The 144,179-nt window shown below is 42.2% G+C and overlaps 4 protein-coding genes across 8 annotated transcripts in view; 3 read left to right on the top strand and 1 right to left on the bottom strand.

Moving 5' to 3' along the window:
• The first annotated feature begins 30,092 nt into the window (after positions 1-30,092).
• On the top strand, positions 30,093-89,230 carry luzp1 (leucine zipper protein 1). 2 transcript variants are annotated; one of them, XM_062522670.1, is made up of 6 exons: positions 30,093-30,293; positions 53,380-53,496; positions 67,809-68,377; positions 69,401-72,037; positions 82,043-82,275; positions 82,781-89,230. In XM_062522670.1, the coding sequence occupies exons 3-5, from the start codon at positions 68,048-68,050 to the stop codon at positions 82,229-82,231; spliced, it is 3,156 nt and encodes a 1,051-aa protein (XP_062378654.1). In that variant the 5' UTR covers positions 30,093-30,293; positions 53,380-53,496; positions 67,809-68,047; the 3' UTR covers positions 82,232-82,275; positions 82,781-89,230. The 2 variants fall into 2 exon arrangements, with proteins under 2 accessions (XP_062378654.1, XP_062378655.1); XM_062522671.1 differs by lacking the exon at positions 30,093-30,293 and adding an exon at positions 30,472-30,567.
• Positions 89,231-91,649: 2,419 nt separating this feature from the next.
• Positions 91,650-130,454, bottom strand: kdm1a (lysine (K)-specific demethylase 1a). Of its 2 annotated transcripts, XM_062522283.1 has the most exons (22): positions 130,396-130,454; positions 129,533-129,569; positions 128,628-128,912; positions 126,660-126,825; positions 117,910-118,043; positions 111,380-111,458; positions 111,171-111,263; positions 110,752-110,858; positions 110,348-110,429; positions 110,094-110,188; positions 109,551-109,568; positions 106,327-106,469; positions 104,809-104,899; positions 104,440-104,574; positions 100,794-100,867; positions 100,479-100,590; positions 100,142-100,274; positions 99,484-99,671; positions 96,711-96,825; positions 96,473-96,600; positions 93,507-93,653; positions 91,650-92,686 (listed from the first exon to the last, which is right to left on the bottom strand). In XM_062522283.1, the coding sequence occupies exons 2-22, from the start codon at positions 129,560-129,562 to the stop codon at positions 92,501-92,503; spliced, it is 2,541 nt and encodes an 846-aa protein (XP_062378267.1). In that variant the 5' UTR covers positions 129,563-129,569; positions 130,396-130,454; the 3' UTR covers positions 91,650-92,500. The 2 variants fall into 2 exon arrangements, with proteins under 2 accessions (XP_062378267.1, XP_062378268.1); XM_062522284.1 differs by lacking the exon at positions 129,533-129,569 and having other exon boundaries at positions 130,396-130,428.
• Positions 130,455-130,852: 398 nt separating this feature from the next.
• Positions 130,853-134,971, top strand: tmem30b (transmembrane protein 30B). 2 transcript variants are annotated; one of them, XM_062522285.1, is made up of 8 exons: positions 130,853-131,043; positions 131,512-131,704; positions 132,128-132,235; positions 132,315-132,422; positions 132,546-132,636; positions 132,767-132,910; positions 133,286-133,492; positions 134,207-134,971. In XM_062522285.1, the coding sequence occupies exons 2-8, from the start codon at positions 131,519-131,521 to the stop codon at positions 134,386-134,388; spliced, it is 1,026 nt and encodes a 341-aa protein (XP_062378269.1). In that variant the 5' UTR covers positions 130,853-131,043; positions 131,512-131,518; the 3' UTR covers positions 134,389-134,971. The 2 variants fall into 2 exon arrangements, with proteins under 2 accessions (XP_062378269.1, XP_062378270.1); XM_062522286.1 differs by having other exon boundaries at positions 130,870-131,043; positions 131,518-131,704.
• Positions 134,972-143,895: 8,924 nt separating this feature from the next.
• Positions 143,896-144,179, top strand: part of fsip1 (fibrous sheath interacting protein 1) — a 50,546-nt gene continuing 50,262 nt past the window's right edge. For both annotated transcript variants that reach the window (XM_062522981.1, XM_062522979.1), the window contains exon 1: positions 143,896-144,128. The gene's annotated coding sequence lies outside the window, so the exon portion shown is untranslated. The remainder of the gene's footprint in view (positions 144,129-144,179) is intronic.

Raw genomic sequence — 144,179 nt, 5'->3', positions numbered from 1 at the left:
CATGTTGGTTGCTATGGAAACGGTCATAAACACTTAATTTTAATGGTTGCTATGTTGGTTGCTAGGTACATGGAGGTTTCATGTAGTTGACTGGAGGCATAGTGGATGATAACTGACAGTTGGAATGGTTGAACAGTTCAATAGTTGAGTAGTTTCAATGGTTAAATGATTTAATAGTGTATTATTGCAGTGAGGACATTTATTTTGAAATAGTTGTGGACAGAGGAAACAGTTAACAGGATATGTAGTCTTCTGAGAGACTGTATGCTAAAGCCAGAGAAACTGACAGTTGGTGCCCAGGTGGCCGGCCACCTGGCCTAAGATTCTAATTGCTGCCGTGATGTCATAATGAGCAATGTTAAGTCTATGGGGGAAATTGTAATAGTTTTTAACTAATAGTTTAAAAAGTATAAAAGTTACAAAGTTGATATATACAAAGCCCACATCGCGTAAGTAAGATCTACGTAACACAGTTTGAATGAAGTTTCTACGTTAAACGGTTCAAGCTGAATTGCGTGCGTTAGAAGAAGAACTAGAAATGCAATTCCAAGGAATTACCAGTGCATGAAAATGCAAAAATAGATAGATAATGTAGATATGGTTACTAAGATGTAGCTAGGGTAAATATAGTGGTTGCATAGTTTACAGAGAGTTGATAGTGTGAAGGTAGACAGTTTAAAGATGAAACGTTCCAGTTCTAACTTAACTAATGATTTCTATTCATGTTAAAATGTTGATTAGCTAACTTAACCGATGATTTCTGGCAGTAATGCTAAAAATGCTAACTATGCTAACAATGCTAAATTTGCTAACAATGCTAACCAGGTTGATTAGCTAACTTAGTTGATGATTTTTTTGCAGTTATGCTAAAAATGCTAACTATGCTAACTATGCTAACCATGCTAACTAGCTAACTTGCTAGTGAGGACTTTTATTTTGAAACATTTGTTGCTTGGGTATCCATGGTGGCCACTATCAGGAAACAAGAAGTTACTGCAGTATAATCATGTTGGTTGCTATGGAAACGGTCATAAACACTTAATTTTAATGGTTGCTATGTTGGTTGCTAGGTACATGGAGGTTTCATGTAGTTGACTGGAGGCATAGTGGATGATAACTGACAGTTGGAATGGTTGAACATTTCAATAGTTGAGTAGTTTCAATGGTTAAATGATTTAATAGTGTATTATTGCAGTGAGGACCTTTATTTTGAAACAGTTGTGGACAGAGGAAGTAGTGAAACAGGATGTGTAGTCTTAATGAGATTGTATGCTTAAAGCCTGAGACAGAAGGTGCCTCTCATAGCGTTTACGCGTCCTCTCTCGCTCCTCACTGATCTACATAAAGAATGATGGAGCGGCAACAATGGGATAGTCTAGCCCTTCTTCTATCTTTCTTTATGTAGATCATTGAGGATCAAGGAGCGAGGGAGGACATATAAACGCTGCTTGAGAGGGACCCACAGTAAATACTTTAAAAGTTGTATGTAGATAGTCTAATTAATGTTGATAGATAGAATGTTTAATGGATGTTGATAGGCAGATTGTTTAATAGATATTGATTGACAGTTTAATGGGTGGATGAGTGAATGGTCTGAAGAAGATGAATGGATAGAAGGTTGGATGGAATGTGCCTTATATTCTTGTTAAGAGAGACACTGATACAGCTCTCTGAGAGTAGTTGACACAGGTGTAATCAATTTAACTGGCTAGTCTTAAGAGAGCCAGAATACTCTTAAAGCCTGAGACAGAGTAAATAATTTAAAAGTTGAATGTAGATAGTCTAATTAATGTTGATAGACAGAGAGTTTAATGGATGTTGATAGACAGATTGTTTAATAGATGTTGATAGACAGTTTAATGGGTGGATGAGTGAATGGTCTGAAGAAGATGAATGGATAGAATGTTGGATGGAATGTGCCTTATATTCTTGTAGAATGGAGAGACACAGCTCTCTACTGAGAGTAGTGGATACAGATACAGGTGTAATCAATTTAACTGGCTAGTCTTAAGAGAGCCAGCCTGAGACAGAGTAGATTGTTTAAAAGTTCAATGTAGAGCGTCTAATTGATGTTGTTGATAGGCAGACTGTTTAGAATGGGTGGATGAGTGAATGGTTTGAAGAAGATGAATGGATATAAAGTTGGATGGAATTAGGAGGACTTATTTTGATACTGTTGTGCGCAGAGGATACAGGGGAACAGAATATGTAGTCTTCAGAGAGGAGCCTGAGAGAAACTGACAGTTGGTGCCCAGGTGGCTGACCAGCTGGGGTAACATTCTAATTGCTGCCGTGATGTCATAATGAGCAATGTTAAGTCTATGGGGGAAATGGTGATAGTTTTTAACTAATAGTTTAAAAAGTATAAAAGTTACAAAGTTGAAAAATACAAAGCACATATGGCATAAGCAAGACCTACGCAACAAAGTTTGAATGAAGTTTCTACGTTAAACGGTTGAAGCTGAATTGCGAGCGTTAGAAGAAGAAGTTTAATAATAACTAGAAATGCAATTCCAAGGAATTACCAGTGCATGAAAATGCAAAAATAGCTAGATAATGTAGATATGGTTACTACGGTGTAGCTAGAGTAAACATGGTGGTTGCATAGTTTACAGAGAGTTGATAGTGTGAAGGTAGACATTTTAAAGATGAAACGTTCCAGTTCTAACTTAACTAATGATTTCTATTCATGTTAAAATGTTGATTAGCTAACTTAGCTAATGATTTCTAGCAGTTACGCTAAAAATGCTTATTATGCTAGCAATGCTAACTTTACTAACAATGCTAACCAGGCTGATTAGCTAACTTAACCGATGATTTCTAACAGTAATGCTAAAATGCTAATAATGCTAACAATGTTAAATTTGCTAACAAAGCTAACCAGGTTGATTAGCTAACTTAGTTGATGATTTTTTGCAGTTATGCTAAAAATGCTAACTATGCTAACCATGCTAACTTGCTAGTGAGGACTTTTATTTTGAAACATTTGTTGCTAGGGTATTCATGGTGGCCACTATCAGGAAACAAGAAGTTACTGCAGTATAATCATGTTGGTTGCTATGGAAACGGTTATAAACACTTAATTTTAATGGTTGCTCTGTTGGTTGCTGGGTACATGGAGGTTTCATGTAGTTGACTGGAGGCATAGTGGATGATAACTGACAGTTGGAATGGTTGAATAGTTCAATAGTTGAGTAGTTTCAATGGTTAAATGATTTAATAGTGTATTATTGCAGTGAGGACCTTTATTTTGAAACAGTTGTGGACAGAGGAAGTAGTGAAACAGGATCTGTAGTCTTAATGAGATTGTATGCTTAAAGCCTGAGACAGAAGGTGCCTCTCATATAGCGTTTACGCGTCCTCTCTCGCTCCTCACTGATCTACATAAAGAATGATGGAGCGGCAACAATGGGATAGTCTAGCCCTTCTTCTATCTTTCTTTATGTAGATCATTGAGGACCGAGGAGCGAGGGAGGACATATAAACGCTGCTTGAGAGGGACCCACAGTAAATACTTTAAAAGTTGCAGAGGTGGGACAAAGTCATTGTTTGGCAAGTCACAAGTCAGTCTCAATTCATTGCCCTCAAGTCCCGAGTCAAGTCCCGAGTCAAGACAGGCAAGTCCCGAGTCAAGTCCAAGTCAAAGGCCAACAAGTCTCAAGTCAAGTCCCAAGTCCTACGTTTTGAATTTCGAGGCCTTTCGAGTCTTTTTAAAAATTGAGTGAAACAGGTAGTGACCGTTTATTACATTACAAAAATGTAGGCAAAACCGTTACATATTTTGTTAACAATTTATAGCATTTTAGGATCTGCATAATTACTTAGCCTATAACTAAAAATATTCAGTAATTTGAATACTTCATATTGATTACACTTGTCTTTAATGATATTGCAGGGGTGGTGTGTAGGTCTAATTGAGTGCCTGTCATTCGGTTTTAGCAAAATAGTCACGCATAGTTCAAGGATATAGTTTTCATTGAATAAAATGAATGTTAAAAAAACTAACAAGGTAAAGGAAATATTTCTGGTGTCATAGAAAATATCTTGCAATGTTAACTTCTATGATTTAGGTAGGTTACCGTGGCATGGCATTGTGTTGTCCCGTTCTACCATTACATGACATGGAGTTTGATATGTATCCAATGAGTGACAACCAGTGCTCAAAACAAAACGTTAAGGTAGGCTAGGCTATTCTCCTCCTGGTAACCAGTGGAATGGATTTAATGTGATGAAGGCTCGGATGAAGCTGGGAGGAATTTAACAAGTTCTACACACCGTGATTCGTTTCTTGTTGGTCTCCACGTAATTTTTGTAGGCAGACGAAATAATCGGTATCATTTTGCTAGCGCATTCACGTTCGTTGTCTGGCCCTGGACTAATAGCTTGTTCCGCGTGGTTGGCCGCTGTCGAATCAAAACAATCTAAGTGATTTGATTGGATCTTGTGCCGAATACGGGTCTCTGCCACACACGCACAGGCGCACACACACAGAGATAGATCAGTCCGTGTTAACATACTTTTGTCTTTTTATCTTTGTTTTTTTTTATGGGAAGTAGCAAGTCTTTACAAGTCAATAGGCGCAAGTCCAAGTGAAAGTCCGAGTCATTGATGTTCAAGTCCAAGTCGAGTTGCAAGTCTTTTTATATTTTGTCAAGTCGAGTCTAAAGTCATCAAATTCATGACTCGAGTCTGACTCGAGTCCAAGTCACATGACTCGAGTCCACACCTCTGAAAAGTTGTATGTAGATAGTCTAATTAATGTTGATAGACAGAATGTTTAATGGATGTTGATAGGCAGATTGTTTAATAGATATTGATTGACAGTTTAATGGGTGGATGAGTGAATGGTCTGAAGAAGATGAATGGATAGAAGGTTGGATGGAATGTGCCTTATATTCTTGTTAAGAGAGACACTGATACAGCTCTCTGAGAGTAGTTGATACAGGTGTAATCAATTTAACTGGCTAGTCTTAAGAGAGCCAGAGTAGCCTACTCTTAAAGCCTGAGACAGAGTAAATAATTTAAAAGTTGAATGTAGATAGTCTAATTAATGTTGATAGACAGAGAGTTTAATGGATGTTGATAGACAGATTGTTTAATAGATGTTGATAGACAGTTTAATGGGTGGATGAGTGAATGGTCTGAAGAAGATGAATGGATAGAATGTTGGATGGAATGTGCCTTATATTCTTGTAGAATGGAGAGACACAGCTCTCTACTGAGAGTAGTGGATACAGATACAGGTGTAATCAATTTAACTGGCTAGTCAGCCTGAGACAGAGTAGATTGTTTAAAAGTTGAATGTAGAGCGTCTAATTGATGTTGATAGGCAGACTGTTTAGAATGGGTGGATGAGTGAATGGTTTGAAGAAGATGAATGGATATAAAGTTGAATGGAATTAGGAGGACTTATTTTGATACTGTTGTGCGCAGAGGATACAGGGGAACAGAACAGAAGTCTTCAGAGAGATTGTAAAGCCTGAGAGAAACTGACAGTTGGTGCCCAGGTGGCTGACCAGCTGGGGTAACATTCTAATTGCTGCCGTGATGTCATAATGAGCCATGTTAAGTCTATGGGGGAAATTGTAATAGTTTTTAACTAATAGTTTAAAAAGTATAAAAGTTACAAAGTTGAAAAATACAAAGCCCACATCGCGTAAGTAAGACCTACGCGTCAAAATTTGAATGGAGTTTCTACGTTAAGCGGTTGAAGCTGAATTGCGTGCGTTAGAAGAAGAATAAGAAGAAGAAGAAGAAGACCGAGGAAGAACAGTACAGTGCATTTTCATGCACTGTAATAATAAGAAGAATAGGAAGAACAGTACAGTGCATTTTCATGCACTGTAACTAGAAATGCAATTCCAAGGAATTACCAGTGCATGAAAATGAAAAAAAATATAGATAGATGATGTAGATATGGCTACTAAGGTGTAGCTAGGGTAAAAATGGTGATTGCATAGTTTAAAGAGAGTTGATGTGTGAAGGTAGACAGTTTAAAGCTTAAACATTCCAGATGTAACTTAACTAATGATTTCTAAAAGGTATGTTAAAATGTTAACTATGTTAACAATGATAACCAGGTTGATTGGTTTACTTAGCTAATGATTTCTAACAGTTATGGTAAAAATGTTAACAATGCTAACTATGTTAACAATGCTAACCAGGTTGATCAGCTAACTTAACTAATGATTTCTAACAGAAATGTTTAAAATGCTAACAACGTTAGCAATGCTAACTATGCTAACAATGCTAACCAGGTTGATTAGCTAACTTAGCTAATCCTTTTTAGCAGTTATGTTAAAAATGCTAACAATGCTAACTATGCTAACTAGCTAACTTGCTACTGAGGACTTTTATTTTGAAACATTTGTTAATAGGGTATCCATGGCTGCCACTATCAGGAAGAAAGAAGTTACTGTAGTAAAATCATGTTGGTTGCTATGGAAACGGTCATAAACGCCTAATTTTAATGGTTGCTATGTTGGTTGCTAGGTACATGGAGGTCTCGTGTAGTTGACTGGAGGCATAGTTGATGATAACTGCCAGTGGGAATGGTTGAACAGTTAAATAGATGAGTAGTTTCAATGGTTAAATGATTTAATAGTGTATTATTGCAGTGAGGACTTTTATTTTGAAACAGTTGTGGACAGAGGAAACAGTTTAACAGGTATATGTAGTCTTCACAGGGAATGTATGCTTAAAGCCTGAGAGAGAGAGAGAGCTGCTGCAGCAGGCCTGGCCACCTGGCAGAAGATTCTAATTGCCCTATTATGATGTCATAATCACAATGTTAAGTCTATGGGGACATTTTTAATAGTTTTTAATTTCTAGTTTAAAAAGTATAAAAGTTACAAAGTTGAAAAATACATAGCACGGGTGTCCTAAGCAAGACCTACGCGTCAAAGTTTGAATGAAGTTTCTACGTCAAACGGTTGGAGCTGCATTAAAAGCGTTAGAAGAAGAAGAATAAGAAGAAGAAGAAGCCTAGGAAGAACAGTACAGTGCATTTTCATGCACTGTAACTAGAAATGCAATTCCAAGGAATTACCAGTGCATGAAAATGCAAAAAAATACTGATAGATAATGGTTACTAAGGTGTAGCTAGGGTAAACATGGTGGTTGCATAGTTTAATGAAAGTTCATAGTGTGAAGGTAGATGCTTTAAAGCTTAAACATTCCAGTTCTAACTTAACTAATGATTTCTAACAAGTATGTTAAAATGTCAACTATGTTAACAATGATAACCAGGTTGATTGGTTTACTTAGCTAATGATTTCTAACAGTAATGCTAAAAATAATAACAATGCTAACAATGCTAACCAGGTTGACTAGCTAACTTAGCTATGATTTCGAACAGTAATGTTAAAAATGCTAACTATGTTAACAATGCTAACTATGCCAACCAGGTTGATTAGCTAACTTAGTTGATGATTTCTATCAGTTATGCTAACAATGCTAACTATGCTAACCATGCTAACTAGCTAACTTGCTACTGAGGACTTCTATTTTGAAACATTTGTCGATAGGGTATCCAAGGCTGCCGCTATCAGGAGTAAAGAAGTTACTGTAGTAAAATCATGTTGGTTGCTATGGAAACGGTCATAAACGCTTAATTTTAATGGTTGCTATGTTGGTTGCTAGGTACATGGAGGTCTCATGTAGTTGACTGGAGGCATAGTTGATGATAACTGACAGTTGGAATGGTTGAACAGTTAAATAGTTGAGTAGTTTCAATGGTTAAATGATTTAATAGTGTATTATTGCAGTGAGGACTTTTATTTTGAAACAGTTGTGGAAAGAGGAAACAGTTAACAGGATATGTAGTCTTCACAGAGAGATTGTATGCTTAAAGCCTGAGAGAGAGAGAGCTGCTGCAGCTGGCCTGGCCACCTGGCATAAGATTCTAATTGCCCTATTATGATGTCATAATCGCAATGTTAAGTCTATGGGGAAATTGTCATTTTAATTAATTAATAGTTCAAAAAGTATAAAAGTTACAAAGTTGAAAAATACAAAGCCCGGATGGCCTAAGTAAGACCTACGCAGCGCAGTTTGAATGAAGTTTCTACGTTAAACGGTTGAAGCTCCATTAAGTGCGTTAGAAGAAGAATAATAATAACTAGAAATGCAATTCCAAGGAATTACCAGTGCATGAAAATGCAAAAATAGATAGATAATGTGGATATGGTTACTAAGGTGTAGCTAGGGTAAACATGGTGGTTGCATAGTTTACAGAGAGTTGATAGTGTGAAGGTAGACAGTTTAAAGCTGAAACATTCCAGTTCTAACTTGACTAATGATTTCTATTCCTGTTAAAATGATAACTATGGTCACAATGATAACCAGGTTGATTGTTAACTACTGATTTCATGCAGTTATGGTAAAAACGTTAACTATGCTAACTATGCTCACAGTGCTAACCAGGTTGTTTAGCTAACTTAACTGATGATTTCTAGCAATAATGCTAAAAATGCTAACTATGCTAACAATGCTAAAATTGCTAACCATGCTAACCAGGTTGATTAGCTAACTTAGGTGATGATTTTTTGCAGTTATGCTAAAAATGCTAACTATGCTAACAATGCTAACTATGCTAAAAATGCTAACCAGGTTGATTAGCTAACTTAGCTAATCATTTCTAGCAGTTATGCTAAAAATGCTAACTATGCTAACAATGTTAACTATGCTAACCATGGTAACTAGCTAACTTGCTAGTGAGGACTTTTATTTTGAAACATTTGTTGCTAGGGTATCCATGGTGGCCACTACCAGGAAACAAAAAGTTACTGCAGTATAATCATGTAGGTTGCTATGGAAACGGTCATAAACGCTTAATTTCAATGGTTGCTATGTTGGTTGCTAGGTACATGGAGGTTTCATGTAGTTGACTGGAGGCATAGTTGATGATAACTGACAGTTGGAATGGTTGAACAGTTAAATAGTTGAGTAGTTTCAATGGTTAAATGATTTAATAGTGTATTATTGCAGTGAGGACTTTTATTTTGAAACAGTTGTGGACAGAGGAAACAGGATATGTAGTCTTCAGAGAGATTGTATGCTTAAAGCCTGAGAGAGAGAGAGCTGCTGCAGCTGGCCTGGCCACCTGGCATAAGATTCTAATTGCCCTATTATGATGTCATAATCGCAATGTTAAGTCTATGGGGAATTTTTAATAGTTTTTAATTAATAGTTCAAAAAGTATAAAAGTTACAAAGTTGAAAAATACAAAGCTCCCATGGCCTAAGTAAGACCTACGCAGCGCAGTTTGAATGAAGTTTCTACGTTAAACGGTTGAAGCTCCATTAAGAGCGTTAGAATAATAATAATAATAATAATAATAATAAGAAAAAGCCTAGGAAGAACAGTACAGTGCATTTTCATGCACTGTAATAAGAAGTTTTGGAATAACAGTACAGTGCATTTTCATGCACTGTAACTAGAAATGCAATTCCAAGGAATTACCAGTGCATGAAAATGCAAAAATAGATAGATTATGTAGATATGGTTACTAAGGTGTAGCTAGGGTAAACATGGTGGTTGCATAGTTTACAGAGTGTTGATAGTGTGAAGGTAGACAGTTTAAAGATGAAACATTCCAGTTCTAACTTAACTTACGATTTATATTCATGTTAAAATGTTGATTAGCTAACTTAGCTACTGATTTCTAGCAGTTACGTTAAAAATGCTAATTATGCTAACAATGTTACATTTGCTAACAATGCTAACCAGGTTGATTAGCTAACTTAGGTGATGATTTTTTGCAGTTATGCTAAAAAATGCTAACTATGCTAACTATGCTAAAAATGCTAACCAGGTTGATTAGCTAACTTAGCTAATCATTTCTAGCAGTTATGCTAAAAATGCTAACTATGCTAACAATGCTAACTAGCTAACTTGCTAGTGAGGACTTTTATTTTGAAACATTTGTTGCTAGGGTATCCATGGTGGCCACTATCAGGAAACAAGAAGTTACTGCAGTATAATGATGTTGGTTGCTATGGAAACGGTCATAAACGCTTAATTTTAATGGTTGCTATGTTGGTTGCTAGGTACATGGAGGTTTCATGTAGTTGACCGGAGGCATGGCTGATGATAACTGACAGTGGGAATGGTTGAACAGTTAAATAGATTAGTAGTTTCAATGGTTAAATGATTTAATAGTGTATTATTGCAGTGAGGACTTTTATTTTGAAACAGTTGTGGACAGAGGAAACAGTTTAACAGGTATATGTAGTCTTCATAGAGAATGTATGCTTAAAGCCTGAGAGAGAGAGCTGCTGCAGCTGGCCTGGCCACCTGGCAGAAGATTCTAATTGCCCTATTATGATGTCATAATCACAATGTTAAGTCTATGGGGAAATTGTCATTTTAATTAATTAATAGTTTAAAAAGTATAAAAGTTACAAAGTTGAAAAATACAAAGCCCGGATGGCCTAAGTAAGACCTACGCAGCGCAGTTTGAATGAAGTTTCTACGTTAAACGGTTGAAGCTCCATTAAGTGCGTTAGAAGAAGAATAATAATAACTAGATGCAATTCCAAGGAATTACCAGTGCATGAAAATGCAAAAATAGATAGATAATGTAGATATGGTTACTAAGGTGTAGTTAGGGTAAACATGGTGGTTGCATAGTTTACAGAGAGTTGATAGTGTGAAGGTAGACAGTTTGTTGAAACATTCCAGTTCTAACTTAACTAATGATTTCTATTCATGTTAAAATGTTAACTAAGGTAACAATGATAACCAGGTTGATTGGTTAACTTAGCTACTGATTTCTTGCAGTTATGGTAAAAATGTTAACTATACTAACTATGCTCACTGTGCTAACCAGGTTGATTAGCTAACTTGGCTAATGATTTCTAGCAGTTATGCTAAAAATGCTAACTATGCTAGCAATGCTAACTATGGATACAATGCTAACTTTACTAACAATGCTAACCAGGTTGATTAGCTAACTTAACCGATGATTTCTAGCAATACTGCTAAAAATGCAAACTATGCTAAATTTGCTAACAATGCTAACCAGGTTGGTTAGCTAACTTAGTTGATGATTTTTTGCAGTTATGTTAAAATGCTTACTATGCTAAGAATGCTAACCAGGTTGATTAGCAAACTTAGCTAATCATTTCTAGCAGTTCTGCTAAAAATACTAACAATGCTAAACATGCTAACTAGCTAACTTGCAATTGAGGACTTTTATTTTGAAACATTTGTTGCTAGGGTATCCATGGTGGCCACTATCAGGAAACAAGAAGTTACTGCAGTACAATCATGTTGGTTGCTATGGAAACGGTCATAAACGCTTCATTTTAATGGTTGCTATGTTGGTTGCTAGGTACATGGAGGTCTCATGTAGTTGACTGGAGGCATAGTTGAAGATAACTGACAGTTGGAATGGTTGAACAGTTAAATAGTTGAGTAGTTTCAATGGTTAAATGATTTAATAGTGTATTATTGCAGTGAGGACTTTTATTTTGAAACAGTTGTGGAAAGAGGAAACAGTTTAACAGGATATGCAGTCTTCACAGAGAGATTGTATGCTTAAAGCCTGAGAGAGAGAGGGCTGCTGCAGGTGGGGCTGGCCACCTGGCATAAGATTCTAATTGCTTAACGACCCGATTGTGATGTCATAGAGGCCAATGTTAAGTCTATGGGGAAATTTATAATAGTTTTTAATTTATAGTTTGAAAAGTATAAAAGTTACAAAGTTGAAAAATACAAAGCCCGGATGGCCTAAGTTAGACCTACGCAGCAAAGTTTGAATGAAGTTTCTACGTTAAACGGTTGAAGCTGCATTAACTGCGTTAGAAGAAGAAGAAGAATAAGAAGACTTGGAATAACAGTACAGTGCATTTTCATGCACTGTAACTAGAAATGCAATTCCAAGGAATTACCAGTGCATGAAAATGCAAAAATAGATAGATAATGTAGATATGGTTACTAAGGTGTAGCTAGCGTAAACATGGTGGTTGCATAGTTTACAGAGAGTTGATAGTGTGAAGGTAGACAGTTTAAACATTCCAGTTGTAACTTAACTAATGATTTCTATTCATGTTAAAATGTTGATTAGCTAACTTAGCTAATGATTTCTAGCAGTTACGCTAAAATGCTAATTATGCTAGCAATGCTACTTTAAGAACAATGCTAACCAGGTTGATTAGCTAACTTAACTGATGATTTCCAGCAGTAATGCTAGAAATGCTAACTATGCTAATATTGCTAAATTTGCTAACAACGCTAACCAGGTTGATTAGCTAACTTAGTTGATGATTTTTTGCAGTTATGCTAAAAATGCTAACTATGCTAACCATGCTAACTAGCTAACTTGCTAGTGAGGACTTTTATTTTGAAACATTTGTTGCTAGGGTATCCATGGTGGCCACTATCAGGAAACAAGAAGTTACTGCAGTATAATCATGTTGGTTGCTATGGAAACGGTCATAAACACTTAATTTTAATGGTTGCTATGTTGGTTGCTAGGTACATGGAGGTTTCATGTAGTTGACTGGAGGCATAGTGGATGATAACTGACAGTTTGAATGGTTGAACAGCTCAATAGTTGAGTAGTTTCAATGGTTAAATGATTTAATGGTGTATTATTGCACTGAGGACTTTTATTTTGAAACAGTTGTGGACAGAGGAAACAGTGAACAGGATATGTAGTCTTCTGAGAGACTGTATGCTTAAAGCCAGAGAAACTGACAGTTGGTGCCCAGGTGGCCGGCCACCTGGCGTAAGATTCTAATTGCTGCCGTGATGTCATAATGAGCAATGTTAAGTCTATGGGGGAAATTGTAATAGTTTTTAACTAATAGTTTAAAAAGTACAAAAGTTACAAAGTTGAAAAGTCATAGCACACATGTCCTAAGTAAGACCTACGTAACGCAGTTTGAATGAAGTTTCTACGTTAAACGGTTCTAGCTGATTTGCGTGCGTTAGAAGAATAACTAGAAATGCAATTCCAAGGAATTACCAGTGCATGAAAATGCAAAAATAGATAGATAATGTAGATATGGTTACTAAGGTGTAGCTAGGGTAAACATGGTGGTTGCATAGTTTACAGAGAGTTGATAGTGTGAAGGTAGACAGTTTAAAGATGAAACATTCCAGTTCTAACTTAACTAATGATTTCTATTCATGTTAAAATGTTGATTAGCTAACTTAGCTAATGATTTCTAGCAGTTACGTTAAAAATGCTAATTATGTTAGCAATGCTAACTTTACTAACAATGCTAACCAGGTTGATTAGCTAACTTAACCGATGATTTCTAGCAGTAATGCTAAAAATGCTAACTATGCTAACAATGCTAAATTTGCTAACAATGCTAACCAGGTTGATTAGCTGACTTAGTTGATGATTTTTTGCAGTTATGCTAAAAATGCTAACTATGCTAATGTTGGGGCTCCAGAAAGGAAACATTGTGTGTCTTTCTGCAGTTATGATTTTTCAATTAAAATGCTTGTATGTTTTAGTTTGACATGGTATACATTGCACACATCCAGTTTACTGTCGGGTAAAATATGTGGGACGGGGTCTCCAGGCCTGTAGATGGCACCCTGGGAGGAGGGATGGGAATGGGGGGACAGGTGCTATATAGCTGGCAGAGAAGAAGGAATGTTGAATGCCAGTGTGCAACACCTGAACCTTGCCTTGTCCGTTCTCTTTGTGTTTTAAGGTATGTTTCATTTTAATCTTACTGTTGCCATCTAAGATTGCTTGGTAGAAATTACTGGTTAATGTGTTGAATGTTGAATGTTGAATGCGTTGAGTGATTCTTATTACAATTAAATGAATGTTAATGCAAGCAAATGTTTGGTGCCACCATTAACCATGTGGCCATTGCCTTTTTAGTGAGGGTACAAAGGGATGAACTAGTTGTTGAATGTTTATTCTTAAATACATATTCTGATTAAGGATGTTAATGATGTAATGTGTGTGATGATATTTAGTGACAAATGGATGAATTGGTTGCTGGATGCTTATTCTCAATTGCATATATGTATTCTTACCAGAGATGTTAATGATTTAATGTGTATGATGCTAGTTAGTGTTTAGTGTGTCTGAACAGTGGTTGATATCCTGCAATAGTAAAAGTATTTATGCTGAACGCGTTTTTTAAACTAATAAATGGAATGCCAGTGTGCAACACCTGAACCTTGCCTTGTCCGTTCTCTTTGTGTTTTAAGGGAACGTGGTTGTGCCGTGCCCCAAGCTCCCCTAGACTTGGAGGCCGGTAATATTTGGGGGCTCGATCCGGAACAGTGCCTGTGGACTGGAACACTCTTGCCTGAGAGGGCGACCATCTTGAGAAGGTCATCCAATTCAACAGGAAGGTGTGATCTACAGAAAATGGCATCATCAGAACCACGTCAAGTGCTTCAGTGGGACATCCACAGAAAGCTCCCTCTGTTAAGTGCTTCTCAGTTGTATCACTTAGCAGAAATCTTGGAGGAAGAGGGTGATCCATCACAACTGTCTGAAATGTCTGAACCTCAGCTCTACTATTTTATCTCTGATTACCTGAAAAGTGAGAAGCTGTCGAGTCTGGAAGATGCAGGTATGTCCCACCTGCTTTCGTTCCAGGATAAAGTCAATGAACTGATTGCCAGCACAGAGCCACCTGTGCTACATGAACTCTTAGGTAGAGCTTCTGGAAAGACTTCACCAACACCAGAGATTTCAGGAAACATTACATCAGCCCAGGTGGACAATGCGGTACATGCCACTCTAACTGCACCACGTACAGACTTTGGGGTTGGTGGGGAGTTTAACAGATTAAATACCCAGTCCAATGTGCCAGATCAATGGTTGAAAGTTACTGATGTTGCAGCTTTTTTACCTCGCAGGGAATTTAAAATTCAGGGGGGGCAAATATCTGACACAGGCTCTGAAATTTCATATGTTCACATTTGTAAGCAGATTGATGAAGGTATTTGTGATGGTTTTACTGAGTCTGAGATCATGAGGGCTGTGATGAAAGTGACAAAGGGGGGGACATTTAAAGATTTACTCACCAATAAGGATGATATGACAATAACTGAGTTAAAAAGGTTCCTGAGGTCTCATATTAGGGATAAGAGTTGTTCTGAGTTGTTTCAAGAATTGAGTAATGCAAAGCAACAGGACAAAGAAACACCACAACAGTTCCTTTATCGAATAATGGCTTTAAGACAACGAGTGTTATTGGCGTCACAACAACATGATGCTGAATTTCATTACGACAGGAGGTTAGTGCAAGGGATTTTTCTTCATACACTCTACCAGGGATTAGCTGACAGATGTAGTAACATCCGGCAAGATTTAAAACTCTTTGTATCTGACCCCCAAGTAACTGATTATGTTATTTTAGAACAGTTAACCAAGTCAGCCTGTATTGAAGCAGAAAGGGCAAAACGATTCTCTGCTGTTACAAAATCCAGGCCAGTCACAGTAAATTCTACTCAACAGCCAGAAGGTGAACAGAGTAAGCTGCCAAACTCACAAGCATTAATGGACAGTGAAATACAAGCTAATCGCACAGCTATTATGCAGTTGACAGCTCAAGTATCAGCTCTAACTAAAAACATGGAGATGGTGTCTAATCCAGGAACATCAGAACCCCTATCAACAGGCACCCAATCTCAGTGGAAGTTCACAAAAGGGAAATGCAGGGAGTGTACTCGACAAAAACTGGACAAGTGCTTCCACTGTTTTCGCTGTGGTGAAGGTGGACATCGAGCAGTAGGCTGCCTAAACAGACCAAAGTCGGGAAACGGGGGGAGGTCACAGGAGCGGGACAACCAGTGACCAACAGCCTGCAGTCCCCCTTGTACATCCAATCAGCTAATACTGTAACTCCAAGTCTCACTGATGCCAAAATGAATCCACCCAATGTGAAAACAGCTCAATTGATTGGGGGCAAATGCCTTGTTTCATGTGTAGTTAATGGGGTCGAGGCCCAGATGCTATTAGACACAGGGGCACAAGTCAGTGTGATGGGGAAAGATTGGGTCAAAAGGAATCTACCTGGAGTAGATATTCAGCCGCTCCACCGTCTAGTTACTGAACCTTTGTATGTGATTGCAGCTAATGGCTCGACTGTCCCATTTGAGGGATGGATTGACGTGCATCTGGACATTTTAAGCGCGAGGCAAGGACTGATGTCCATTCAAGTTCCATTTTTAGTCTCCCAAAGTTGCTTGGACAATCCCCTGCTGGGCGTGAATGTCATCACGGAGTTGATTCGGGAAAATTGTGAAACAACTGGCAGCGTTAACCTTAGTGTTCTTCTCAGTGAGGCCTTGAACATCAACCCACATACTGCTCAAACCATCGTCTCAGCAGCCCAATGCCAGATTGGAGAAGAAGTATTCCCCAATTGTGTTGTGAAAGTGGGTAAGAAAGGCCTTGTGATCCCTGCTAGGAAAATGGTTGAGGTTAAGTGTAGGATTAGGGGGTGGCCAGAGGGGGGAGCTATGTCGTTTGAACCTGCCATAGAAAGCCATTGGCCTGACGAGTTGGAGCTTTTTCCAGCTATCATTGATGTTCCTGTCGGGCTTTCGAAACTAGTGAGAATTCCAATTCAGAATTATTCCCAGCATGATGTTTTCTTACCACCAAAGACTATTCTTGGTCAAATCGAGGTGACCGTTTCCATCTTGCCAGTGTCCTGCTTACAGCAGAATCCCCCTGTCACAGTTGAGGCCCAGTCAGCTTCAACCTATAGCAATGCACCAGCCAGAGATAAGTGGCATCCCCCTGTTGACCTATCCCATCTTCCAGAGGAGACACAAATACTAGTCAAGGAGGTCCTGTATGAAGAGTCTGATGTGTTCTCTAGAGGTGAAGGCGATATAGGTTGCATACCATCTTTGAATCTTAAAATCCACCTTAAAGATGATATCCCTGTTCAGAAATGCTATAACTCAATTCCAAAACCCCTATATAAGGAAGTCAAAGAATATGTACAGGGTCTTCTGGAACGTGGTTGGGTTAGGAAATCAACATCCCCATATTCATCCCCTGTGGTCTGTGTAAGAAAAAAAGATTCCACCTTGCGCCTCTGTGTAGATTACAGGGAGCTCAATCGTAAGACCATCCCTGATAGGCATCCATTGCCTCGTATTCAGGATCTTCTTGACAGCCTCGGGGGGCACTCGTGGTTTTCAATCTTGGACCAAGGCAGCGCATATCATCAAGGCTTTATTGATAAAGAATCTCGCCATGCTACAGCTTTCAGCACCCCCTGGGGACTATATGAGTGGATCCGTCTTCCTTTCGGGTTATCTAACGCCCCCGGCTGTTTTCAGAGGTGTATGGAAGGTGTACTGGAAGGGTTGCGTGATGAATGTTGCGCCCCCTACCTTGACGATGTTCTTTGCTATTCAAAGACATTTACAGACCACATTTCAGACTTGAGGCGAGTGCTGGCTAAGATGAGAGAGAGCGGTATAAAATTGAGACCAAACAAGTGTGAACTGTTTAAGCAACAAGTACGGTACGTAGGGCGCCTTGTCTCTAGTGAAGGAGTGAAGATGGACCCCAAGGATGTGGAGGCCGTTCTATTGCTCAAAGAGAGACGGCCAGCGAACGTTGGTGAAGTGCGGGCCCTGCTGGGTTTCCTTGGCTATTACCGCTCCTTTATTCAAGATTTTGCCAGATTAGCGAAACCCTTATTTGAACTCCTGCAAAGTCACGGCGAAGGGGTTGCGAAAACATCTGCATCTAAGAGAGTTAAGGGGAAGCCTAGTCGACAGATGTCCTCCAAAGCACCAATTGATTGGACAAAAAAGCATAGTGATACTGTTGCAAAATTGGTAGATATGTTAACTAATCCTCCTATCTTGGCTTTCCCTGACTTTACCCTGCCCTTTGTCTTGCATGTTGATGCTTCTAATTCTGGGTTGGGAGCAGTTTTGTATCAGCACCAACAGGATAAACTCCGTGTGATTGGCTATGGCTCGAGAACACTTACACCAGCAGAGAAAAACTATCATCTTCACTCGGGGAAGCTGGAATTTTTAGCTTTAAAATGGGCTGTTTGTGATAAGTTTAGGGATTACCTATATTATGCACCTTCATTTACCATCTTTACAGATAATAATCTTCTAACTTATGTTCTCAGTACAGCTAGGCTGAATGCAGCTGGGCATCGTTGGGTAGGGGAACTGGCAGATTTCAATTTTGACATTAAATATCGCCCAGGAAAGATAAATATAGACGCGGACACTTTATCTCGATTCCCTATCCCCTTTAGTGATATCACAGAATACACAGAAACCCTGCCACATGACATCATCTCAGCTGTATGGCAAGGGAACAAGGCTGCTGAGGAAGAAGAGGTGCCATGGGTAGCAGTTTTGCAACTCTCCAGTGCTACTGACAGTCCGACTCTAGATGTTCCAGTAATTCCAACTCAAGACATAAAAAGGGCACAGCAAGAGGACCCCGCAATCAAAGAGATATTGAGGTTGAAAAACAGAGTAGAGAGTCCAAGTGCGATAGACAGGAAGACCCTGTCGCGAGATGCCAGAAAACTGATGCATGAATGGAATCGCTTGTGTCTTGATGGTGGAGTGTTGTATCGACAAGCAGGGTCCCGTCGTCAGCTTGTTTTACCCAGTCAGTTTAAACCAGTTGTCCTGAAATTTCTACATGATGATCTGGGCCACGTGGGGGCCGATAAAGTGATCCAGTTAGTCAGGGAAAGGTTTTACTGGCCATACATGCAACAGGAAGTAGAGGACTATGTCATTCGAAAATGTGCATGTATTATTCAGAAACGGCCCGCTGTCCCAGATAAGGCACCCATGGGTTCCATTTCATCCGCAGCACCTTTTGAACTTGTGGCAGTAGATTATCTTCATTTAGAACCAAGTCGTGGGGGATATGAATATATCCTTGTCCTGATGGACCATTTCACTCGATTTGCTCAGGCATACCCCACCAAAGATAAGTCTGGAAAAACTGCTGCAGAGAAAATATTTAATGATTTCATTCCTCGGTTTGGATTCCCACAGAGATTGCATCATGATCAAGGCCGAGAGTTTGAGAATAAACTATTTCACAGATTACAACAACTTTCTGGTATCTCACACTCCCGAACCACCCCTTACCACCCTCAGGGGAACCCTGTAGAGAGACTAAATCGCACACTACTTCAGATGCTTCGTTCTTTGGCAGAAGAGAAAAAGGCACAATGGAAAGACCACCTCCCGCACATGATACATGCGTACAATTGCACTAAGCATGAGGGAACTGGATACTCTCCTTATTTCCTTGTCTTTGGCAGGCCACCACGGTTGCCAGTTGATTTACTTTTCAACCTCAACATCGCAAATGATGGGGAATCTAGAGATCAGTTTGTGCAGAAATGGGCCACAAGGATGCAAGAGGCATACAAGATTGCGGCAGAAAATAGTCAGAAGTCTTCTGCTAAAGGGAAACGATACTATGACCGAGGGGTGAAAGGGCCTCCACTTCAACCTGGTGATAGGGTCCTTGTAAGGAACCTGTCAGAGAGGAATGGCCCTGGTAAGCTCCGTAGCTATTGGGAAAAGAGTGTGCATCAAGTTTTGAGTAGGGTGGGAGATTTAGCCAGTCCAGTGTACAAGGTCCAAGCAGAGAACGGGGAGAAAACTATACGTACATTGCATAGGAACTTACTCTTGCCGGTGAACAGCTTGCCTCTGGAGGAAGAACTGCGTGATCAATCCGGGGGGAGAAAAAAATCTGAAAGGGGAAAATCAAAAGGTGACCTGATGGATGATGAGGTGGACGAGGCAGATTCCGAAGATTTTGATGAGGGGATTACATATAATTTGCGGTCCCGACCGGCCAGGCACGGGGATCTACCTCTAGACTTACCCCTGACGATCCAACAAAGACCTCCATCTAACTTGAGTGCTGCTGCCAGAGAGTTTAGACTTGAAGGGGAAGGACCAGAGCTGCCAGCAGAAAACATGACAGTGGATCCCGTCATTGATGAGGGCCAACTAATAGAACACCCAGATGTCCCTGAAGTGGAAGATCCAGTTGATCCTGGAGACGATCGTGGAGACGACCCTCAGGACCCTGGAGAAGTCCCATTTCAGGGAGACGATCCTGGAGATGACCCTCAAGACCCTGGAGAAGTCCCATTTCAGGGAGATGATCCTGGAGACGACCCTCCGGACCCAGGGGAAGTCCCATTACAGGAGGTAGAGGTACCTGGGGTGAGAAGATCTTCACGTATTCCAAAACCTAGAGAGATGTTGACCTATACTCATTCTGGACAGCCCACTTACCAACATCTAAGGCCTGAGGTCAATTCAATTGTTTATAACCCTAGTTACCTAATACAGAATGAGATACTGCCATACCCAGTGCTTCCTGCAGTAGTTTACTATCCAAGACCAGTACTTTGGGGTTATTAACTCCTTCCTAATAATACACTGGATGCCAGGAGGCATCTCTTAAAGTAGGGGAGAGTGTTGGGGCTCCAGAAAGGAAACATTGTGTGTCTTTCTGCAGTTATGATTTTTCAATTAAAATGCTTGTATGTTTTAGTTTGACATGGTATACATTGCACACATCCAGTTTACTGTCGGGTAAAATATGTGGGACGGGGTCTCCAGGCCTGTAGATGGCACCCTGGGAGGAGGGATGGGAATGGGGGGACAGGTGCTATATAGCTGGCAGAGAAGAAGGAATGTTGAATGCCAGTGTGCAACACCTGAACCTTGCCTTGTCCGTTCTCTTTGTGTTTTAAGGTATGTTTCATTTTAATCTTACTGTTGCCATCTAAGATTGCTTGGTAGAAATTACTGGTTAATGTGTTGAATGTTGAATGTTGAATGCGTTGAGTGATTCTTATTACAATTAAATGAATGTTAATGCAAGCAAATGTTTGGTGCCACCATTAACCATGTGGCCATTGCCTTTTTAGTGAGGGTACAAAGGGATGAACTAGTTGTTGAATGTTTATTCTTAAATACATATTCTGATTAAGGATGTTAATGATGTAATGTGTGTGATGATATTTAGTGACAAATGGATGAATTGGTTGCTGGATGCTTATTCTCAATTGCATATATGTATTCTTACCAGAGATGTTAATGATTTAATGTGTATGATGCTAGTTAGTGTTTAGTGTGTCTGAACAGTGGTTGATATCCTGCAATAGTAAAAGTATTTATGCTGAACGCGTTTTTTAAACTAATAAATGGAATGCCAGTGTGCAACACCTGAACCTTGCCTTGTCCGTTCTCTTTGTGTTTTAAGGGAACGTGGTTGTGCCGTGCCCCAAGCTCCCCTAGACTTGGAGGCCGGTAATACTAACAATGCTAACTATGCTAACCATGCTAACTAGCTAACTTGCTAGTGAGGACTTTTATTTTGAAACATTTGTTGCTAGGGTATCCATGGTGGCCACTATCAGGAAACAAGAAGTTACTGCAGTATAATCATGTTGGTTGCTATGGAAACGGTCATAAACACTTAATTTTAATGGTTGCTATGTTGGTTGCTAGGTACATGGAGGTTTCATGTAGTTGACTGGAGGCATAGTGGATGATAACTGACAGTTGGAATGGTTGAACAGTTCAATAGTTGAGTAGTTTCAATGGTTAATTAATGTTGATAGATAGAGAGTTTAATGGATGTTGATAGACAGTTTAATGGGTGGATGAGTCAATGGTCTGAAGAAGATGAATGGATAGAAAGTTGGATGGAATGTGCCTTATATTCTTGTCGAATGGAGACACAGCTCTCTACTGAGAGTAGTGGATACATATACAGGTGTAATCAATTTAACTGGCTAGTCTTAAGAGAGCCAGAGTGTAGAGATACCTGAGACAGAGGAGATTGTTTAAAAGTTGAATGTAGATCGTCTAATTGATGTTGATAGGCAGACTGTTTAGAATGGGTGGATGAGTGAATGGTTTGAAGAAGATGAATGGATAGAAAGTTGGATGGAATGTGCCTTATATTCTTGTAGAATGGAGAGACACAGCTCTCTACTGAGAGTAGTGGATACAGATACAGGTGTAATCAATTTAACTGGCTAGTCTTAAGAGAGCCAGAGTGTAGAGATACCTGAGACAGAGGAGATTGTTTAAAAGTTGAATGTAGATCGTCTAATTGATGTTGATAGGCAGACTGTTTAGAATGGGTGGATGAGTGAATGGTTTGAAGAAGATAAATGGATAGAAAGTTGGATGGAATGTGCCTTATATTCTTGTAGAATGGAGAGACACAGCTCTCTACTGAGAGTAGTGGATACAGATACAGGTGTAATCAATTTAACTGGCTAGTCTTAAGAGAGCCAGAGTGTAGAGATACCTGAGCCTGAGACAGAGGAGATTGTTTAAAAGTTGAATGTAGATCGTCTAATTGATGTTGATAGGCAGACTGTTTAGAATGGGTGGATGAGTGAATGGTTTGAAGAAGATGAATGGATAGAAAGTTGGATGGAATTAGGAAGACTTATGTTGATACAGTTGATGGACGTTTCATGTAGTTGACTGGAGGCATAGTGGATGATACTGACAGTTGGAATGGTTGAACAGTTCAATAGTTGAGTAGTTTCAATGGTTAAATGATTTAATGGTGTATTATTGCACTGAGAACTTTTATTTTGAAACAGTTGTGGACAGAGGAAACAGTGAACAGGATATGTAGTCTTCTGAGAGACTGTATGCTTTTAGCCAGAGAAACTGACAGTTGGTGCCCAGGTGGCCGGCCACCTGGCGTAAGATTCTAATTGCTGCCGTGATGTCATAATGAGCAATGTTAAGTCTATGGGGGAAATTGTAATAGTTTTTAACTAATAGTTTAAAAAGTATAAAAGTTACAAAGTTGAAAAGTCATAGCACACATTTCATAAGTAAGACCTACGTAACGCAGTTTGAATGAAGTTTCTACGTTAAACGGTTCTAGCTGATTTGCGTGCGTTAGAAGAAGAACTAGAAATGCAATTCCAAGGAATTACCAGTGCATGAAAATGCAGAAATAGATAGATGATGTAGATATGGTTACTAAGGTGTAGCTAGGGTAAACATGGTGGTTGCATAGTTTACAGAGAGTTGATAGTGTGAAGGTAGACTGTTTAAAGATGAAACATTCCAGTTCTAACTTAACGAATGATTTCTATTCATGTTAAAATGTTGATTAGCTAACTTAGCTAATGATTTCTAGCAGTTACGCTAAAAATGTTAATTATGCTAGCAATGCTAACTTTACTAACAATGCTAACCAGGTTGATTAACTAACTTAACCAATGATTTCTAGCAGCAATGCTAAAAATGCTAACTATGCTAACAATGCTAAATTTGCTAACAATGCTAACCAGGTTGATTAGCTAACTTATTTGATGATTTTTTGCAGTTATGCTAAAAATGCTAACAATGCTAACTATGCTAACCATGCTAACTAGCTAACTTGCTAGTGAGGACTTTTATTTTGAAACATTTGTTGCTAGGGTATCCATGGTGGCCACTATCAGGAAACAAGAAGTTACTGCAGTAAAATTATGTTGGTTGCTATGGAAACAGTCATAAACACTTCATTTTAATGGTTGCTATGTTGGTTGCTAGGTACATGGAGGTTTCATGTAGTTGACTGGAGGCATAGTGGATGATAACTGACAGTTGGAATGGTTGAACAGTTCAATAGTTGAGTAGTTTCAATGGTTAAATGATTTAATAGTGTATTATTGCAGTGAGGACCTTTATTTTGAAACAGTTGTGGACAGAGGAAGTAGTGAAACAGGATCTGTAGTCTTAATGAGATTGTATGCTTAAAGCCTGAGACAGAAGGTGCCTCTCATAGCGTTTACGCGTCCTCTCTCGCTCCTCACTGATCTACATAAAGAATGATGGAGCGGCAACAATGGGATAGTCTAGCCCTTCTTCTATCTTTCTTTATGTAGATCATTGAGGATCGAGGAGCGAGGGAGGACATATAAACGCTGCTTGAGAGGGACCCACAGTAAATACTTGTTGTATGTAGATAGTATGTAGATAGTCTAATTAATGTTGATAGACAGAATGTTTAATGGATGTTGATAGGCAGATTGTTTAATAGATATTGATTGACAGTTTAATGGGTGGATGAGTGAATGGTCTGAAGAAGATGAATGGATAGAAGGTTGGATGGAATGTGCCTTATATTCTTGTTAAGAGAGACACTGATACAGCTCTCTGAGAGTAGTTGACACAGGTGTAATCAATTTAACTGGCTAGTCTTAAGAGAGCCAGAGTAGGCTACTCTTAAAGCCTGAGACAGAGTAAATAATTTAAAAGTTGAATGTAGATAGTCTAATTAATGTTGATAGACAGAGAGTTTAATGGATGTTGATAGACAGATTGTTTAATAGATGTTGATAGACAGTTTAATGGGTGGATGAGTGAATGGTCTGAAGAAGATGAATGGATAGAATGTTAGATGGAATGTGCCTTATATTCTTGTAGAATGGAGAGACACAGCTCTCTACTGAGAGTAGTGGATACAGATACAGGTGTAATCAATTTAACTGGCTAGTCTTAAGAGAGCCAGCCTGAGACAGAGTAGATTGTTTAAAAGTTCAATGTAGAGCGTCTAATTGATGTTGTTGATAGGCAGACTGTTTAGAATGGGTGGATGAGTGAATGGTTTGAAGAAGATGAATGGATATAAAGTTGGATGGAATTAGGAGGACTTATTTTGATACTGTTGTGCGCAGAGGATACAGGGGAACAGAATATGTAGTCTTCAGAGAGGAGCCTGAGAGAAACTGACAGTTGGTGCCCAGGTGGCTGACCAGCTGGGGTAACATTCTAATTGCTGCCGTGATGTCATAATGAGCAATGTTAAGTCTATGGGGGAAATGGTGATAGTTTTTAACTAATAGTTTAAAAAGTATAAAAGTTACAAAGTTGAAAAATACAAAGCACACATGGCATAAGCAAGACCTACGCAACAAAGTTTGAATGAAGTTTTTACGTTAAACGGTTCAAGCTGAATTGCGTGCGTTAGAAGAAGAATAACTAGAGAATGTAATTCCAAGGAAATTACGAGTGCATGAAAATGCAAAAATGTACAGATAAATCATGTAGATATGGTTACTAAGGTGTTGCTAGGGTAGACATGGTGGTTTCATAGTTTTTGAAAGTTGATAGTGCGAAGATATACTGTTTAAAATTGAATTAGCTTACCTGATTACCAGATTAGCTAACCTGGCTAATAATTTTTAGCAGTTTATGCAAAAATGCTAACAATGCTAACCATGCTAACTATGGTTACGAGGTTGATTAGCTAATTTAGTTGATGATTTCTAGCAGTTATGCTAAAAAAGCTAACTATGCTAACTTTGCTAACAAAGCTAACCAGGTTGATTAGCTAACTTAGCTAATGCTTTCTAGCAGTTATGCTAAAAATGCTAACTATGCTAACAATGCTAACCATGCTAACTAGCTAACTTGCTAGTGAGGACTTTTATTTTGAAACATTTGTTGCTAGGGTATCCATGATGGCCACTATCAGAAATAAAGAAGTTACTGTGGTATAATCATGTTGGTTGCTATGGAAACTGTCATAAAAGCTTAATTTTAATGGTTGCTATGTTGGTTGCTAGGTACGTGGAGGTTTCATGTAGTTGACTGGAGGCATAGTTGATGATAACTGACAGTTGGAATGGTTGAACAGTTAAATAGTTGAGTATTTTCAATGGTTAAATGATTTAATAGTGTATTATTGCAGTGAGGACTTTTATTTTGAAACAGTTGTGGACAGAGGAAGTAGAAACAGGATCTGTAGTCTTAATGAGATTGTATGCTTAAAGCCTGAGAGAGAGAGAGAGAGCTGCTGCAGGTGGCCCTGGCCACCTGGCATAAGATTCTAATTGCCCTATTATGATGTCATAATGTAATGTTAAGTCTATGGGGAAATTTTAATAGTTTTTATTTAATAGTTCAAAAAGTATAAAAGTTACAAAGTTGAAAAATACATAGCTGAAGTCACCTAAGTAAGACCTACGCAGCGCAGTTTGAATGAAGTTTCTACGTTAAACGGTTGAAGCTGAATTGCACGCACAAAAAGCGTTAGAAGAATAATACCCATGATAAATAATAAGAATAATTCGGATAACAGTAGAGTGCATTTTCATGCACTCTAATAAGAAGAAGTTGCGGAAGAAGACTTGGAATAACAGTACAGTGCATTTTCATGCACTGTAATAATAAGAAGAATAGGAAGAACAGTACAGTGCATTTTCATGCACTGTAACTAGAAATGCAATTCCAAGGAATTACCAGTGCATGAAATGCAAAAATAGATAGATAATGTAGATATGGTTACTAAGGTGTAGCTAGGGTAAACATGGTGGTTGCATCATTTACAGAGAGTTGATAGTGTGAAGGTAGACAGTTTAAAGCTGAAACATTCCCAGCTCTAACTTAACTAATGATTACTATTCATGTTAAAATGTTAACTATGGTAACAATGATAACCAGGTTGATTGGTTAACTTAGCTACTGATTTCATGCAGTAATGGTAAAAATGTTAACTATGCTAACTATGCTCACAGTGCTAACCAGGTTGATTAGCTAACTTAGCTAATGATTTCTAGCAGTTATGCTAAAAATGCTAACTATGCTAGCAATGCTAACTATGGTAGCAATGCTAACTTAAACTAACAATGCTAACCAGGTTGATTAGCTAACTTAACTGATGATTTCTAGAAATAATGCTAAAAATGCTAACTATGCTAACAATGCTAAAATTGCTAACAATGCTAACCAGGTTGATTAGCTAACTTAGTTGATGTTTTTTTGCAGTTATGCTACAAATGCTAACAATGCTAACTATGCTAACCATGCTAACTAGGTAACTTGCTAGTGAGGACTTTTATTTTGAAACATTTGTTGCTAGGGTATCCATGGTGGCCACTATCAGGAAACAAGAAGTTACTGCAGTATAATCATGTTGGTTGCTATGGAAACGGTCATAAACGCTTAATTTTAATGGTTGCTATGTTGGTTGCTAGGTACATGGAGTTTTCGTGTAGTTGACTGGAAGCATAGTTGATAACTGACAGTTGGAATGGTAGAACAGTTAAATAGTTGAGTAGTTACAATGGTTAAATGATTTAATAGTGTATTATTGCAGTGAGGACCTTTATTTTGAAACAGTTGTTGACAGAGGAAGTAGTGAAACAGGATCTGTAGTCTTAATGAGATTGTATGCTTAAAGCCTGAGACAGAAGGTGCCTCTCATATAGCGTTTACGCGTCCTCTCTCGCTCCTCGATCCTCACTGATCTACATAAAGAATGATGGAGCGGCAACAATGGGATAGTCTAGCCCTTCTTCTATCTTTCTTTATGTAGATCATCGAGGAGCGAGGGAGGACATATAAACGCTGCTTGAGAGGCACCCACAGTAAATACTTTAGAAGTTGTATGTAGATAGTCTAATTAATGTTGATAGACAGAATGTTTCATGGATGTTGATAGGCAGATTGTTTAATAGATATTGATTGACAGTTTAATGGGTGGATGAGTGAATGGTCTGAAGAAGATGAATGGATAGAAGGTTGGATGGAATGTGCCTTATATTCTTGTTAAGAGAGACACTGATACAGCTCTCTGAGAGTAGTTGATACAGGTGTAATCAATTTAACTGGCTAGTCTTACGGTACGGACAGATCTTTCCGGCACTTCACTTTGTCGTGTCGCAACCCGCTATTTCCCTATGGGTGACGTCAAGCGACTTTAACGGACCCGCAAAGCATTCCGGGAAGGCAGCGCTGCATTTGAAAACCTGTCGCGCGACAGAAAAGCTGGCCGATCCCCAGCTCTATGCAAATGAGTCCGTTGAACGCGAGCCGTCTGTCCAATGAAAGCACGAGGTAGTAGGTTCGTCGTTGTAGTACAACAGTGCCTGTGAAACTTGGTTCCGTATACAAGTCAAATTCATGTTTAAACGAACTCTTCCACGACCAGCTAGTTGTCCACAAAATAAACGAAACTTGGATTTGGAGAAATACATTGACTGTTGGTGTTTCTGGTGAGGATTTGAGATTGCATTGAGTAGTTTAAATAACACAATATTTCAAAATGGCTTGCATAGTTTGTGTAGGCTATTAATATTTTCGTATGCTGTTAAATACACGCCTAAAATGGTGTATATTTGTGAGAAACACTTTAGACAAGTTAAAACGAACTGCTTATGAACTGCTAACTGACAACTCAAACGAAACGCCCACTCACGACAAACGAGGGGAAGACGTGCTACACCTTCCGACACAAATGTAGTGCAAATGTGTCCACACCGTTAAGAGAACCAGAGTGTGCTTAAAGCCTGAGACAGAGTAAATCATTTAAAAGTTGAATGTAGATAGTCTAATTAATGTTGATAGACAGAGAGTTTAATGGATGTTGATAGGCAGATTGTTTAATAGATGTTGATAGACAGTTTAATGGGTGGATGAGTGAATGGTCTGAAGAAGATGAATGGATAGAAAGTTGGATTGAATGTGCCTTATATTCTTGTAGAGTGGAGAGACACAGCTCTCTACTGAGAGTAGTGGATACAGATACAGGTGTAATCAATTTAACTGGCTAGTTTTAAGAGAGCCAGAGTGTAAGCCTGAGACAGAGTAGATTGTTTAAAAGTTGAATGTAGATCGTCTAATTGATGTTGATAGGCAGACTGTTTAGAATGGGTGGATGAGTGAATGGTTTGAAGAAGATGAATGGATAGAAAGTTGGATGGAATTAGGAAGACTTATGTTGATACAGTTGATACAGGGGAACAGAAAATGTAGTCTCAAGAGCCTGAGAGAAAGAGAGAGCTGCTGCACCTGGACTGGCCACCTGGCGTAAGATTCTAATTGCTGCCGTGATGTCATAATGAGCAATGTTAAGTCTATGGGGGAAATTGTAATAGTTTTTAACTAATAGTTTAAAAAGTATAAAAGTTACAAAGTTGAAAAATACATTGCCCACATCGCGTAAGTAAGACCTACGGGACAAAAGTTGAATGGAGTTTCTACGTTAAGCGGTTGAAGCTGAATTGCGTGCGTTAGAAGAAGAATAATAAGAAGATGAAGTTTAAGAATAGGAAGAACAGTACAGTGCATTTTCATGCACTGTAATAATAAGAAGAAGAAAAAGAAGAAGAAGCCTAGGAAGAACAGTACAGTGCATTTTCATGCACTGTAATAAGAAGTTTTGGAATAACAGTACAGTGCATTTTCATGCACTGTAAAAAACTGAATATAGATATTCAGTGTGAACCGTGTACAGTAGGCTATACAGTAGGTATGTAGATATGTGCAGTATAAGAGTATAAACAATAAGTGCATTATGAACAGTATACAGAGCAGTTGAATATGGCTTTGGATAAGTGTAATTACAGTAGGCCTATGCACATTTAATAAATATAAATAGTATGGAATAGTGCAATTGTCCAGGGGGAGGAGGCTGTTTCCTGCAGACCTTTCGCGACCTTGTTGTCCCTGTCATCATGTCAGGAGTCCAGTGCATGTTCGAAAAGGGTTTAAGTAGTTAGGCTAACTGTAGCCTACTAGACCCATTTATGTTTAGACAACGAGTGAAATGCACTAACACACATTGTACACAGAAGAAAAATCCTTTCAACCAGATCATAGGGCATTATGGTGAACACTGCATCAATAGAAGACAGACTGACAGAGCACTTAGAAAGTAGAACAGGTCTGTTACATTCGACCTTATTTTTTACAGAATAGGTCCGTAGGCATATAGGCCATTGTAAACTGTAGGAAAATATAGGCTAAATAATGTTACAATTTGTTTAAGCATATGGCCCCGTGGCCTTTAAAGAAAACTTCCTGACATCACTTTTTAAGTTTTAAGTTCTAGTGAGACTTCTGGAGTGCCCTAGCCATAGCAGAGGCCTAGCCTAGGCCTCGTTTAGGCTACTTCTCTCTTAATTCCCCCATGCACCCAGTAGCGCATTCTGCAAACGTCTTCCTTGCCGGTTCTTTGCTCGATAGGCGGGATCGCAATAGCCGGGAAGGGCGTTCTTTTTGCGGTCAGATGCAGCGTAGTCGTTAAGGGGTGGGTCCTCGGGTGCGCTGGAAAACCCACCTTTTTCATTGTTTGGAACTTCATGGAATGTGATGGTTTGATCTTACGGTGCCGGGAGGGGGAGAAAGTGAGAACCGACCGAAAGTTGTCCCAGAAAGTATTTAGAGTACTTTATCATTTAGCCTGACTAACGCGAAAAAGGACGTGCTTTCCAACTCTTCCCTGATTCTCCGCATTGGCATGAACAACGCGGGGCGAGCACTTTTGGGTGAATTGCTACTTTAAGGTAAGTCCATGTGTTTGTTAGAAGCTGGATGGAAATGTTAATGGAACACCAGAATCGGCTAACTAGAGCCTAGGTCTAATACGGCCAGGCAGTAGTGCCCGAACTGCGGCAACTTTCCTCCCTCCTCCCCCTCCCTATTTCTGCCGCAGCCGAAAGGAAGCCTCATCGAAACACCGGACTGCGGCGAATTGAAGGAGCAAGTGTTTGTGGTGCTATTTAAATAGTTATTTTCAACGTTCAAATCGCAGTAGGCGTTTGTGGATGGCATCTGAAGGTAAGCAACCAAGGGTTTTAGTCGTTCGTGATAGATTCGAGATGAGTAGCCTAGCTCAACGCGCATTCCTCGGTTAAAGCAACATTTTGAAGCTGTCCTACGTCAGCAGCAACCTCTGTCTCAGCAGCCAGTTAAACAATGGTAAAACTTTTAGACGATATGTTTAGTAGGCTAAACCTCAACCTGTTTAACTAATCACACTGCATATTCAGAACTGTAATGTAGCCTAGACCTTGTCTGCATTTTGCGTTGAACTACCGGTGAGGCAGCCCCCTCTCTTTCCTTGGGACATTCATGTTGCTTAGTGGACAGGAAAAGACGTTTTCCTGGAGAACAATGTCTGCTCCCCGCTAAGAGTTCTCTGAAGTCTTCGGCGTCATGTATAGCCTAGATGGTTTTTTTCCTTCTCTTCTCACTATCCTGGCTAGGTCCCGGACGTCGTTCGTTTTCTTCGAAAAATAGACTGCTGTAATTGCATGTTCGCTGTAGCCTACAGCTCCCCACAGGAGGCGAGTTGTTTCACCCCACCATGTAACAGTATCAACCTGGCAGACATACCGATGCGCAAAGTGCTGTGTAGTGACTGTGCAATGTTCGCATCGTGTCGTTACTTTTGTCGCGATGTTTTATCCGCAGATAAATAAATAGGCCTACATTCTTGTGGCTTGAGACTTACGTCCTCATTTTTTTCCGTTAGCCTGTACACATCAATCATAATCAGGCTTGAATACATTCTGTTATTGTTCACTTTGACCTTTCACATCAACCAAGTTCAACGTGATCATAAGGGATCATGTTGCATTATTGATACTGATGGATGGCCTGGCTGTAGGCTGTATAAAACGCAACATTTTTAACCAGCTTAGCTGGAAGATGTGGTTGAAAGTGTTGTGCAGCATAGGCTATTTTGGCAGCCTACATTTTATAGCATATTGGGAACTTCCTCATAGACTGTTGGCTGGTATGAAGTTCAGTGAGTGATTCCTCTTGTGTTATTGTGTGTGTGTCTGTGTGTGTGCGTGTTTGGGAATGGGCATGCATTTATTCATATGCCAAATGTGAATGTGTTTTGCTTTTAGTTTCTGCCTCTGTCTGTTGTGTGTGGCTATGAAAGGCTTTAAACTGAGCCGCAACTCACCCAGCTGCAGCAGTAGCCACAGCAGCAGCTCCGGAATTGTAATCTGGCAGGTGGGGCCCATAAAAGAGAGAGGGGGGGGGGGGACCTGCCTTGACCTGTTTCAGACATGAAGGCAAATTGCTGATGGCTTTCCAGTAAGTGTGCAAGCCATCTACTTTCCAGCCTGGCTGCTTGTGGGCAGAATGCACAAGCACGTACATGTTGGGCCACCAGGCGGACGCAGTGGACCCTGGCAGAGGCTGCCTGCTGGAGAGACCACAGCTATGCACGGGACTTCATGCACTTACCTCTTTGTCAGTGGTTTTATTCTCTCTCTGTCTTTTTTCTTTTTTTTGCTTGCTTGCTTTTTGCGTTACCATGACGTGAGACCTACAATTAATGCCTTGATTCGGTATGTTTCAATGTGTTTTATTCTTCTGTACTTCTTCGGAACGTGTGTAGTGAAAGAAGGTATAGGATATTAACCTTCATTGTGCACTTGGTATCCTTGGCTGTGGAAGTCAGTTGTGGTTGTTGGGTTATTAGTTTTGATGGGATCTGCTTTTTCAAATGTACGACATTGTGATTTCTCCGTATCAGCTGCCCAACCTCCCTAGTGAGCAGTCTTTTACTTTTCCTCTTCACGTCACCTGTGCACGGAGGAGGGTAAAGGTTCCCTTCAGTCTGCATTGTTGATTGTGTTGCCATTCTGTTGAACTTTGTAATGATGGGTGTGGGTGTGTGTGCATGTGTGTGTGTGTGTGTGTGTGTGTCTGAGGGACTCTGTGAGTAGTGATAATGACTGTTGCCAAGGAGTCTGTTTTGCGCAACAGCCACAGACATGTAAAGCCGTAATCTTACAACTTTTACAGTCCAGTACTCATATGATAACACCCCCCCCCCCCCCCCCACAGACCCACACACGTGACCACCAAAATCAAAACACACACATATAATCTGCTGATTTTGGTACAGACAGACACATTTGCCTAAAGGGCTGTTCACAGCATGTAATGATAATACAAAATATTGTCCTCATTAATATGAATGACAACATTCACACATAAACTCTTAACGATACCAACACGAAGAACTTGAGGATCACTTTCAGAGTGATTTTTGAGAACAATAAAAAAGCTAACAGCCCATCAGAACCCATCACATTTTAGCCATCACATTCATTAACACAAGAAGAGACTTTGGACAGTGTGGATGCTTTTTTCGTTATGGTTATAGTTCTCGTTCCTGGTGTTAACAGCCCTTTACTCACTGCCCTCCGGATTAAATTGGAAATTGCAGGCTTTTATCGGACTTGGCTTGCCACTGGGATGCACTGAAAGCCCAGAAGCATGCAGTTTGTTGTTGAGAGTCTCCACTGTTGGTATGTTTGACTATGTTGGTTCCTCATTGGGTTTTACACATTGAGGCTGTGTTTTTAGTTTTTTTGTTCTCTAATGCATGTTGCTCTTGCCGCAGATGCTTGTGCTGTGCACATCTGCACTTAGTCTGTTTTTTATTTGGTGACTACTATACCAAGCATGGTTTTGTGTATGTAAATCAGTCATTGCTGACAATGTGAGCCAAGTATGTGTATGCAAATGGGCCTGATTGGTATCACAACACATAGTTTACATAGTGAACATAGAGTGCTCTGGTTTGTGGCTTGAAAAAGATGAAGATCAGCAGCCATAATATGTCCCCTCTAATGGGCTTGCTGGATATAAGATATAAGCTGATACTGCACCACATGTGGCCGTGAGCTGTGGCCCGGCACTAGAATGGGGTCACCAGGTTCACACCCAATTTATGTCTGAATGAAAATGCCTTCTTGTCCAGGACCATTTCAGATGAGTGCTTTGCTTTAAAGATCAGTGCTACATGGTTTAACCCTCTTTATTTATGCAGGTAAAGCAATAACTAAATCAGAAAACATTGCCAAACTTAGAGGTGTGATTTCAAAACATGACTTAGGAAAACTCATTCATGCATTTATCTCCAGCAGGGTTGATTACTGCAATGGGCTTTTCACAGGCCTTGATCAAACAGCTGATGATCAAACAGCTTCAGGCGATACAAAATGCAGCAGCTAGGGTTCTCACGAATACTAAAAGAACTGACCAGATTACTCCAATACTGAAGTCCCTGCACTGGCTTCCAGTAAGTCAAATAATTGACTTTAAAGCACTACTGCTCATTTATGAATTACCAAATAAAACGGGAACCAATTACCCATCAGACATGTTTCGTCAGTACGCACCTTCCAGACCTCTCAGGTCTCAGGAGCAAAACTTGTGAGTAAAACCCCCTGTTAGAACTAAACATGGTGTGAAGCAGTTTTTAGTTACTATGCAATTCAGCTCTCGAACAGACTTTCAGATGACATCAAAAAGGCCCTAACTATAGACCGTTTTAGAATCTAGACGTAAGACCAAACTGTTTTCAGATGCCTTATGATAGCTGATCAAATGCTACCAATAACTACCTGTTATCACTGATTTACAAATTTCGAATCTGTCTTTCAATTATTCTACCATGTGTCTTATGTTTTCTTTTTAATTATTATGTACTTTGCTTTTTAAACTATTTTAACTATTGCCCTTTTATGTTTTTATTTACTATTACTCTTTGCTTTTCTTTATGCAAAGCACATCGAATGATCCCGGTGTTTGAAATGTAGTAAATGAACTTGACTTGACTTGACTTGACGGGTAAGCTTCTGATGAGCTTTTTACATCTAAACATCTGATGTGAACATGGCACCTCCCACACACACCCCTTAAAACTCACAAACTCCCATTTTGAAATTAGGTCCCATTTTTAAATGAGTGCCCATTGACCTTGTAACATCCTTTGCTTCTGAAACAGTGTAATCTGCCATGAGAGCAACAGAGGCCCTCTTCTGTACAGAATGAATTTGTCAAGGCAGACACCTCTCTAATTTCATCAGCCACTGCTCCTTTTGTGCTTGCTACAATGGGTGTTAAGGAGGTGTTTAGGCGCTATTAGAGCAGCGCCTGTCCTCACTGAGCTTGTTACTCATTCCCTGTGTGCCCCACCGTCCACAGCTGTCAGGGGTGAGAACATGAGTGGGTTGTGGCAGCAGCTGTCCACTGGTTGGGCCTCGCGTGGTGCTCTACACCTCCGGCCGAACTGCGCGAGCTTACTTGAGGTGCTGCACCAACTAGAGGAGAAGAGAGGCAGAGCTATGGTTGTGCGTATTTGAATGTTTTACAGTGAATGCAAGTCTTGGGCAAAGTGTCAGAACCCCAAACTATTACTTAAGAACTTAAGAACTATTATGAAAATTATAATCCTGTAAGTTTGCATGGTGTCATGTTCATCATATGTAATTAGAGTGTATGGGTCAGAAATTATTGTGTCTGACTCCATGTGGTGCACTATCACGAGGCCATCATCTCATATCCCAGGCAGTCTCACTCGTCTGGCGTAAGCTGACACAGGATTTCACACACACCCTTCACGGTTGTAAATTCAACCCAAGGGAGCAATCATAATGAGCACTTCATAAAACAGATGGGCACACACAACATTATTCATTATTGCTAACAGTAGTATTGGGCAAGTGTTACAGTGGCCATGCAAACATGCAGCCACTGCACTCATGCATGCTACTCCCATTTCCCATGTATTTACTGAGGGATCCTCATTCTGCTTAAGTGCCTGACAGATGTTTATAATGTGAGGTGTACACGGATCTCCACAGATCTTTATGTAAGCGTTGCAGACGTGTGTATGTGTGTGTGTAGGCACACACACACGCACCACTGACTGTCTGTCAGGCCCTCGGTGAGTGATGGATGCAGAGGAGCAGGTCCAGATGGCCCAGAGGCGGTTCTGGAAGAGCAGAGTGGATGTGTGAAGAGATGAGTGGGTGCTCGGTCTCGATGTTCTGCAGTCTATAAAATGAGTTCGGGTCTTCAAGGCAAATATCTCTCGAGGAGGATAGAAGTCCAACTTTAGCCTGTGCATATACTGCTTTCTAATTTCAGGAAGTGTGCATGTTTTGTGAGGGTTATGTGGAACAACCATACAGTTTCTTTTGAATGTTCTTTGCAGTGTTGTATGCTAGGAGAAACATCCGGAAACATCCAGCTGTGTGTGTGCATGTGTGTCATTTTTTTGTTTGTGTGTGTGTGAGGGTGGGTGGGGTGATTCACAATATCAGATACTATTGACATTGCCCATTAGAGAGAAGTTTTAAGCCCTGACTTCTACATGACGGCCTTGTTTTCCGACCCTTCCAACATATGCAAAGTAACTTGGCCTTGAAGCTGTTGAAAGGAGTAAGCCTGGCTTGCCGCACGCATAGTAAAACCGTGTGTGTGTGTGTGTGTGTGTGTGTGTGTGTGTGTGTGTGTGTGTGTGTGTGTGTGTGTGTGTGTGTGTGTGTGTGTGTGTGTGTGTGTGTGTGTGTGTGTGTGTGTGTGTGTGTGTGTGTGTGTGTGTGTGTGTGTGTGTGCGCGCGCGCGCGCGCGTGTTGGGTGTCCTGAGTGATTTCATGCCTTCTAGATTCTATCCTTCCAGAGCAGTAGTGATGTTGAAGGGAGAGAGAGAGTGGGGGTGTCTGGGCCGGTGGGTGGCTGTTTGCCTCTCTTGAATAACTCAATGGACTCCCAAAATAGCGTTGCTGAATCATGGTGGACCTGCGTATTAGCCCAGCCCACGCTAGCAGCAGTGATGTAATAATGGCCACTGTATCCGGGACGACCGGCACTCGTGCTGACATCCTGCTGGCCAGCTGGACCCAGCTGCAGCAAGTCGGCATAGAGAATGAATTTAATTCATTTGGATTTATTAGCGTGTGTAAGTGTGTGTGTGTGTGTACATGATGGATGGTGGAAGGATTTGTTTTATAGTGTCTAGCTGCGGCTTCAGTCTTTTTGTGGCCTTCATTTGTTAGCGTTTCTCTGTAATGATATTTTGCCACCCTGTGTTGTGAATGCCACCCGAGTGACTTTTGGCCAGAACCTTGTGGAAGAATCGTGGCAACAAGGCGACCATTTGGGATCAGAGGAAAGCTGACCTCGGTTTTCCCCGTGTGTTGCTGTCTGAGATCATAAATAAATGTTACTGCTACACTGTGTGTGTGTGTGTGTGTGTGCGTGTGTGTGTGTGTGTGTGTGTGCGCGCGTGTGTGCATGTGCGTGTGCGTGGTGTATGTTTCTGTCTGGGATCATAAGCAAATACACACAGATCCCGTGTGTGTGTTTCTGTCTGGGAGCAGATTCCCTGACCTGGGAATCCCCCTCTCGTTGGAGTCAGACTTCTGGCTACTGTAACCATGACATCACCCCTCAAACCTTCACCACACCAAAACCTTTTTTTTTTACGCACACACACTGACACACACAGAAACCACTACCACAATCATCACTACCATCTCTGTATTAAACTGGTTTATTACCATTACCCTGTATGTACTTGGCAAACAGACTTTGTTTTAGTTTCCGAAATCTTTTGGATGGACTCCATTGATATGGTGCTGATGATCACTATTAAGTCAAGTGTGTGTGTGCGCGTGTGCGTGCGCGTGCACGTGCGTGCATTTAATCAGACAATTGTACTGAGCCTGGCTGAGACTATATGATGACCTTGATTAAAAAAAAAGTGTTCTTGTAACTGTAAGACAAGGTGCTGATAACCCCAAAACCATTTTGCTTAACCAATATGATATTTTAGCTTTACCTGTGCTGTAAGGCACTTTGAATACAATTGTTGTCACACTGAACTAGTAAGTGTATAGAAAGTCCAGACCAGGTTAGATCCAAATCTGCTCCACATTTAGCTTTTCCTTTTGGGATGGGTGCTGTGGCTATCCACCTTGGCTGTTTGTGGTTACGGTAACCTGAGTATAATCTCCTGTAGTGCCCACAGCAGAGACTGGTGTGTTTGTGTGTGTGTACCCCCTGTCATCACCCATTGGCTGGGCTGCCCTCTGGCATGGGTGGGTGGAAATGTCTCTCTCAGCTTGTTTAATGGGAACAAGTGGGGTAACTATGTCTACAGAGTGTTGTCCTTTGCCTGTATCCTCACCCTAGCTGGCAGGGCTGTGTGTTTGGAGGGATTCTGTAAAAATGTGAAAGAGACATGAAGGGTTCAGATGCAAAAGCCTCTAAATCCGTCTGACCACTTTTCTTTTAAATGAGCATTTTGTATCAGGCTCCTATAGGGTTTCGCCTACAAATCAATATTTCAGACCAGGAAGAGAATGGTATTTAGTGAGTTTTGAAGCTTAATTATTGAATTAACTTACACTATATGTGAAGAGCATTCACTCACCATCATTATCTCATTTTTGACAAAAAGTGGATTTAGAGGCTTTTGCATCTGAACTCTTCACATATATACAGTGAGGAGAAAATGTATTTGATACCATGCTAAAGTTGCCTAAAAAGAGGAATAGAAAATCATCATTTGACAATTGATCTTAATGTCTTAATTAAAAAAAATAGTAAAAATAAAACCGCTAAGTACACCAATTTGCTTTGTGATTGAAGAATGTATTGTAAATAAATAAATGTTCTTCCTAAATGCTAGGGGGAAGGAAGTATTTGAACCCCTATGTAACCCTATGGGAATTTAACACATGGGGCAGGCAGATTTTTATTTTTTAAGGCCAGCTATTTCATGGATCCAGGATATTATGCATCCTGATAAAGTGCCCTTGGCCTTTGGAATTAAAATAGCCCCACATCATCACCTACCCTTCACCATAGTTAGAGATTGGCATGGTGCTTTTTCCAGTAGGCTCATTGAGCTCAATGCAAATCAAACAGGCTAATAGGCCTACTGGAATAAAGCATTTATTTATTCACGATGCATTCTTCAATCACAAAGAAAATCGGTGTCCTTTGCGGTTTGATTTTTACTCTTTTTTTTAAATTAAGGCATTAAGATCAATTGTCAAATGATGATTTTATATTCCTGTTTTAGCATGGTATCAAATACATTTGCTCCACACTGTATAATAGAAAGATGGAGAGCAAAAGAGAAATGTTCACGTACCGTGAGATAGCCAGAAAAGAGTGGGAGGGTGAGAGAGGTTCGTGTCAGTGTCAAAAACCAAACGGAGAGTGAGTGAGAGAATGGAAGGGGGTCATGTCAAGGAGGGAGGAAGAGTAACAGAGCGAGAGGAAGGGAGGAATGTGAGAGGTGGGATGTGTGTGGGAAGATGAGCAGTTGAGAGGAGGGGGAAAAGCTTTCCCTGTCCCTGGTGTGTGTGTGTTTTCTGTCCCTGGTGCGTGTGTGTGTTCTGTCTCTGTCCCTGGCGTGTGTTTTCTGTCCCTGGTGTGTGTGTGTTCTGTCTCTGTCCCTGGTGTGTGTGTGTGTGTGTGTGTGTGTGTTTTCTGTCCCTGGTGCATGTGTGTTTTCTGTCCCTGGTGCATGTGTGTTTTCTGTCCCTGGTGTGTGTGTGTTCTGTCCCTGTCCCTGGTGTGTGTGTTTTCTGTCCCTGTCCCTGGTGTGTGTGTTTTGTGCTGCTGGTGGTGAGTCCGCAGTGCCCACCCTGACCAAAGGCCTTGTTTGTTCCTCTGAGTGTGTGGATCACAGTGGAGTGGTTAAACTTAAGCCTAATTGGAGGGCGACTATTTGGTGCCGGGTAACCCCACAGTCAACTCGCCCATCCTCCCATGTGGGGATTGAGAGGCAGCCAAGCAGCAGGTGATTTTGTGGACGTGGGGAAAGATGGGCTTTTGTGGGCAGTGGGGAACAAACTCCTTCCTTTGTGGGGCTGCTCAGGCCAGCCTCCTACAGTGGCCCAAAAAGGGAGAGGATGACATTTCTATACTCTTTGTTTACTGTAGCAGCTTAGGGATGCCAACGGGACAATATTGTCAATCTTTATACCCCTTCGCCCATGAGACTTTGAGTGCTGTATAAGAGTGTGTGTGTGTGTGTGTATATGTGTTTAGACTAGGGTTGCAACAGTATTGCATTTCCACTGTATTGTAATTGAAAGGGTTTACAGTTTTAATATTGTATGCTGCATTTGTCAAGTGTGTATCAACCTCTGTCAGAAGCTACCAAGTTTACAACTCGGATTAAACCAGTAGCTGAGGCGTGGAAAATGAATTCGATAGTGCATTATATAATGCTTGGGGATGGTTTAGGGTGGTGTTCTCGGCCAACAGGTTGGGGATGTTTCCTCCATTGGCAGCCAATTTGCATCCATTTTGTTATTTGTGATGTGTCATATGTGATCTGTCAGGGTTTGTTGTGGTCATGTCATGTGGCATCTCACATTTAGAGTTGAGCAGCTGTGAAATCAAAATACTTTGGGACTCGACTTTTTGGATTATGTTTGAAATAACAACCCATTACTTCGCAGAATTTTCTTTTTTAGCTTTGAAATGGCCTCTATTGTTTTAGAAAAGTAAAAAAGGTTCATTTATCAGAAGATAAAGGTGTGCAATCAGTTAAAGTACACATATTCATAAATACAACTATTTTCCAGTATTTCTGCTCTCACATCCCTCCTCAGCTCACAGTACTTTTCTTACTAGTCCAGAAGCCTTGGTGTATCATTGGAATATGTTGCTGATTTTACTGATACTGCCACAGTGGTTACACTTAAGAGAGTTCTTATGGTTGGTTAAATAGAACTTTCCCAGACTTGTGATTCCTGATTGGTGAACATATGCATCTCTCTCTCTCTCTCTCTCTCTCTCTCTCTCTCTCTCTCTCTTTCTCTTTCTCTCTCTTTCTCTCTCTTTCTCTCTCTCTCTCTCTCTCAGGACATCGAGATTAAGAAATAATTGGCTGCTGACAGAGAGAATCTCATGCTTCGCTGGGGTTCAGATATGTTGTATAATTATTCAGTATTTCAAGCTGCACATAAGGAGATGCCTTGGCCCAGTCAGACGTGATGAGTTGTTTCTAAATTCGTCTCCTAAGTCTGTCCACATGGGAGCAACGAATCACTCTTGATTGGTGCATTCCAGAGCTTGAGGTGTGTTTCCTGGACTGGTTATCTCAAATGAGCCAGACACAAATAAGGAAAATAGATTTGATGTAAAAGGGGGTTCCGATTTCATCAATCTCCCTTTGGTGATAGCAAGGGGGACACACACAAATAGAGAGTTGAAAAGGAAGCCTATCTTCAGCTTGTCTGCAGGACAATGTTATCTAGTGTTGCTTTGCTCTGCTGCCATACCGGTGATCTTCATCATCAGTTCAGAAGAAAGTAAAGAATGTTTGAGGAACGCATCATCTGGTCTTCATTTAGTCCATAGAACCATCCTCTGTTTCCTTATCAGAGAGAGCGAGAGAGACACGGAGAGAGAATTTTGTAGATGCCACATGGCAATGGAGTCATCGTCCTGGTTGCTTTTTACTTGGGTGTGTGATGGCTCACTGTGGGCCGTGTCTTCCAAATCCAGTGCAGCACTGTTTCAATATGAGGCCCAGCCATGCTTCCTCTGCTTATTGATTCCATCTACTCTCCCCTCTTTTCCTTGACACTTACTACCTTCTCTCTCTTTGCCTCTCTCTCCCTCTCTTCCTCCCTCCAACAACTTCGTTTTCCTTGGTTATTGATTTCATTCCCCCCTACCCTCTCCACATTTCCTGTGTGCAGGGGCCTCTTTGTGTTCTCTCCATGAGCTAGAATGGTTATCGCTTAAACAAAAAGAGTAGAAAGAAAGAAAAGAACAGTTTACATCGTAGGGTTCAATGGAAGAAAACGAGTTTTCAACACGATGATCTGCGTCTGTCTTTTTGCCTGCTTACAGGATGTGCTCACGGTGACAAAAAAATTCTACTCCCTAAGCTCCTGTCCAGGGTCTGTGAGAATGCAAGCTTAGAAAGGCCAGGAGCCACAGAAGCATGCGGAAATATCTACTGCCATATGCAGAAATCAACACAGAGCATGATCAAGATTAAAGGAGATTATCTTTTTCTTTAACTTGCCTTAGTCCTCACACTAGGGCTGTAGCTTCTGGGCCCTGGGAAGTGCCTTGAGGCATGTTATTGGCACTATACAAATGAAATGGAATTTAATTGATCTGACATCTCTACAGAATCGTGTCCAATTCTGTGTGCAGTTGTACTGGCATAATTCTATCACAGTAACCTGTTGTGATGGAGCCAGTCAAAATGATATGCAAAAGTGCATAAACTGCAGAAACTTTTGAAAAAATTCTTCAAAACATGACCAGTTGTTCAGAAAGCGCAAGTTCAAATCCAGCCAGGGATTTAGGGCCTCAGCCGGGCAGCAGAACAAGGAGGTTGGGGGTAGTGGTGGAAGGAAGCGAGCGGTGGGCTGTGAGACAGTTCTTGTAAATTCCACTGCCACATTACCTTTGTGTGTACAGTCCTTAGCTCTGGCAGGCTGTATTTTTAGACTGGGCCGGTTCTTATCGAGACCCGTCTCCCAGAACCCTGCTGGGCTGCCCTCTCTCTGGGGGAGAGTGGTGGCGGTCCGGGCTCCGGGGGTATTTTTGGAAGTTAATGAAAAGAGAAATCTGAACCGCCTGCCCTTAAAAGGGATGTCTGGGTCAGCTGGGTGGAAACTTGTGTGTTATTAATGTCTTAAACGTTTCTCTCTCACTCACTCTCCTTCTCTCTCTCTCTCTTTTTCTCTCTTTCTTTCCCTCGCAGCATGTGTGTGAGAGGGAGGTAGGTAGAGAAAAAAAGCAGAGAGGAAGAGGAGGAGGAGGTGTGTGTGTGTGTGTTTGTGTTTGAGTGTTATGTACAGGGGCGAAGAACACAGGAATGTGGTGGGTCGGCTGGCTGGAAGGGGTGGGATCGGTCCCGGTCGGGTAGGGAAGGGGGGGGTGAGGCTTGAGAAGGGGGTTTAGGAAGACGGGAGGGAGAAAATGGAGGCATTTTTGACATTTTTCAGAAGCCATTCCAGTCTGGTAGAAGGTGCATTCTTTATGCCTGGGAAAGAGGAACATGGAGACAATGGATAAAAAGTCCCTCTGACATCTCTCTTTCTCTCCCTCCCTCTCTTTTGCTCTCTCTTATTCTCATTCTCTCTGTCTCAGCCTGTGGCTTACAACCATGTAACCCTGTTTTAAACACAGCATGACATCTAACATTAGACTTCTCTATATTAGAACTCCCTGGCTGGCCAAGTCCTGACTGTGTTTTAAAAATGAGCGCGGTCACAGAAAAGAATGTCCTTGAACAACAACAAGGAGCTTCCCATCTGCTAAATGTTTATTGGTGCTGTGGAGACTTGATGTGCCTGTTTTAAATTTGGGATGGTGAGGCCTGGGCTGTCTTAGGTAGCCCAGCTCAGAGACCATCCCTTGTGTGTCTCACGGATACAGACACTGTGTCGTTAGGACCCCCCTAAAGGTGCTATATTTAAAGTTTGGCCTATTTTAATCCATGTGCTATGTTTAAGGCTGGACCTATTTAAATACCCATGTCCATCTTTTCTGTGGCACACGCATGCATGTGTGTGTTTCTGTGTTTATGCCCGAGTGCGGAGTGCATGTGTATGTACAAACAGTTTGTTAGTTTGTATGTGTGTCTGACTGCATGTGTATATGCATATTTGCTGTGTGTGTGTGTGTGTGTGTGTGTGTGTGTGTGTGTGTGTGTGTGTGTGTGTGTGTGTGTGTGTGTGTGTGTGTGTGTGTGTGTGTGTGTGTGTGTGTGTGTGTGTGTGTGTGTGTGTGTGTGTGTGTGTGTGTGTGTTAGCTGCTGTTCTGTTTGAACTCCCTGAGTGGAGTGTGTACCATGAGGATATCCATATGTTTGGGGGTAGGGCCCAAGGTAGGGCTCTGTGATCTGCTTGGCACAGCCTGTACCCTTGTACCCTTGGCCCCCCTTGACTGCAGGGGGAGGCCCCCCCCCATAACATCCTTCACCCTGGATGTGGTCACGTTTGCTTTGCCACCTGCTCATCATGGTTAATGTGATAGACTGCAGATGGAGTGACTTTCTGCAGACTCTTATTGGTATTAATATGATGGTGTGGCATTTAGTTGTTGTTGGAACTGGTTTGAGAACTGACGAGCTGGCAGGCCTGGATATTTGTTACCCATGTCGGACAGAGGCTGTGGGCAACCAGCTTCGACCTCATCATGCCAACCAGACTCCCTTGGCAACAGTTGCCCAGAGGAGACATTCATGTATGTGATGTAGAGCCCCTCGTAGAGGATTGTATTCAGCTTGTCTCTGTCTCAGCTGTATGTGTAAAGATATATGCAGTGTGTGTGTGTGGGGGGGGAGGGGGGGGGGGGGGGAGAGCTTGCACGTGTGGTTCCTTATCACCCTGATAACAGCCAAGCATACAAATCTTGCGGTGATGTCATACTTTTGGTGATGACTGACTGAACTAGTGTAGATGTTTATGATCCAATGGTTGTCATGGCAACCTCTACTGTGTTTTGTTTTCTACCTCCAGGCTTATCTGCAGCACCTGTGGATTGGTTCTTCTTGGCCTAGCCAGATAGGCAGTGGCTGATTGGTCAATTTTGGCAAACCCAAAGTAGGTCAGTGGCCTACAGGAGAATTCAAACGTACGTCAAAGAGAATAATGAAAGGAGATCGTAAGACTGGTATGGATGGGAAAGAGGAACCAAAGGAAGGAGAGTGGAGAGGAGGGGTAGAGGAGCAGGGTAGGCCCAGGCACCTGTATCAACATCCCTGAACTGGCTTTCATAAATTCACTTCCTCACCAGGCAGCAGGCACCATACTCCTGTGTGTGTGTGTGTGTGTGTGTGTGTGTGTGTGTGTGTGTGTGTGTGTGTGTGTGTGTGTGTGTGTGTGTGTGTGTGTGTGTGTGTGTGTGTGTGTGTGTGTGTGTGTGTGTGTGTGTGTGTGTGTGTGTGTGTGTGTGTGTGTGTGTGTGTGTGTGTGTGTGTGTGTGTGTGTGTGGTGGCTGACTGGCCCTGAGGCAGATGAGGAGGAGAGCCACAAACAGGATGCAGGAACCCAGCAGCAGGCTCTCAGAGAGAAGGGGGGTGAACTTGGGAAAAGTCCCCTTTTTCTTTTCTTTTATTCTCACTGTGCACTGGCATGCTATTGTAAAGTGTTTCTTTTCAAGTTGCTATAAACATTTTCTGGCCTTTCTTGGGTAAGTGCATGGTATGAGGGATTTTATTTTAAAGTGAGGACTGGACAAGCCAGCACACTCCACTAGATATGAGAACAGCAACACACCGACACAGCAGTCTGTTCTCAGCTGATTTAATCAGCACCTCTGTGTTCTGCCTCTGAAGTTGGACTGACACATCACCACGCTCCCAGCTCCCTGTAGGACCTCATGAGAGCCTCCTCACAGAAGCTAGATACACACACTCACACACACAGATTAGTGCATAGGCTGTGTATGTATGTATGCATACGTATGGGTGTGTGTCTATCTGTGTCTGTGGCTGTGTCTGTGTCTTTGTCTGTGGCTGTTTGTCTCTGTGTGTGTATTTTGTATAAAGATCAACTCAGTGGAGCAGGTGTGTCTTGAAGAACATTGTGAAGAGATGCATTATTCTCCTGTGTGAGTGGGTGAAGAGAGCCCAGCCCCCTTTCAGCTAAACTTTGTGTGTTGTTGAGAGGCACTGGCTGGCTGCTTTCTCAGTGTGCTGTGCTGCTCTTGCTCCAAAAGTCCAGGATCTCGCAGGCGTTTCTCAAAATAAAATTCCTCTGCAGGATTATTTTTCTTGTGATCAGAAAATATACACGCGCTGAGGGTGAGGAATGCCTCAGACATGCAGAAAGAGTGGATAGTTGGCCTCTCTCACTCACTCACTCACTCACTCACTCACACACTCACACACTCACACTCACACACACACAGAAAGAGAGATCTCTCTCTAGCATCTCTACTCTCTTTCTCTATTCTCTCTGTTTTCTTAGAACCATCCATGCAGCTCTGAGCTCCTGCAGTAGGGCTAGTGTGGAGAGAGGCTCTAACGTAGAGTCCAGTGGATTCTGGAATGGGGTTGTTCTACTATTAGCTCCTTTATGGCTACTGTTACTATTGAAGTCAGAACTGAAGTCTTAGGGTTGTTTTTGAGAGGGGGGGCAATTATTACTCTTGATCAGAGAAATTGATGTTGATGTTGGCATTGCCATTGGACAGATAGAGGTGTGTTTTTGGTTCCTACTTCTTTGAGAGTAAAGTATAGTTTGAGTGGTATTCAGTAAATACTCATTCTTTTGTTTGAGAGTGAAGTATGATTTGGATGGTAGTCAGTAGAGCAAGAGTAAGGATTGGTTTGCAGATGCAGAGTGTATGGTTTGGTGTGGGATTCGTTCATTGCTCTTGGACGTCCATGTTAAGGCCTTCATGGCACATCAAGACCATAAAAGGAACAAAAACAACATAAAAATAGAAATTGTTGGTGAACCACACTTTGAGCTTAGTGCTAATGACGGTGTCCCAGATGGATGATCACTGAAAGATAGAGCTTTATTTTTTACTTGGACTTCAGTCCAAAAAGGGAATGTGTGTGCGTGTGTGGGTGGTTTGGCGTGAAATGCACTCTACTCATCAACCTTTATGCTGAGGCTGTTATGGCACATCAAGATCATAAAAGGAACAGAAACAGCATAAAAATATAGCAAGCAGCGTAGCGGCGATGGCGGGCCCAAGCCCCTGCATTGTGGACCCGTGACATTTGACGTGAATCTAACAAAGCAACATATACTTGTTGATGGGCATGTGGATGAGCAACACACATGCCCACCAAATTTGGTTAATTTTCATCAATGTATGTGTCAACCACAACAGGTAACACACTAGGAGGCGCTATAGAGTCCCTAAGCCACACCCTCGGCCAGAACTCTGTCTCCGAATAGCTATAGCAGAACATATGCCCACCAAATTTGGTTCTATTTCGGGAATGTATGTGTCAACCACAACAGACAATGCGCTAGGTGGCGCTATAGAGTCCCTAAGCCACACCCGAGGCCAGAGCTCTGTCTCTGACTAGCAATAGCAATAACACACAAGCCCACCAAATTTGGTTCATTTTTGTGAATGTATGTGTCAACCACAACAGACAATGCACTAGGCGGCCCTATAGAGTCCCAAAGCCACACCTTAGGCCAGAGCTCTGTCTCTGACTAGCAGAAGCAATTCCACATGTAGCTGCCAAATTGCATCCAATTTATATATTTTTTTCTGCCTATAACACCAACTTCCTGTTTCTTAATACGATGCCATAATCCAAACCTTCGCCATTTCAATATACTTCGAAAATTCAAAAATCTGGTTGCAACTCATCTTGAGCATCCCCTCGAGATCATTTTCGTGCTCATATGACATGATTTTGATAAACCATCTAGGAGAAGTGTTTCAAAATACGTGATGTGCAAAAATCATAATCATAATCATAACTCATTCTTCTAAAATTCACTATATAGTTTAACCCTCTAACCGCCCGGGTTTTTTTGGATTTTTGCATACAAAATTCAAAAGGCCATGGCTTGAAAGTGGTCAGAGATAAAGTCCTACTGTAAATGTGAAAATCATTGAGTATGAACTAAAGTTTATAAAGGGAGTACATTTACTCATCTCACTAATAGTAAACTATTAGTATTATCACAATCCCTATGTTACTATATAATAAAGTAGCCTGGTCAAATCAGTTCCTATCCCGGATGACTTTGTAGTTCTTCAGAGCCCTATTTTTACTAGACCTGCTGTCTGTACCATGTTAATTACAGATACTATCATCATGATTATCACTGGCACCAAGCACACCATGCTTATTTGAACCCTTTGGTCAACATTGCTGCAGGTAAACATTGATGTACACACGCAAAGACCCACCTCCATTCACAGACGCATCTTGACTGTCACTGCCAATGAACGACCGATCATAATCTCCAAAAGGCAGATATTCTCCTTCAGAATCAGAGTAGGTGAATGGCAGACCCAAGACTTCAAAACACACGACTTTGTTTTTTAACATTTGCCGTTTTTCTGCTTCAATTTGTGCATAGCGATCGCGCATTTCACTTCCGCGTTATAAACAGGAAATGCGTCTTTTTTTTTGTTTCTCGCGAGTAATACAGGCACTTCCTGAAAACTTTTTTACTCGAATTTGGGCTTGAATCGAAGCTCTGGATGTCTGCCAACTAGTGGTGGAGAGTACAAAGGCGATTTGTCACCCTACTCGGATCTACCGTCTGTTTTAATCAGTGATGTTGCTTGTCGCCGTACGGCGCCTTGGGCGGTTAGAGGGTTAAATGTAAAGTTGTTTAGATTAATAGAACACACAAGTCCACCAAATCTGGGCCATTTCCGTAAATGTATGTGTCAACCACAACTGACAACGCGTTAGGTGGCACTATAGAGTCTCTGAGCCACACCCTAGGCCAGAGCTCTGTCAATTAGTAGTGTTACCAATTCCACACATAGCTGCCAAATTTCAAGAGTTTTAGAGCATGCCAAGTTAGTGAAAAAAGGCAAAACGTGGCCCGGGGTAAGAACAAAATGACTATAATAAGAATAATCTGAGCAAAAATAATAGGGCCTTGCACCTTCGGTGCAGCCGCTGCTTCAGCGGCCGCACCTCGGTGCTCGGGCCCTAAATAGAAACACTCCGGAAACTTCACATTGAGATTATTGCTAATGACAACTCTGTGAACCACTACACTTTAAAGCAAACTTTGCCTTTTTTGATGTTTTGTTGAAGTAATATCGAAGTATTTAGTGTTATAAATAGCACTAGATCCGTGGGATGCCTTAAACCTTACTGACTGCAGAGGGGAGTTGATGTTGGCCTGTAGGCCCTGAGCTTTGGCAGTGCCATGGTAAACACATACACACATACACACACACACACACACACACACACACACACACACACACACACACACACACACACACACACACATACACACATACATACACACACACACGACTCATTCATGTTTGAATCATCTGGTGGTGCACACGACTCATTCATGTTTGAATCATCTGGTGGTGAATCATAGTCTAGCCATCTGTATGATGCCTCTTGTTCACTGCCTCTTTCCCCTGAACCTTCACTTCCTCAACGGAGTTCTCTCAGTTCCAGGAACTCTGGAACCTTCTGAACCTTCTATACGTAACTGTCCCTTCTGAACTTTCTACAGGCAATTTTTAATCTAACTCCATGAGAGGTTATCATCTGTATTTGGTAGTATTACGGTTCAATTATATAAAAAAATAAGTCAGCATCCTATTTAAAAAGTGAAAGAGTAGAATGACAGGTGAGGAATTATACAGGTGTTTGGTTTAAATATCCACTTTATCATAATGACTATAGCCATTGTGGTCATTTTGTTTTAGTAATTCATTTCAGAAATGGAATTACACCGCAACCTCATCATTATTTTCTGTAGCATTGTTGATTCATAGCAGAAAATGAGCAAGTTTATATCTACTTAATATAGGGCATATTGATTTATTGACTGAACTTGAAGACAAATACTATTGTATAACACATTCAGTCATGAATAATTTATACCATTGATGCTGAATGGCACAATCAAGTGAATGGTATTGTATGGAGGTAGAGTGCTGCAGTGTGTTATGCGGTAATGCTGTTACTGAATGAGTAATCACAGGAATATGAACCGCATATCGGTGGTAAGTCACCCATTACGTTTTAGTATGGCGGCTCCTCGCCCTGCCCCGTCCGTCAGTAAGTTAGTGCCTTTTTCGGGTGTTCTCGTTGTTATGTCAACACGATAATCTGATTGGTTCATACACACCCATAATAGGATATGTGAGGCTCTTCCTGCCCGGTTATTGGGTGTGTCTGTGTGCTGTGTGTAGGGAGTGTGCGTGGGTGCGTTTGTGAGCATGTCTGTGTGTGACGTTGTGGTGTTGGTAATGATTCAGCAACCCCTCCATATCCACAGCTTAAGGCCCCAGCAGAGCATTTTTTCCCAGGCGTGAATGCTGTGCTGTGGGGACAAACTGGTTGGTTTTCCCCTTCCCCTCATCTCTCCATTCCACTGCTGGATCTGCCAGGACCTCTCTGTTGGTGTATATATTTGGAAGCCTAGGTAATGTCCACAGACTAGTAGTCAGGGGTTTGCAGATTGCTGGTCTCTCTAAACCAAGAGCAAAGGCTCTGGCAAAATTCTGCTCAATTTCTGTGATAATTGGTAGTCGCCACATATGGAGAAGGCGCTGTTTTTTGTACCCATGAACTGAGACCAGAGGCATAGGCTACTGGGTTTGCAATGCTGGTGTCTAAAATTGTTTGTGTTCAATTAAATTTATTGTAAAATGTGAACACAAATAAAGGTGTGTGTGTGTGTGTGTGTGTGTGTGTGTGTGTGTGTGTGTGTGTGTGTGTGTGTGTGTGTGTGTGTGTGTGTGTGTGTGTGTGTGTGTGTGTGTGTGTGTGTGTGTGTGTGTGTGTGTGTGTGTGTGTGTGTGTGTGTGTGTGTGTATATGTGTGCGCTCAAGTCCTGTGTCCTGTGTTGTAATGACTGGATACCCTGTCATGATTGTGTCCTTTTTCCATTCTTCTTTCTTTGCTGGGTGGCTGAGAAGTCTCTCAGCAGGTTTGCCTCATTGTTTCAGTGAGTGTCTGAGCTTCAGGTTGTCTGGTACACATGCCTCCGTCTTTCTTGTTCAAAGTCAGGCTCTGTAAATGGTGCCAAGGGTCAAGAAAATCCTCTGCCCACCCACTTTGATTTGTCTGACTCTTTCTGTCTGTTCTCGCTCTCTCCCCCCCTCTCTCTCTCTCTCTGTTACTCTGTTTTTTCTCTCCACTCATTTCTTTTCTTTTTTTCTTCCTCTCAGTTCACTCTCTTTATCTTTCTATACTCCCTTTCTCTCCATCTCACCCTTTTGTTCTCTCTCTCTCTCTCTCTCTCTCTCTCTCCTGCCTGCCTCTTGAACATGATGCTCATGTAGAGGGTGTACACAAGCTGGGGTTGGTTCTTTGGGCTGGGGCAGAAGCTAGATCTGACTATGAGAATGCCTCAGAATGCCTTCTATTTGAAATGGTCGTTTAAGGGCAGTTTTATCTGGTCTGGCTCAGGCCAACCTTGGGGAGGTCCACTGGCACCTGCATGCTCCTCTGACATGGCAAACACATGGGGCTGGAGACTGGGCTGACCTGCTGCAGTCAGCCCTTATATGGCACTGAGGCCTCCGCTTTTTTAGGGGGAGGGGGTGTTTGCGTGCGATTGGGGTGCAGCAAACACTCCTGTAGACCTGGCAGTGTTGAGGTCAGTAGGATCACTATAGGGACTGCCCTTAAGCCAGCTGCCGTACAACTCAAAGGCTCTTCTTTGTGTTTTTGTCATTCCTGCATTTGGGAGTGTTGTGTGTGTGTGTGTGTTTGTGTGTGGCCTGTAAGCATGTGTCTATGGCCCGTGAGGGCGTGAGAGGTGAGCGATTTGCGCGTCATTTAGAGTCTTAAGTGTGCCTGTTATTGCTGGATAATACACTATAATAACACATTATAACACGTTCTTCAGGTTTTCCTCCATAATGTGGAGGAGGCTGGCCCTCTCCTGCCTGACTCTGTTCAAACACGAACGTCAGTCTCACTCTGCCTCAAACACTACAAAATATGAACCAACAAGAATTCCTCCCAGAGTATTTATTTATTTTTTATTTTTATTCCTCTCTCTGCCCAACTCAGTTTTTTGTCTCTATCCTTCTATTTTTTCGGTGCATCTCTCCTTCTCTTTCCTCCCTCTCTCTTCCTCATTTTCCCTTGTTTTATACCTCATGGGGTATCCTATTATGCGTGTTTAATTTGGGCATTCCTTCCCCTCTGACTTGCAGACAAAACAATACACACAGTCCTCTAATCACTTACAGGAAATGGTTTCCCATGCAAAACATCATGGGGGAAAAAGCAAGAGAAGTATTTTAAGGTTTCTCTGTCACTCACTTTCTCCCTCTTCTCTCAGTCAATCCATCTTCTTTTTCTCTTTCTCATGGTTATGACCCTTCTGTGTTCTTAAGTCTTCTAGGATAGGGAGGAGAATTCATTCTGGCCATGTGGGAAACCTAGATCAGTGGAAAGGATGAAAAGCATGTCTTGCAAAGTCTTACAACTACAGTAACACAAAAGAGCAGCAGCATACTGACATACTTACATCGGTACCCAACACATTCTTATTCTCGGAGGTTCAGGTCTTGGGCCAGGCAACAGTCCCAGAGACAATGTCTGTTGTTTTTTGTTTGTGCTTATGTATATGTTTTTTGTTTGTTCTATATGTATTTTATTTATTAATATTCATGGCCAATGCCGACTGGCAGTGTCTGACGCCAACGTTTAGATCTCCATTGTTTTTAACAGAGCAAAGCCCACTAGTGCCATCTGATGCGTGTCAATGCCAAAGTTTAGAAAAGTGTTCTATCTCTTGAGCGTCAAATCCATAGACGCGAATGTCACCACCAGTGGGATTTGGAGTGGGATCGGGAAATGACCTCTGGTCGGACTTGAACCTGGGTTCCTGTGGTCACTGAGCCTGCCCATTGGATAGAATAGAGCTCCTGTGGCTCTATTGGCACTCCAGTTGGCTTTCTTGTCTTTGCGTGATTCCGTCACTGGGCTGTCAGCTTAGGAGCTGTGAGAGGTGCATGGAATGTTTACATCTGACTTGATGTGTGTACGTGTGTGTGTGTTTCAAGATGGTGGATGTTATTCTTATACGTCACAGAGCAGGATGGAGGCAGAGCTGGGCTTTTACAGAGGAAGTGACTAAGTGTCCACTGTGCAACTTCCCTGTACAGCGATGGGATGCTGTGTGTGTGTTGTGTGTAGCGGTACACAAAAATCACTATTCAGTGTGTATATCGGTTTTGAAGTCACAGTTTGGTACATGTTTGGTACAGTGAGCCTGTAGGTACTGCTACTTAAGTGGTCCACCACTTAATATGTTTGTGCAGGAACTAGAATTTGAAACCACAAGCAAAAAATCGTTACCGTTGATTACTGTTAAAGACATTTGCATTTGGTACGCCTTGTTCCTAAATGGTTTGGTATGAATATGCGTACCATTACATCCCTAATATGTATGGATTAGTTCCTGTGTATGTGTATGGGGGGGGGGCGGGGTGTAACTCATCCTTTATTTGGTGGTGTGAGAGAGAGTGTTTTTTACGTTAGGGGTGGTTGTTTCATGTCAGGAAACTGAGTGTATGTGAGCATCAGAGATGACATTTTGGTGTGGGTCGCTGCATTGCTGTGGCAGTGTGTTGCTGCGACTGCAGTCATTTCCTCATATCTGCCATGATCCAACAGGGATGAGATTTTCTCTATATCCACTTTTATTCAGAAACCTACTCTCAGGACTAAAGACAGCATAGTAAAGGCCTGGGTACACCTTTGTGGATACGGCCATGCAAGTGGATGTCTCCATAGTATTCCCCTTTTGCTGTTAAGGAAGCATCAAAGTAGAGCACTACAACGGCCCCTTGTGTCAGATGAGCTGCTGTTGCCACTCCAAGAGAGGAGTTATTCTTTGGCCTCACTCCTTCTGAGTTATTAACCTTTCCTACTAAGCTCATGGCATTATATAGGTGCCTGGGAAGCAAATTCATCTGTTTTGTTTGTTGACTCTTACTCTTTCCTTAACCTCTGCTATTTTTCTTTAATCTTACATTCTGTGTGAACCTGGGTTATTTGAAGCTGCACTGCTGAACTGTAGTGTAGTGTGTCCTGGAGCAGAGAGATATTTTTGTGGAATTGTCTTTGTTCTCGTACTAATTGCAGGTTCCTGCCTATTCTGTCTGCTCTGTTGGCAGGTCTGACCTACTAGATGAAGCATCATTGAATCAGACGTGGAGAGAGAGACACACAAGCAGACACAAAGAGAGAGCTCACTCACAGTCACTGGCTGGGAAAGGATGCATCCCTGGAAAGTAAGCTTCTAAATATGTGTGTAATTCTGTGTGCAGCCGTGTGTGTGTCTGTGTGTTTGTGTGTCTGTGTCTGCCTACTGTGGTCATGTGTGCACTGAGAATCCAAACCATGATGACATGTCTTTCTTTATCTTGGGTGGGTGTGTATCTCTTCCCAATTCTGTGGTAAGCGGAAGGGGAAATGGGTTCAGATGTGTGGAAGGTTCCGGATTCCGAGGCTCTCCAAGCAACCCCTTTGTGAGCCTGTTTCCTGGGATATATAGCGTGTGTGTTTATATGCACAGCACACATGGAGACAGGGAGAAGCTTGTTTCTGTGTGTGTGTGTGTGTGTGTGTGTGTGTGTATTTGTGTGTATGTTTATAGGTGTCTAGTTGTGTGGTTTGATGTGTGTTTCAGTGTAAGTGTATGTTTATATTTCTGTGTGTGTTTTTCCTGGTGGCCCCTGGTACACTCCGGCGCCGGTCTTCCTTCCCTCTGGTCAAGAGTTTGAGGCTCTGGGGTCAGGCAGGCTGCCATCCAGGCTCCAAAGCCACACCCCCCATGTCTCATTTTGCCAATCAACTTAACTTGGTTCAGACCCGGGAATCATGGGAAATGTAGTATTTAATTTTACCCATTATCCCATGAGCCTGTTTATACTTCCTTTACCAAATCTAATTGGGGACTGTGCATGCTGTGTGCCTGCATTGCAGTGCGTGTGCAGTGGATTGTTTTTACTCTCTAAGATATTCCAATGCACATGATTGATCTTTGGTGGGGCTCTCTCCCCTGGTACCACTCAGTATAGTTTATGTGAGTTTATGCAGAGGTTATCTCTTCTGTGCTAAATTTGGGTGGTCTTGTTCTACACACATGCGCATGCACACACACACACCTCTGTTTTTAATAGACACACACACACCTACTCAGTTGCTAGTATTCATCCGTCTATCCCTTTATTTTGTCATCCCTGCCCCCCTCCTCTCCTCTCCTCTGCTGCGGGGCTCAGTGCTGCATTCTTACTGCAATGACGTGTTTGGCTAAAGACCTGCTCAGCGTTCTCTGGACCCACTTCTCCCTCCCACCCTCCTCTCCCTCTTTGCCCCCCCGCCACATCTTCTCTGTCTCTTTGTCATGTCGTCTCTCCCTTTTTCCAGATCTCCTCTTCTAGGCCTTTGTTTGTATGTATGCCTCTGTCTTCCTTGCTGTCTCTCCTTAGGTCTCCTGTTTCATGCATTAGTTCCTCTCTTTATGTAGCTATACTGTATATCTTGTGGCTTTTGTGTCTCCTGTGCCCCTCCTCTCATATTCACTCTCTCTATAGCTCTCATTCTTTGTCTATTTTCTTCTTTCATTTTCCCTGCTATTCTGTCTCCCTCTTCCTTACACACACACACCCCAAAACCCCCATTTGTTACTGATTCAAGGACACTCTCGGTGTGTGATTGTAATTCCTCCGACCATGTCCCATTGACAACTCGGTGTGTCCTTCCACTGCTAATTTGTCCTCTGTTGGAGAGGGCTTTGGGCAGACAACATGCTAAAGGGCTCATTTAGTACAGAAGGCTACAGGAGATTAGACGGGGTTCTATGTGTGTATGTGTGTGTGTGTGGGGGGGGGGGGGCATTCACTGAGTTGCTTTACTTTGTGTTTGTGTCAGAGTAGTGTTTAGGGGCAATGGGTCTAACTGCCCCATCAATCACCACTGTCCACCTGCAATATTAGCCCTCATCTCCACTGTGAGGCAGAGAGGGAGAGGAAGAGGTACACAGAGGCAAGTGGAATGGATGATGAAAGGTCTCTTGTGTGAATGATAGAGGCTGAAAACTAGAAGGGGTGAAGACCATAGTGTGTGTGTGTGTGTGTGTGTGTGTGTGTGTGTGTGTGTGTGTGTGTGTGTGTGTGTGTGTGTGTGTGTGTGTGTGTGTGTGTGTGTGTGTGTGTGTGTGTGTGTGTGTGTGTGTGTGTGTGTGTGTGTGTGTGTGTGTGTGTGTGTGAATCTAAATGTCTCTCTGTCATCCTCTCCCTCTGTGGCCCACAGAGGACATGGCTGCTAATCAGAGAGTGGGAGATGAGGGTGTTTGGAGGTTAGTGGTGTAGTGTGTGTGTGTGTTTGAATCTAAATGAGGTAGCTCATGTGTCCTTGGATGTGAGACCACTCAGGTCCTAGGGGATCAACAACATCCCCCTCCCCTTAGGTTCAAATAGCCTAAAATTCACCCCAAATCAACTCCATTATGTTTATTCAGAATACTGTTGAATACGAAAATAATTTGCTGACTGGCTTTGAAACGGTAAAAGCCAACCACAAATATTCTGTTTTGCTGTGAATGTTATCTCAAGTTATCTCTGCTTAGTAGAAGATAAGACTAGCCTAGTGGTAATTCTGTATTGTTATCTATAGAGACATTGGCAATGTATAGATTTGCGTTAATAATGGCAGTTTTAGATCATACTAGATAACAAGGTTATGTGTATTTGATGGATAGCCCTTGCATTTGATCATAAATTTGCCATGTCAGTTCTAATATGCTAAGCAAAAGTGTGTGCGTGTGTGCGTGTGTGTGTGCCTGTGTGTGTGCGTGTGTGTGCGCGTGTGTGTGCGCGTGTGTGTGCGCGTGTGTGTGCGCGTGTGTGCGCGTAAGCGTGCCTAATTGTGCCTTAATGTGCATGCACATAGACACACACCCACTCATCCTAATGCATAAGCCCTTGAGTGTGTGTTGGCACACTTTGCCATCATTTTAAGCCGTGTGTGTGGCAGTGGCAGTTAGCAGACCATAGCATGTTCTAACTGAAATGTGCTTTTTGGAGGTAAGTTCACCCAGGTAGCAGATGACTCTAGCAGTTCCAACCCTGATCTGCCGCACCTCCACCACAGACCAGGGCAGCCTCTGACCCAGATCCAGCTCATGCCACGTTTGAGCTTAAGCACTGTATCTGCTGCTGCTGTGCGGATGTATAAAGAGCCACAGAGAAAGTAGTGGGATGGGGATGGGGAGAAATGTCACTCTCCTTACATCATTTCCTCTGTAAACTGTTTGTTAGTAGCATGCCAAGGTAAACACAAGACTGTGGGTTGTATTTTTTTCTCTTTTCTCTCTCTTTCTCAATCCCTATCTCACACTCACTCACTCACTCACCCACTCACTCACTCACTCACTTTTTGTATAATTTAGTTCAAGTATTACACAGTAAAATTGATTTAAGATGGATGGCAGCAGTTTAAGTAAATAGCACTTAAAAACATTAGATCTAAGATTGAATTGAGTGGTTTGGAGACACAAACTTGCACTGTGTGTATGGCACAAATAGTTACAGTCATCAACAGCTCCCGTCTTCCTGGCAACCGGGTGCCTGCCTTAGCGACGACCATGTCCTACGCCACACACAAACACACACACACACACACACACTGAGATGGTGTGTGACGTGTGCATTCTTGGCCGTGCGGGTCATAGTCTGCCGATGGTGATTAGATCTCACCTCATCACCAATGCCACAATTAAGCCACTTCATAGCCGAGAAAGAGAGAGGACTGCTGAAATGGTTTATGGTCGATCCCTTCATGCCTCCTTTTCTCCTTTCTTAGCAACCGCAGCAGCTTGGGCTACTGCTCAGCGGTTTGGTTAGCACTGTCTGGCATTTATCCCTCTCTACAATCCAGTTAAAATGTACAGGAATTTAGCATATCAATGGGATTCAAATAAGATGTTCAATAGATTCAAGCAAAACCAAAAAGTCAGGTAGAAGTTGCCCTATTTCTCTCTCTCTGGTCTAGGCCTGTCACAAGAATATTTTTTTTGTTGGACAATATATTGTCTGAGAAATAAACAATATTATTTTCATAGGCTAATGTCTCTGTAACCACACAATAATGCTACTACAAGACTTGTCTCCACTTGCAACCACAGTTTTTTGTTCCCAGCTCATTCACTGTAATTGGGTGATCTAGATCTGCTACAGTACAGGCAGTAGGCTATACATTGGAGACACAAGTACACAGGACTGTATAACCATAAGGTGGGCCTCTAAGTTAGGTTAGTTGCTACTACAGTTGTGCTCATAAGTTTACAAACCAGTTATAAACATTGTAAATTAAAGGCCAATTATTTCATGGATCCAGGTTACTATGCATCATGATAAAGTTCCTTTGGAATTAAAATAGCCCCACATCATCACATACCCTTCACCATACCTAGAGACTTGCATCGGATACTTTCTATAACATCATCTCTCAATGCAAATCAAACCAGCTATTAGGCTAACTAATACAACTATGCCAAATCTAGGTATGGTGAAAGGTATGTGATGTTGGGCTATTTTTATTTGTATTCCTATATAGTCAACTTTAGCATGGTTTCATACATGTATGTGCACAACTGTACATTTTAGACATCACTTTAAACACAAATCTACAACAAATAATGAAGCCCAAAGACGTGAATGTAAACATAGTGGTCGGGATATATCAAGGTCTATTGTTGACATTTTCATGAATTGCTGAATAACGATAATCGATAGCATAATTATTATGACTGGCCTAGTCTGGTCTTTCTCTCCTGCAATGTATCACCAAGGCCCAGATGCATTTGCATTGCTATGTACTGCATATAGTGTTGCCAAAGCCATAACTAAATGATTATACAACTATATTGCACCATTACATTGCCAGTAATCATAACTAGACAGTCGTGAACACAGGGGGAGCTCTGTATTTCTCTCTTCCTTGTTCTCACTGCATTTCTATCTCTATATGTGTGGCTCTTATTATATGAGTCCCTCTCTGTCTCAGTCAGTTTCATGTCTGCCTTGTCTTTTTGCATCTCGGCGCAGAGAAGTATGGAGATGGGAATGCAGATTCATCTCCTGTTTAACCCTGTGAATGTATCTGTTCATTCACTGTCTTCCTTTTTATCTCTCTGCTTATTTCTGTTGATCTGTCTCTAAACCACTGATTTTCAGTAATTGTCACAGAAGCTAAGGAAAGTGTAATCTGTAGCCAGTAACTGGTAGACAGTAGGTGGGTTGTGTTGTGTGTTGGCCTACTCTGCCACTGCAGGTATGGCAAATGACTGTGGCACAGGTGGAATGTTGCTAACCATGTTAGAAAGGCATATCTATGCGGTCATTAGTGGGACAGAAGTACTTGCTGAAGAAGCGTAATTCTTGCTCACAAAGGCTGTTTTTGCTGTTTTGGTTCTTTGATTGAGCAGTCAGACTACTGGTTTTGCTTAGAGACTACTTCACCAGGGCATAAGCATGTGCATGTGCTGCTTTACCTGGGGGTCGGGGTTGCCAGATCATTTCTGGGGGGATATACAGTACAGGCCAAAAGTTTGGACACACTTTTCTCATTCAATGAGTTTCCTTTATTTTCATGACTATTGACATTGTAGACTCACACTGAAGGCATCAAACTATGAATAAACACATGTGGAAAACAAAAAAGTGTAAAACAACTGAAAATACGCCTTATATTCTAGTTTCTTCAAAGTAGCCACCTTTGCTCTGATTACTGCTTTGCACACACTCTGCATTCTCTGGATGAGCTTCAAGAGGTAGTCACCTGAAATGGTTTTCACTTCACATGTGTGCCCTGTCAGGTTTAATAAGTGTGATTTATTGTCTTATAAATGGGGTTGGGAATCAGTTGTGTTGCGCAGAAGTCAGGGGTGATACACAGCTGATAGTCCTACTGAATAGACTGTTAGAATTTGTATTATGGCAAGAAAAAAAGCAGCTAAGTAAAGAAAAACGAGTGGCCATCATTACTTTAAGAAATGAAGGCCAGTCAGTCCAAAAAATTGGGAAAACTTTGAAAGTGTCCCCAAGTGCAGTCGCAAAAACCATCAAGCGCCACAAAGAAACTGGCCTTCCCAGGAAAGGAAGACCAAGAGTCACCTCTGCTGCGGAGGATAAGTTCATCCAAGTCACCAGCCTCAGAAATTGCCCGTTAACAGCAGCTCAGATTAGAGACGTCAATGCCACACAGTTCTAGCAGCAGACACATCTCTAGAACAACTGTTAAGACGAGACTGCCTGAATCAAGCCTTCATGGTAGAATAGCTGCAAGGAAACCACTGCTAAGGACAGGCAACAAGCAGAAGAGACTTGTTTGGGCTAAAGAACGCAAGGAATGGACATTAGACCAGTGGAAATCTGTGCTTTGGTCTGATGAGTCAAAATCGGAGACCTTTGGTTCCAACCACCGTGTGGACTGCAGAGTGAAGGCAAAAGGGCCAACAAGTGCTAAGCATCTCTGGGAACTCCTTCAAGACTGTTGGAAGACCATTTCAGGTGACTCTTGAAGCTCATCAAGAGAATGCCAAGAGTGTGCGAAGCAGTATTAAAAGCAAAAGGTGGCTACTTTGAAGAACCTAAAATATAAGACATATTTTCAGTTGTTTCACACTTTTTTGTTAAGTATATAATTCCACATGTGTTAATTCATAATTCTAATGCCTTCGGTGTGAATCTACAATTTTCATAGTCATATAGTATGAAAATAAAGAAGGCGTGTCCGAATGAGAAGGTGTGTCCAAACTTTTGGCCTGTACTGTATATATATTCAACCACCACAACTTTTCATCCATTCTGTTCAATTTCCATTACTGCTACTCTCTCTCTCTCTCTCTCACTCTCAATCTCACACACACACACACACACACACACACACACACACACACGATGATGTTGTTCACACTAGGCTATACATCTATGGCAGTCTGGCCTTTGCTAAGCATCAGTAATTCTAATAATGCATCCTCTGTGGGATAATATGTGTATGTCATGATTAGATAAGTTGTTCTCCATTGACTTGTTGTTCCATTAGCTTTGCTTTGTTGCTCGTAGTCAGGAATAGCTGTTATGAAGATGATTGCCTGTCCTACATATTTGTAGCAACTGTGAAATAGTCTCATCCACCACCTACTGTATGGAGATGGCTTCTCAGAAAAACTTATGTCATTCCAACTCAAGGCTTCAATTTAAATCCAATCTAAACGTTGAGCAGTAAAGCCAAAATGAAATACAATATTCTGTCTGGGGACAGAAATGTGCAGGGAGATTACAAGTGGAGAGTGGGGTGGGGGGTTGCAAACACCAACTTGAGTATTCTAGGGGTTACAACTCAACAAAGATTGAGAGCCACTGTGTTAATATGATTATGTATTATCATATCATACAGGCAGAACAGTCTTGACAATTGGTTGGCACAGGTTCAATTCCCATTATGAAATATCTTCTAGCAGGATGTTTGAGCTTGAGTAGGCTAGACTTTTTGAAGAGTAATGAAATCCATAGACAAAGCCTGGCCCTTAATTGCTCTTTTTTTCCCTTAGATGTATATAGTTGGAGTGGTTCTTTTTTGACTAGGGCACTTTCATGATGGCGATAAAACATGCATTCTGCCCGTAAGTAGTTTTATAAACACTCTTCCCCCTTGTCTGCTGTCTCATCTACATTTGTTTGGAGTGGTGTCCATGCTTTTAATAAAGATAAACATGTTCTTGAGTGTTCAGCCTGCCTGTGTTGTAAACATTTGACCAGACCTCCAACTGGTGGCTTTCATTGTGGCCTCAGTGGACCCCATGCTCTTCTGTTTGCCTTGTTTACCCTCATGGCTGGAGGGAATTCCACATTTTGATGTTTGTGTTATTGCCCTAGAGAGGAGAAAGAGAGAGGTTGAGAGAGACAGAGAGAGGAGTGATTGAGAGAGAGATGAAGAGAGAAAGCGATGGAGTGAGTGATACAGACAGTGGGAGAGTGATTGTGAGAGAGAAAGAGCGATAGATAGAGAGAGAGAGAGAGAGAGAGGGTATGAAAAGCCCAGCTGGAGTAACATACTTACACCCTAGACATACCAGAGGCGGGTTGAAGGGGGATAAATATTTTCTCTCAGGACAGAATGTTAAGGCAGAGTTTCAGCGCCACCGCTAGACCGCTCATCGATAATTAGCCATCACTAACCAGATACCAGCCGACAGCGGGCCAAATCAGGGCCAGATTGGTATGGGATTCACTGTGGGGTTTGCCACCATGCAGGGTTCTCATTCCCCTACCTTTTTCTACTACTCAAAGTCTACTGTCTTTCTGTCACTCACCAACTCCGGTTGAGTGGTGTTTTGCGTCAAACACACAGAACACATAGGAAGTTACGTCCTGGCTCTATGTGGTCATTTTAGGGTCATGGTTAAAGGTTTCCATTGACTTTATCTGTGTCACCCCACTGTCCATACCATGCATTCACTTTATCTGTGTTGTTCTTCTCTGTCGTGAGATCCAAAGCATATTCTGTTCCAGGTCATACAGAGATATTTTTCATGCAGTCTGACAGGGGGCTCACATCATAAATGTAAGAGGACTTTCAAGCATTCCTCTATGGGGGCATATGGGTGTATGTTTTGTGTGAGTGAGAACGCTTGGTGGTGTCTATTACAGGAGTGTGTGTGTGTGTGTGTGTGAGAGAGAGAGAGAGAGAGAGAGAGATTGATAGAAGCTCAACACAGCCCTGATAGGGCCTGGAAGCCGGTCAGAGTTTGGGTCAGGCCTGGTGGCTAGGGTCGGAGGGAGTCTGCTGAATGTTTTGTACTCTAGTGGTTTTAACCATAGATGGAGTTTGGCATCTGTACTGTATGTGTGTCTTTTTTGAATAGAAGCATGTTCTGTATGCACCCCAAGTCAAACAAATAGTTTTGCCCTTCGTTTTCTTTCTCTGTTCGCATCTCTCTCTTTCTCTATTTCTCTCTGCCCTGTTTGTTTCCTTCATTCAGATCTTGTTTCACTCAAACACTTGCACGCACACACGCGTATACGCAGAAAGTTCTTTACTTGTTAGTGGGTCATCATTGAACATGCTAGATTACTCATACTAGGCATAGCTGCTTTTATCAAAGATTTTGCCCTGATTCTTCTGTACCATGCAAATATTTATATATTAAAGAGAAACTATGCAGGATTGGCGATTTCATCTCCGGTTTCAGTTTCGCTTTTCGTTTTCGCTCATTTTATGCTTGCTTATTTCTCTGCAGAGCTTCCCCTACCGCTTTAGCGTGTGTATTTATATATATATATATATATATATATATATATATATATATATATATATAGGTTATATATTTATAAATTGCAAGCGTGGTTCTTCTCGTTCCTTATGCATCTCAGACTTCCAGATGTAAACAAGGAGCGATCGCTTCCTAGACAAACTGCAAGGCTGCAATACGGGACGCTGGGGGCGGGAGGTAATATTACTGTTTTCGATAAAACTGGTCCGTCAAGCAAAACAACGATTTCTAAGCAATTTTATGACTATGAAAATGTTGCATAGGGTCTCTTTAATCTCCCTCCTCCTCCTCTCCCTCCTCGCTCTGAGCTTGAGGCCTGCATCCACCACAGTATCAATTCACAAAGTCATAAAGCCTGATTGATCTTTTAACAAAACCCAGTCTGCAAGAGTTTTAGGCCTGCAAGATCTGAAAGTATTTCTTTTTACTTGTTTTTAGTTAGGCCTATATATAAGAGAAGATGATAAGTTACTTGTGCTATTGATTTGGGACACATTTGCCAAACCTGTCACTGTCCCGCTATGAACCACTGGCCACTACAAATTCACATTTGTATACTGTATATTTTATTGACTTAAAAATTCTGGGACAAACTCCATTTCAAACAAGGCCTATAGACCTTCTACACAGAGCATTATGGATGAGCAATAGGAAGTTGAGGTTGAAGTCTGGTTTCAAGTTGTTGTTTTCCAGTGTTTATACAACTCCTTTTCATAGTGCAATGAATAGTGAAGATTAATTGCAGAGTACTTGTTGTGTACTGGCGTGTGTTTTTCTGCGATACTCAAGCAGCTTGACCCCTGGTTCCACAAGCAAACCATTGATATGTTTTTCCAAGTCAAGCTTTATCATGCTTGAAAAGATAGTGGTGGTGACATGTATTGTCAGTATTGGATTATCTCTCAAGGATGCAGGCCTTGCTTGCTCAGGACCTCTGTTCATCCAGGTATGGAAAAGCATAAATGATACGCATGCAGGTTTCACAGAAATAGAAATGCATAAGAGTATGCATTTGTCTTGCTTTCTTTGCTTGCATGTTTGCCTTTCAGCTTTGGAATTGCATCCATAGGCAACCATTTTGCTGGCACATTATCTCACTTTCAGTGCTTTTTCATTTTCCCAAAAGTGGCAAAACTATAGAGGAGTGAGGGAAAAAGACGGAGGGAGAGAGAAAGAAAAAATGACTTGACTACACAGGAAACAACAGACTGAACATTACAGGACGGTTTTCTCTTTCTTGGAAAAACGAAAAAATGCCGCACCAGCGTCAGGTTGCCACCATTTTGTGGCTTGGCACGGCGTGCCAGGATGGAGAGGATTGAGGGAGACGGGAAGAGGCCAAGCGCCTCCAACTGTGGGCCTCTCTCTCTCCCTCTCTCTCTCTGTATCTCTCTCGCTCTTGCTCGGGGTCTCTCTTTAAGGCCAAGCAATCAACGCAAATTCGAGGTTGTGCCGTTGTCATTGGCACAGCAACCAGAGTTTGAGGGTTTATTAAGTAATGTTTAAAAAGAATAAGAACTCTAGCAAGACATCCAAAGTAATGTCAAGTGCAAGGAGGAAAGGCTTTTCCCCCTCCCCTCCCTTTCCCTCTTCCATTCTCTTCCACTCTTTCTATTTTTTCCCCTCCTCTTTGACTTTCGCTGAGGGAACATAATGTTCAGGGAGCGAGAGCAAGTCAGGAAGTTCAGGGCTGCGCCTCTAATCACATGGTGCAGGATGATTGTAACCTTGGTGCGGCCCAACCGGCCTGCTCTCCTCTCCTCTCCTCTCCTGTCCTCTGCTGCCTGGGAGCATAAGGCTTCTACAAGCTTGAGGGTTGTCAGCCTCCTCCAACTCCTCCCTCCTTTTCAACCCGTTTTCTGAACTTGGTTCTCATCCTCTGTGTTTCACTTACAACTCACACTGTTAATGATCGCCAGTGATTTCAGCCACATGATGTTGAGAAGTGAACTTTCACCCTAGCCATGAGCTCACAGAGGCCTAATCACAGATGGCATCCACATCATACTGTTTCACACACTAGTTTTTTTACTGGCTATGTGACTCTCTGACCACCGTCAGCTGATTGTTATGAATTGTCTCATTGAATAAAACTTTAAAAAAAGTGATTTTAATAGAGCAGTTGGTCAGCACATTGGTAGTTAATTGCTTAGGGTAGTAGTGCATAGATCATTGTGCTTTGTGACAACATTTGATGTGGCGGGAGAGAGAAATGTCTCTGTATTAGAGATAATTTTGTTGTTGAACAGATCAACAAGCCTAGGAATGGGACTGCCTGTTCCATTTGGTTGCGGTTCAGAAATTTGGGTTGCCCCAGCCCCCACCCCCCACCCCCAACCACTCAACCCCCTGATGTACACACCTCCCCATCACACCCCTCCACCGAAACCTGTTTTTTTCCCAAGCCAATCTGCGGATGCCAAAGTGGTGATGACAGGTCCTGTGATCTCATTAGCCATTGGGCCAGAAGAGGCCGGCTCCCAGTGCATTATGGGAGTTTTGGGCTTCAGTGTAGGCGTGGTGGTCCTCATTCCTCAGGAGCAACCGTGTGTGTGTGTGTGTGTTCGTGCACCCGTGTGCCCACGGCATTGTCATCCTCTTGCACCCTTTGCTTCTCTCCCAGTGGCTGTGTGTGCCCTGGCGTACCTAATGAAAGAGCAGTTCAGATAAGAGCAGGTATGTTGATTGCCTTGGGATGGGCGCCTATGCCAGGGCTGCTTTGCATGCTCCGCTGGCTCTTTGAAGCCTTGAGGCTGGTGCGGATCGCATGCGCACAGGGCAGCGACTAGGCCCCGTTCTTGGCAGGGAGATGGGTGCAGGGTGCCAGCTCAGGAACCCAGCCCTCCAGAGAGAGAGAGAGAGAGAGAGGGGGGGGGGGGGGTTAGACGTAGAGAAAGAATTAGAGAGAAAGGGGATTGAGGGAGAGGGAAAGAGAGTGGGTGAGAGTGGGTGAGAGAATGGGACAGGACTATCCAGGCAGGGAGGGCAGCACTGGTGGGCTGACCCAGGTAGCTGGGCATGTGTCCCAGGGAGCTGATGTCATCCTCATCTAGAGTGGATGTGTATCACATCAGGACTGCGTGCATTTCTAAGTTGGCCTCCATTTACCACTTCAAGTTCAAAGCGTAACGAACCGTTTAGGTACAGGGTGTTAGGTTCAATAGTGATGTGTGCCGAATGTACAGGATTCAGTCTTCAACAGCAGGCTTTTTTGCATGCAGACCATGTTTTTAAATTCAAGTTCCCACACAAACAAGTGGAGAATCATATATCAGTTTAGTTAATTAGCTGCAAGAAACATTTGCTGCTTAGCAGACGTCAATTTGCCCAAAGCGACATGCAAACACTTTTGCCAGCAATGTTGTTAGTGAATGTCAGGCTAGCAGTTCTCACAGGCTTACTGTTCCGAAAATTAATCAAATGTTGTTTATTAGTGTGTGGATTCCATCACAAACACTGATGATTGATATGCATACAGCAATTGGCTGGACATTAAGGCCCCAGACCTGATACCCTTTTGGTGGATGTCAAGGAAACCAGTTTGTGTGTGTTTGTGGTTTTTGGAAGGTGGATCAGAGAGGAGATTATTGGACGATGCAGTGTAAGACACACACACACACACACCGAGAGAGAGAGAGGAGAGGGCGGCGGGGGATCGATAAGTGATGATGTCTGCAGATGTGAGGGGCACTAAGGTCCGATGGTGTGGGACTGGTGTGTGTGTTGTTGGGGGGGGGGGGTAGAACTAGCAAATCATGTCATCTGAGGTTGAAATACAGCTGGAGGGAACAGACACAGGCTCTGGATAGAAGGGCTCTGTTTTCATCTGCCATCCCTTCCCCTATCTGGTATTCTCTGTTAGACGCAAAACAACCCCTTCACAGGCTTTGTCATGGACTATGACTTGGCCAGATAGTTGGATATAAATGTTCCATGTTAAGAAAGCTAAACATTGCATTTTACTTCAAAAAGGCAGGGGAATGCATTTGTTTCAGTTTTGAATCTTAAAGTGAAATATTATTGAATCATGTGAAAAAGGGTGTGTGCCATTGAGTTTCTGCTGCTGTCAGCAGAAAGCAGACAGGAAGTCAATTGAGGGACATTACCTAGATGGTAGAAGGACGATAGTAGGATGTATGAGGTGCATTCAAGGGCAATAAAGAACAGCAAATCTTCCTTTGTTCTCTGGATCAGTCATGTGTCCATACATTATGGGATGTAATAACATCAGGCTCAAAGGTTGGGGTTGTTTTCCGCGCCATATGCAGTAGCTATAATCTTATGTGGCCTGATGTCCATAGTAAGTCGAAAGCTGCAGCAATCCAATGAATCTAATTGCCTTGCGTAATTGATGGTAGTTAAGTTTGCATGATGGTAGTTTGCATCATGACGATTATGTTCATGTTCACTGAAATGACTGAATCCACTATTGTACATGCTCTTTCTTTCTTTCTTTCTGTCTTTTCTTTCTTTTTTTCTGTCTCTCTCTTTCTTTCTCTCTCTCTCTCTCTCTTTCTGTTTCTCTCTCTCTCTGTCTCTCTGTCTAACAAGATGTGATTGTTTCTTTGTATAATCCTTTATGTATGCCTGGTGCAGTAATAGTATGCATGTTTTCAGCTCTGCTGTTAGTTCTCTTGTGTGGGTGGGTGTGTGTATGCATGCTCACAAATACAAATGCTTCAGATGTGTGTATGTGCCTGGTGTTTGTTTACGTGCGTAAACATGGGTGTTCTGTGTGTGTGTGTGTGTGTGTGTGTGTGTGTGTGTGTGTGTGTGTGTGTGTGTGTGTGTGTGTGTGTGTGTGTGTGTGTGTTTCCGTGCTTAATCATTCCTCTTGACCGGTCTCCCACCTCCATGGCCCCTCTGTGTGTGTATGTGTGTTTGTGTGAGAGAGAGTGTGTGTGCGTGTTGCTGACCCATTGCGCTGCCTCTCTCAGTTTGTGTTGCGCTAATCAGGCAGAACTGTGAAATCATGTGCTGAGTGTGCAGCTCCTCTGTGAAGCACCACCCATTAGGGGCCAGCAAACTCGCATCCTCTTGCCCCTCCACTGTTCCCCCTGACCTCTCTACCCCTGAGCCCCTTAGCCTGTCCCTAGATTGCAGGCAAAGGGGAAAGTCTGCAGATTTTTTCCAGTAGCCAGAGCTGACGATATATGGATTTTGTACATCTTGGTGGATACATTATATTTCATGTGAAAAGTTTGGTAGCATTGTTTGTAAATTTTTATTTGAAAGAAATGGTAATTTTCCACCTCTGTTTTGCAGATGATCATTTATCCGCATCAAACGTAGAAAAGGAGAGAAACATCAAAGAAGAGAGTCTCTAAACTCACCGGACACATTACATAATAGGAGTCTTTTAGATCCCTGCAGTTACAGAGAAGGGACTGGCCACGCAAATGCATACCTCCCAAACCTCCCTGGTCAAATAAAAATCTTCCTTGGGTATAGCACCACACATCACACACTCACATACCACACGTCACTACAGTGTCCAATCAATCATGTCCGAGTACAAAGACACCACCAATCGCCACTTGCGTCACAAGCTCCAGAGCCTGGGGCGCCGACTGGATGAGCTGGAGGAGGCCACCAGTAAGCTCCAGAAGGCTGAGGATGAGCTGCTGGACCTCCAGGATAAGATCATCCAGGCTGAGGGCAGCAACTCGTCTCTGCTGGCCGAAGTTGAGACACTGAGGAAACGAGTGCTCAAGATTGAGGGCAAGGATGAGGAGATCCGCAAGGCTGAAGACCTGTGTCGTTCAGTACGGGAGAAGCTGGAGGAGGAGGAGAAGCTGACCAGAGGACTGAGGGTGGAGATTGAACGTCTTCAGGTTGGAAGCTAGCATAGTCCTTGAACATTTACAGTGAGGAGAAAATTTATTTGATACCATGCTAAAGTTGCCTAAAAAGAGGATTATAAAATCATCATTTGACAATTGATCTTAATGCCTTAATTAAAAAAAATAGTAAAAATAAAACCGCCAAGTACACCAATTTTCTTTGTGATTGAAGAGTTAATCTTAAATAAATAAATGTCCTTCCTAAATGCTAGGGGGAAGGAAGTATTTGACCCCCTATGTAACCCTATGGGAATTTAACACATTTACTGGAAAAAGCACCATGCCAATCTCTAGCTATGGTGAAGGGTATGTGATGATGTGGGGCTATTTTAATTCCAACGGCCAAGGGAACTTTATCAGGATGCATAATATCCTGGATCCATGAAATAGCTGGCCTTTAAAAATAAAAATCTGCCTGCCCCTATGTTAACCCTACGTGTTAAATTCCCATAGGGTTGCATAGGGGGTCAAATACTTCCTTCCCTTAGCATTTAAGGAAAACATTTATTTATTTACGATACATTATTCAATCACAAAGAAAACTGGTGTCCTTGGCGGTTTTATTTTTATTAATTTTTTGAATTAAGGCATTATGATCAATTGTCAAATGATGATTTTATATTCCTGTTTTAGCATGGTATCAAATATATATGCCCCTCACTGTATGCTGTACCCTCGTCTTGTGTACCCCCTGCCATAGTTTAGTTAATCTAAGTTAATCTTTAGATTAACCTTTTTAAAGAATTTGTCAGAGTGAATTTTGATCCATACAATTCCCCCTAGTGGGCAGTTTATCTACAACTTCTTTAAACAAATACAGAACACTGGGGATTGTTGAAGTATTAGTCGACTTTTTTAGTTAACTTTACTATGGTAAAGCTCTCTGCTATGCTAGCTTTACTATGCTAAGGTTAATTGCCGTTAGCCCACAGTGATTGTTAACAGTTCTCTTCTGAGTTGAACTGGGTTGGTTAACTGAACTGAACTCCACTCTGTTCTTCCTTTTCCACACAGGCAAGAATGGCTGAGCTGGAAAAGCTTGAAGAAGCTTTTGGGAAGTGCAAGTCTGACTGCACCCAGCTGTGCCTCAGCCTTAATGAGGAGAAGAACCTCAACCGCAAGCTTTCCACCGAGCTGGAGGCCCTTAAGGCTCGCCTGAAAGAGGTAGATGCCTCGGAGGCCCGTCTGGACAAGGCCGAGCAGGCCCTCACTGCTGAGATGGAGAGGCTCAAAGGCCTCACTCAAACATTCTTGAGTGAGAGGAAGAGGCTTCTGGAGAAGCAGAAGGAGGACCGGGAGTTGATCCTCAAGCTTACAGACAAACTTGAGCAACAAAAGAACCGGATAAGCTCAGCAGACTATGGGTGCAGGGATTCTAGGGATCTGCGTATTGAGGATGAATTCTCTACAGGCCTCAGCAGCAAACTTACTAGGAAGAAGAGCCTTGACTACCTGAAGTTCACTGATGATGCCGGGTTGAGAAATAAAACAGAGAATGAGAAGAACAGTCTGGAAGGTCAAGAGGACAACAAGGTCAGGGACTTGAACCAGGAGGTGGAAAAACTGAAGAATCGCCTGAAGCAGTTGGAGCTGGTTGAGGAGGACCTGAAGAACACAGAGTCCAAAAATTCAGAGTTGCTGGAGAAGTTCCAACAGGAGAAGATCCGAAGCCAAACCCTTGCTGAGCAGGTTGAGCTGCTTAAGACGCAAGTCTATGGCAGTGGAGGTGCAGGCAATGGCACAGCTAAGGTCTTGGAGAATGGCAAAGTGGAGAATGAGGACATCAATGTCCGGGCAGGGTTCCGTCAGGAGAAGCCAAAATACAGGAGCGCTGCTGCTGAGCCTTCCAAGTACAAGAGCCGTGATGTCTCCCCACAGCAGAAGAGAGAACCTAAACTGCGGAACAAGGACCTTAGCCAATCAGCAGAAAGTTCTCCCAAGTCCACCAGGAGGGCACTGAGTCCTGCACACAAAAGTAGACGAGCTCCAAAGGTCGGTGCCACCCCTGCCTCTGACAACGGCCTTAAAGAAATGGAGAGATCCGTTCCAGGCACTCAGGCATCAAACAGCGACAGCAAGAAGGCATCTGTTCTCAGCCGTTACCCACCTGCTGCTAATGACCAGAAATCATGGAAGACACAGCAGAAAGCAAGTGATGTTGACTGTAAGAAGAGCCGGGTAGAGAAGTTCTCCAAGTTGTATGGCGGTAGTGACAGTGAGTCCAACAGTTCAGATGTTGTGCCTGTGACTTCCAGTAAGGCTGTGGTTGCGCTTTCAGCCACAAAAGACCCTGACTCTGAGCAGGGGTTTGCAAATCCTTCCCAGGATTCCTCAGCTGTTTTGAGCCTCTCCAAAGCAAATGGCTCCTACACTGCCTACCGGTCCCATGTTTCCCCAGCTGTGGCTAGTGACCATGGATCTGAGGGGCACTCTTCAGCCTCAGAGAGTGAATCCACTGGGTCAAGGCCATCAGTAGGGGACCAGGAGTCTTTATCTGCCACTGCAAGTGGCAGGTCCGCCAACCTGAAGTATCCCAGATACTCTCGGATCCACTCGGATGGGTCCTCGACTAGGAGCTCCTATGAAGAAGAGGGGCACAGGGCTCTGATGGCTGAAGGGGGCTTGCAGGAACCGTCCCACTCACTCTCAGGGATGGAGATCAAGAGGGTCTGCAGTCCTCGGGAATCACTGAGGTCCAAGGCAGTAATCAAACCAGCCATCGTCGAGATAGACCGTAAAGAGGTCATGGGCGGGTCGGGTGGCGGCATGGAATCTCTGTCGTCCAGCGGCAAGCCCAAGATCTCCACCAAACCGGTCCTGACCAGCAAGATGACGAGCAGTATCACCATCTACCCCAATGATCCGAGCTCGTCCCGGACCAGCAGCAGGAGCAGCAGTGTGTGCAGTGAGCCAATAGCAAAAGAGCGCCACACATCTACCAGCAACATCATCATTGGCCCCAGCAGCGAGAACCGTGGCAGCGTGTCCATCCCATATGAAATTTCCATTCCCAAGAGTGACATCACGCTCAGGCCATGCCAGGATGAAGCTGATGACGAAGACAACAGTGTCCCTCCCAGCGTTGTGGAGACTGCCCGTGTGGAGACGCACCTGAGTTCCCGTAACAGCTTCAGCTTGCAGTCTCCGGACTTTATCAATGATGTCGAGTCTGGCTTCGAGAGCAGCAGCAGTAGCAGCACCACGACAGTCACCAGTTGGAGGAGCCATGGTCATAACCACCACCAACACTCCCAGGATGACTGCCTGCCCGAGATGAGGAACGTCACCGTCCGTAGCACCTGGAAGAACCGTGGGGCCCAGTCTGTGGATGAGGTCAGCCGCGTCCCTCGACTGGATGGCTCGGAGGATGAGTCGGAGTCCACCTGGAGGGCGTATCGTGCCACCACGGTATTGGATGGAGAGGAAGCGGTTGCACCACCTCCTCCACATATGGAGGGGCGTGGAGGAAAGCTGAGCCCAGCTGAAGTTTACATGCAGCGGATCACCAGCAGTAGAGATGCCCAGGAGCCAGGGCATCCTCGTGTCAGGGCCACAGCATCATCACCCTCCGACAGTGGGCTGGGGAGGACTGTGCCCCACGAGCCTGTGAGTGCCAAGGAGCGCCAACTCTGGAGCCGAAAGCACTCTACAGTGAGTAGTTCTCTCTTTATACGCACACACACACACACACACACACACACACACACACACACACACACACACACACACAGATTTACCACAGAATAATGGTATTCATGAAATTGTATTGAAGGTTTGTTTAGAACTCCTAATTCATTGATTTGTTCAGTATCATTATTACTGATTATCCAAGTGCTCTTTTTACTCTCGTCTAAGCACTGTTAATCAGGGATAGTGCGGATAAAAATGTGCAGAAATGTATATGACACCGGTATGTCTGATGGATTTCCACAGATGGGAAAGTGGGGACTCTTGGCACCTCTCTGGTAATTGGGGAATATGTTTAACATTTTCATTTTCTTACCACTTGCTGATTCCTGTTGCGTTTTGGGCTGCTTGCCGGAGCCCTCGACGTGTCGCTTGTGCATATTTGACAGCACAAAGATGATTAATGTTTCCATGCCTACATTCATACAGTTTGGTTTACATTGGATGTCCAAGGCTTGTGCTGAAACATTGGATCTGGAGCATGATGGTGGATTGTGCTGAGCAGATAGCAGCCTGTGAGTTATTCCTGTGCACTAAGGGAAAAGAAAATGTGAGTTTGAGGGATGTCTTTGATCTGTTTTTGTTCTAACTGGATACCTGACATCAAGGTTTTTTGTTGTTGTTGTTGTAAAGCTCCCTGCGCATTCTTCAATCCCTCAAGAATAGGGATGAACACATACTGTTAAGTAGTGTTATAGAAGCCCATTTGTCATATAGTTTTTATAGAGGCGTTTGTTAAATGTGAGAAATATTTTTCCTTTTAAAGCCCTAAACATGCTCTTCGTTTTCATACAGCTTCCCTTCCAAGTGTATTGTGCTTAGCTTTGTTTTGCTAGTTGGCAAACAGTATGTCTAGTGTGTGTGTGCATTACTATATCTAATGTGCTGAATAGGAACAGACAGGCACAAATATCCCAGATCTTTAGGGTGGATTTTCCACAATATCAGAGTGATCAGCAATGAACAGCAGTTCTTAGGCCACTGGTGCAGAAGTAAGCACAAAGAGAGGAAAAAAATGAAAGGACGGAAAAAGTAAAGGAGAATGAAAGGAACGGAGGGGAAAGGATGCCTAAACCTTAGAGGAGAGGAGAAAACTGCTCCTTTTTCTCTGTTTTTCCAAATTGAAAAGGACTTTTATGTGGTGTGCCATTGCAGAGGTCTCTTCCCATCATAGGTGACAATAAACGTTATGGTTTATGCTGGCTTTTATGGTAGCCTTTTATTCTTAATCTCTGACCTGAGATGTACTTTGTTTTGAGGTTGTTGCCTATCTCTTTTTTATAGATATAAGAGTAAGACAGACTGCTTTTGTCTTGGGTTAGTTAACCTAGCCATTCTGAATGAAAGGAAAATAGATATAAGCTGGAAAGCCCCAACATTTTCATCTTCTGGAAAGGCTTCACATTAATCCAATATGTGATCATTACATAACTGTATTATAACCAATCACAATGCCACAAGACTACAATAGCTATTGATCATTTCACTATCACTATTATTAATGCTTAACTATATTACTATAATTATTAATAGTGTCCTTAAGGTCATGGCTGAGGCACGATATTTGGTATTTGGTCACAATAAGGGGTTATTTGGTTGAGCAGTTTATTAACTAGAAAATGTAATTCCATGGAAGGAATTACCATTGCATGTAAATGTAAAAAGGTTGCTGTGTAAAACATGATTTTAGTTAAAGGAACACTTCACCGTTCTTTCATATTAAACTACGTTATTCCCTTAACTAAGACGAGTTGATGCATACCTCTCACGTTTCAATGCGTGCACTCACTGGCTCTGGCGTGTGGCGCAACTTTGATAGCACTTAGCTAACCCAATGCATTTATTAGGATCCAAACAGAGATGAAGTTAGAAGCGACCAAACACCTCCATGTTTTCCCTATTAAAATACAGTTACACGAGTAGTCACACGACCAAGTATGGTGAGACAAAAAAAAACGTGGTGCATTTCCAAGCAGGTAAGAGGGATAACTATATTGTGTGGCGCAGTAATATCCTCACTCTTGCACGTTCAGTTTCACTTCAGGGTGAGGATATTACTGCGCAGAGTCTAAGTGCTCCCAATGTTATTCCGCCTAAACAACCAAAACAATTTTTATTGTCATAGGCTTATTATAACGGTGATTGGAATGTTTTATTAAATAGCATTTAAATAACCTCCCTGCTGAAAAAAACAGCAAGAAACCAGCTTAGGCTGGTAGCTGGTTTTAGCTGGTTTTAGCTGGTCTTTGCTGGTCTTTGCCCAAAACACAGTTATTATTGCTGGTCTTTGCTGGTGTAGCTGGTTAGGCCACCAGCTAGACATGCTGGCGTGACCATCTGAGGAAGCTGGTCGTGCTGGTGTGACCAGCCTGTCGTTTGGGATACAACTGGTTTAAGATGGTCATGCTGGTGACCAGCCTGTCAAGCTTGACAAAGATGGTCAAGCTGGTTTTCTAGAATAACCAACATAAGCTGGCGTGGCCAGTAAAAACCAGCAATGTAGACCAGCAACACCAACTAAAATGACCAGCTTAAGGTGGTACGACAATCAAAACCAGCTGAATTACCATCATAAGCTGGGTAAACCAGCTGAAGGTGTGTTTTCGCGAGAGTTTTGCTGGTGTAGCTGGTTAACCATCAAAGGGTGGTCAAATAAGCTGGTTAACAAGCTGGTCAACCAGCAAACCACCTTTAGCTGGTCAGGCTGGTTTTTTCAGCAGGGCTATTTTGGAACACCAGAGTATTATTATATCTATATAATAATATAATAAGATATATAAAAGATATATTAAAAGAGAAAATCCTTAATTTCCTTAAATGTGAAAAATACATTCATCAAATCTACGTTACAAGACCTTTGTATGAGTGTTTGAATGACGTCAAGCGGTTTAGTGGTTTTAGCGTCATTAATCGTTGATTTTGGTCGGAAGAAGAATAATTATCCCGTTAATAAAAAGAACAGGAATAACAGTACATTTGCATTTACATGCAATGTGATAAGAAGAACAGGGATAATAGTACAATGTAATAAATGACAAAGCCAGTATAAGATTTACTTGCTGATATGGTGAAATGAAATGATTCTTAAAATCCATTAGATAGCTTTTAAGGTGGTATGACAGAATAATATGTGATTATTTTTTGGATTTCTTTTGAAGTCTGACCAATCTAGATAATTAATGGCACAATGGCACCTTCTACATAAGGGTATGTTTACCCTGCATACTTCACGTGATATTCAGAGGAATTCAGCCCTTTAATCATGAAATCTCCCAGCATAGCTGACTGGCTCCCCTCGCCCTTAATTTGGACGGACTCATGTCATACCCCACAGATCTGGTGATGGGGAGACATGCACATAATGCCGGCACAAGTGTCATACCTCAGTTCACAATTGCTCACACTGGCCTCTTAATAGAGGCAGCCAGACTGCCCTGAGCAGGATTGGTTAGTACTTGGTGGCTCGGAGTTTGTCATGCCAGTCTCCAATCAAAACAAACAACCTCTCGTTCCTGCGGCAGCTCCGTCCAGCAGTGTGAATGGCTAGAAAAGCAGAACTCATCCAGTCAGCCATGTTAATTACAGCACTGGCCCCCACACTCCAGTCCTGCCTCCAGTCCTGCCTTCAACCCCCTTTATTCCCATAACCCCCCCCCCCCCCCCCCGCCCCCAGAATTCCCCCAATAATTACATTATTTAACTCTCTGCTACTCCTTATCCAGAAGCTTTGAGCCCCATGGTTCTCAAAAACACCCTTAACCCATAACCTCCTTTCCTCCCCCAGCTCACAGTTTCATGAAACAAAATTCCACTAGTGCGTTACAAATTTCCGGGATCGTTGCTTGAGTAAATTCAAGCGTAGCTCCTCCCAAAGGTTAGCACATTCATCTCTCTCAGTGCACACACACACAGGCACACACAGACACACACAGTCACACAAGTGGCAGAAAAGACTCTAAAAGCACAATAACAGCTGTGTGCTGATGAAGTGTCTTTTATGGGGGGGGGGCACAATTTGTCATTGTCCATTTGATATCCAGTCCTACTTGGCTTTCTCACTGTAGTAGCTGGTGGGGTATGACAAAAAATTCAACATTTAATCTACCTCCTGCAACATCTACTTCTGCCCAACACTCTGGAAATCTATTGATATGAACATATCCCCCCAAACACACACACACACACACACACACACACACACACACACACACACACATACACATACGCACGCAGACCCACACACTGTTTGTTTGGTGTCCATGTTGAAATTATTGTAGTTATTGTGGTCATTGCCTATGGTGTCAAGCATTCACCAGAAATAATTAGGGATGCGGAGCATAACATGAACAGATTAATTGCTCACAGTATTGACATATGGGCAGTTGTGACCAGTTACGTGGAAATGTAGTTGACAAGCCATATATCTCTTTTATTTCATAATGTTTGAATGTCCTGCCCTTGATCCCACGACTTCTGTTTCACACATACAGTTAATCTAAATGTATATCTAAAATGTTTTTCAGTCCATGATGCACCCAACTTGACAAGTCTAGACTGCAGACAGGCCATTTTAGCCCCTTCCTCTATGGATACATATTGTTCAAATATGTGCAAATTCATTTTGCCATTGTTTTCCTGATATATGCAAGGTCTTCCCTGAAAAAGGCATTGTCTGGATGGCAGAATAATGTATGTTGCTTAAGACCTGTGTGCATCATTCAGAAATAATAATTGTGACTTGCCAGATGTGCCAGATGCCTTATTGTGAGTGAAGTATATGAAGAATGAGGAAGGCAGACCTATGGGTTATGTTGGTCTAATATAATGTTTTACTGTTCTAAAGATAAAACTTTATGTCTCTCTATGCTATATTAAGCAGATGCATAATGAATTGTGCTCATGGAAGCATTCTTTGAGTCTCTGTATGTCTCCGTGTGCTAATTTAGATTCCAACATATGATGAGTGATCCATTTTGGGGTCACATTGGTATGGTTGGAGTTGAAACCGGGTCAGGTTGGAAAAGGCAACAGCAAACGAGTCCAAACGTGAGTTTTCCTTGGACTGCAAGCCTGCTCATGCTGGTTGGTGGCTGAAAAGGGAAAAGAGAGAGAAAAAGACGCAAAGTTTAGGTATGGAGGCTAGCAGGGATAATTGACTTAATGTGTTCCGTAAAAAGTGTGTTGAATCTATTAAAGTCCTGCCTTGGATAAAGTTTTCGAAAGCATAAATTAAACCCAACCAAGTTGAATTAGTACCCCTTTGAAATGCATTACCTTAGGTGTAGTGGGGACTGTCTAGCTGGAACAGAGTTCTGGCACAGCTTGCCTCTAATGGGGAATTATATTTATAGCCGCTTGAAATGCACAACCTTAGCACAAAAAAGAACAGATGCAGCGTCCGTCCTATGCTTGGAAACATGGTTACAGTTAGCAAGGAGGTGCTCATAAAAATACTATGGGATGGAGGGAGGGTGTTCATTTTGATAGCTGTTGCTAAGGTCAATGGTGCAGATAGTGTTTTAAAAGTGCAGATTAGAAGAATGTGGAGTGGTGTGAGTGGGATAGGCTTGTGGGGGACAGGTAGGGGGTGGGTTATTGATGCGGATGGTTGCGTGGTTAGCTGTATGCATTGGAAAGTGAGGTACAAGGCATAATGGCATAATGGCATAATGACACATCATGCTGGAAGCACTTGAAATGAAAGCACTTATCCTTCACAGCATCCCTTGCAAGCTTTTGTTTCATTTTGTTTCTTTTTCAGAGCAGCAGCAGCTAAAAATACCGACACTCAGCTATCTGCTTGGCGTGTTTTGCTGAATACAAATAAAGTAATGAAATGCCTTTCTTTGACTGGCACAAAAAAGTCAGAACTTGCCTAAAAATAGTGCTGCATGAAAATACTTCATCTCTATCTCTATCTATCTCTCTCTCTCTCTCTCTCTCTCTCTCTCTCTCTCTCTCTCTCTCTCTCTCTCTCTCTCTCTCTCTCTCTCTCTCTCTCTAAATAGCACCAACCGGCTCCACATGTAACAGATGGAACACAACCAGATCTGGTGTTTTCTAGATCAAGCTTCTGAGTGGTGTCATTTGGTATTGTTCTGTGATCGGGTTTTAGCCTAGATGGAGAGTCATTGGGTTTAAACATCCATATTCCCCTCAGGCTTATGAGTAAAATTCAACTTGTATGGTTACATTAGACAATGTAGAGCTGAACTATGTAATTTCTTCTCCAAGAGAGTGGGCTATTGGTTATGTGTGTGTGGGTTCTCCCCTTGGAAATGTTAAAGGAACAGGAAGTTGCCATGTTGGGGCAGGAGTGAGTCTGGTAGCCCATTTCCTGTCCGCCTACCCAACATGCCCAGGGGACCTAGCGCTTCATTATGTGTTATTAGTGTTGATCTGGCTCCGCGCTAACAGCTCTGTCAGTGTGGTGACGCATCCCTATGAGAGGACACTTAGCTGTCCTCCTCCTGTTAGGCATCTCCTCAGCGCTCTCCATTAGACTACTGGGGCAGCCGTGGTGTACTGGTTAGGGCTTCGGGCTTGTAACCGGAGGGTTGGCGGTTCGATCCCCGACCAGTCCACCACGGCCCTTGAGCAAGGTACCTAACCCCTCACTGCTCCCCGAGCGCCGCTGGTTGGGCAGGCAGCTCACTGCTCTGGGTTACTGTGCGTTCACACCGCCGGAGCTTCCAAAGATTCTGGAAGTCATTCATTTTCAATGGAAGCCGGCTTCTCTCAGCTGCCAGCAGCGACCACGTACAGTTAGTGTGTGATTCACCTCACTGTGTGTGTGCTGTGTGTGTTCACTAATTTGGTTAAAGTGGGTTAAATGCAGAGAAGCGAATTTCCCTCACGGGATCAAAAAAGTATATATGTGACCATTCAAAGCGAAATCAGTCGTTTTGCGCATAACGTTATTTTGAGAAAATCAACAATAACAAACTTCCGGGTTAAAATGTTGAATTTCACGTTTTCGCATAATTCGACTGTATACAGTCTACAGTTTCATATCGTGAACGCATTTCACGGAAAAACATACGTTTTGACTGTTAAACCCGGGGAAGATTCAACACATTTGCTGTCATTCCTGTTGTGCACGCGCCGCTGAAAAAGGTGATTTCTCCTCTTCTGGCTAGGGTTGGGTACCTATCACATTTTAACCGATATCGGTACCGGTGCCGGTGCCTGAGGTTCGGTGTCGGTATTCAACGGTAGTTTTTTCGGTACCTTACCCTTACTGAATCTGTAACACCTTGTTTGTATCAACTACAAGTTGCACAAAATCAAAGTTATACATTGAGAATGTTTTTAACACAATACAAACCCCTCTCATTTCTTAAAGGGATATTCCACCATTTTTGGAAATACGCTCATTTTCCACCTCCCCTCGAGCAAAACAATCGATATTTACCTTGTTCCCGTTCATCCAGCCATTCTGTGAGTCTGGCAATACAACTTTTAGCTTCAGCCTAGCATAGATCACTGAATCGGATTAGACCATTAGCTTCTCGCCTGCTAGCTTCATGTTTAAAAGTGACTAAGATTTCTGATAATTTTCCCATTTAAAACGTGTCTCCTCTCAAGTTAGAAAGTGCAATAAGACCAACTGAAAATGAAACCTGGCGTTTTTCTAGGCTGATTTGACATGGAACTACACTCTCATCTGGCGTAATAATCAAGGCAACTTGCAAACGTACCATAGGCGCAGTGATATCGTACGCAGCATCTGAAAATAGTCCCCATAGACATCAAGCAGTAGTAGTGCCAGTAGCTGCAAGTTGCCTTGATTATTACGCCAGATGAGAATGTAGTTCCATGTCAAATCAGCCAAGAAAAACGGCCGGGTTCATTTTCAGTTGGTCTTATTGCACTTTCTAACTTGAGAGGACACACGTTTTAAATGGGAAAATTACCAGAAATATTAGTCACTTTTAAACATGAAGCTAGCAGGCGAGAAGCTAATGGTCTAATCCGATTCAATGATCTATGCTAGGCTGAAGCTAAAAGTTGTATCGCCAGACTCACAGAATGGCTGGATGAACGGGAACAAGGTAAATATCGATTGTTTTGCTCGAGGGAAGGTGGAAAATGAGCGTATTTCCACAAATGGCGGAATATCCCTTTAAGTATGAACATGAACTATGGATGGTGAAAGTTTTTTTAAACAGACTCCATCAAACCCAAACATAATTAGTCCATTGGTTTATATGATGATTTAGCTATTTTAGGCCATGTTCATGAAAAAAGCAATCCATCTTTGTTTTGTGTAATTTAACAGTAGGCTAGCCTAGGTCAGCGGTATATACCAGGCATCATGTTTAATAAGCCGCCCCTTTTTAATGAAAACATAGCCTACTATAGAGTTTACAAATGGTTTAGAAGTTATTCATTTATACATTAATTAATTACAAAATATTTTAAAAGTTCGTTTTTTAACCTCTCCGCCAAAGCCCTCCTAGAAGCAGGTGCGTTCCACAGTTTGGGAATCCCTGGCGGATCCGGGCCAAATACATTTTGCTATAGATTATTATCCACTCCTTACCAGTTCTGTTGTTTAAATTAGGCTATTTCGTTTCAGTCAGTTTCTAACGTGAGTAGTAGGCTGGCGAGTTTGGTCGTTCGGTTATCCTTTGACTAATAAAACATTCCATGCCATCGTGATTTTGAACTTATAGCTCGTCTTGATGCAGCGCATTATTCCACCTTGAAACGCTACACATAGTCTGTCTGTCAGATTAACTGTATGTGTAGGCTAACCAGCAAACTGTTGCGTGGGCCTACAACGTGTATAATCAAATTATAGCATTGCATCGGGGGGAGTGAATCCGTTAAATATGCCGTTTTAATGAGTCATATGGCTCATTCAAAATAACAGAGCAAAGCGAGCGACAGGGAGAAAATAGAAACCTGCCAACAACAAAAGTTCTCTCAAAACATCGCGCTGCTCGCATTGCTTCCTGTCAGGACACTCCAAATGACAGCAATGAAATTAAACGAATTGTATCGTTAATGTTTGCTCGCATCGCGGTTAGGACATAGTTTCTATTTTTAAGGACCATCTCTTATCTGCTGACTGCTTGGAGCAGCGAAGCAAAAGCTAAGGCTACGGTCAATATCCTTAGAGCAACTGTTGTCACGACAAATACAGCGCGAATTTGGCAAATAGCCTAGATATTATTAACGCTGTTAAGACATCATTATCATCTAGCCATGATACATTTCAATAGCATTCAAACATTTGTCTGTGACATATGCTTTGAACTATTTAAAGTCCTGTTTCACCGTTTTGAATGGATTCAGCTCACTCGCGATTCAGAAGATGGGTGCATTTTATTGCACTCCTCAACTCTCAGTTCTATTTTAAGTTCTTACCAGGGATAGGCCTACTATTTTGATTAATTTATGCTTGCTCTTGGTGCAATACATGCAGGCTTAAATGGTGCATATTAAGTTAGCCTATTCACTTTCGTTTTTGAGACCGACATAACTACACTCAGACATGACGTCAGATGGCGCACTCCGCTCCTGATGCACATGAAAGTACCGAAATTTAGCACCATTCAATTTCACGTGAAGCAATACCCGGTAATACCGACGTGATTCGGTCGGTACCGGTAAAAGTACAGGGGTCGGTACCCAACCCTACTTCTGGCATATCGTGACAGGAGAACCATGTCAACTTTGGATGCGGTTATCTTAGCGACAGTTTGTGTAATACCCTTGATATACATATCGTTGGAAAGCTTAGTTTATGGCCGTTCACGTGAGCACAATAACTTAATTTAATAAAATTTACCGAAACGACTGGTTCCGCTTTACAGGGTCACATATTCTATTCATTCTTTCTATTCTATTCTACTGGGAGTCTCTTCACTGGGTCTGTGTGTATGGGATAAACCCTGAGATGAGCTCCTATCCTCAAACCATTTTCTGCAGTTTATTTTGTATTCTTTTTTGTCTCATCAGGCTACAGATGAGGGTGAACCACAGGCAAATCTGTGGAGAAGGCCATCGCCCTCAAGCCTTGACCCTTATGACCGGTCATCCAAGACAGACAGCGGCAGCAGCGGCAGAACTACAATGTCCAGCAGGAGTGTGGTGGGTCGTACTCCAGACCGAAGCAGGCCTTGGACCAACCGACACTTGGACAACTGACCCCACGGAGGCCGCCTCCTTCGCTCCGTCGAGGCACTCAGCCGGTAAGCCAACACCAGGGCCCGAAAAAATGGCATGCGTCAGCACACAGACGCCTCCGTTAGCAGTGCTCCTCAAGCCTGGAAGCCTGAGCTGACAGAATCATGGCTCAGCTTGCTGCAGAGTCTGGTGTGCCAGCAACCATCAAACGCAATCCTTTGGTCGTGGCTCTTTTTTTAGGTTTTAAAATAAGTGTTGTCGAGTCCCACAGGCTCCTGCCCACTATTCTGATCATAATTAAGGAAAAGTGAGTTTAATTATCCGTACAGACATCAAACCACCGCAGAGCAAGTTCCTTACTATCGTTCTCTCTCCCTCTTCCCTCCTCTCCTTCTCTCCTTCCCTCTCTTTTCTTCTTTCTCTGTCTGTATTTCTCTATATTTCGCCCTGGATCTTTCTCCCTTTGCATCTCTCTATCTTGCTTACTCTTTGTCTCACTCTGTCTCCATGTCTGGCTTTTTCTGACTATTCTACTTTTGTTTGCCTTTTTCTTTCTCTATCTCAAAACAGGCCCTTATATGCTGGGAGTGAACCTCAAATGCACCATTTGGAAAACATCAATGGCTCTCTTCAACAACAACAACAACAACAACAACAAAAACACTTACACACTTCCCTCGGCTTTATTTTCAGAGGCAAAAGCTCTTGCTTTAAGTGTCTTGTGAGTGTTTGATCGGCTTCAGTACCCCCTCCACACACGCGCCTATATAACAGCCTCTGAGTGCAACCACCTAAAAATGGACATCAGCCAACTATACAGCTCCCCGAAGAGGATGGATATATGTAACTCCTCACATCTGACATGGGAGGGAAGGTGTGTGTGTGTGTGTGTGTGTGTGTGTGTGTGTGTGTGTGTGTGTGTGTGTGTGTGTGTGTGTGTGTGTGTGTGTGTGTGTGTGTGTGTGTGTGTGTGTGTCTGTGCATCTGTGTGTGAGAGAGAGTGAGTGTATATGAACCAGGCAGAAGTGACAACTGAGAGAGTTTAGGATTCTGGGATTGGCCCCCGCCTGAGGGATGATGAACATTGCTGACCTCACACTAGACTTGAGGTGAGAGCTGATTGACAGTGATGGACTCTTGACAACAATGCTGTGGATGATCCTACCAGGCCATCAAATGGATTGTGCTCATTAAGGGGACACTCAAGTCTTTTTTCTATGTTTTTTTAATCATGCCTCACAGCCCACATTAATCCACATCCATTGTCAGTTTTGTTTATTTTGTTTAGCTGTATATCCTCAGTTGGGTGGAATGGGCACCTCTGGGTAGTTTCTTTTTTTTTTGTTCGGCCCTAAAATGTCACTTAGCCCCAGCACGCATCCAAATGCACAGAGGATTTGTTAATCTCCGTCTGGGGGCTAACTCTACATCCGTGGCCAATGCAAGCAGCACATCTGCCTGGGTTTTCCTGCTCTTAATTACTATGATGACACATAAAACCATAAACCCCAACGCATCTCAGTTTGAAGCAAAATTGGGGAAAGTCAAATGAAACTGAAAGGTTTGCCTTTAATTTCACCAGCCGTTTTCATGTTTGGTAAGTCACCGTGTTATACAAATTAAAAGCACCATATTTCCATGGCAAGGAAAGTGCTGGCATTTCCATGATCTCTAATTAGGCTCTTAAGTTGAGCACTGCATTGGTGATGGAGCAGAAAAGACCTTGATATCCTGTAAGCGTGCAGATGGATAGTGATGTGGCAAGTCTGAGAGGGCATGGGGTTTGTTCCATCACTCAGCTATGGATGTGTTATATCCGCATTCATCCCTGTTAAAGGCTCACGGGCTGTAGACTTGTTCTTTTTTTGAAAATGTTTCAGTCATTCTTTCTTTGGTTATATCTCCAAATGACTGTAGACATCTAATACATGCTTTTCTCCTATCATCACACTCTCTCTCTCTACAAATCTCAGACAAATACTGAGATTGAAAATGAAAAAAAATGAAAAAAAAACAAGAAAGAAGCCACTGGCTGTGTGTTGGAGACTATTCCTTTAGCTGATCTCTGTAGAGGAGGAAGAGGGGGAGTGATCATCGGCACTCCTCACAATCTCTCCAGTTTCCAAAAGGACATATCCATCTTCTCTTCTCCTTCCCTCTACTCCTCTTTGACCACCAGTGAAGCTGCCTCCACAGCATGCACCTCTTCACCACCAGAAGAGGTCTACAGTCCCTTCCTGATAGTGCTTTGAGGATGGGTGTCTCCACTCCACCAAGACTTCAATAGCGGAGACTGGAGGTTGGAGGCTGTGCCATGGCCAGTGCTTATAGGTGCTGCCGCTCAACTTGAACTGGATGTATTTGTTTTGTTGTTTTTATTTGTTTTTCTCCTCTCGCAAACTTTGCACAGACAACCGAGAGTGGACTTCCCCCCCAATCAGATGGCTCATTATCCCCACAGGGGGTGTGGCGGGCCACAGGAAGGAAGTCCAAGTTTGGGTGGAGACTGAGTCAGTGCAGATGTGACTGGGTTCGCAGCGCGAATCGACAAGTATCTAATTTTTTTTATTTTTTATTGTTTCCTCTGTATCTCTGTTGTTGTTGTTTATGCTTCCATTTGATCCATTAGTCTCTCACAGGGCTGTGGTACCTCGTATGTGGAGATGGTGTTGAGATTGGATATTTGACATGGGTTTGACACAAATGCAAGATTCTTAACAGTATGGTCAGTTGCTGCCAAAAGGTTGAACAAATGAGCAGTTACTGCAGGCCATCAGACAGGACAGTCACTCTGGACAGACCTCACATCAGGGATGTAGAGGTGTGTGTGTGTGTGTGTGTGCGTGTGTGTGTGTGTGTGTGTGTGTGTGTGTGTGTGTACTCGTTTAGCTGCATTTAACCTGTCAACAACCTTTTTTTCTTTCTTCTTTGTTATCTCTGATGTTATGCCGATGTAGAGAAGTTTGAGATTGATGGTATGAACCCCAGGCCACTAGGTGTGTGTGTGTGTCATAGAGAGTACATCCCAAACACAGGTGCCCTTTTAGTTTGTTAAATGTGTTCCGGCGAACATATCAGGTGTCAGCCTATTTCAGACTAGCAGGTAGCCAGGCTCCATCCACTGCATGGATGAAACACACACACACACACACACACACAGTCCTGGTCCCTCTTTTAGAAATGTTCACCCTGCTCCTCACAGCATTCCAGTTTAATTCCTTGCAGCGTTTCCAGTTTAAACTGGGTCCTGTCCCCTCAACCTGTCGCTAAATATACACCGTACCCCCCACCCCACCCAATACCACCCACCCACCCTTGTGTCATCTGGCACAGTTAGCACAGGGAGAGGATGGGGCAGCACAACCTTAGAAGAAAACAATACATTTTTGGTTTGAATATAGGATAATCTCTTCTTGTTTTTCATTGATCTACTTTTCAATATTATTCCAGTACTGCTGGATTTTGGAAGTGCCTGTTTTAGCCCTGGTCAGATTGAAGAGTGTTGACCCTGTATAGATGTATAGACTGTGTGCATTGTTGGACACTTTCTTGAGCCTGCCAGAGTGGGTAGCATTACCCTAAGCCAGCCCTCCTCAGCAAAATGCAGTCATTCAAGAAATGTGCTCCTACACTTCCACCCCCGCATAAGCCTCACTGCCAAAGTTGCTTTTCTATTCCTATTCAGACCGTGTGGTGTTGCTGTCTGTCTGCCCTTGTGGTTCTCTGCACATTGAACCAGCAGTAGTCAGGCACTCCCCCAAGTCTCACACCCCCAGACTCTATTAGCATTCTACTCTCATGTGTCACACCACCCCATCATCATCACCACTACCACCAAAATACCCCTCCCCCTCCCAAATACCCACAATGACCTAGGCTGGCCTAGCTGCTCCTGCAAATGGGCTGGCTTAGACCTGGGCCAGGTTTGGGGCTTGACACACCCCCTGCCTACCCTCCAATGGGTGGCTGGCTGTTGAGGGCCAATCCTGTTCTTATTTTGATTAGTGTTTTCCCCCGGAGATCTTTTGAGGGTCTAAATACAGGAGGAGGCTGGACAGTTTGGCAGGTGTATCCACCCCAGGCAATGGGGGCAGTTTGGCAGCCTTGAGGGTACAGTGACTGCAGGGGGTGCAGCTTAACAGCTGCTTCCAACCTCAAACCAGGCTGCAGAGAGAGAGCTGAACTGAGCATCCAGTGCTACCGGCCTCTGGTTGTTGGAATTTGCTTGCTCTCCCTCCCTCTGTCTCAGTTTTCCTGTTTCCTTCTTTCTGTTTGTCTTTCTTTCTCTCTCTCTCTCTCTCTCCCTCTCTCTCTCTCCCCCTCTCTCCCTCCCTCCCTCTGCCAAGTGGGCCTAACTGCAGTGGCTATACATTAATATGGCATTTAATGCACAGCTTCCTGAACCTGAATTGTCTGCTCAGAGAGGACCGAGAAAGCATGCACACACACACAAACACACACACACACACACACACACACACACAGATGCATGCATGCATGGCCGGCAGCAAGCCTCCAGTCTGTATCTTGCTGACCCCAGAGCAGCCTTTAATTCCCTCCGCCTGCTGCATGTGCCCTCAGGTGGGGGAGTAGCATTGACATGCCACCAGGCTCCCCAGAAGTGTGCAACTATTGGAAACTGTAGTTTTAACGTGTTCCAAGATTCCTCTTAGCCAAATGGCTTAAAAAATGGTGCCTTCATAAAGGTTGTGTGTGTGTGTGTGTGTGTGTGTGCCAGAGAGAAACTGGCTGCTTTCACTTCACCTCTCTCCCCCAAATAAACACACATTCACAAACATGTATACGCATGTACACACGCTCACATTTTTAACCCCCTCCCCCACACACACACATACACATACTTAAGCAGTTATCCTGTCATCACCTAACCACACCACACTGTGCTGTTGCAGAGACACACCCACCAATATACCCCCCCCCCCCCTTCCCATATATATCCAGTGCTGCAGCAGGTTGCAGAGGACTTTCCAAGAACACAACCTGCAAGGGCTGACCAAATGCTCCTCTGTTTTAGTGTGCAACAGTTGTGCTTGTTTGCTGATTCTCATCATCTACTGAAGCCATTTCAGCTACCAGTGCAAGTCCTTTACAGCCCTGTAGGTTCTCCAGGGATAGCATTTCAAACTCGTCTTTTTTTGTTTGTGTTATTCTCCTGATTCTCTCTCTCTCTCTCACTCTCTCTCTCTCTCTCACACACTCTCTCTCTCTCACTCACACACACACACACACACACACACACACACACACACACACACAAACACCGTCTTTTAGAAATGAATCTTGAATGTAGGCAACTTAGCAGCAAACAGGCACCGTTGTCCTATGCTCACACCCTGAATTGATGAATTGGCATGTGTCCTCAATGGCAGCCATTAGAAAGGATGTGCCATGGTGTCAGTGGACCTCAGGGCCACTATTCTGCACTTAACCAGCACTTAAAAGACCCGTTCAAAATAAAGCCCCTTTTATTTCTCTATCTTAACATGTTGTTTCTCTCTCTCACATATCTTTTGCATTTGTTGTAGAAGTATATATTACACATTTGTTCCTATTTACTGAATGTATGGCCATCTGAGATATGTGTGTATATAGTATGTGTATTTGTTTTGCACTGGCCAAAAGGAAATTCATTAAATTGCTTGGAGCAATTGCAGGACAGTTCCCTGAGGGTAGTTGTGGATTTGTTAAGTTTGTTGTACAGACGACAAAAGTGCTATTTTTGTTTAAATTGTCATCGTTTCTTTAAAGCACGGTGCTTTGATTTGACCCGTGCCTCTACCTTCTAATATTTGTGCCAAAATCATTCCAGAATATATCCAGTTTACAGTTTAACAGGTCTGTTCAGTTGTGTTGGAATAAAGGGTAAATATTTGATTTTGTCTTTCATTTAGTAAACTTAACTTGTCCATCGTTGTGTGACGATGTACATTTTTTTTTAAATGAAAAAGATGTCTTATTTTGGAACATGTATTGGAGAAGTTTTATTTAAAAGAAAATCATGTAATTTTGTAAAATGGGCCTACTTTGATATTTTGAGTGAGTTTAGTTTCCCTTTTTAATGTTAAGATTGTTATTTTTGTCATTCTCTTTAATACACTCCTGGAGAGTAATTCTTGAATGCATGGGATCTCTCAAACCCTGCGGGTGTGTTTTGGACTGTGCTTAGACCAGATAGAATGTGTTAGAGATCTGAATGTGAGAGTAAGATCAATCGGATGGATGGATGTGATGGATCAGTCAACTGAATGAACAGTGTTATTGGAAGTTACTTTCCTAGTATTGGTTGTCTCATCATCTGTTCTAGGGAGCGTCTCCTGAAAGTTTCGTTGTGCAACTAGCATCATTACAGGTCCATCATGTTATCTGGACTGTCTCTTTGTTTGCCCGGTGATACGCTGATGCTTTGTGGAGATGCGCCCCCATGCAGGAGCTGCTCTGTGTTCTTGCTCATTCTGGGTCTCCCTGCCCACCCTACCAGTCCATCCAGCCCCCTGGGTTGGCTCACAACATACTGTGTGCAAGAGTGCTGCCAAAGAAAGTCAGGTCTCACATACACGCACACACACACACAAACACACACACAACAAACAAACAAACAAACACACACACCACATCTCACCCATGCATTCTGGACACAAGGAAAAACAGCCCTGTACAACCTAATAAGGGAGTTTGACATGAACATAGGGTATGTGGTTTGTATTTTTTATTAAAGCAGTGTTTGTAAAATGGATAAACCCACAACAGTCTCCATGGGGGTGGGGGTGGGCTATGACAATGAGGATAAAACTGCAATCTGAACAAATTGGCGAGCATATTGTTGCTTAGTGCTTCTCTGTATATCAGCAATAGAGGGTCGCTAGTGTGACCCGCTTCTCTGTTCTGGTAATTCTTTGTGCATGTATAATCTTACCATGAGCTGCATGTAGGACTCTAAGCTCCCCCGCTGTACAGGAGACTATGTATTCCAGTTCAATAAAAAGCAACCTATTTGTAACAGACCTGCTTCAAATGTTGTTAATGTTTTGTGTATTTTGGCTTGTTTACAGTTTTAAACTCAAACATTTTTGATTTTCTATCCTGGGGAGTTGAAGGGGGAAGGAACAGAAGGCGATCCAGACATGAATTGTAAGGCCCATTTGACCAGCACATTCTGAAAAAAAGGGAGGCTTGTTTTATCTGGTACATTTCAAATGTAGTGGTTATTTTCATGAAATGGATGTGCTTCCCAGTATATTGCAGGCTTGATTTGTGGGCGCGACCACAGCAGATCCAAAATGGCAGCCTGGAGGAGAGTCTGGGGTGGCGTTGGGCCAAGCCAGTCTGGCTTCACTCCTCTCTCAGCACATAGCGCCGAAATGCACTCCCCAGCATCAATCGACCTTAGAAATCCACTCCACCACCACTCGAAACACCACAGCATGATAAGCAAATGGTCAAACAAATGAGGCAATTACTGCTATTGAGGGAACAAATGTAAGCAGGACTAAAAACATCCTCCAGCGCCCTCTTATGTCAGGCAAGAAACAACAAAGGTCAAGATAATACCCGACTCGACCAGGCCCAGGTTTGGTAGAGATATACGTGTGTCAGGTCTGGGATTAAGTCATTTGGGAGTTGGGAATACAAAGTGTGTGTGTGTGTGTGTACGGTAGGCTGTGCTTGCTTCCTGTCCAGGGCAGAGATTTAGCTGTGAGATTGGTACGGTCCTGCTTAACCTGATTGGCTTCCCATGCACCCAGTCAAGCATGTGAATGACTTACACAGCATGGAAACATTTGAATCTATGCCTGTTGCTTGTCAGCTTCCACTGAAAGTTGAAAACAGCCACCTGATGACATATTTACCCTTGTAAAAAGAGGTATTGTTGGCTGCAGGCTACAATAAAAAGGCCCACCACACCACCAGAGGTGATGCAGTGTGTGTGTGTGTGTGTGTGTGTGTGTGTGACCGTGTGACCGAGTGAACCTTCTCCTCTGCGCCACCTTCTGTGGTCCAGAACATCATTCATTATTAGGGATGCAAGACAAAGCTTCTTGACTCCCTGAAGCACTTGACATAAAAAGACCCCGAGATCAGCAATGATGAATTTATTCTTTAGGCTTAGTTTCTAGATGAATAGAGAGTGTGAGTGAATGGATGTGTGTCTGCCCAGGAGTGTATGAGTTGGTGTCTGGCAGTGCGTGACTGTGTGTGTGTGTGTGTGTGTGTGTGTGTGTGTGTGTGTGTGTGTGCCCAGTGGTGGTGTATGAACTTGAGGTGTGTGTGTGTATGCCCTGTGGCAGTGGATGTACGCTGTGTAGAGAGAGTGAGACACCCTTCAGCAGATGGGCCCAGGCGTGTCAGAGCGTGTGTATTGACGTGCTGCAGGAGCACTGGGTGTGTGCGTGTGGGTGTGTACGACACAACACATGCCGCCTATTACACAATCTGTACTGAAAAGAGCAACAAAAGGGGACAGATTATTCACTCCTTCACCGTCTTCTCCTTCTGTTTCATTCTCAGCCCTCCATCGTCCTTTTTTCTTTCTGTTCTCTCTCCTTTCCAAACAACTGTCTCCTTTGGTTAATTCCACACTCAGTGAGGTCGGGCTCCCATGTTCCAGTCAGATGGAATAAATAAAAAAATAAATGTGCAAACAGATGACCGAGCGAGGGGAGAGTGCACATGGGGGTGATGGACTGCATTCGCAAACCGAGCTGCCGGGTCTAATTTCACCAGCGGTCAATCCAACTCCCACTGTGCTTTGCAGCTGCCAGGGGTGGCCGCAGGGCCTGGGGAGCTGGCCAGTAGGGTCACAGGGAGGTCAAACACGAGAGGGCCCAGAGGCCTTTGTAAGGGCATCTCCGTGCATCAGACACAACAGGCCCCCAGGGACCTGGAAGAGGAAGCGAGTCTGCACTTCACTCCCTCCCCTCTCACAGTCCTTTAGAGAGCAGCACCCCACCTCACACAGGACACCTCTCAACATCCCTCCTCGATCCTCCAGACTCGTTCCCACTGATCTAGAACTAGCACTGGATAGACGATCCCATTGTTGCCGCCCCATCATTCTTTATCTAGATCAGTGAGAACGAGGACCGAGGAAGGAAGTGAGGATATATAAAACACCAATGAGAGGCACCCCATATCACTGTTTTTCATTGGGGACTTTTTCCATGTCAGTCTAATCTGTTAATTGGTGTGACTTCTTTGCTTCACAAGTAGCTAGACACCTGATAAAATCTCCGTTAGTCATGTTGAAGGAATGTTCTCCAAGTGTGTTTATTTGGGCTGTTTATGGCCTCTGTAATGTTTGGAGAAAAGGAATCTGCAACATGCATGAATGCAATGAAAATAAAATCATCTAAGGCAATCATGTCTGCTATGCCATAACCTCCTGAGCTCTGTCTTATTGACCAACACCTCACGGAGAAACTCACACAGGCAGCTTCTTTATTACATCTTTTAATTAACAAATTCTTTCCATAATATAAAAAAAGGTTCACAATGACAATCACTATAATAAAAAAACAACAACAACAAAAACAAGCAGCTTGCAAATAGAGCAGGCAACACAAATCTATGCTTTAGACTTCAATATATTTTCACAAAGTAAAACTATCTGCACAGACTACCTAGTTATTTCATCTTGACACTACATCTAGCTCTGCAACATAAGCATTTTGTAGAAGGTTTCATTTCAGAAGAGACATACTTTTGGAACATACACTATTGATCACTGTGGAGCAACTAAACATAATCTCAGTACAAAAATAAAGAAAATGTCCATGAAGCAAGTGCAGCTTCCAGTTTGGAGAGCAGAGAGTTCAGTCCCTCTTCTGTTTGCTGTGGGAAATGATTGTTTGTGTGTGTGTATGTGTGTATGTGTATGTATGTGTGTGTGTGTGTGTGTGTGTGTGTGTGTGTGTGTGTGTGTTAATGCTGTGATGGGCACGGTAGACGGCTCAGTTTTGAGAGAGGTCAAGTCACCTCTCCTTCCTACAGACAGACAGACAGACAGACAGACAGACAGACAGACAGACAGACACCAGGGCCTCTGAAGAATAGTGAAAAAAGGTCAGCAGACTGCCTTTGAGTTCCTCTTGACCTCTTCAGCTGGCAGACCAGCCATCAGTTATTGGGGATCATAGAAGGCAAGTGTTTATAAACACACACACACACAAACACACACACTGTACACACTGTACACACTGTACAGCAGGTGGGCACACATACACACATACATTTGACTAGTAATCCTTTGATGACATTCAGACATGGAGTGGTTTAGATGCTAGAGGCAGGCTGTGGGTTGGCTGTGGGTGTGGCCTGTCGTGGCATGGTGTACATGGCGCCCAGGAACTGGTCGGCGATGCGCCCGGCCTCCCGCAGGCCGCTCAGCAGGGCACCGTGCACCGTGGCCGGGTAGTTCCTGATGGTGTGCTCGCCCGCAAAGAAGAGGCGTGGAACAGGCTAGGGAGAGAGAGAGAAAATGTTCTAGAACATACAGGAACTTTCCACACAGGCCGACGAACACAGACACACACCAATGCCATTTTTCTAAGTTAAAGTTATAAAATGTAGAAGATCTCTATAAAGCAGGAGGATGAGAATAATGCACAATACACTAGTACCAATCCCCAATGAATGCATGTACCCATCCTGTAAAAACAAAAAACATCTTAAATAGCCTAGAGTTGGACTAGGTGACAGCTTCCAGGCTAATCAGGCTATTCACCACTGATTTACAGTCAGCACTAATGAACAAATAAACTGTACGCCAGCAGGGTCCCCACTCTTCAGCACAACACATATAAATAAGCCGAGCCCTGTTCATTAGGACTCCCCCCCCACCCCACCCCTGAAATTAAAAACACGTCAGGGTGGTGACTCCTCTGCATGTTTGTGTGGTCTAGAGCGGCAAATTTGGGGGGGGGGGGGGGGCTTTAATAAGCTGGTGTGATGAGGAGCCAAGCCCAATAATGGGTTGTCGTGGGATCATTGGTTGCAGACTCAGACAGAGACAGTTGCGTTTGCAGTATAGTAAAAAAAAATGTTCTCATGTAATCAAATTGAGAGAGGAAAAAAAAACCCCAACGCCAACCATCAGCCAATCTCCAATGGTGAGAACGTCTGCAGTCACCGCATCCCACTGGAGTGGACATATCTAGTTCATGATAGGCCTATGCACAGCCCAAAACTGTCCTTGACTGGAATAATAGTGTTTGTACTTGATATCTCCAACCTCCTTGTGGCAGCCGAGTGTTGGCTGAGGTCTCACTGCATGTCGTACCTGTGATGCTCCTGGGATTGCGGGCCCAGGCGTTATTGGTTGGGCCATGAGGTCATAATCGTTGCCAGAGGAACCGGCCGCCACATATGAGTAGGAGCCGCGGGCCCAGGGGTCAGCACGCCAGCGTGTCACCACCGTCTCTTTAGGCTGCAGGGACAACAGGGCACAACAAAGACTTATTTCAAGGAGACACACACACACACACAAAAAGTACAGAATAACAATACATAGCACAATAACAATAAGACAATTGACCTGTACAATGTCTTCTCAAATAAAGCATGCTGTGTTTTCACTTAGGCAAAAAAGACTAAACACCATTTAAAGAGACCCTATGCAACTTTCTGCAGGAGACGATCGCTCTTTGTTTACATCTGGAAGTCTGAGACGAAGAACCACGCTTGCAATTTATATATTTAAATATAGCCTATACGTGTATAAATATACACGCTAAAGCTGTCGGGAAAGCTCTGCAGAGAAAATTTAAGCATAAAACGAGCGAAAACGAACAATGAAACCGAAACCAGAGATGAGATCGCCAATCCTGCATAGTTCCTCTTTAAGTCTATTTATGTTTAGCAGGTCATCATGGGCTGAGCATTCTACACCACGCATACAAAGAGCCTCATCAATTACTTACTGAGATATTAAAGATGCACAACGTAGGAGAGCTTTGATACCGACCGTAAGGCATCACCTTTGTGGCTCTACATGGGTATGGCGAGTTACAGCCATACAATAAAAGCATATAAGCCTTTACAATTCTCAGTAACTTCTGGAAGAGTGCACTCCTGTTGGCCCAACTAAAGCACAGAGCAAATTCTGTGCCTGAAGTCATCAAAACATCAAACATTTACAAACTCCTTACATATAATGATTCTGTACATCCATCTATCCATAAATTACAGGAACGTGTGTTTGTCTGTTATTCACATCTCTCTTGACCCGTTTGTCCAAATGATTTCAAACTTGACAGGTGTCTTGCTACAGGCACGAGTAAGTGCAGTGCCAAGTTTGACATTGTTTGGATAGAAATGCAAAAGATATTGTTAAAGGAATACGCCACCCAAAAATGAAATTAAGCTAGTCTTGGTCACCCCCAGAGTTAGAACAGTGAAAAAAACCCGGTTAAAATCCGTCCGGGCATTCTCCTGCTTTGGGAGCAGCGATTTTAGCTTTAGCTTAGCACAGTTGCTGTAGATGAAGGGTGTCAGTGAGCACGTCCTCCAAAAAAGTGACCGAGACGTCTACATTTTTTTCTAAATATATCTTGGGAGCCGTGTGTTCAAAACGAGTACAAATCATAATGCAAAATCGAACGAGACTATTACCTGGGCAGATCTTTACTTGGAACTATATTCAGCCTCATCGCCGACGAAGCACCGCTAGCTAGGCGCAAAGTTCTCACGTAGCACCACTTGAATCCCATCCCGTGAAGTTCCAGTCGAATCTAGAAGTTGGGAGTTTACAAGACTGCTACGTGAGAACTTTGCGCCTAGCTAGCGGTGCTTCGTCGGCGATGAGGCTGAATATAGTTCCAAGTAAAGATCTGCCCAGGTAATAGTCTCGTTCGATTTTGCATTATGATTTGTACTCGTTTTGAACACACGGCTCCCAAGATATATTTAGAAAAAAATGTAGACGTCTCGGTCACTTTTTTGGAGGACGTGCTCACTGACACCCTTCATCTACAGCAACTGTGCTAAGCTAAAGCTAAAATCGCTGCTCCCAAAGCAGGAGAATGCCCGGACGGATTTTAACCGGGTTTTTTTCACTGTTCTAACTCTGGGGGTGACCGAGACTAGCTTAATTTCATTTTTGGGTGGCGTATTCCTTTAAAACAGTATATTGCTAAAAGAAGCACACATTGCTTTTTTCCGCTCTAGCCACTGGCCACTCCCCCTCTCACAAAGCACAGCGAAGGACCAGCGACCGAGAGGATAGAAGCAGATTTGATTAAATAAAATATTTTATATGGTTTTGTTCATTTTGCTGCACTGTCTTTAAGTATTTTGCAATGCGTAAAACATTGCCACCATAAATGCTGTGTAGTGAATGTGGTGAAACACAGTAGGGGGTTGAAGTGGTTGTTTAATTAGGTGCAATTTTGAGTTTTGTTGAGATCAGATCACGTCAGCAAGTGCCATTGTAGACAGTAGAGATTAGGATTTTTTAGTACAAAACTATTTTAGTAAACTACCTCTTCAACAACGACTTAAATCTGACGGCAGACCTATGCCAAGATTGGAGGTTCGTATTGAGAGGGTAGAAGTTTTCAGGAGTTTCAAAGAAGGGAGAGAGAGAGAGCCTGCATTGCCGTGACATTGCGTGTTCCTTAGCCTATTCTTATATGCTCTGTAGCCTACGCATAGGCCTAATGTAGTGATGGCCGAGTATGCAGTTGTGTGGAGGACATCCTACAGTAGGCAATGTGTGAGGGAGGAAGGGAAGGAGGAGAGAGCGTGTGTGTCTTACTGACGTGTCTTGTGTGTCTTGTGTCCAGTTTACTTCACATGGTCTGTAGGTATGAAGGTATTATTGTAACAAGTGGCCCGCCATCATTTGGAAACTAAACCACGTAGCACTAGCATGACAGTTGTGTTTATCAGTTTATCTCCGAGGTCCAAGGCATGCTTAACGTCATTGTTCACTCCCAAATTGCGTGTGACGTGCTGCTAGGCAACGCCTCCCATAACTCGCCTCTGAAACCGGCTTCAAACAACCCCGGGACCAAAACACGTCTACTTTTCACATTGCGAAATCCCCTGAACCCGCTATTTCTTAAACGCTAATGTATCGTTTCTCAATGTGAAAGGGGCTCTAGAGTGTTTTAGTGAATCATCTTATCACCTTATCTTTTAAAGCAGGCCTACCTGCAGGCATGTAATTTAGCTACAGGTTTTCTACAGCTATAGCATGTTTGAACGAGCACTGCACTAGTTCTTCTAAACCTCATGTTGACTCACCTGTGGGACAGCACTGCTGCCAAAGATGCCTTTGAGGATGGCGAGGCAGCGGCCAACGATCACATCGTCACTGATGTTCTCCATGATGCCCGCTGCTTCTCCCGCCATCAACGCCAACAGGATGGGAGCTGGGAAGGGACAAAAATAGAGGACAGAGTTGTGGTGACTGCACAGAGGGGCAGACAAACCCCCCACAATGAAGTCCAACAATGTGTCAGTCTCCAGAGGTGAAGCTCACCCTTGTAGAGGTTCCAGAAGAGAAAGAGCTCGCCTCGGCTGGCCGTGGTGCTTCCCACATGGCCAAACAGGTTCACACTGGGGTCCCAGAACACACGGTCAAAGCACAGCACCACCTACAGGAATGGAAGACACATCCACCCACCTTCACTTTACTTAACCAGGACACTGCACACATCCATTTACAAATATTTAATTTGAGGACTGACTCATAAGAACAACATTGTTTGTGTTAATTATTTGAATTTGAACAAGAGTTTATCACATACGGAAAACAAACAAAGCTCACCCTGAGGTGATGTGAAATATTTTACTATAAGCTTTATCGATCCACTTAGTCTACTTAGCATCTTAACAGTCATGGCAGACCTAGTCCAGCTGGTTTCAATACTGCTAGTGACGACAAAGCCAGGCTCATGTCTGATGCTGGGCGCCATCTGGTGGTCAAAGCCAAGGAGGGTTGCAGGGTTGCATAATACTGCAGCATTTTTCTGCTGCATCCGAATTAGAGCAATGAGGAACCACAGAGGGTGATGCACTCCAGAGCATCAACAGGGTGTGTATGTGTGTGTGTGTGTGTGTGTGTGTGTGTGTGTGTGTGTGTGTGTGTGTGTGTGTGTGTGTGTGTGTGTGTGTGTGTGTGTGTGTGTGTGTGTGTGTGTGTGTGTGTGGTGTGTGTGTGTGTGTGTGTGTGTGTGTGTCAAATCTTACCCTGCCAAAATTACAGACCATACATGAGCGTGCGCTATTACATCAGTACAGCTGATGGACAGTGGACAGGGCTTGCAGGTTTTGTTCACAGGTGACCTTGTCCCAAATGCTGTAACTTCTACTCATTCAGCCAACAGATTTGTGCTCCTTTAACCCACGTCAGAAAGCTACGTACTTGACCAACAACCAATCAGAGGCATAGAATGACTGGGAGGGGCTGTCGGAGTGTGCGGCTGGGTGTGTGTGTGTTGGTGACGTTGACACAGTACGAGTTTCGACTAGTCTATTTGCTGTTTGTTTGCATTCATGGGGTTGTTAACTTTCACGGCTATCTCAGTTCTGCATTAAATTGGCTGCCAAGAATGGAAGGAAACTACTTCATCACAGCATGACACATCCTGAGATCACCAGCTTAAGCGTGCATCTCACAGCAACACAGTAGTGTATACCTTGTATATGTGTGTGTTTAGAACATAAGTACAGTGTTTCCCACAGGATCTTCTGAGATTATGGTATGGAGACCTTGCTTGAACCCTCTAGGATGGGTTCAAGACAATTTTGTGTATGGAACAAATTGAGGTTACATTGGTTCATTTATAGTTATATTTAGAACATTTTGGTGCTTTAAATAATTCAATAATAAATAACACACTGGTGGGTAGTCTTTTAGTAGACCTATGAAGGGTGATGACAGAGCTAGGCGATATACCAAAAATACTCAATATATCGCTTGTTTCCACGCAAAGTATGGCATTTATCAATGTGAACGTGATCAGTGCTATACGCTCAAATCTCACGTCTAGTCTGAACTCCCGTACTCCTGTACATGTGCAGCCTACTTGCTGTAATGTAGCATATTACAGTATATTGACACATTTGATGGCTTAAAATAGCCATAGGAGATGATTATACTTTCTCTTTGGCAAACGCAACATTTATTAATTATATATTTAAAATTATTTTCAAAGGGCATATTTCAGTGTCATATGGTTTTGTAATGTATGTATTTATAGTATGATGCGTTCTCTCTGCGAAAATAAAGTCTTTTGCGCTTAGATCGCTCTAGTTTCCCACCTTCCTTGATGACAGCTTCTAGCTGTCAAAATAACAAGGTTCAGCTGGACGTCACTGTGGCTCGAGATCACTAATAGCTCTTTTGGACGTATAATGCACTTTCATGTCGTAAATCCTAGGGGCGAGGCCATTAAAACGAGCATATATAGAGGCGTGATATTTAAATTACGCTTGTTTCCAGCCGCCACATTTATCAACACACGTTTATTCTTACGCTAGAATTGGAGTGATACGAAAGATTGATCACACGAGCCTTGTCATATGATGGTTTCTGCGCTCAGATATACGCTGGTTTCTACGCTCGGGCGTGTGTTCAGAAGAAGGTGTGATGTCTAGGTGCTGAAGAAGAGTAAATGTTCAGTTCAACAGTGGTGGCAGCGCTACTATCTAGGAGTAGCATAGCATGTTGTTCAACAATGAGCTAGCTGAATAGAAGATGGAAGCAGTTTTGATTTGGTTTGGAAAGGAAATTGCAAGGCTTTTGAAATTAAACTTACGATATCCGTGCATTAAGGCAGAGGGACTACCTATGTGCACATCTCACATACATTCTTTCCTCAGGCTAAATGTTCGTCTATGCTTCCTCCAGTTTGATTTTTAAATTAAACTTATGAGATTTGTGCGTTGAGGCAGATTAGACTACAGTCTATGAGTGCATCTGACGCCAACCTGTATCAAAATGAAAACACAACCGTGTCAACCAATAACCTAATTAAATATTGCATCTGACCGTTACCTTACCTTCTATCCAACGTAAGCCATCATCATTCATATGAAGACACATCATTGACAGATTGAAACAAACTAAATTTATTTGGCAAGTTACCTAAAGCCGTGAAGCCATGCACAAAGAAGTGAGTGAACAGTTTATCCTGAAGAGTGGACAGGCAGAGGGGACTTTCAATGGTAAGGAAGAAGAGAGAATGATAAAGCCAAATAACAGGCCCTGACGAATGCTCTGCAAATAGGCAATGTGTCGTATTATGTACCTTGTTGAGGTTTCCGAAGCCCATCCTCTGGATAGCGGCAGTCTTCCACTCGGGCAGTGGGGGCACAAACTGCACAGCAGGCGGTTGTTGCTTGAGCACGCCCAGTGGGAGTGTGCACAGCACCGCGTCACACTTGTAGATGAATGTCTGAGTGGTGGAGCGCGTGTTCACTGCTATCACCTCACAACCTACACCCAATATAAGGAGCAAGGGAATTTAGATTAGTCAGTAGACCCTGTCATGGTAGCGTAGCATAGCTTTGAAGTTACGCTACTGTCACAGATAAGTTCTTGCAATTGCAATTAAGAGTGGACCTTGTGTTTGCGTGTTCTCTTTTCTGTTGATGCAATGCATTTGAGAGTGTAGCCTGCACGATGTAAAGAAATAAAAGGGACACCACCAAATGTACAGTCTAATGAAGGACCGTATTTGCATCGTGTTGCTAGAGACCTGATGCTAAGCACATTGCTTATGCTATTGATAATCCACCTTCAAAATAGCAGTGCTGGCGACCAAATACATTTTTTTTATTGATTATTCGTATTAAACGTATGCAGACCCTTCCATTGTATGCCCTGTCTCTTGTACATACATACATACACACACACACACACACACACACACACACTACAAAGAGTAATATGGGACCTGAACTCACCAGAGGCAGTGTAGCGGACTTGTCGCACGGCAGTGTTGAGTTTGATGTCCAGCCCTTCAGCCAGAGCCACGGGGACACATGAGTAACCGTTACGCACCGTCAGGTGACTCCCTGTAAACTCAAAGTCATCATCCTGAAAGCGAGAGAGAGTGGGGGAGAGACAGAGACACACACACATATATGACTTTTCCACCCTTTATCCAAATAAACATCCTTGATGCGTGACAAAAAGTAATTAGCAACAGTAACATTGAGGACAAAAGTTTGACAAGGGCGCATCAAAGAACACAGGCTGTGTGTTGATGTGCATTAAATGGTGAATTAAATGGTAAATAACCTGGTCCCAGTGTTTGAGGGATAGGGTGGAGAGCGGGGTGGCGTTGGCAAACTCCAGGTTGGCAAAGTGCCAGTCAAGGATCTGCCGGTCACGGGATGACAGGTACACGTCACTGCAGGAACAAATCAAAGACAAATACATGAACACTTGTAATGTGATGTCCTAGACCTAGATTTAAGATATGAACCCCAAAAGGCCGTAGGTTCCAGTGATTTTAGAACAGCTAAAGAGCATTCTTAGACGTTGTTGTGTGTGTGTGTGTGTGTGTGTGTGTGTGTGTGTGTGTGTGTGTGTGTGTGTGTGTTTGTTTCACACCTTGGGGGATTGGCCTCCAGCTCCTGAAGTCTTTCCTCCAGCTTCGCCTGCATCTCCGTCAGCTCATCATACTCCTGGGGGAGACCAACGTGGAGTCAGAGCGCAGTCAGAGCACAGGGAGCTGAATGAGCAGTCACAACTACTCATTCAGAAGAGCGCTGCCCTGAGCTCTCCTGCACACCCAATCCACACAGATTTCAGCAATGTAATATCCCATCACTCTTCAGAGAATGTGAGTGTGTGTGTGTGTGTGTGTGTGTGTGTGTGTGTGTGTGTGTGTGATGGTCCAAGAGATCGGAGTTCGGGGTCAGTGGGAGAGAGAGGTGTTCAAATCATTACACCCTTATTGAAATGAACTACAGAATGCTATGTGTCTAAAATGATCTGCAACAGTAACACTGATGACAACTGTTTCAACAGTGGACCAGAAATACAAAGAGGCAGACTCTGACTGACTGCTCTACTACTCCCCAAAGCCATGCACAGACAGACAAGGATTCCTCCATAATCACCATTGTAAAATAAGGCTGAAGAGGGGAATTTGTGACAAAGAATGCATTTATTTAATCACATCCAATTATCTGCCTAACAACATAAGTGCTTTTAATGGATCTCAAAAGCAGCTGGAGGGACTGTGTGGGAGACGGCATGTTGCCAAATGTGTCCTTCCCCCTTTTATTTCTTGCACTAGTCCTCAGTTTTTATACCAATTCCCTTTTCCTGTTCTGGGCCCGTATTCACAAAGAATTTTAATGCTAAAAGTAGCTCCTAACTGACAAATTTAGGAGAAACTCTTACAAATAATGGGCGTGTCACTCCTAACTTTAGGACTCTTAATTGTTTTCACTAAGTTATTCACAAAGCATTTTAAGCCTAAAAGGAGCTCCTAAGTCTAGGACAGCTAAAAAGAACTCGAGAGGACTTCTAACTCACTAAAACCTATTCACAACCTGCTTTTAGTGGCATTTCACGTCGCGATGCAAGGGAATAATTGTGCATTGCAACTAAGGATGCAAATGCAATAATGGCAGACAACCAAAACCACCATTGCATGTAAACTAAATGTAACGTCTCACTGTGCCTAATTAAATTCAATCGTTTATCCTCTTTGCAAATGTAGGCTACGTGTTTTCATACAGATTAATCTAAAACATATGGCAAAGATACTGCTCCAGTCCGTAGTGTTTCATTATGCCTATAGGCTATTTGCTTTACTCTTTATTCATTTAGGCTATGCCTATTTATTCATCATCTTCCATCCTTCACAGCCCGACATAGCGCACGCATTCTCACCAGCTAAGACCGAACACCTGTCACTCAACTAGTCATCGTAGGGGAGGTTTTTGCCATCATTCCCGCATTATAATCATCAGCCAATCAAGGTGGTCACTTTAATCAAGCTCGTGCATGAGTAATGACGTCAACCATAGCAACGAAGACTCACTATTAGTTTAGGAGTTGTCATTTCTCCTCACTGAAAGTAGCTCTGAAAGGCTTTGTGAATAACTTTTAGGAGAAAACTCCAAGCTAATATCTTTTAGTGCAATTTAGGAGTACTCTTAGTGCGAAGATAAAAATCTTTGTGAGTACGGGCCCTGATGTGCACATTCCTGAAGACAAGAGAGAAGTTAGTTTGCGGGATATGGTCCATGCAGAGTGCAGGTATAAATAGTAGCGTAGCACGTTAACATGGCTCAGTGCCCCATTAATAATTATGGTGCTGCTTGGAGGCAGAGCTGTGAAAAATAAAACACTCAAAACGTAAATAACTCTGACAGAAGTGCAGAAAAAATAGGTGCGGAAATGTGTGTGTGTGACTTGAAACTTAGGAATGGATAAAATGCCCCTAAAGCACACTGGAGTGGCACTACACATTTAGATGCAGGCCTAGTAATTCAGCAAGCTGCCTGATCATGTAGGACAAAGGGTCTCCTTCATTGCTGGCCAGGCCGAATTCAGTACTTCTGATCAATTTAGACCAAAGACTTCTTCATGGCTGGCTAGGCTGCATTTAAAGACTTCTGGATGCAGTGAGTGTATTTGGCTGCGTTCAGACTGCCAGCCAAAATCCGATTTTTAGCCCATTCAGATTGGAATCGGATGTCACTTTTGAAGTCTGAACAGTGACCGGTCACATGAAATCCGATTTTTGCAAAACGGATCCAAACCACATCCAGGAGGTAGTTATATCACATTTGTATCGGATATGGACAGATGCGTCTCAGTCTGAACAGCTCACAACACTCAGATCGGTTTTGACTGTCCATGACGTGACTTTACGTGCTTTACATGCACCTATTTCGAGTTGTGGAACAACGTTACGGCTATGTCTTTTGACCATGTTATATTAAAATTAGACTAGGCTAAACAATACTCAATGCTAAATAGTGCATTAGACAGTCTGCTCTGTTTCTATGGAAGTTGCAAGAATCCACGTTGTTCTATAATTGTCGTTAAATAATTAAATAGCCTTCCAGCAGTTTGAAGCGGAGCTTGCCACCGAGTAGTTTCAGTTTGTCACGCAAACGCGCACACGCATTCATGTATTCAATGAACACTCATATAGTTATATGGCTCCATGTTTATCACATCGAATTAGCAAGTATTTCCTCCTGTTTTCGTTGCTACAGCAATCTGTCAGATCTGTTACTAATGTGACCCAGTCTGAACAGAGCCATATCCGATTTGAACACTTAAACCTAAAAATCGGATACGAGAAGGAATCAGATTTGAATCAGATTCGTCTGCAGTCTAAACACAGCCTTTGCTAAACTGCCACACCGCCTGAATAACATACTTGTAAAAGTACTGAGCATACTTGGGACTGAATTGAATTGAATACAAATGCTCCATTATACAGTGCCCCCTGGAATTATTGGAACCCCTGGTAAAGTTGACAAAAAAAGGCATTAAAAAATAATCTACTGGTGATTTATTGTAATCTCACAACAGAAACAGTGAAGATAAATCCAACAGTGATGCAAATTCATTTGAGAAACACAAATGTCGTCTAAAGAAATACATATTTCTAACAAAAAAACAAGTGCCACAATTATTGGCAACCCAGCCCTCCGTTGTCAACAACAGCTCCTAATATTCTCTTATGACATCCCAGAAAGTTGGACAATACAAATCAAGGGATTTGAGACCATTCCTCTCTTAAAAATCTCTCCAGGGAGACTGGGTGACCACAGGATGGTACTCCTCAAAAGTGATTCTTGTGGATTTCTTTGCCTCCTCACTGTGCATGGGGGCAAGATAATCATGGGTCTATGTCTAAGAAAGTTTCTCTCATATCCTGGGATATGCCCGCTTGACAACGGGAGAGACAGAACTAACGACTGGCTTTTGGCCGTAGCAACCAGCCATTTAGAACTAACGACTGGCCTTTGGCCATAGCAGCCATCCATTTAGAACTAATAACGGCAGTTTTGTCCTGCAAGTAGAAAGTTGATATGTGGCGGATATGTGATATGTGCTTTGCACGTCGCCGGAGTTCTAGACCTCCACCTAGCCATTATTTCCATCGAACCGGTCACCTCGTCGGCAGTTATCCTTCACACATAGAGGATTACAAAATAGACTAAGCCACCTTGACTTAGCAATAAGGGCTAATTGGGCTGTGGCAGCTTGTGTCTTTGTGTACCTTGCAGAGGGCGGTGAGATCACGGTGTTTGCTCTTGACCAAGAACTCTGCTGTGATGTCTCTGGGGGGCTTCACCTCACTGGCCTCCTTATACTGCTGGTGGAGCTCCTTCACCCGCTCCTTAGTGGCAAACATCTGACACAGATGGACAGAGAGGTAGAGGAGGGAGAGAGGAATGGAGGGGAAATGGAGAGATGGGGAAGAAGAAAAAGAGCACAAATATAGGTCATCAACATTCCATAGACAATCCCTAAAGTCTCTGTTCATTTGGACCCTTACAAATACTACCCCTAGTTGTGAAATGTTGTGAATTAAGGCACCATAGTAAAACAAAAGAAAGTGAAGGCGGTGTAAAAAGAGTTCAGGTACCTTGTTGAGCAGTTCCTTGAGTTCTTCTTGAGTTTTCACGATTTTCTTCCAGTGTTCGATCTGTTCATCCTTCACATGCTTCTCCTGTAACCTGCACACAGGCACACAGCAACATTAAACCAGAGCTAGCAGAGTAAAAAGAATAATGAGGTTTCGGGACAAAGTCAGGAGAGATGACTGGAGAATTACATTGAGGCATAAGGAAGAGACATGAGTAGAACAGAGGAGAGTGTGCAAAATAGAATACAGTAGAATGAGCTGTAGATCTGGAGTTTCTTAGAACTAAACCATGGCACTGGTATATAGGCAACAATGTTCAAATGCCTTTAATGGACAAATCTACATGTTTAACCCTCTAACCGCCCAAGGCGCCGTACGGCGACAAGCAACATCACTGATTAAAACAGACGGTAGATCCGAGTAGGGTGACAAATCGCCTTTGAACTCTCCACCACTAGTTGGCAGACATCCAGAGCTTCGATTCAAGCCCAAATTCGAGTAAAAAAGTTCAGGAAGTGCCTGCATTACTCGCGAGAAACAAAAAAAAAAGACGCATTTCCTGTTTATAATGCGGAAGTGAAATGCGCGATCGCTATGCACAAATTGAAGCAGAAAAACGGCAAATGTTAAAAAACAAAGTCGTGTGTTATGAAGTCTTGAGTCTGCCATTCACCTACTCTGATTCTGAAGGAGAATATCTGCCTTTTGGAGATTATGATCGGTCGTTCATTGGCAGTGACAGTCAAGTGACAGTCAAGATGCGTCTGTGAATGGAGGTGGGTCTTTGCGTGTGTACGTCAATGTTTACCTGCAGCAATGTTGACCAAAGGGTTCAAATAAGCATGGTGTGCTTGGTGCCAGTGATAATCATGATGATAGTGTCTGTAATTGACATGGTACAGACAGCAGGTCTAGTAAAAATAGGGCTCTGAAGAACTACAAAGTCATCCGCGATAGGAACTGATTTGACCAGGCTACTTTATTATTATATATATAGTAACATAGGGATTGTGGTAATACTAATAGTTTACTATTGTTGGTTTACATGTGGCTGTGGTCCTGTTTGTTTGTTATGTCGGAGAAATTACAAAAATCAAAGTAAAACTGCTCAAATGTGTTCAACAATCAGTATTTACTGAAATGTGCATAATTTGACGCTATTGCCATCCTGTGACGTCATAATATGCAAATTAGATGAGTAAATGTACTCCCTTTATAAACTTTAGTTCATACTCAATGATTTTCACATTTACAGTAGGACTTTATCTCTGACCACTTTCAAGCCATGGCCTTTTGAATTTTTTATGCAAAAATCCAAAAAAACCCGGGCGGTTAGAGGGTTAAAAGCCATAGTCCCTCACAATCACAGTAAGTGTGTATTAGGTCTATCTATTTCAAAGAATTACATCTGGTCATCACTAAAAAAGTCTAGTATAAAGAAAGACTCACATGTCAAAAGACAATTACCCAAACCATTTACATACAATGAAGGCATAAAAACATGGGCGTCCCACTCACTGGATGACCACCTCCAGGGCCTGGCCCAGGGACACGGGCTTGTTGTTGAGGAAGTTGAAGTCCAGCTGATGGCTGAGGTAGGAGGTGGCCTCCAGCAGCCGGTTGAACTCCTGCTCAACCATCTCATCCTTCTCCTTGGGCACCTGGGGCCAAATACAAAGGTAAAGAAAGAGAAAACATATATGTGTAGAGCTGAATGCAATGCTAATTATTGGTCTACACACTAGAACTTTCCATCAGGCTTTCCCACTTCCAGGTTGAAGTCCTTCTCAAAATCCTACAGAGTTGTCATCTCACATACCAAACATTCAAAGTCAGGCAAAACCTTCAGAGGTCATATTTGGGCTTCATTAACAACCAAGGTTTTCACTGCAGTTGTTACACTAATTGGTAATCTTCTGGCAATTTTAATTGACACATACCAAATTCAAACAGCAGCAGCACTTCCAGAAGCCTCTGTACCCCTAACCAGGTTTCTTCCTAGACTGCACTAACCCTCATTCAGACAGTCCCTCAAAGTATCAGGGATGGGAGCACCTACACAGGATCTCTTACACACGAACAGTAATAGTAAGGTAATTTATCTATTTATTTATTTATATATTGAGCTCAATGCAACACACACACACACACACACACACACACACACACACACACACACACACACAATGTATTTGATACCATGCTAAAGTTGCCTAAAAAGAGGAATATAAAATCATAATTTGACAATTGATCTTAATGTCTTAATTCAAAGTAAAAATAAAACCGCCAAGTATACCAATTTTCTTTCTGGTTGAAGAATGTATCGTAAATAAATACATGTTCTTCCTAAATGCTAGGGGGAAGGAAGTATTTGACCCCCAATGTCATCCTATGGGAATTTAACACATAGGGTTAACATAGGGGCAGGCAGATTTTTATTTTTCAAGGCCAGCTATTTCATGGATCCAGGATATTATGCATCCCGATAAAGTTCCTTGGCCTTTGGAATTAAAATAGCCCCACATCATCACATACCCTTCACCATAGCTAGAGATTGGCATGGTGCTTTTTCCAGTAGGCCTATTGGCCTGTTTGATTTGCATTGAGCTCAATGAGCATCTTCCCAAAATACTGGGGTCAAAAATATTGGCACCCCTATGTAACCCTATAGGAATTTAACACATAGGGTTAGCATAGGGGCAGGCAGTTTTTTATTTTTAAAGGCCACTTATTTTATGGATCCAGGATACTATGCATCCTGATCAAGTTCCCTTGGTCTTTAGAACTAAAATTGCCCCACATCATCACACACCCTTCACCATACCTAGAGATTGGCATGGTGTTTTGTTCAGTTAGCCTATTAGCCTGTTCGATGCTCATTGAGCTCAATGCAAATCAAACCAGCTAATAGGCTAACTGAACAAACCGAACAAAACACCATGCCAATCTCTGGTATGGTGAAGGGTGTGTGATGATGTGGGGCTATTTTAGTTCCAAAGGTCAAAGGAACTTTATCAGGATGCATAGTATCCTGAATCCATGAAATAAATGGCCTTTAAAAATAAAATAAAACGGCCTGCCCCTATGTTATCCCTATGTGTTAAATTCCCATAGGGCTATATAGGGGGTCAAATACTTCCTTCCCCTAGCATTTAAGGAAAACATTTATTTATTTACGATACATTCTTCAATCACAAAGACAATTGGTGTCCTTGGCAGTTTCATTTTTACTAATTTTTTTAATAAAAGCAATAGTTCGGAATTTTGGACATAGGACCTCATTTCCAACTTAGTCGGGATGATATAGGTCGGTGAAGACCATTTCAGTGAATTTCTGCCCTTCCTTGAGTTGCAGCGTTCATCTCGTGCTAACCTAGGTGCCGAGATAACGCAAGTCAACGGTAACATCCAGCCTGCCACTGAAAACACTCCACAGAACACCCGAAACAAATAATTTATAACTTCAGACTATCGATGCACATGCCTGTGTTGATAGAACAATGTTAGAAATAAAACTAACCTTGCATCGCATTGCAATAGCCTACTTTGTTCCCTGTATGGCAGTGGCGGATTGATATTGAGAAACTAGTCCCTCAAAATGTAATAAATCATTGAGTTGCAAGGTTAGTTTTATTTCTAAAATGATTCTATCAACACGGACATGTATATCGATAGTCTGACGTTTTAATTGACTTGTCTCGGGTGTGCGGTGGAGTGAGTAAGACTGTTGTTGATGTCAGACTGATGTTACCGTAGAAATGTGTTAGCTCAGAACCAGCTAAGGCAAAGGGGGACGCTGCAACTGAAGGAGGGGGCTAAACGCGATAAAAACGGTCTCCACCGATCTATATCACCTCGGTAAAGTTGGAAATGAGGTCCTATGTCCAAAATTCCAAACTATTCCTTTAAGGCATTAAGATCAATTGTCAAATGATGATTTTATATTCCTGTTTTAGCATGGTATCAAATACATGTGCTCCCCACTGTACAGTGCCTATAGTAAGTATTCATACCCATGCTAAAGTTGACTAAAAAGAGGAATATAAAATCATCTTTTGAGAATTGATTGTAATGCCTTAATTAAAAAAATGAGTAAAAATCAAACCGCTAAGGACACTCATTTTCTTTGTGATTGAAGAATGTACCGTAAATAGATAAATGTTCTTCCTTAAATACAGGGAGCATAAGTAATTGACCCCTATGTTAAATTCCCATAGGAGCAGGAGGATTTTTTATATGTTTTTATTTTTAAAGGCCAGCTATTTCATGGATCCAGGATATTATGCATCCTGATAAAGTTCCCTTGGCCTTTGGAATTAAAATAGCCCCACATCATCACATACCCTTCACCATAGCTAGAGACTGGCATGGTGCTTTTTCCAGTTAGCCTATAAGCCTGTTTGATTTGCATTGAGCTCAATGTAACAGTAACAATAAAGAGCATCAAAAGCAATGACGTATCTCAGAAAAGGGATGATCCCACATTATTCTTTAATGGTGTGTGTGTTCATCTGAAGTACAGTAAGAGAGCATAATACCATAATTTCCCAACGATTAGCCACGGCTTAAATTGATTTTGCAAAATGTATTCAGCTATGAGGTTAATACACGAGGGCAGTTAATATGGTATTAATGTGGTTTTGTTTCTTTTAACTTGTTATAAAACACTGTCCTGCGGCTTATACACAATGCAGTAATACACAGGAAATGACTGTATTTGATTTATATAAAAGAGTACTTACACTGGTGCAGCGTTCCCCCTTGAGAAAGAGGGCAGACAGAGTGAGAGTGAGAGAATTACAACACTGGCAGTCACATGACAGGGTTTTAAAGGTCAAAGGTAAAAAATATCAGACACATATTGACACTATTCAGGCTTCTCCATGCTACTGGGCTGCATAGATGGAAGGAGGATGTGAACACCTCCATATGAAACAGGAAACTAGGAAAGGGGTCATCAGTAGATCCTAATACTGAGATGCATCGTCGGACCGCACCGAACACACTCTCTTTACTGACGATATCAGGCACTATGGTTGTTGTTGAAGTAAGGACTGGACCATGCAAACGACAGAGACAAGACTGCATGCTGGCAACATGTGAAATGTAAAATACTTCAAATGAAACATTCTTTAAAATTCACTAAAAGTGAGTCACTAAAAGTTAAAATTTCACCATTCAACATGAGAATAGAAGAGGAAAGGACAGAACTGAAATGAATAAGAGAAAAGGGCTAAGAGGATGACGACCTAAGAACAAACACACACATATGCAGCCAAACTTACAGCTTGGCCATTAGCCTCGTAGAGTGGACACTTCTGTTTGATCTTGGCCAGCTCCATGTTGACCTGCTTGCTGACCACAGCCATGGGGTTTCCGCCTGAGCAGCGCCACGGAGAGAAAAATGTAAGGCCAATGCTAGACCAACAGGGCTGACTGCAAGAACAGCACCATCTATGTGATGAATAGCACCATCTGGTGGGGAACTTATACAGTAGTGAGCAAAACGTCTTAAATGACTATACCATCATTGTCTTACCTAGCCCAGTTACCACCATGGCACCAAGGTCTGCCACATAATTGCCCTTACGGAAAGTGGCTACTCTCCCTCCAACACGGTCCTACCAGAGAAAAAGCAGGTTGCAAAATTAGTCTCAAACTCCGGAAACCCAAATCAAAGTATTTTCTCCCATCATTATTCCCACAGAACAAACACAGGACACTAGTCACAAGACCATTTAAAACGACCAATTGAGAAACTAAAGACTACCCATGATAACTTCAACAATACCTTTAAAACCTTTAAAAACTAGCATGATGACCACAAACTATCAGTGTGTGTTGGCTCACAAATGTAAATGATGAAGAATATTGTACATAATAAAGACAAGCCACATAGTTTTTTATAATTGTCTGACTATGGCACGTGTGACCTCTACCCACCCTGGCCTCCAGCACAGTCACGTCCATGCCAAAACTCTGCAGTTGGCGAGCAGCTGCCAGTCCCGACACCCCTCCACCAATGATGATCACCTTACCTGTCTTCTTAGCTGTGCAGGGATGCAGGGTGTTAGACAGGAAGTTCTAAAGCGGGCTTTTACTGCCTTACCACTACTACACAATAAAATCTTCATGTCATAATGCGCAAATGTATCAACTTCCTTACACACAAATAAATAAAGATGGGCAGCATCTTGATAATTATTTTTTTGCTTTTGTCAAACCTCAACATTTTTCATTGTTTGGTCAAATTAACTTCTAAAAAAAAGAAATTCTGAAACTTTGTTGACCATGGTAAGAAGTTCAAGAGTTTTACATTTCTAAAGCTTATTATTCTCAGAAAGACTCTCTATACAACTCACTTGGCAGGGGCTTGACTCGCTTGTAGATGCCAAAGTTGATGAGACCTTGCCTCTCCAGATAACTGTGAATCCTATGGACCAGGACAGTATCACCTAAGTCCAGAAGAAAAGCGAGATATAGCATACATGAGATATGGAAACCCTCTCAATACAAGATATATCATAGTGCTAGCAGAGAGACAGCTGTAAAAGCCATCATGGCCACTCACTGTTGTAGGGAGCCTCCAGCTGCTGAGCAGTGGCCTCGAAAGTCAGTTGGATTTTGGGGTTGTCCAGCCACAGCTGGAGCTGCATCGGAGGAGACAGACAGACATCACATATCACACACACAGTCCAAAAGCACCAAGGCACATCTACGTGTTCTCACAACTGTTTTTATTTATGCATCCATATATCCATCACCTCACTCTCAGAAGTACAGGAGCCAACTATCACCAAGTTTCAGGCTCAGCTTGACAAAAAAAACAATTTAAAAGGAACACTTCACCGTTTTTTTCATATTAAACTACGTTATTCCCTTAAAGGAATATTTCGGTATTTTACACTTCAAGCCCGTTTTCTGTATTGCCTAGCATGAATACGAGTGTTTGACACCGAAATCTCGACGATTGAAATGACGAAAATGTGCAGCTCACCGAGTGGTTACTGGTCTTCAACGATCTTCTATAGCAAGTTTAGCAGCGAAATATAGCTTGTCATCTTTTATCAGGGATTTTCGAAATCCCGGAAGTACTTTTTCAAATACCTCACAACCGTGTGTGCCTAATATAACACAACAATTTGAGTTTCACTGTGAAACTTGCTATAGAAGATCGTTGAAGACCAGTAACCACTCGGTGAGCTGCACATTTTTAAAAACGAACGTTTAGGGGTGTTTTAAGGACAGAATAGTCCATGCACAAAGCGAGCAATGTTAAAGCAATGCAGAGCTCCATTCTAAAGCTGCCAAATTCCACAAACAGGCTCAATCGTCGAGATTTCGTTGTCAAACACTCGTTTTCATGCTAGGCAAAATAGAAAACGGGCTTAAAGTGTAAAATACCAAACCATTCCTTTAACTAAGACGAGTTGATACACACCTCTCACGGTTCAATGCGTGCAGTCACTGGCGCTGGCGTGCAGCGCAACTTTCATAGCACTTGACTAGCCCAGTTCAAAATAAAAGGGACAAAATAAAACATGGTGCATTTCTAAGCAGGTAAGAGGGATAAAACTATATTGTGTGGCACAGTAATATCCTCACTCTTGCACTTTCAGTTTCACTTTGGATTGAGGATATTACTGCGCCGAGTCTAAGTGCTCCCAATTGTTATTCCGCCACACAGGAAAGGTGCTTAGAAATACACCACGTTTTATTTTGTCTCACCATACTTGGACGTGTGACTACTCGTGTAACTGTATTTTAATAGGGAAAACATGGAGGTGTTTGGTTGCTTCTAACTTCATCTCTGTTTGGATCCTAATGAATGCATTGGGCTAGCTAAATGCTATCAAAGTTGCGCCGCGCGCCAGAGCCAGTGAGTGCACGCATTGAAACGTGAGAGGTATGTATCAACTCGTCTTAATTAAGGTAATAACATAGTTTAATATGAAAAAACGGTGAAGTGTTCCTTTAAAATGCATGGTCTAACCCAACTGATTAATGTTCCAACAAGAATAACTGAACATAGCCAAACTGCTATTGACCATATCATGGTATCTGATACATGTAAGATCTTGCAAAGTGGTGTTATTGTATATTGAATTAGTGATCATTTTTTAACCTGATGTACAAGGAAAGTTAAGAGGGCTCCAATTAAATGTTTAAAAGGATATGATGTTAACAACTTTCAGGATGCACTTAGTAATATAAACTGGATGGAAATGACCATAGGCATAGGATCGTTTTTAGTCTATTTTCTTGGAAGTTCTTGATAAGGTAGTTCCATTAAAAGTGACCAGGATTAAACAGAGATCTCAGGCTTGGATAAATAATGATATCTTAGACGCCATTCACGCAAGGAACAAAATCCTAAGTGAGTTTAAACGATCCAAACTGCCAGTTCTTTTAAAAGAATATAAGATACTTAGAAATAAGGTTCAACGAATGGTGGATGAGGCGAAAAGGGATTTTTTAAAGTCTAAAATTGAGGAACATAAAAAGGACCCCAAGAAATTGTGGGCAACTCTTAGGCCTTTAGAGACAAAAGAGAACCCTAGACAGAAACAAGGTAAAATAGGCCTAGATATGAATGGGTTCAAATTGTATGATAAAAAAAGTGGTGGCAAATACTTTTAATAGTTTCTTTACAACAATTAACAAAAAGTAATCTGGTGCAGAAGCTTCCATTTACATCTGGTGCTTTTAGTGACCCACAGAGGGTACACAAGTTTTATGAAGAAAAGGGAGTCCAAACAAATGCTTTTTATTTTAAACAAGTAACAGAGGAGTTGGTACTAAAAAAACTTAAAAGTCTAAATCCTACTAAGGCTACCGGATTTTACAACATCCCTGCTAGATTTCTCAGGGATGCTGCTGAAGTAATGACTCCTGTCATAACCTAATCTTATTAATTTATCCATTGAAAACAATCATTTCCCCAATAAACTTAAGGTGGCAAGAGTAATACCTTTATTTAAAAAGGGGCCCAAATCTGATCCTGGAAATTTTCGCCCTGTATCTATCCTGTGTTCAATATCAAAAATTGTTGAAAGGATTATCTATGAGCAAATAGACAGTTACTTAGTAGAGCAGAACCTTTTATTTGACTTTCAATCTGGTTTTAGAAAAGCCCACTCCACTGATAACTGTCTGCTTTATCTTACAGACTTTATTAGGAGAGAGGTGGAAGAGGGGAACTTTTGTGGCATGGTGCTAATAGACCTCCAAAAAGCCTTTGATACAGTTCAGCATGATATCATTTTAATTAAGCTCAAAGCTTTGGGATACTCTCATACATCACTCCAATGGGTAAAATCATACCTGGTTGGCAGAGAACAGGTGGTAGATATGGAAGGGACCTTGTCCACTCCACTTAAATTAACTTGTGGAGTTCCCCAGGGCAGTCTTTTAGGTCCTCTTTTCTTTTTGTTATATGTTAATGATATGCAGTCAGCCATAGACTTGTTTTTATTTGCAGATGACTCAGCTATTCTAGGTGCTCATAAAGATAAATCAGAAGTAGAAAGGCTCCTTGATTTAGAGCTTCTTAACCTCAGGGATTGGTTGGTAGACAACAAGCTGTCCCTTCACCTAGGCAAAACAGAGTCTATTCTTTTTGGGTCCAGAGGCAAGCTGATAAATTGTTTGGAATTTAGGGTAGTCGTGGGTGATGTTGAAATTATGGCCAAGGAATCAGTCACTTACTTGGGCTGTATACTAGACAACAAACTGTCAGGGGAGGGTATGGCTCAAAAAGTAATATCAAAGGTCAGTCAAAGGACTAAATTCCTGGCAAGAATATCCAGCCTCTTAGATAGAAACACCTTAAAAATCCTGGTCGATGCTCTGATCCAATGCCATCTTGACTATGCCTGTACATCTTGGTTCACTGGAACTACCAAAGGTCTCAAAAACAAGCTTCAGATTTGTCAAAATTAACTAATCAGAGTGATACTTAAACTCCATCCAAGAACTCATCTTCTTCCTGACCATTTCTCCAGAATTAGGTGGCTCAAAGTGGAAGAGAGGGTTTCACAACTCAAACTATGTTTAGTTTACAAAATAAGAAATAATCTGGCACCCAAGTACACTGCTAAAAAAATAAAGGGAACACTTGTTCATAGGAGTATAGCATCAAGTCAGTCACACTTGTGGGATATTGATTTTGCCAGTTATGCAACAGAGGTGGTTGTGAATCAGGTTGACCTGCTTTGATGTCAACAACATTTACTACAGGTGTACTAGAGGACCAACTGTGAGACGACCCCCAAAACAGGAATGGTTTTACAGGTGGTGGCAACTGGTAATTTTTTCATCTTTATCCTTCTTGACTGATGTTTCACTAGTTTTGCATTTGGATAGGGTCAGTGTTACTACTGGTAGCATAAGCCAATATCTGGAGCCTACAGAGGTTGCACAGGTAGTCCAACTCCTCCAGAATGGCACACCAGTGTGTTCCATGGCCAGAAAGATTGCTGTGTCTCCCAGCATAGTCTCAAGAGCATGGAGGAGATTCCAGGAGACAGGCAGTTGCTCTAGGAGAGCAGGGCAGGGTGGCAGAAGGTCCTTAACCCAGTAGGAGGACCAGTATCTGCTCTTTTGTGCAAGGAGGGACAGTACAGAATGACCTCCAGCAGGTCACTGATGTGAATGCCTCTGGCCACACTGTCAGAAACAGACTTCATGAAGGTGGCCTGAGAGCCCCATGGCCTCTAGGGACCTGTGCTCACTGCCCAGCACCGTGGAGCTCAATTGACATTTGCCATAGAATGCAAAATTGGCAGGTCTGCCACTAGAGCCCTGTGCTCTTCACAGATGAGAGCAGGATCACCCTGAGCACATGTGACAGACATGAAAGGGTCTGGAGATGTCGTGGAGAACATGATGCTGCCTGCAACGTCATTCAGCATGACCGGTTTGGTGGTGGCTTAGTGATGGTCTGGGAGGCATACCCATGGAGGGATGCACAGACCTCTGTGGGCAAGACAACGGCACCCTCACTGCTCTTAGGTATCGGGATGAAACGTTATGACCCTGTACTGGTGCAGTGGGCCTTGCGTTTCTCCTGGTGCACAATGATGGCCACATGTGGCGAGATTGTACAGGCAGTTCCTGGAGGATTAAGGAATTTATATCATTGACTGTCCCCCACACTTCCCTGACTTAAATGCAATAGAACACCTCTCAGACAATATGTTTTGGTCCATCCAACACCCTTCTTTCATTTCGTAACACATTTACCAGTCCATATCAACATAGATATCCAGCATGATGTATCTGATGTGTTTTCAAAGCGTTCCTTTTATTTTTTTGAGCAGTGTATTTATGTAATTACTTTTCTAAAATTAGTGATACACATAAGTATTCCACCAGGGGGAGTCTCACAGACTACAGACTCTGCCGTTTTAAAGAGACCCTATGCAATAGTGATGCGCGGGTGGGCTTTTTTTAAAACCCGCCCCAACCCGACTTTTCAGGAGATCCAAACCGCCCCGCCCAATCCGCAAAAATATGTTCGAATTGTGACCCAAATCCGACCCGACCCGCGGAAAGGAAAAAACGCATTTAACGTCTTTCCTAGCCTAATTAGCCCACATGAGGACAACAGCGGGTTACAATGATCGGTCATTTTGACAATCTGCGCTCCTCCACACCATTCATAATCTGCAGCCTAGACATAGCTAGTGTTAAATCTCATCTTCATAACAAGTTTCCATTCATATTTCCCCTTGCAACTTCATAGGCTAGCCTACTTTTGCGTTTAACACTGCCAAGCATTTAACAAGCACAGTTGTTTATTCGTGTAGCCTATGACAGAAGCGAGGTGTTCTCGCATTGTGCACAACCTTCGATATCCCAGATCATTAGGCTCCATGTCCATAAAGTAGCGAATGCGCGATTGACTTTTTCAGTCAGTCACGCATGGCGCAATTGGGTGCTGAATTTAGGAGAAATTATGTTTTGCGCTCGACCACACCTCCTGTATTGCAGGCGCATCGCCACCTAATATGTCGGAAGTTAACAAGTGAGAAATGTGCATTTTTACTTTTTTGACCCGACCCACCCGCAATATTTAGAAAAAACTATTAGGCCTACCCAAATCCGCCCGACCCGCGGGTAAACCCGCGGATATCCGCGGGTAATGGGCTGAACCGCGCATCACTACTATGCAACTTTTTCATAGTCATAAAATCGCTTAGAAATCGTTGTTTTGCTTGACTGACCAGTTTTATCGAAAACAGTCACATTTGCTCCCGCCCCTAGTGTCCCTATCCGATATTACAACCTTGCAACTTTCTGATAAACGATCGTCTGCTGTTTACATCTGGAAGTCAGAGACGCAAAAGGAACAAGAAGAACCATGCTTGCAATTTATATATTTATATATAGCCTATATATGTATAAATATACACGCTAAAGCTGTCGGGGAAGCTCTGCAGAGAAATATGCAAGCATAAAACGAGCGAAAACGAAAAACGAAACCGAAACCAGAGCTGAAATCGCCAATCCTGCATTATTCCTCTTTAAGAGCTGTATGGGAAAGTATTCTTTCCTATACTCGGCAGCTGTCTTGTGGAATGGATTACCTCCCAACCTTAAACAGCTGAGCTCCTCATTTTAAGCTCCTACTCTCATTTTAAGTCTTCAATAAAGAAATGGTTATTAAACTTATAAACAAAATAAAAAAATCTGAAGCACTAGGAATAGAAAGCATATGGCTGTATGTCTGCTTGTCTGTCTGTCTTAGTTATTATTGTGTTTTGTAGCGCATGTCCATGTCTGCTTTTGGCTTGCCTTTAAGTCCTTTGTCTGTTTTTGTTTTTGTATCTTGTTTGACCCCTTCCCCCTTTTCCTTTAATGTTTTAGTCTATGTGCTGTTAGTCCCCTTCCATCCTGAGGACCACAATGGAAACAAGCCTTTGGGCTTTATTGTGTTTTTTTATATCCTTTTGAACACATGATATTGTTCAATAAAGAATCAATCAATCAATCAATCAATCAAAATCTTCTATGCCTTCAGACAAGGCTACCCACAGCTTATGCGACCTTGGAAACCCCCTGTTACGGGCACGGGCAGGCATGAGGTCGGAGGCATACCGTGCGGTTGCGGATGTAGAGGAAGACCTTCTGTGTCTGCTGCGGCCCACTGATGATGTCTGGGAAGCAGGCAGCCTCCTGCGAGGTCATGCGGTCATGGGGGAGGCGACTCTGAAATGCCGCACCCTCCAAACCTGAAGGACAGAATGAGAACAGGAATGTGACAATCTGGGTGTACACCAACATTTAAATAAACAATTTGTCCAATAATTGCTGATGACTAGCCTGACTAGCACCTACCACTTCTCAAATGAGATGTGGTCTGGCGACCAAACGTTCATTTTTTCGTATTTGAAAAAATGCCCAAATCCGTTCATTGTCTATCAAATGCGTCTGTGCATAGCTCATCATCGTCTTGCTTTCCCCCCTGTTCTGTGATTGGTCCCCTATCTCAGGCAAAAATTTGAGCGGTCGTTTCCAGACTGCCTTAGCAGCATGAATCAAATCACCGCGCAAGGCAGGATGGGAACACCCAGGCTAGCTGTTGACACCAATATTTTCTTATTAGTGCACCTTAATCTCGCCTTCATACGTCCAAGCGTGTGCCTATCTTGGAAATGCTTTGACGTATGAAAGCCATATTTGGTGGGATGACTCGAGACCCCATCCAAAGCACCCTCAATACATTTGATGTTATTTGGTCTGTCAGTGGCTCTATAATTAGCAAAAATGTGTGTGTTGGCAAATGTATGTAATTAATAGGAAAAGCTCATCTTAAATTGCTTAGGAATGCCAAAAAAACATTTCAGAGTGATTTGAGATACAATGTTGATTTTTTTTTTTAATCCAAAGTATGGCCATTCTTGTAAAACTGACAAGGAGAATTGCTACAGTCCTGTAGAATTCCTGCAACGGAATTACAGTATCATTAGGCTACCCATCATTACGGTTCAACGTCATTCAGCCACAGTAGTTGGATGTCGGGAGATAGTCCGCAACGGGACAGATTGATTGGATGACGGATTATCCGCAACGGTGCCTCATCCCGAGGCTTCATGTATGGACTCACTCGCTGATAGTTACTGAGGAAGTTCATTTTCTATATATAGTCGAACTCACAAGAGTTTTCACAGTGACGGTGTGTTTCGGACGATTTGTATTGACCTGAGCATTCTGGGTAAATCACTCCCAAAGAATCATGTGACACAAAGCCTGATTCTATATTCATTTGTTTTCCACGTGAAGCCAATCTCTAATCCATTTTGTTCATGGTGGTTGGCTATACACCAATAGGACATTAGATTACCTTTTAATAATAATAATAATAATAATAATAACTAGAAAATATATTTCCATGGAAGGAATTACCATTGCATGTAAATGTAAAAAGGTTGCTGTGTAAAACATTGTATTAGTTAAAAAGACAACATACTGTATGACACAATAAGAATAGATGAATAACAATAACCCAATTACAGTTCCATTGAAATTACTTGGAAACCTACATTTAAAAAGTGATTCATGAAAATGCATTACAATTGTGGATAGTATTTTGGAAAATAACTCTTCATTTATTAAAATAATAGACTGAGATAAAGTTGGCAACTTCAAACGAGTTGCAAGCACTTTGTTTAGTACGGCTAAGTTAACCTTTGTTTACGGCCACTGGCGCATTACCAATCACTATAATGTAGGCTAAGTCAAGTAACAAGGTACGACAACCACTATAAGCCTACTTTTCAAACGGGAGTCCAGAACAGGACCGAACAGGTGTTGTGAGTAGCCTAATGAAGAAGCAGTGATCATAATCATAATCGTAAAACACGCCGCATATGCTGCCTCCAGTGAAAGCTTGTTGTGCAGTCTGTGAAAGCACAAAAAGACACAAGCTTGATGCCTGTAGCGGTCGTTTGCAAGAAGCCTATGCCATAGCTTAATTTAAGACCGATCCGATTGCATCATATTGTAGCCTACCTATCTTTCGTTGTCGACTGACTTGAGAGAATAGGTTCATTGTTGCCCATATTATCTTATTTCTCTCAACTGCAACATTGACAGACAGCCTAGCCTACTAACCACGACAGCCTAGCGTAGGCTATCCTTATAGTTAACTTGGTCTTACGGTATCCGTTTTTTTCAAAATTGGCTGCTGTGCTGTGTCGTTCATAGACAGTAGGCTAAAGATGTCGCTCATCGCTCCCTTTCTTTATCTCTAGGCCTAGGCTACTGTGCGCAAAGTGTCGAGGCCACATACAGTCGAGTCGGGACATAAAATCGTTTGACGAAGTTTAAGGCATGTTTAGTATGATATGGCAGCGCCATAGACTATCAGACTGTTTATTTAAGGATTTCCGATGATGTGGAAGGAAATTCGTTGGGATCCTCCTCGTCATATTTGAACAAATAAAGCTAATTTCCCTCACTAGACCTAGGCCACTGGCATTTATGGGGGATTAAGAGGGGGGGAATCGTTTAACAGAGACCTCACACCCCCCAAAAAAATGTCTGCCCGTGACATGATGAATGAATGCATAATTTCCAGGTGCCACTGTAATCGCTAACTGTGAATGGATTAATCCAACACAACTCCTCGTCCAATTTTCAGTTTGCATGGAAATCATTGGTATGTTTGCCTAGGGCTGCCTGTGGCCTGGCTTTTCCACTCGTTTTATACCAGCTAGCAGTGTTTTAAAAAGCCTGACTACTTAGACTTAATCAGGGTACCCCCAGGATTGTTAAACCTAAATTTAAGACTTTTTAAGACCTTTTTAATACCATTTCAAGTGAAATTTAATACCTTTGTCGCACCCATCAGAGAAGATTAAATCATATTGAACACCAGATTAAATCTCAAATAATTCTACTTTTGAGTGTTCGACATAACAAAATAAGAGTTTACAAGATAATGCAGGTACACCTTGTGGAAGATCAATAACTTGTATTTCTAAAGAATATGGAGCTGAAATTGGAAGATATTTTTAAATATCCACAATAAATGAGCAAAACAAACCAAAAACAATAAATACAATGGACTCTGTTGGCCCAGTTCACAAATTAAAACGTGACATAGGGCGTGTAGAGTGACAGTAGCCTAGTTGTTAAGCCTTATGCACGGAACGAAATGTCATCATACAGCTGTAGCTGATAAATTACGCAGTCAACTAAACATTTGAAACGTGCGCAAAACGGCATGAACCCACGTAAAACACAAATTGAAGCAATAAGTTGGTCATCGGATAATCCTGCAAAGCCTTTTCATAGGCATGCTACGTTTATGACATATAACGTTGATTATGAACACATTTCATCACAGCTGAGAATTAGCTTACGCAGGGACATTTTAAACGGAGCTGCCGGCTGTGCTGACTTGCGCGTCTTTTAGATGGTGAACAAATGTAAGCATGATTTTCTGAACTCGCCATTATCACTAATTTTACCCCCATAACTGTCGACGACTGAAAATAAAATGTGATAGCTACAACAGAAAGCCTATTCAGTGTGCTTAGGCTAATCGCCATAGCCTCCTCTAGCCGCGAAAAAGACGAGGAAATTAGTCGAGTGCTGGGAAAACCACACTGTTTGCGCGTGCACCACAACGCAGTAGTGCTGCCGCGATTAATCGACATAATCGGACTAATCGATTATGAAAATTAGTCGATGCCAATTTTTTTAGTCGACTAATCGTTTTGCTATTGACCCCCTATTTATTTTTGGTCTCCCGTCTCTTAACGGCTGTAATGTAATTAATTCTGTTATTAACTCTACAAAAGTAGGCTGATATTGATATGATCATATCTATAATGGCTATATGTCATGTTTTGGCCCTTTAGTTGAGTTAAAAATAAAATGGACACAACAAAATAACGAAAACTTGATTTTTTTTTTTAAATAGTCGTTTAGATTAGTCGACTAATCGAAAAATTAGTCGAAAGATTAATCGTTAGAAAATGAGTCGTTAGTGGCAGCACTACAACGCAGCTTCACCCTTATCATGGACACAGAGAATTTAGTTCACGTTACGCTACAATGTTAGTCTAGTGATAATTTGACTAAGTGATGACTTGTCTAGTGATCATTTCTTTTGAAAATTAAGACCTCCGTTGAAAAATTTCAGACTTAGAAGATGAAATTTAATACTTTCAAGGCCTTAATTCTGGAAACTTAAATTCAATACCTTTTTAATACTTTTAAGACTCCGCGGGTACCCTGTTAATGGAACAAGTTCATGGAAAACGAAATGTTTGCGCAGAACGTGTTTCGATAATCTATCCTACAGCCGAAGGTTACGTGAGTAAGTGTATCTCGTTGTTATCCAAATGAACGGTCTTAAAGTTAGCAAGTTACAGAGGCTGGCTATAACTCAGCTGACAGTCAGTCCGACAGAAGGGGGAAGCATAGAACGCTGATGTCGGATTTGCAACAATTTATTCCGACTCCACAAGGAACATTCTAAAATCCTGCGCACCTTGCGTTTGTTTTGTTTTGGTGTTTATGGAACGTCAACAGAAGTGACGTCAAAAAGGATCTCATAGTGCACCTTTAATTCCTAAATGATTTTAGGGAGATGACGAGGACCTTACAACCGAACCCAAATATAACCCACCATCAAGGGATATTCAAACCGCCTGATCCCTGCTTGGTACCAAGTGGAAAGGGACAACCCCATCTCTGATCTTCGAGATATAAGAAAGGCAGCTATTACAGCAGATGGGTGGACAAGGATTGCACAGGACCACTATGTAACGGTCAGTGATCACTACACTAAGCAGAGTGAAATAGACCAAGGCAGTGTATGAAGCCCAGACAGGTGCTGTGGTGGCGGAGGAGATTGAAGAGATTTTAGAAGAGTTTAGAATTAATGAGAAGATGGTGGCAGCCACTGTGGATAACGCAGGCAACATGGATGTGGCAGTGAAGAAGCTGCAGTTTGTGAAGATCGGTTGCTATGCACACACTCTTAACCTTACAGCACAGAAGATTCACCAATGCAATGCAGTCACCAACTGGGCAGCAAGGGCACGTTCTGTGATTAAGTGGATGAGGAAGTCCTCCATGGCCAAGACGGTCCTCACAGAAAAGCAGCAACTCCTGAGTCAGTGTCTAATTTTCATTAGATTCTTACAAATACCCAACATCTACTAACTAGGTATTGATGGTTTTTGTTAATGTTTATTGTTATGTTTTTCAGACTTGCCCAAGCATGCATTAATTCTTGACGTAAAAACCCGATGGAATACTCTCTATCTGATGATGGAGAAGGAAAAGTAAGTGATTGATTCTGCAACTTCTTTAAAGTGGTCTTATTTTTTGAAATGTGGATTGTAAAACTGTTTGAAGACTTGTGTGTTTATTGCTACTTATTTGCTATTTTAGACTGATGGAGAAATTGCAGTCGGATGACTTTAGGAAGGCAGAGTAGTTTGTCAAGCTGATGCGAGTGCTGTACACATCAACACTCTGTGTCTCCAGTGAGAAAAGCCCAACCAGAGGTCAAATTCTGCCCATTTTGAAGAAGTTGGAGAGCAATTATACTACAAACCCAACAGACTCTGCTTTTTCAAGGAATATCAAAGAGAAGATATGGACAGATCTCGCCAGTCGCTACCAGGTACCATGCTTTCTATTAATTTGTTATTCATGATTGTTAGATTTCAGACAATGAAAAACATGTCCCCAGGTTTTTCAACATGAATGTTTCTTGCTTTCTAAAATTAAGGGTGAAGAGATCCAGACATTCCTGGAGGAAGCGACAGTGATGGACCTGAGGTTCAAGCTGGAAATGGGCAATGATGATGCCATCTGGGACAGGCTGAAGACTGCAACAATAGCAGACTCACTTACAACAGCAGAAGAGGTATTTGAGTCGCTGTCTGTGGTGCAGTTCTATTGTGATGCCTGTAGAGCCTTGTTTCCATGCATGTGACTCACAGAGTTTTTACACTTAGGTTGCTTTCACACTAGGTCCGTTTAAGTGGACCGGACCCGAGTGCGGTTACTTCTACCGTAGTTGGTCTGTGTTCACATTACATATTTGTCTGCGCACCCGGGTCCGTTTGCGTCATAAGCACCATGCTTCTAGACACGAACTTCGAGACTTCTGTTTACAAATATCACTTGGCAACACAGCAGAAGCCGGTGCAATGAAGAAGACAAAGGTAAAGATTCTTTAGATTCTTCAGAACGTTTGCTTAGCAACCTGCTCCAGGGTTCTAGCGAACCGGACCCGAGACCACCTTTTCAGGCGGACCCGGGTCCGGTCCCGGGTCCGCACCCGAGTTCGGTACGGTTGCGTTCACACTATCAAAAACAGCCGGACCATCGGACCAAATGAACCCGGGTCCGGTCCAGCGGACCTAGTGTGAATGAGCCCTTAGTGCCAGAAGAGACTAGTAGCAGACAATATGAGGATGTGGAGGAAGAACATGAGGAGGAGGAGGATGAGGAAGACTATGTAAGCACAGTTCATTATAATTACTGTGGCATATTCTGAAGAATCCATTCAGACCACACACCTAAAACATATGTTTATGGTCCTTTCAACTTCAGACTCCACCCATGAAGCACCCCAGGACGGCCCTAGAGGAGCTGTTTGGAGCGGAGGAGCCAGACCTGCAGCAGGGATCACCCCAAGAGGCCCAGAACATTGGTGAGCGTCTGGACTTGGAAATATGAATGTACAGAGGCCTTCCTGCCATCCCAATGTCCTCTGATGCTGTTGTATGGTGGTGGCAGAAGAGGGACACTTTGCCACTTCTTTATGACCTTGCACAGAAGTACTTATGTGCACAGGCTTCCTCCACGCCCTCAGACAGGGTATTCTCCACAACTGGAGATACCATCAGTGCGGAGCGCTCCAGAATTCTCCCAGAAAAAGCAGACATGCTTGTGTTCTTGCACAAGAACTGTTGATTTTTGGTAAAGTTGCACGCATAGTCTACAAAAGTTGCGGAAGAATTTATAATAAATAAATAAATAAAAAAGAACAACGAAACGTAATATGTGGCGGCCGGTGCTGAATCTGTGGTGCACCGCCACAAATTAGTCTATGTGTGGGAAACACTGTCTTAACTCTGTCATCATAGGTAACCTCAAATCCGAAATGTTCCCACACACCAGACATATAAGAGGCTGGCGCATCTTCAGAAACGTTAACCAGTAACAGCCTGGTTGCTTTGACATATCAAAACCAAATTTGATCCTATCAAATCATTTGAACATCATTTGCGGCTATAACACATTGCAACTTATTCAACAGTGAGTAAACTGCGGATGTTCCCGCAAAACAGGATAGCTATACTCGTATTTGTTCTAGAAACATGCCTTGTTCCTTAGGCTCCCTCCTTCCTTCAGTGGCTACCTCCAAACAGGAGGTGGGGTCAAATCTCGGAAACGCTTTGAGGTATCAAGACCATATTTGGTGGGATGATTTTGGACACCGTCCAAAGTAGCCTCTGTAAATTTGGTGTAATGTGGCCCCTAAGGCGCGTCGCAATTAGCAAAAGTGCATTTTGGCTAATATCTCTTTGGGAAGACATCCACATTTTTACATTGGAGGTACTCTGGGACATACCACTGATGAACCTAGGCAACCCGTCACGTCAGTGTATTTGGCAATCGAGGGCAACGCCGCCAAACTGGAAGCAGCTTCGCCTCTTGGCCAAACTTTGGCGCTTTGACCTGAGGTTGAGCAGTCGCGTCTCCTGCCGGGGCGCTGTCGCGGCGCGTCGGAGCAAACACCGGGAAACGCATTATAATTTGTTTTTTTTACTTTGTCTTGGCCATCAATTATACCATTTTGATGCAGGGAATCAACTGAACCATTTTGTAGTATTTCAGTCCTCTACATTACAACACTATCTCTCAATGTGCGAGCCCATTTGCCCATAGCCAATATCAGTCAACAAGGCCCACATTAGCCAAAACCGAGGCTGATATGTCGGTTCATCCTTAAATGAGAAAGGCACAGAGAGATGAAAGATGTGAGGGGGAATAGCCACTAGCCGCGTTTACATTTTTATTTAAATCCGACTGAAATGAATCTGATTAAGGATTTCAACTGGCATGTTTACATGAACATTAAAGAATGCCATTGCCATTTAGTCTGTGTTTACAAGCATTGAATCATGTAATCATTTAAAAGCCCTTAGTTGTACTGTTGCCATGGAAACTCATTTGTTTACATAAATTGACCAAGCTAATATCACAGCGCTTCGCAGCAGCAATCGCAGCACCTTTTTACATGGGTGAATTTTTTGATAGATTGGATTGTTAGAATGGCGTACACCACCTCTCTCAATCCAATTATACATTTAATCCAATTGAGCTGAATCCGATTGGTTAACGTGTTTGCATGTGGCATTTTTAGTCCAATTGAGCTAGTACTTTGTCTGTAATCGGATTAAACGTGTCCATGTAAACGGGGAACTTATGCCAGTTATGAAGTCAAAGCACAGCTCCTCAATTAGTGTACATGGCTGTTTACAGCTTAGATCTGACTGCTACACAGGCACTAGCTGAACCCCACCAAGACAGGAGGCCATACGATCAAAACAGGTTATAGCATCATAACCATAGCAAGGACATAAAAGATACAAAAACACTGGGACTTCCAAACAGCTGTACAACAACTGTTAGACAGTACAGTGACAGCTGCAACTGCGACAGAGAGACTATTCAGCAACATTACAGTCACACTGCATAAACAGGATAAGAATATAACCACACTGAGAAAAGTTTGCAGTTTCAGGGCAAAAGACAATCTGCTGGCACCAATGAGTGTGAAGACAACTGATAGGAGGTTCACTCCTCACCTGATGGCTCCTCAGGCTCACTGTCGTTCTCCTCCTCAACAGGAGGAGCCGGAGGAGGGATGACCTGTTTGCGCTCTTTCTCTGCCTTGGCGTTCCTCTCCTCCTCCGAGTAGTACTCATCCTCCGAGAGGTTGGCCAGGCTTTCGTCCATTTCGCGATATTCCACCTGCAACAGGAGGCACAATGAAAGCACCATTAAAACGATATTCCGGCCCAGCTGATAGGAAACACTAATCAGCAGAGAGGATCTCCCTGTCCTTTGTTTGAGCCCCTGTTAGTGCCAAAAAAGAAGAGGTTAAGTAGTTGTGCTTCCTAGTTGACATATGCTATACATCTTCTACGACAAGGATGAGTTCCTCCCACTTGGCTGGAGAAACAGTTAATCCAGAATTACACCAAATGTGTCTGTTGTGCAGGCTGCGACACAGCTTGCAGAAGCGGCATCTGTAAAAAGAAAACAGACTAAGCGCAACGTTACACTACACTTGTGGAATAATAAATATTGACTAGAGTGACAGAGATCAAATCCGGTAGGAAAATACACACGGATCTGATGGAAAAGTAGGATTGTGAAAAAGAAAAGTTGAAAAAAAGAAATCACATGTTAATATTGCTCAAGGCAATAATCCACAGTATGCATGGCCCTTTAGTGTGTAAAATACCTTTATCCTTCATGACAACCACATTGACTATGTTTCCATGTACACCATATTCCAGATGCATTCGTAATGATGACAATATTCCCAGATTGAGCCATGTAAACACATTACTTATTCGGAATACTAAAAAACGGAATAACATCCCCAGATTATGGCTCCTTTAAACGGAACATTGTGGCTGGTAAAGTGAAAGCAGGCAATACAGGGTTACCACTCAAATAGAAACTTTCCAACAAAAAAAAAAAATAATTTCCATAACAAATGGTACAATTGTGTCGCATTCAAGAATATTTTACTTTTTTAGATCAGGGGATTAATAAATGGACATTGAGCAAACCAAGCTACTCAAGCAAGCAGTAAAGCTAATAACCAGATATTCACCTATTCTGCATGAAAATATTTCTATGTATTTTTTAAATACATTTTCTATGTATTTTAAGTAAATTTTAAACTGTTACAAAAATCCCTGATATTCCATGACTTCGCTAGCTTGGCCACACCAATTAGATCTTTTTTCAAGGAGATACTAGTCTGGAACATGATGGAACATGATGGTTCACTAGCATTTCCCCTAGTCAGCAGACTACCTGCCCAATCAGCAACATAACGAGATTTGAAACCGAAAGACCACTTTGTGAATTCATTAGGATTTTACAGGCTATTAATTTGCCACCAAAAAATATATAATTCCTTGACTTTCAATGTCTAGAATATACTTTCCAAATTCCATTACCCATGGGAACCCTGGCTATCGGCTAATCAAAGAAGCAGGTTTTGTGTTCACTGTAGACAGATGAAGAATCAGTGAAAACCCCTCAAGGCGGCCTATTTCAAGGCTAAAATGCAAAACAATCGCAGCTCTAATCAGCCCAAATTCACCTATTTTGCGATCATGAATGAAATTCAGGGAAAGAGACCATTGAGATGTCATGACGCAGATACTTCTACTGCACGTTGCTACTTTATTCAGAATATGGCTATTTCTGATGCAAATGGAAACATTTCATTCTGAAAGTTGCCACAACCAGAATATGGACCTTAATCATAATATGGTGCATATGGAAACGGTCAATGATGGGGTTTTACCTCTATTTTAGATGTCAGTGTCTGTGAGCACAGAAAGATTCTACCATCATCTCTCTATATGTGTGAGCATGCAAGAGAGAGAAATGTTTTGATGTCTCCAACATCTTCTATGACAAGCAGTGATTTGATCTTTTTTTTCTATGCTGGAAGTCCATGTCTAGGAAAAAGAGACAGGAAGATTCTCCCTTTGTGTAAGTGCAAGCAGGAGATATAAGATGGCTACTTTCGCTTTCTTGCGTCGGCTGGTCCTCCTGTTCTCCTGATCTTGGGCCCCTGCACTGGCTGGATGAGGCATGGGGGGCCCACCAGGCTCACCACTGGGGGAAGCCCGCTCCTTCTTCTTCACATCCGAGAGGCCCGGTGTGGCAGAGGCTACAGCCCCTGTCTGAGGGCCTCCTGGTGTCTCTGAGACCCCCTCGCCTCCAGCCGCCATGTTGGAGGCAGACGCAGACGAGCCCGGGTCAGACTTCTTACTGGACAGCATCATGGAGGACGATGCAGGCCTCTCCTGAGAGAAATCATTTTAAAACAAATCATAAATATCTGCTTTGTGACCCTAGGCCTATATAGTGCTCAAACTGGTAAATGATTCTTCAGTGAAGAGAGGTACTTCACTTCCATGGTGACCTATGAGTTTTATTATAGCGGAGTTACATTATGTATTACTTACACCTTAGTTTAATAATGACTGGACTTCTTTGATATTAGTCCGCCAGTCTTTATTTTTCATCAAAATGGCAATGAGTATGAACACGGTGTTTTCCGTATCGGTTATATTAATTTCTAACTTTATTTTAAACAAATGTAATCAGGATGAATGTATGTGAGAAAACCAGCGCTTTGGACAACTATAACTGGCTGTGCTCTACGAGTATAGCAAGTTTTGAAACGTAAGCCTGTAAGCGGTCATTAGATGATGTGATACTGGAGTTTAAGTGCGTCGCCAGATACAAAATGAGGCCTATAGCAAATAGTCCATGGTAGCATAACAGGCCAAATTCCGTCAGCTAGCAAAACTTGCTAGCCCGCAAACTTTCAAGGATATGCGGATGCGTTGGAAGATGTGCAATGATGACAAACTGATGACAACAGTTTACTGCACAGAACAATAGCCATGTCATGCTTTACCCATTTGTCCGTGCACCTGGTAATATCCATTCAATCACTAAGAAATAAAGACAGAATCACAAACATGGTAATGAGAACAGAACACAGACCCGGTGAGGGGTGACAGCAGGTAAGTTAGCCAGCACGTACGGGAAGTTCACTTTAGATGTCTTAACGACAGTCAACGTAAAGTCAGACACCGGAGTTGCACGCCAGGGTACGCCAAGTTGGGTCGCTACATTGAATACATTTTATGAATCACTGCCCATTTACTAGTCTCTACTCTTCATTTACTATCGGGCAGTCAATTGATATCGAGTGCTGCGTAAATTGGCAACGGAAACCTTCACAATCCATCCTATAGAACAAGGCTGGGATTCATCGCTTTCATAAGACAACATGTCTGACTCAATTAGCAGGCTAATGCTAGCTAGCTGAACACCTTGCTGTTGTTTCGTACAAACTAGGCTATACTTAGGGTACTAAGCTGACTCTAACTCATACGCTGAGAACAAAACTGAATGAGACCCTACTATAATTTGAATAGCACATACTAAAAAACACTTGGTATGCGGTCAGAAGTGTTGGACCACAATGCGTGCCGAGGAAACATAACGTTAGCTACCCTTAGCATACCAATGTTGTTTTGTGGACGGTGGATAGCTAAAGCTAGCAGCTAATGTTGGAGATGCGCAAAGGTCCCCGGCATGCTTTGTTGTGGATTGGCTAACTGTTAGCGTTAGTTACCAAACGGCTATTCGAATAACATATTCTCCAACACACAATGGAATATAGGCATCGCGTACAAACACACACAGCGTTTTTATACAAACTGACTTTGATAGTCCACCGTATTTTGTTCAAAATAACGCTAATGTGTTTACCTCTTGGTGGTCCGCACCGATCAGCACAAAGGAACAACCACTGGTTCTACAAGGATGCATTAACCAATGAAATGTGACTATTCTTTGGGAGACAGGCGGTTGTAAATTCAGGAAAGAACTCTATTGGCTCACATTGTCGTCCGTCAACACATTGCCCAAATTGTGTAAGGATGAGTTTGATAACATTATAACAGCTTATTGTAATGATCCACACGTTTTATGTTAAGTCAGTCATGTGTGTTGTGATGATCACATAGAGATACCCTATGCAATAACCTAACTACAAAGAGATTTCACAAAACCGTGCAAATGAATGAACGACTGTGTTCGGTATTTTATTAAATAAATAAATAATTTTAACCAAACAGTCCTGTCTTCTCAGCGCAGCAAAATATGTCAGGTGTGTAGGCTCACTGTAAAACACCAGAGAAAATATCCAGTGACTTTTGACGTCAACACGAACACGATCTATCAGGAAGTGAAGATCAGTAACAAGAGACTCCACAGGTAAGGCAGGCAGGAAGGTGAGAGAGAGCTGCACCCTAAACAGAAGAAGAAGAAGAAGAAGAGAGCTGCACCCTTTTTGTAAATCGGCATTCGCTCTGAATCGAGCTACATCGTTAAACGAAGACAAAGATACTCGTAGAGGTGAGTTTATTCGATCATTAGTATAGTGACTTATGTTCTGAACTCTCACTAGGCTAACTATAACTAGGCCTACAACAAAATTCATAGGCTAGAAAGAAATGTTTGGTGTAACAATCAAGAGCTCGAAGACAAACATTTCTAAACAAGAGTGTGTTGTCTGAATAAGCTAATGCACAAGATAGAAAGATTTTAAAAGAAATACAAAAAAAGAAAAGGTGTTTTCTGTGGAGTCATGAGAAAGAGTCATCACTTCCTGCATCTTTTTGGCTCCTTGGTCTTGCTGTGAGTCTTGTTTGTGACATTCATAATATCCCTAAAAAATTCTTCTGTGGTTTCACTAGACAACAAAGTCAGTTGCTGTAGTAGGCCAATCATGTTTATGGCAATATGACAATATGCAAATGGGGGCTACTAACGTATAGGCTATTTGTAGAAGTAATGGACAGTAACCTTGTTTACTTGTCGAAGTCTCAGGATGAAGAAGGAAGGGGAGACGCTGAACAGGCCGGACAACACAGCCTTTACTCAGCAAAGACTTCCGGCGTGGCAGCCTATGCTGTCAGCTGGCATCGTCATCCCTGGCTTTGTGGTTATTGGTCTGGCCTTCATTGGTGTTGGAGTCGCTCTGTTTGTTACATCACAGAACATCCAAACACTGGAGGTAAGATGTCTGATTCTCTCTATTTCTCCCCCTATTATTTTGTTTTTCATCCATTTCTATAGGCTATAGTCTCTCAGTCATCCCTCTCCCCTCGATTTGTTTCCTCCTTCCCACTCACCTCCTTTTTGACTCAGAAAGATGTTGTAACCTATGTAACATGGGCATTTGCACCTCCAACTGCATTAAGTCTAGTGGAAGTGTTTAGTAGTGTTGTAGCCTAATCATGCCACTGATGCTAGCTTTGATGGACAGCCTTGCAAGTGAGTTAGGACAACTGATATCTTAAGGAATCTCATCATGGTTTGCATGTCTATTTTTGAAAGTAGACATCATGTGATGGTCCCATGAAACAGACTGGCTGTGTGTAGGCTACTTCATGGCTGCAGCTTACATTTTATTGTGTCTGATTTGTTTACTGCACAGAGGGACTACACGGGTGTTGACCAAAGCTCAGAAAACAACTGCTCCCAGTGTCTGGGTGTAAAAAATTGCATATGTGCTCTTAATTTTACACTCTCGAAGCAGTTTGAGGTAAGGTTTTATATGTAAAAGGGTTTCAATTCTGCTTATTTTTGTGCTAACTTAACTGAGCTCTATTTACCGACTGTAGGGGCCTGTGTTCTTCTATTATGGTTTATCGAATTTCTTCCAAAACCATCGTAAATATGGAGTCTCCAGAGATGACAACCAACTTTTTGGAGATACATCTTATTTCACTGTAGGTTCTGGTTGTAGATTTTTCTTTTTTAGAACTTCTTTTCATTTGGACCATTTAGTTGAGAGGTTACTGTTCAAGGTGTAATCTAATTGATCTCTTCATTCCCACGCCACGGACACCAAGAGCCCTGATGAAGCTTGTTCCCCCTATGAGTATGACTCCAGAGACAGGCCAATTGTCCCATGTGGATCGGTAGCCAACAGCATTTTCAATGGTATAACTTAAGAGTTTAAAAAACAACTTGTTGTTTCCATGGTGTTACCAACTTTTCTTTAAAAAAATAAATAAAAGAACTCTCTACGCCCTGTGAAATTTAATTAATGTTAACTCTGGCCCTTTTATAGACACATTCATCCTCTACCAATTGGTGGGAGGGAAGAAAAAACAGGTTCCGTTTGATGGGAAAGGCATCGCATGGTGGACTGATCACAACATCAAATACAAAAACCCGTCCTTAGTGGATGGTTCTTTGGCAAAGGCTTTCAATGGTAATTTACTCTTTATAGGGAAGCTCTAAAATTTCATAGCCTATCTGTCAGTACTGCTGTATGTGACATAGACAAGTAGACTCGTCGATATCAAAGTACAACAGGGGTACTTAACTCTGTTTTGAAAAGCATCTGTGTGTGTGTGTGTGTGTGTGTGTTTGTAGGAGTGAGTAATGGTAAATGTTTATTTATCCTGGCTATGGCTTCCCCCAACACCCAAAGAGGAGCTGTTAATGTGATGCATACATTTGTTGCATCACTTAGTATCATTGTCAATTATTATAATGCCTTGTCTTTGTATATCCAAATGGTTATGTAAAAGCAATTTGAGTAAACAAATAACCCAGCCATTTCATTACACTGTCTGTACTGTAGGTACCGTGAAGCCGCTGAACTGGCCCAGACCAGTCTATGAGCTGGACACCTCCGACCCATCCAACAATGGCTTCTTGAACCAGGACTTCCTGGTATGGATGAGGAGAGCAGCCTTGCCTGATTTTAGAAAGCTGTACCGTAGAATAACTGAGGGGGAATATGCTGATGGACTGCCTTCTGGGAACTACTCACTGGAGATCAACTACAGTATCCTTCATATCGTTTGGTAGGAAAAAGTGCTAGATATAGCAATGGTAAAATTATGGTACATGGGCTTTTGTCATTATATGCAGTATAAATCCAGACTGTTAAATCAGTTTCATGTTTTCACTCCTTGTGGGCTTCCATGTGGGTCCCTCTTTCCTAGTGTCAACCAGACAAACTGGTTTGCCCAGTAGGGTGTGACTACTTTGTTTTAAATGCAGAGGGATTGAATGTCAGATGACACAACTTCACCTCGTCTGCTTATGCAAACATGATGTGGCAGATTTATATGATTGAACAGCAAATGGACAATAAGAAAGAACACTCATAGCCACAGGTAGTTAAAAGGTCAAGTCAGTTTATTTGTATAGCACATTTAGCATGCACAGAGTGCAACCCAAAGCACTCCACACACAAGAATTTGAAACACAAGAAAATTTGCTGGACGGAGCGGCATAGCTGCCAGCCTGCCCGTGACGTTAACAAACACATTTACAAAATAACAAATGATACACAAGGCAAAAGACCTGTGACACTAACAAGACAGACAACAAACACAATTAACAAATACATCTAAAAAAACAGTGAAAGACTAGAATAAAACTGAAGGAATAGAATTGTATCTGATATTATATCGGACACAATATGGAAACTCGAATAATTTAGTTTTCTATGAATTAGACATTCATGTTGGTCCTTAACTTTACTTCTTCACAGATTACCCTGTCAATGACTTTGGTGGTCGTAAGAAGGTGTTCTTCAGCAACGTTTCCTGGATGGGTGGCAAGAACCAGTTCTTGGGCATTGCCTACCTGGTGATTGGTTCTCTCTGCATTGTCATGTCACTGGTCATGCTCATTGTCTATGCCAAGTTCAGATTTGATGATGAGGACTCCTAATCAGCCCCAACCTTTCTGTGTGAAAAAAGTCCCATCAGTACACATTCTCCTGTTCAGTGACCTGGCCTCTGGGATCCCAGCTAGTGGGAAATGATGCGAGATAGATGTGGGTTAGATTTGTATGAGTCGGTTTTAACCTCTGGGAAAGTTTGACTTCTTGCGTTAGCATTTGGTGAATTATCAGATGTTTACAGAATCTACAAATTAATTATGGTGAAAACATAGCCTACTACTTTTATTCCAGCAGTACTTGAAATGTAATCCACATCAGAAATATCAAAGCTGTGGGTATTTTAATGTCACAGGCTTGAACATCCCTGTTTGCACTGATCAGTGAATGCCATCACAGTCTCATGTTAATCAACTGTTAATCTTTTTTGTCTCAGGAGTGAAAACATCATGAACTGTTAAATCTTTTTTTGTCTCAGGAGTGAAAACATGTAAATCTAATGTGACTTTGTAAATGTATCATTTATTGTAGATATGGTTATTTCTCAGGGTATCAGGACAGAAAAAGGATTTTAATGTTTTGGGTGTATGTTCTCATTTGAAACACTATGAATAAAATGTTACATTTGTAATATTTCTTATTGATTTGTTTGTATCAGGTACTGAAAACAGAATGGTTTTCATTTTGGTTCGTTTTGAGCCAAAACAAATGTTTGCGTTCCCGTTCCAGTTTTCCCAAGTCTCTCTTCTAAATGGTAACCAGTTAGAACGTTATGGAGGAACAGTTCATAACATATAGCTGCAAGCGAGCACCTGCGATCCGCGACCCATTTCGGAATCTAGCAAAGCACTAACACGTGATGCGTTTGTCAAATGCACATATCTGATGTGTGTGCTACAGTAGGGGTCAGTGTGTGTGTGTGTGTGTGTGTCTGTGTCTGTGTCTGTGTCTGTGTCTGTGTCTATGTGTGTGGGTGTGTGTGTGTGTGTCTGTCTGTCTCTGTGTCTATGTGTCTGCATGTGTGCGTATGTAGTCACCGCAGTGCTGCCACAGTAGGGGTTTGTGTGTGTGTGTGTGTGTGTTATTTCCTCCTCCTCACACACACACACACACACACACACACACACACACACACACACACACACACACACACACACACACACACACACACACACACACACACACACACACACACACGACTGCCCTACCCCACCGTAACCTACAGTCTCCCCCACATACTCAGCACACTGGTCACCCCCTCAACACACACAAACACTCTGCCCCTTACCAGTATCTTATTAAACCACATACATACAGCACACTGCCCCCCACCTCTGAATCATCAGTATGCCACTGCCCCTCACACACAGCACACTGCTCTCCCCAACACACACACACACACACTGCCCCTTGCCAGCATCTTTAAGCCACATATACAACACACTGCTCCCCCCCCCCCACACACACACGATTTTCACTCCGATTTTCTTCAAAGATTGTCTACACAATGTTTAGGTTCCATAACTAAAACCTGTAAAATATTTTTGTTCAATTCTGTTGTTTACACAAGCTTTTTGGCCTTCGTTTTTTACCTTGTCTGAAAGGCCTTATCTTGGAGGCCACGTTTGGACATTCATATCTTAAAAAGTATTATACCCAGCCTGACCAAACTTTTCAGAATGGAAGACAAGCATGTTCTCAGTAACATTCAATGATTAAAAGTTTGTATCACAGTCTAATTGATTGTATAGAAGTCCCTAGTTTTTGAAAAAACATGCAAAGAAAAGTGATATTGAGGGTCTCAAAACTTTTTTATTGGGACACACCTGCCATCAATGAGTCTTTTCTATAGAAATATAATCCTTTGTTAATGTTGTCCCAAAATGTGAAGTCTCCAAAACAAATGAATTTGACAATAAGGATAAAACAAGGCATGTTTCATGCAGCTGAAAAGCTATGTGGGGTAGGTAGTAGGATCATGAAAATCTATGTGGAAATAGAAAAGTATATTGACATGTAGTGTGTAAAGTTCTAATATTGTACCAAGCCCTGTTAACAGAATAAATGCATGTAGTTACAGGTGTTTTGGCAACACCAGAATAAACATATACAATTTAAAAAAGTGAAGTTTGGCACCCCCCTCTGGCGAAACAGTAGCATTTTGCTACTTTTACAAGGCATTAACTCTGGTAGCTATTTGAATGGAATGGAAAGGCTATGTTTTACTTCTCGTATTCAAAAAGAAGCAGAAATTCCTAATACCTTGAAATTGAAAAGGATGCCAAATACACCGAATTATGTACTTGAAATTGTTTTCACCATTAATCTAAAATAGGCCTTTCATTAGTTGGTGGCTGTGAAGTTCTCAAAGGCCATTTGAATATCTTCATACGTCTTACACTGTTCAGAATGCCACTCAGGCACCGCAGCATGATGTGCAGGTTAGTGTTAATTTTGTCACCTATTTTTAATTTAGTCATAGTCGTACGTGCCGTATTTGAAGAGGAAATAGTGACTGATACCAAGTGAAAAAGATAAACAGTTTTTTTAATACCCTAAATATCACACTTAATGCATGTTTTTTCAAAATCTAGGGCCCTTTCAAGAGTCAAGAGACATTTAGTACAGACTTTAAATTGTTTACACATGCTTATTATGAGTTGATCTTCCACCCTAGAACATTTGGGGAGGCTAGGGAACATATTTGTCAAGATATTAATGCCCAGACATGCATGTGTTTTTCAAGCTGTAAAAATGAAAGAATTTCAAGGTCTAAAAAAGATATGAAGACAGATGATTTGCACCGTTTTGGTTTTAGGACCCATTGATGATATACACAAAGTTTGAACAAAATCTGAGACGGTGCAGCAACAACCTTATCTGATTTGACACGGAATGACCCACACACAAATTCACACTTCTCCTACACACATACACTGCCTCTTAACCCTCCAACCCCTACATACAGTACACCACTATTAGCCTACCCTCCACCCCTTTTTTTTTACCCACCACCACTCCACCCAAGACATCACACACATGCCTGCCTTTAGGATTCCCTTGCCCTTATACACACACACACACACACACACACACACCTACATGCTCCCTCTAGCACCTAGCACGACCCCAGGCAATTGGATTGGCCCCTTGAGCCGTGGATCTGCCCAAGGTTTCTTCCTGAACAAGGGAGTTTTTCCTTGCCCCTGTTGCTTCTGGGTGTCCCTTGGTGCTCCCAAACCCTTCTTTTTGTATAGTATCTATTTATTTATTTATTTTTCTGTAGTTGAATGGACCCTTGAGCACAAGGCATTTCATTACTTATAAATTCTTTTTATATGAAAATAAACTTGAACTTGAACTACAGTGCTCAGCATAAGTGAATACACCCATGCTAAAGTTGACTTAAAAGAGGAATGGAAAAAATCATCTTTGGGAAATCGATATCAATTTAAAAACAAAAATCCACATATATTTTCTATGTGAATGAATAATATAGGCCTATCGTAAATAAATAAATGTTCCTTAAAACACAGGGGGCATATGTGAGCCCCTGTATAGCCTGTTCAATTTGCATATAGGAGGGCAGATTTTTATGTTTTAAATGTTATTAAAATAAACACACCAGGGATGGAAATTAGCCACCCGCCAAATGCGTGTAGTAAAATATGTCAACACACCCGCCACTGTGGCGGGTAAGCACTGCTACTTCTACTTTAAGTTGTTTATTTCATCAGAATAGCAGTCGCCACAGAGATAAGAACACACACCTTGTATCAATATCCTCAACATCAAGATAGCATCTATGGACAGCATGGACATGACGATCACAACAAACATTCTGGAACGGATAGAAGGTTGGCTCTCATCATTGCGTCAGTATCCATATAGTCAGGGGGCCAAAACTGATAAAACTGGTATTAATATTTAACCCCTCAACATGAGTTCTAGCCAGGTTGTCAGCTTAGAACATTTTATTTTGTCCATTTTAACACTATATTCTTAAAAATGGAAAAAGCAGATTTTTCCCCCAAAGTGCTTCCTTTTTCTTCCATGTTACCTACTGTAATTTTGCTTGTAGGGAGAGACATGCAATGCTGCACAAGTTATAATACTAAAATGTTACGGTGAAAATGTAGAACTGTAGATGGTGGTGTGCTATTTAACTTCATTAATATACCAGGTTGTGACACAAATTATATTTAATGGACATATTACTATAGTTATTCATTCAATCCAAACATAACTGCTCTCTCACTTCTTTAGGGTTAGGGGTTAGTAACTAGTTAGCCATAATAACTTTGTTATAGTCGTATATGGCAAAGGTATGTTTTTCCCCTGTAAAACCCAGGAAGTTAAATTAACTCAAATTATTTGAGTACTGTAAAGCCTGGGAAGCTAACTAATCTGAAATTATTTGAGTAAACCGGATGCCTTGACATTTGAGTTTGGCAACTCATTTCATTTAAGTGTAAATAAGTCATTCAACTGAGTTATTAGTATACTGTACAGTGTACAGTATGTATTGCATTTTGTGTTGGGATAACTTAAAGGAGTCAAGTAAACTATACTAATTTTATTCACCTAATATCAATTTGAGTGAATTATTTTCTTTCCACTCATTTCAAGTAAGTCATCATGACAAGAACTATGTAGGCCTACACACGACAAAATGCAATGTACTCAATGTGTGAGCTATTTCTATGGATTATGCTGTTAATTGTGGCTTTTAACTGTTTACCAGGTGATGGGCAAAATATTGTGTTGATGATTTTCAGAATATATGGTCAGATATACCATTAAGGAGAAGCATTCTCAAAATGTAAAGAACGTTTTGAAGTTCATTTTTTCTTGCCCTAATGCAAAGTTGATTGCGTTTCCCAATTTGACTTTGACCTACTGTATAGTCACTTGAAAGTGTCACAAAGTTGAGTATCCCAATGGTGTGATTGAGCCTCATGTCCGTCTGTATTGTCTCTTGGGGAGATACAGACACATTATGCATGTTTACATTGAGTAACTATATTACCCATCTTATGGACAGGATAAGGATTTCAAGATTTTTTTTTATAGTTTTGAATTTCTATGAAATGGAATAGGATTACTGCAGAATGATGGTAATTGTGAAACATAATATTTATCACCATGGCAGTACTGGCCATCATGATTTACAGTATCTTCAGATTATAGTTACTTCTATCAGAAGTATTAAACATAATCTAAGATTTGAACATCAGCCCACAGGCCAAGTCTGTTGTGGATAGTCATCTGCTTGATGGTGTGTGGTAGGCTATCAATGTAAATAACACAATAACATGATAGCTATTAGTATAGCCGTAAATATAGTTTAATAGGCTACTTATTGCATTTAAGATTCAATTTCAGTCAAGATTAATATGTGATAATCTGTTAAGAATACTATGGACAGTGGCCTTCTGGGAAATGTAATGTGTGGTCAGCCATTTCTTATTGTGAACATACTTCTTGCCATGATTACTTAATTGAAATGAGTGGCATATACAGTCATGGCTGAAAGTGTTGACACCCCATGCTAAAGGTGACTAAAAAGAGGGATATAAAATCATCTTTTGGAAATTAATCTTAATGCCTTAAGTAATATAATGAGGATATATCCAACCTTTAAGGACACCATTTTCTTTGTGAATGAATAATGTATCATAAATAAATGAATAAATAAATGTTCCTCCTTAAAAGACTGGGGTCATACGTATTGGCACCCCTATGTTAACCCTATGTTCTCAACTTCCATAGAGGCAGGCAGATTTTTATTTTTAAAGGCCACTTATTTCATGGATCCAGGATACTATGCATCCTGATAAAGTTCCATTGGTCTTTAGAACTAAAATTGCCCCACATCATCACACACCCTTCACCATATCTAGAGATTGGCATGGTGTTTTGTTCAGTTAGCCTTAGCCTGTTTGATGCTCATTGAGCTCAATACAAATCAAACCATCAACACATACCCTTCACCAGAGATTGGCATGGTTTTATTTCAGTTATAGCCTATTAGCTGGTTTGTATTGCATGAGGTAAATGAGAATGAACAGCTAATAGGCTAACTGAAATAAAACCAAGCAATCTCATATGGTGAAGGGTATGTTGATGTGGGGTTATTTTAATTCCAAAGGACTTTATCTGGGTGCATAGTGTCCTGGATACATGAAACAACTGGCATTTTAAAAATAAAACGAATAAAAATCTGCTAGCCTCTATGGGAATTTCAATACATAGGGTTACATAGGTTTTTAACACATAGGCGTTCCAATACGTATGACCCCTGTATTTTAAGGAAAACATTTATTTATTTATAATACATTAGCCTATTCAGAGAAAACAGATGTCCTTAAAGGTTGAATATTCCTCATTTTTTCATTTAAGGCATTAAGATCAATTTTCAAAACACGATTTTATATTGTCAACTTTAGCATGTGTTTCAAGCAAATGGTTTTAGAGCAAAATGCATGCTAAAACTATTACAAGTTAAATTCATTTTTGATCATCTCTTCTGATTTCTCTGTTCTGACTGTTTTGGAATGTTCACACCTGAAATTCTATCTTGTCCATTGTTGTATGATGTAATAATTACTCTTCTCTGCCTGAACATTCTCAGTGTCAGGCCTGTGAAGGCTTATTGAGAACTTCTGCCTGTTTAACAACCAGTGAAGATGTTCCCAGACATATGGCCATTTTACACTCCACCACCTAAGGAGGAAAATATTCCCATTTTCTCCAGTCTTCCAGCATGGGCAACGGTGGGACTGGACATGACCCCAGAAGAGTTTGGTTCCATACTCTCTTCCAAGGCATCTGAGGGAAAGAATGTTATCCTCTCCGCAGTGGATGCCATGTACCCATACCTATCAGTTATTCTACTGACAGCTGTGATCATTTCATTGTGCAAAGTTTACATGAAAAAGCTGGAGAGGAGATCAGAGGTGAGTTCAGTCATGTCTTGCAAAAAAAGAAAAACATATAGCCTATGTGTGTGTGTGTGTGTGTGTGTGTGTGTGTACAGAGCACACACACACACACACACACACACACACACAGATCTCATGCAAGACTTATGAACAGTGACAAAAAAATATGAATGAAACAAATGAACAACTGCATTTGATCACAGACAGGTGGACTAGTTTGACATTGTCTTGTCTCCCTGTATAGCTGAAGTCTGAGATGATGAAGACCACAACCTGCTTGGAAGACTGGAAAACGAAGGGTCTGGCCCTGAAAGAAGCTATAATTTCTGGGCTGGAGGATGTGGAGAGAAGGCTCCTGACACTACAGCAGAAGATGCAGGTCGTCCAGGAGAAGAGGAGAAGAACCAGAGAGAAAATTGTTCTGCACAGACAGAACAGGAGAATGTCCAGTGACACTCTACCCTCTTGCTGCAGCAGCTTTATGTCTCTTTCTCAGAACAACAACGACCAGAAGACCCTGCTATAATCTAGATAGCTGATGACATTTTTAACTTGCGTAAGCTACTTCTATTAAACACTTATAAGGCATAGTCGATGTTATGGTCTCTCTCCATTTTTATTAACACCCCACAGATTGCTTTTATTTTTATTTTCTGAAAGACATGCCTTCAAATGGGTAAATAGCCCCAAGTGGCAGCTGCCCGCTGTGACATGTCTTAGACAGACAGAGACATATACCGTATAGACAGAGAGGAGAGGGTGAAAATGAGAAAAAAAGTGACAGAGTAAGAGAACCAAGAGGGAAACAGCTGACTGAGAGAGAGGGAAGAAGAGATGTATTTGCCATTTGCAAGAGAGAAATGGATAGATAAACAGAAAGAAAGTGATATTATGTGGAGAAATAAATCTCACACAAACACACACACTGAGAGAGACAAACGAAGACCGAAACAAGAGAGAGAGTGAGAGAGAAAGAGAAGTTGAAACATGTAGTGTCCGGTGTGAAGCTGAGCAGAGCTTTTTCTCCATAAACTTCTTTTCTTCCCTGGACATTTCTTGTTGTTCTGCAGAAGCTCACTCATAGTCCGGCAGCCCAGAGCCTTTTGATCAAACGAAAAGAGTGCCAACGTTTGAGCACAGGGGCATCCAGGAGATGACCTCTCCTATGAAGATATCAATGTCTGCCGGAGCCCTGCTGCGTTTGGCCCCTGGAGGCCTCAACGAGGGCTGAAAAAATGTGTTCGATCAAACATTCAAAAGTACCATCTTAAACCAATCTGATATGAACAGGCAGGTCACACAGAGTACTGAATGGCCCCTGCCAGACAAATTATCTGCTGCAAAGGGCCCGGCAGACACCAAAAAAGGGCCCCTCAGATATGGCTTAGATCAAACGAAGGAGGTACATGAAACCACCTTGAAATGAAAAAGCACATCCCACTGAACCCAAAAATCACCATGCCAAAAGACTTGCTGCAAAGGGCCTGCCAGACACCCCTCAAATACGGCCCCAATATACAATATTATACAATTGACATAGACACAATGTTGAGAGTACCACTTCAAACAATTTCTGAACCAATTGTGCACATCCACAAAGTACAACCATCAGCATGCCAGACACACTGTCTGCTGCTTAAGATCCACCAGAGACCCTTGAAATAGTCCCCACATAGGCTACTATATTGATTCACCTTCAGTAGTACAGTACACAATGAAAGAACATTAGCCTACACTAAAAAAGTGGCAACATTCATAGAGCACAAGTGCACCATAATTTAGGTTAGTTCCTTTGGCATTACATTGGCCATTGGCATTAGACTTACAACTTCATTCATCATTTACAGTAGTAGGCCTAGGGCTAAAGTTCATGGTCTGGGAAAGACAGATTAACTGCGAAGTTCAAAGTTATATTGTATGGATTATATAACAGTCCATGAGCCAGGGGGGCTGATTGGTATCATCTGGGGGGACAAATACTATCACAAGGTATACACCCCTAGTAGCTAGGCCTAGCCTACTAGAAAAATGATCGGCTATATTTTGTAAGCATAGTTGGTGTTGGATGCTACATAACATTAACATGTCTGTCTATTTGATTAGGTGCTGTGAGGAAAAACATGGTCAGCCAATAATTAGCATTTTAAGTAAAAATATATACATTTGTTATGAAAAATACATGTTAGACACATGGGACATAGATGTACATAAGAATAAAACGAAATTTATTAACACACGTTTATTCTTACGCTGGAATTGGAGTGATACGAAAGTTTGATGAATCACACGTGAGCCCCGTCGTAAGATGATTTCTGCGCTCAGATACGATTTCTACACTCTGTTGACAAATGAGGGCCACTGTCTTTTCGGGCAGTGCTGCTCATGGACCGTGAACAGCAACATCGCCTGAATGGTAACCACATCCGGTGAAGTACCCGATTTGGTTCCCCCCCAGTTCGTGTTTCCTTTACGCCACTATACTAAAGTTCTTGCGTTGTGGCTAGGTTACCGTACGTATTCTTAGTACTGAATCGCGTTTTCCGGTTTTCAGCTACGGTAGCCGACTAGAGCTTCTGCAGAAAGACCTATAGGGGAAACACGAACTGGGGGGGGAACCAAATCGGGTGCTTCACCGGGACATCGGTGGCGTTCTTGGTTACCGTGTTGTGCAGTTTGAAACTTTCTTTTTACTGTCTATCTATGAAAACAACTAGCAACAACTAACGTTACTTCGTTGAATGTGAATCCTAATTGATCGGGTGATGTATTTTGGTGGCAAAGTACTTTCGCCATAAATAGACTGCCAACGATTCTTTTCAGGATAACTCACCCAAGAACATGTGAAGGTTTGTTCCAGCTTCTGAAGGGTAGCAGGTGCCATTTCCAGTCGATGGCCT

The sequence above is a fragment of the Sardina pilchardus genome, chromosome 20, assembly GCF_963854185.1.
Source record: "Sardina pilchardus chromosome 20, fSarPil1.1, whole genome shotgun sequence".
Classification (NCBI taxonomy): Eukaryota; Metazoa; Chordata; class Actinopteri; order Clupeiformes; family Clupeidae; genus Sardina; species Sardina pilchardus.
Note: the sequence above shows the minus strand (reverse complement) of the source record. Positions and strands in the feature narration are given on the sequence as shown.

Coding starts and splice junctions, on each gene's coding strand:
- luzp1 (XM_062522670.1), top strand. CDS start 68,048: ATGTCCGAGTACAAAGACACCACCAATCGCCACTTGCGTCACAAGCTC. Junction 68,378..69,400: donor TGGAGATTGAACGTCTTCAG/GTTGGAAGCTAG, acceptor TTTTCCACACAG/GCAAGAATGGCTGAGCTGGA. Junction 72,038..82,042: donor GGAGCCGAAAGCACTCTACA/GTGAGTAGTTCT, acceptor TTGTCTCATCAG/GCTACAGATGAGGGTGAACC.
- kdm1a (XM_062522283.1), bottom strand. CDS start 129,562: ATGGATATTACCAGGTGCACGGACAAATGG. Junction 100,868..104,439: donor ATCTCACCGCCCTCTGCAAG/GTACACAAAGAC, acceptor GGTCTCCCCCAG/GAGTATGATGAGCTGACGGA. Junction 92,687..93,506: donor CAATCCCAGGAGCATCACAG/GTACGACATGCA, acceptor CTCTCTCCCTAG/CCTGTTCCACGCCTCTTCTT.
- tmem30b (XM_062522285.1), top strand. CDS start 131,519: ATGAAGAAGGAAGGGGAGACGCTGAACAGGCCGGACAACACAGCCTTT. Junction 132,911..133,285: donor TTTGGCAAAGGCTTTCAATG/GTAATTTACTCT, acceptor TCTGTACTGTAG/GTACCGTGAAGCCGCTGAAC. Junction 133,493..134,206: donor CTCACTGGAGATCAACTACA/GTATCCTTCATA, acceptor ACTTCTTCACAG/ATTACCCTGTCAATGACTTT.